Source organism: Typopeltis vanoorti, chromosome 5 (genome assembly GCF_054136105.1).
Source record: "Typopeltis vanoorti isolate ZY-2024b chromosome 5, IOZ_Tvanoo_1.0, whole genome shotgun sequence".
NCBI classification, from domain to species: domain Eukaryota; kingdom Metazoa; phylum Arthropoda; class Arachnida; order Uropygi; family Thelyphonidae; genus Typopeltis; species Typopeltis vanoorti.
In genome coordinates, this window is record NC_143553.1 from 154,373,965 (window position 1) to 154,518,143 (window position 144,179).

The 144,179-nt window shown below is 35.7% G+C and overlaps 1 protein-coding gene across 1 annotated transcript; it reads right to left on the minus strand.

The window, feature by feature from the left end:
• Positions 1-32,562: 32,562 nt before the first annotated feature.
• On the minus strand, positions 32,563-118,183 carry LOC150106957 (uncharacterized). The gene is made up of 5 exons (XM_090392845.1): positions 117,931-118,183; positions 103,982-104,195; positions 92,212-92,403; positions 50,797-51,035; positions 32,563-33,236 (listed from the first exon to the last, which is right to left on the minus strand). The coding sequence occupies exons 1-5, from the start codon at positions 117,988-117,990 to the stop codon at positions 32,655-32,657; spliced, it is 1,287 nt and encodes a 428-aa protein (XP_090248971.1). The 5' UTR covers positions 117,991-118,183; the 3' UTR covers positions 32,563-32,654.
• Positions 118,184-144,179: the final 25,996 nt, after the last annotated feature.

The window sequence follows — 144,179 nt, forward strand, 5'->3', positions numbered from 1 at the left end:
GTGGAATCGGAATACCTTGCTAGTAGTGGATGGCGAATGGCAAATGTACGGGAATGTCTCACTTTACACGGTTTCGAATAACACGCTCTTCGAATTAACATGGTTATTATTATTGATACTGTAATTTATTTAAAAGACTTTACTGTCACGGATTAAAAATTAATTAAACATTTCCGTTCACGCTGGTCTGAATAAAACTTCTTGGAATGTCCTTGACCTTGAGACGAGGCGTAGCTTAGCTTTATCGTATTACTAAATAACAGCACAGCGACAGTTGCAGCTTATGTATTATAATTAACGACAATTGATGTAATTACACCATTGTAGCTAAACACCAATTGTCGCTGAATTGTCTGTGATTAGCGACAACTGGAATGAAAACGACCTTGCCTAAAGAAAAACCTTCCCTTCTACAGACACGTACCAGAAAGCTAAACAAAGCTTTATTGTTTCCCTAAACACAGTACTAACTAAATACATTTGTCCTAACATCCTTTTTTTTTTTTAATTTTAGTTGCAGAAAATAAGTGGTAAAAAAAAAAAAAAAAAAAAAAAAAAAAAAAAAAAAAAAAAATCAGCTAACGCCTTTTTATTCCCGTATACGGGAGTAGGTGAGGCCATTTAGCCCTATCTAACTTTTTGGAGACTGAGTGGGCAGTTCAATCTCCACTGGTACCCAATCAGAGACAGATGGCCCAAGGCTATCACTAATTAAGCGGTACGCAGTGAAGAGAGACGGCTCAAATGTGCCGCCATCTCGTGGTCCCTAACCCTAACACAATATATATATATATATTTTAATGTCTGAAATAATGTGGGTTCTACGGTCGATTTTCTTGAGTTTACAGGACGAAAAACCCGAGTTTCCGGGAGGAAAAACCTGCTTGCCCGTGCCAGAGATCGACTAACTCGGGAACCGGTCGAAAAAAGGCTTAGAAAAATTTCCTCTAGTCGCCGACTAGACTCGGAACCAAGCCTTCCTTCGTGCGGCTAAGCGCGGTGGTGTGCAAACGCCATATCCACTGAGCTACACAGGCTCCTAAACGGGTACTACCACAAATAAGTGGTAGTACCCGTTTATAATGAAGTCACTGGGTGCATAGTTCAAACGATCATGTAACGCAAACATGATCCACACAAATGAAGATTTATAATAACTTGAAATCGGAATCACATTTGAAATTTGCTACAAAATTCACACAGTTCAGAAATAAAATTTAACTGAAAACATTCAAACTAGCATGTCGTATACTGTATATTGAAAAACGTAAAAATATGGCCGCCCTCTATGGAAGAGATGTAATATACCGTCACGTGAATTCCCAGTGTAAGCAAAACACGGGGAGGCCACGTTTCATCATTATTTTTTTCAAGGTGCTTTTTTCCTGAGTTGCTTTATAATTACAAATGACTCATGCAAGTTCATAAGAGCGTGAATGTTCGTACTGTACATAAGGACTGTGAGCGTTGTAAGCATTGCGGTTAACGCACCATGAAATAAACTTGTGTTGACTAAATGTCGTATATGTAAACATATTAGCACGATTTTTCACAGGATGTATTAACCGCTTAAAGCGAGTGATTCCTGAACATCGGTTTAAGGAGGTATGACAAGCCAACGTGCACCTCCTATGATGAGTGAAATGACTTCGACCGAAGTCTTTATTTTGTTTGGCTTGTCTTTCTGTCAGACTTCCTTCTGCATGTACGTATTGAAGGTATACACATTTTTTTTTTTTTTGAATTCATCAGAAGATTTAATTCAATGGAATGTTCACAGTTATTTCTAATATTGTTATGTAATCATTTAATGTGTTACATCTGTTCGTATCTGACGTCCTACAGACGTCATATATATCGCGCATATATATAGTATATAAGAGAAAGTCATACTTTTCTAAATTTTCGTGCATGAAAAGAATAGATCCTTTAAATACGGCTTCCGATAAGCTGGGGATATAACTACATCAGTGGCGCACCCAGAGGGGGGAGGGGAAAGGCCCTGGCATCCCCAAAGAAAAAGGAAAAATCCAAAAATCTTTTTCTAATTAAAATTCTTTTTTTTTTTTAATTTATGTTGTGTCGTGTTTTCTATTTCTATACTACTTATGAATTAGCGATCATCAGCGTGTATCTCAAATCGTCGACCCAACTCGGCCCCTCCCAAGATTAAATCTTGAGTGCGCTACTGAACTACATCTTATATGAAGCCACACTTAAATTGTGTTAGACCACCTGTCTGAAGTAGTTTCCATGTTTGGTATCAAGAACAAGGTCTGCGGACAACGTAAATAAATAAATCCATACAAAATACGAATATAAACTACAAAAATATTTGAAAAATCTTTCTTTTATAGTACAGTATTTTAAATGGAGTAAATACAAGTAAAATAAACAAATATATCACTGTAAGGTTTGTAAAATTTCATAATAACGTAAATAATACATGAAATGTCGACGTTTATAAATAATGTATGGATATGTGTTTGTATGTACAAGCCTTTGCGAGCTTTCTGTTTATGATGTAAATTTATGAATTAAGTTGATTGAAAGGGGGAGGGGGAATATTAATTGCCAACACGGTTATGCTAAAGCAATACTTCACTTCCATCTATACCATAACAAAGAATAGCATATCCGGGTAACAATCAATAAACCACATATAACAAACAACAGCAGCGAATATGCTACCGAAGCTTTTGTATATCCGCCACGATCAACCATTATCAGTCCATAAGCGAAATTATAGGACCCATAATAAATAATAATAATAATAATAATAAACATACTGTTCAATGCTACAGTAATCAACGCATTCATGTGTACATGTACTTGAAAGGACTTGTTTGTACGTCATGCATAGAAATATATATGCAGTTAAATCGATGCCTTTACGTGTTGGGACAAATTCTAATGTGCTACTACGAATCAAACCTACTAAAACGTAACAATTATTCTTTAAGTAAGCTCGCATACTTAAAGAATAATAATAATAATAAAAAAATCACTCACATTACCTGAAAAAAAAAAAAAAAAAAAAAAAAAAACTTATGCTGGAATATTTTCGGCAGTATAATTACTATTTAATCATTGCAGAAATCGAATGAATACGGATCATTTAAATATTTCTCCAAAAAAAAAAAAAAAAAGTTAGAACTCACTGAGAGATGGATATTGTGTATCCGTAAATAATTAGTGCTGTTAAAAATATATTGAATGAAAGAAATAAGACCGTTCATTTTTTCCTCCGAATTTCGCATCCTTGGAAAGAACGAAGTGCAAACCAAACACTGTTATTTCATTCTACCTTATACTTAACCGAAGTCCTTCGAAATACTATCCTTTATCTGTCGTAAACGTTAATGTCTTATTTCGACATAAATATGAGAAAACTTTTCCCATTTCGTAACCTTGGAGTAATTTTATTTTAAGGTGTAGCGTGTACTGATTTGCAAAGATAAGAGAAATTATTAGAAGCAAACTTGTCAGGTAGACATCGAAGAACTACAATATACAAGATGATTATAATTAAAGTTCACATTTCGAAAGGCTTTAACTGGGTAACTACTCAGGGGAACGATTTAATATTTAATATGATGATGTGTGCGCAATGGAATTTATTTTGTGAAAAAATCGCGTTATTTTGGCGTTAGTTCAACAAGTTGCCACTAGGTTGATATCTGGCGCTGTAATTGTGAGTAATTCACTATTGAAGCTCCAGGTATCGCCAGATATCATAAAGAGAAGTAAGGGTATACACGGCGTTTTCTGTGGTTACACATGTTCGGTATGCTGTCCACCGTTGTCGGAAACGTGCTGAATTCGCAAAATCGCATGCTCAACCACAGAGCGTAGAGTTTCACTCGAAATATTGTGGATATTGCATGTCATGCTGGTCTTCAGGTCCACTAGTTTGGCTATGTGTTTACAATGGGCAACGTCATTGAGATGTCCCCACAGCCAAAAGTCGCATGGGTTCAGATCTGGTGAGCGCGCTGGCCACGTTGTACGAAAATGGCGGCCGATGATTCTGTCGTCGGTAAAATGTGTCTGAAGCAACCGCTTGACAGGGGTGGTGATGTGAGGAGGGGCACCATCCTGCATAGAAACTGTTGAATTCAGGCAATGACGCTGTAGAATTTTGGGAATCACCTGATTGGCTAAGCAAGATGAATATCCCTGGCCATTAATAGTGCAGGTAATGAGACCAGCAGGACCGAGCACTTCGAAAAAGAAAAGTCCGATGTGAATTATGCTGTTAAACCACACAAACGGTGACCTTTCGGGAATGAAGCGGAATCTGTTCTGTGGGTTTGCGGTTTGACCAAATTCTGCAGTTGTGCGTATTCACAGCACCATCCAGATGGAAGTGAGCTTGGTCAGTCAAGAAAATATTCCATTGGTGAAATTGTGCTTTAACAAGTCGTCTGCTCATAGGCAATGAACTGACACATTCCTCAGCTACCTGCTTTTATAGAAGCATCTTTCGAAGCATACGTCATTGGGGACATTTGCATAAATGGTACGGTCACAACATTTCACTGCATACCAAAAGTATCATAATTTATATGGATTGTAGCGCCATGTACCGCCCTAGTGGCACCTTTTAGCACTAATCTAGGTTTTTGCGCAGAATAAAATTCCATTGTCGCAGACATCATGGTAAATATTAAATCGTTCGGTTGAGTAGTTACCCAGTTACAGCCTTTCGCAATGTGAACTTTAATCGTAATCACTCTGTAGAACTGTTGGTTTACCTTCAGCCGTCCAATTCAAGGAAGCTTGCGTTCACTTGAACTGGATAAAATAAAGACAAATCCTCGAACGCCTTTTATTTCCAACATAAACATGTAGAACTCTTTTAGAGCTGACATTCGGAAACTGATTGGAAGCCAGCGTCTACCTTTAGTTATTACTGGCATCTGATTTCAAGGCTATCAAAGATCTCAAAGATCTCACAGACGTAAGTAGAGAGAGAGAGAGAGAGAGAGAGAACTGCTGCAATCTAGTGATCCTGAATCCTAAGTTATATATCCTTAACTGAAATAGTGAATGTGCATAGGAGCAGAACCTATAAGTGTATTTCAGAAAAATTTCGACTTAACTTTAGAAACTTCTTTTTGACAAAAAGGGTACAGGAAATGTTTGCGTTCCATCTCATATACTTCTTTTCAACTGCTACTCAATGTTTATGCTTTCCAATTTGAGAGATCATCAATTGCTCGATCTAGAGGAAGATTCCAAGGGATGTTTTACTGAAGAATGGGGAAAAGGAAGTGACAGTGATAGAAAGACTGGCAAGTACTGTATAAGGAGCGGTCAGTCGGTATTGGAATGTCATACAGTGCTGTGTGGCTACTTTTCTTGTGAGTTATGTGTGAAATGAGAGAACGTGGGAAATATGTTTGCTTTGGGAGACGGTGCAGAGTATAGCCAAACATAGAGAGAATGAATAAGTACAATAAAGAAAAAATGATTCCTGGTATAAATGTTGCAACACAAGCCATTGATGATGAGGTCTACAACCAGGAGAGCCACTTTTGGTATAAATGGTTTATTTATTTATTTATTCGTATGGGAGCCCCCCGTTCCTCCACTGTGCCTTAGAACTGGTTAATTAAGTATGCAATTATGACTGTAGATCTGTGTAGGTGTTCATGGGGCTGGCTAACTCACCTTTAGTCGAAATAGACCAGATAAAGATTCCTTACGTCATGGACGGGAATCGAATCCAGGTCTTTCCGACCAAAAGGCTTCGTCTATTCGTCTTTCGTCAAAGAGCTACGGAGGCTCTTATAAATGCTTTATTTATATAAATGATGTACTGCAAGATTTACAAATGTTTTATAGGGAGTTGTAAGAGAACGGTTTGAAAGGCAGAATGATACGACGTTAGGGTTTGTGGATAACTAAGAACGATTTAGGAAGAGAAAGAAACTAAGAAGAGGACGAGCAAGAGGTAACTGCATGTCAGCGACAACGCGATGAGTAGGCAGGATAGATTGCTAGTCGCATAGGGAGAGAAAATGCATTGAGGAAATGGAAGTGTATCAGGGTATGTGATAAAAATCATGGAGGTTAGCTTGAGAGAGAGACTATGGTGGGATATGGCTTCAAACACCTAAACTTCGGGTGAGTGAATGACCACAGAATGTGCATGACAATAAAAAAAAGATAGATATCGCTGAAATATAAAGCTAATGTTTTGAATATAAATTAAAGTAAGTGTAAAGTTTATTTTTGAATGCAGAAGTATTAGAAATAATTTTAAAAAAATTTGGCATTGACAGAGTAGGTTGGATCGAACCCAAGATTGTATTCATAAGTAAGGTGTGGCAAGGAGAGAAGGACGAGTAGGTGAAATAGAAAAACAGAATAAGATTTTTTTTTTTAATTTCAGGTGGGAAAAACAACAGACAAACAGGAAATGAAGCGTACAAGGATAACGGATGAATTTTATCCACTCAGAGTCACGAACCAAAAGGACAACGGGTAGTTTTGGGTCTATAGTTTTATGTGAATCCAGCCTTGTAAATGAAAAAAAATAAAGTGCTTTTGCAGAAGACAACATTCACTTGCTAAAGGAAAGAATGGTGACTCTTGATTCTAATGACAAGCTTGGAATTTAAGCAGTATATTAATGTGCCCATCAGAGCAGAAAGAGAAGGCTGTGGTTGCTCTGATCATTTGTTTATTTAATACAAGGACAAATATGAAGTTGACAGACTACTTTCCTATTAGTAGAAAATCAACCTCGTTACGAAAATCACGTGTTGATAAGTGGATAAGTGGATGCTACTGCCAATGCAATAAAGTGCTAAATATAAAGGGAAATAGATTAAAAAATGAAGGTAATAAAAAACAGGAGAAATATTAAAGCCAACATGAATTACAAAGAAATTAATTTTTAATGAATTTCTCAATCCATTATAGTTTATAAATTAAAAAGAAAACTAATCAGAAAGCTCAGTCCTGGTAGTATACAATTTGAACCACAATGCAAAATGAAATAGAAATCAAGAACAATCAGTAAAACAAGTCAAAGACAAGTTTTGTGCATATAAATCAGAGGCGGTGGGAGTTTATCAACAATTTTTTGGAAGAAAAGGAAGAGCAATGTTCATTTTGATGAAATCAGCTGGTAACATGAATTCAGCTTTCATCAATACCATAAGATATCGAGGGGGGGAAAAAACCATAAGTAAATGAATTAAGCCATACTGCAGCACTTTTAAGATAATTACTTCAGAATCCATTTTATCAAATATATGTCAACAAAATAAATGTAAAATATAATACAACGTATTTAGACAATAGTACAACGTTACAGAATAGCAACACGTCAGTAATTGATGGTTTCCCAGTAAAAATACTAAATATTCTTAGTAAATACCATTTTGGGCTTCTGACAAAATTAACGAAAAAATTTAATCAATATGTCTCTAGAAAATGGAATATTTTTGAAATGAGCTGTTTTATATCAGTTAAAGCTAGTGACAAAAAATTCGTTAGTAATGCGAATAGTTCACGAAAATATCAATTTACAAATCTGTTTATGTTTAATAAACATTCCTAGGATCATGTATCGAAAGTGATGGATACTCGGATTCAGAACTCAATAGGGTGGATCAGGAAAAGGGTTTCTAGCAAGTGAAGAGGAAAGATCTAAATGGTAGTAAGACCTGCACCGATGTATAGCAGTGAGATCTGGAATATGACCAAGAGATGGGAGAAGAGAATGAACGTAGCCGAACTGAGAATGTCGAGACTTGAGACTTGCAAGTGGCATAACAAGATTGGATAAGATCAACACTCATTGATCAGGGGAACAATAAAAGTAACCCAAATATATCTGGAATGAGATTAGGGAATTACGGCTGAGGTGGTTTGGTCATGTTATGCGATGAGATAAAAGCTATTTGGGAAGGAGAGTGCTTGAGATGAAGCCATCAGTCCAAAGAAGCAACGGGAGATCTAAACAACAATAGCTGGACAGCTTGAGAGGGGGACATCGGACTAGAGAAGAAAACAGCCTTGAACAGAACTGAAGAGAAGGTCGATCCACTACAGCAACCTTACATGAGTGGAAATGAAGCTGAAGAAGAAGAAGATCAATTTATAAATTTAGTCAGTTTTTAGAAAAGTGACTAAAAATATAATGAAAAACGGGAAGATAAACTCATATTTTTTTTTTAATAACTGGAAGTTTTGAGGTTTAGAGAAAATAAGGGCAAAATTCTCATTCCACCAAATACCACCAATTAAAATATATTGTGAAACCGCAGTGCAGCTTTCATCTCCAAAGAAAACATCGATAGCCATTGCGCAATTCGAACCTGCAACCTGTTGGAAAATTTACACTCTCTTCCCAACCATTAGTCACTTGAAATGTATTATATTATATTATATTATATTATATTATTTATGTTATATTATTTCAAACAAACTGTATCAAAAAAACTGATGCAATTTTATATTGCTCTTGAATCTATCTAATACGGAGTATGGAATATGCGATTAGGGATACGATTACAAAATAAATTTTATACGATCTAATCGTTGTCCACAAATAGTGTACAAATTCTAATTGCCAACCATAAATAAATCGTACAGACTAACATTCAGTGTTGCAAGTCTGTCAACCACACAAATAATTCAATCTGACCAATAATGATAACAATAGAAATACTTTTCTCTCATACATGAACCACTAGATATTAAATCGAACATTAACCTAAGAAACGAGAAGAGGAAACGCATCCCTTGGCTTACCACTACCTTATAAAAATAATGATTTCAAGAGATATCCTTCATAATTATCTACAAAAAGCAGCTTGTTTTACAAATAATATGATCGAAAGAAAAGTTTATTATTATTATGATACCTCCATGGAACAATACACCGCTCTCTACTATGCAGTAATTCTGGCATGTGTTCTGTGCCCAGTTTGACTCTCAGTGATTAGTGATTTTAGATTTTTAAAAAAAAATAATAATAATAAATAACTGATAAATAACCACAAGATTCTGTTTGGAGGAAAAAAAACCTTTAACATTTTTGATTTCCAACAGGAGGAGGCGAAATTCCTGTAGCGATAACGTTTTTGAAGGTAGCTGGGTAGCCGGTTTTCGCTCTTCAGCTGATCACTGATTGTGAGCTTGAATCTATCAATGAATTTCCAGTCTTTCATGAAGAAAGATTGCGAAATACAAGTGCAGGCATCTCATTGCAAAAAAAATTTCAAATATATTATGTCTAAATTAGTGTGAATTCTATTGTAGATTACTCTTCCTTGGAATTAAAATCCTGAATTTTTTTTTAAGTTCTTGCTTCTGTAAACATCGACTGACTTGGAAATAGGCTAAAGAAAGGCCAATAAAAAAATTCTTCTAGTTAGCGATTATAATCGAACCCACAACGGGTTTTCTTCAGCGGTCTAGCGCTATGGAAAAAACGCATTTCGACAAACAGAGGATGAAATCTTGCTACATAGGCATTTTTTGGAAGGTGGGGAAGGGACTGTAGTTTAATTTATATGTTAATCATACAATCTACATTTTGATACAAAATCAGGAAGAGTGATATTTTAAGTGAATTTCGTCTATGAAATGTTTACAACTTTTTATGGACGTTCCAGAGCAGTTTCTGCTCCAGTTGTAAACGCTGCAACTCTGCTCCAGAGACCAAACATGAATTTTTTTTACGCCACTTTAAGTTTCCATTAAGAAAAGTCGTAGTCTCACACGAATGATGATATTCATTTCCCACAAAAGATCGATAACCATGGCCGAATTGCAGAATTTACCTGCTCTCCAACCAACAGGTTGCAGGTTCGAATACTCATCAGGAATAGGAAATTCTCCAGAAATGTTGTGAAATTGTGGACAAATGCATACTGATATCAATCCAATGCTGTCAAGTGCAAAGTTTCACACTTTCGCCAAAGCAAATGGAATGCAGTATACTATGAAGGGGGGGGGAGGGATTACTGTTTACCTCAATTTCTCTTCTTCTTATCTCCTAACGGAGGAGAGAAACCTTGGGATAACCACAGTGAAAGAACAAAGTTTAATAGATGCAATGCATCGCTTGTGATTTATTTTCAGAGAGAGAGAGAGAGAGAGAGAGAGACTGGTCTTGCTTTCACTCGACTTTATCGTTTTCTCCAAAGGGCTGCAGATGATTAAGATTGAGATGCAGCCATTGCACTCCAATCACTCCTATTTTCCACAAAAACGTTTTTTGAAAATCTTATCACATGTCCATCTAATCTGAAGAATGCGAACTATGGTTCGTTACTCCGTATCATCGCTATCCAACAGTCTACTGAGTTGATGCGGACACAACGCTACTATGAACAGTACAGCTATGGAGTTCAGTAACAATGTTCTGGCTTAATTTACTACAGCTGTGGGGTCAACCTTAGAAATAGATCAAGACTGAGCGAATTTACTATGGAGGAACGCACTGCTCTTTTCAGCATTCTCTTATCCCTTTTCGTCAGTTTATGTGTTCTGCCTGATTGTTTCGTGAGTCTTTTTCGTTCTATCTTTCAATAACATAAGCCACTGTTCAGTTCAAATGCTGAGTTCAATTCGCTATTAAAATTACTATTAAAATACCTCATTCTCGGCGAACTATAAATGCCACTAGTGATTGTATTTGTGTTGTACACAAATACAATCACTTATTATGTATCCCTTGCCTTAAAATTTATCATGATATTACGAGTAGTAATATCATGATGTGAGGGGAACAGTGAAAGTTACGAACTTAGGAGCGAAGATACAGGAGACAAGTTTGAGATGGTTTGATGGATGCAAGGGAGGAGGAAGCGTGGGCGGCCAAAGAAGAGATGGAGGGAGCTGGTGGAAGAGGACTTGAGGATGAAGAACTTGGATGTGGTTACAGCCCAAGACAGGAGGTTGTGGAGGAGACTCACCACAAACAGCGACCCTACTTAAGTGGGAAAAGCTGCAGAAGAAGAAGAAGATATTACGAGTAGTTTATCAAAGGTACAACACGGTATTCAAGTCAAATAGGATTGTTCGCGAATTTTTTCATTTTAATATAGTTCGAGTACATTTGTCATCAAAATGACAAATGTACTCGGAACGATTTAAGATTAACACAGTAAATGCTTAACTTAAGACTGCGGCCAATATTGCAAAAAATACGAGTATATCCATGATTTTTTTATTAACCTTAAAAAAGTTCAAGGTTTGAAAAGTTCAAGTTCAAATATAAATTGAGTGGACATGCCATTTTTTTTTTTAATTTATTACTGTCATTGAATACGTTTGTACTTGTTTTTAATAAGAGTTTCGTAACACGTTTACAGCTGTGGTTTCATTTTGAAAGTCCGACCGTCTGCAATTTCCGTAAGCTAAGTGCGGACTTTCATTTTGAAAGTCCGTAAGTAATTTCATAAACTTCGGAATCTTTATTCAATTTTGTTATTCTAAATATTGATTTAACACTACCATATTTAGTATATTGAAGCAAAACTATATTTATAAAATTTAGGCATAATTACATTAAAATTATTTAAATTATCATTTAAATGACTTAAATTATTAAAAAGACAGTAAATAAACCTTCAGCAGTGCGCATAAATCAACTCAAATCTCATGGCTGCAATTAACGCATTAAGTAGAGCAGAACGAGTTTTGAACATGCTTGTTGCAAGTAAATTAACAGCGAAACAATTTATGAAAAACAAGTTGATTTTTTAAATGTTTTTTCTTTTTTCGTTGTTGTTACTGTTAATGTATTGTTTTTTGAATTCAGAAGTCACACAATTTACAGACAAAAAATAAAAATACTGTTGTTGGTGGAGATGGGCGGTAGATGCGTTGATGGTAGATGTGCCTAGCGGACTGGTATAGGGTGCGCTCCATATAATAATAAAGTGGGCTGATAACTGGAATTTCGAGTTGTCGCGTACCAAAATTAACATTCTCTCCCCAACCATTAAGCTGAAATATGTATACTTTACTCAGTTAAGCAAACACATACACCACACGTTATCTATGGATTAAATTTCAGTATAATTTATTAAAACAAAGAAGGTTATGAAGCATCATATACTATTAGAATCATCATCACCTATTAGAATATGTATTCTATTATTATGTGACTAAAGATTTCTAACCTTCATTGATCTATCGCGTTTATTATTATTATTATTATTATTATTATTATTATTATTATTTGACACCTCCAGGGAGTCCAAAGACTCATCGAGGGAGGGCACCTGCTCTACAAACTCTATCTCAAACACTCAACCCACCAACTGACCGCAACTACACCAACGCTATCTACCGCCAACCACCACCACCACTAGTATTTTCACAGACAAGCACAAACATCCATGCCCACTGCGGGATTCGCACCAGCAGCCTTTTGGCTGGAGCGCGGATACGCTAACCACTCGGCCAACCAGGCTGGGAGGATGTTTATTAGTTACAGATATTCTAATAGTCATGTAACAAATACTTCTGACCTTCGATGTTGTATACAGTCCTATTATACGTTTCTCGTGTTGATTTGAGGATTTTCACGAGAACATAAATATTCATTACAAGTTTTATTCACTCCCTGTCGAGTAAACATCCCTTTGAATAAAGTGTACTTGCACAAGTCAGGATTTGCGAGCAAGTAATGACAAAAATTTCAATCGTTGCTCATAATTTTCTTTTTTTTTTTCAGTGAGCTGTATTTCTTGCAGCGTGGTTGTAGACTGCTTTTCCAGCGCCATCTAAAGTCATTATTCTTGAAACTCCAAGGTACATACTCTGACCGCTTTTTTTTTTTTTTTATATTAAGTACTGTATTATCCTGCTCGTAGCAGGTTCTTTTGAACTTCGTGACTAACATCACGTCGAAATTACAACACTAAATGATCTAGTTTCCCTTGGACGCGGGCATGAACACCAATAGAAGCGAGTCGATTATGCACAATGCGATAAGCATATCGCTACCGGTATTTCTCAATAGCCCCTCTAGCGTTGTGGTCAAAAAAAAAAAAAAAAAAAGAAAGAAGGTAACAAGCAAGTTTACAAGCATCGAGAATTCGCAGAGAAGTTCTGTACAGCCAAGCAAAAACTGTAGTGTTACTAGAGGCCGAATTGCGAAAGCACTGAATCTTTCCATTCATCTCGAATCGAACCCATGTTGACATAAACTGACTTGATTGAGAGAGAGAGAGAGAGAGGTTGTAATATAAATTAACCAACGAAATTAAAAAATGAAACATTAGCGTATTTTTTAAACTACATTCATTATAATAGAGACTTTGCCTGAAAATAAAGAATTTAAAATACCTATATGAACAATTTTCTATGTGCATCCTCTGTCCAAAGAGAAACCGAACTTTTCGAAAATAGAAGAAACTAGTGGCGCCATCTGTAGTATCTTTTTTTTGTTGTCTAAAGCGGCAACCTTCATTAGTGTTGTGTCAGCTGTTTATGACATTTGTTTTATTAGAAGCCGAGTTATAGTGCCAAGAGTGACAGTGTGTAACGGTCGGAAAATGAGTTTCAAACGGACAGCAGAGATTGACTTTTGTGTTAAACTTGGTAAACGTTTTACCAAGTTTAACATCAAATGCTTCAAAAAGCATGCGGTGATGAATGCTTATCCCGTACTCAAGTTTACGAGTGGTTTAAGTGATCGTGAGACGCTTGAGGACAACGAAAAGCGGGCGACCAAAAACTGGACTGAACGAAGTTAACATCCAAGTTAACATAAAAAAGTGCGTAATTTCATCAAAGAAAACCCGAAATCGTCTTTGACTAACAATGAATTGGGGATTCCAAAATCAACTTGCACAACATTTTAACCGAGAGTTTGGGCCTTCGTAAACTGAATTCGCGATTTGTTCCCCACAAGTTGACCGACGACCAAAAAATGTATCGAATTGAACAGTGCAAGGATCTCATTAAAACCGCTCGTGAGGACTCAGACTTCCTTGAAACGATCTTTTCTGTGACGAAACGTGGTGTTTTGAGTATGAGCCCGAAACAAAGCGCCAGAGTGCTGAGTGGGGACCACCAGAAGAGGGACATCCGAAAAAAAGTCGCTTGGAGAAGTCAAAAGTAAAGAAAATGCCGATTTGTTTCTACGATTCCAAGGGCATTATCCACAAAAAATTCGTTCCGCCTGGCCACACGGTCAATGGTGAGTTTTATCTCGAAGTTTTGAAGCGATTGATAGCGAGAATTTTCGTGGCGTATGGCATGAATATCGTGATGACCGACCATTCGTCAAATTATAGTGCCGAGAGTGACAGTGTGTTTTGACGAACGGTTCTAATGAAACAAATGTCATAAATAGTTGACACAACACTAATGAAGGTTGCCGCTTTCGACAACAAAAAGATACAACAGGTGGCGCCACTAGTTTCTTCCATTTTCGAAAAATTCGGTTTCTTTTTGGACAGAGGGTGTAGCAGCAGAGATATAAATTCGGACTTTTCTCACGAACAAATGCATTTATTGTGAATATAACACCAGAAATTGCAAATTCCGAATTTGGAAGCAGATAACCAACAACAATCAGTGGTTGAATGCTCGTTAGATCGTAATAAGACTACCTCTGCTTCTCTTTGGACCTCATCCTGTTCTCTCACCATATTTTTAATTAGAGCCAATGGGTTGTCATATAAATTGAAAATAAATGAATTATGATAAATACTTTATTCAATTTTTGCTCCAATTTTAAATTTTGATATTTCCCAATAAGTCAGTAGGAGTTCATGAAGCGATTAGTAGTGCTATAACGTTGTTTGGAGAAAATTTCCATTTTGTGAGAACCATCCCAAAGAAAAGTCAAGAAATAATAAGCATAGAACAAAACTGTTTTTTTTTTTTGAATTATAATTTTTGAAATTAAATTTTGTCACCAGAATGTCGCTTTATATTGCGCATATTCTTCTGTGTTTTTTATACGGTTTAAAAAGATTTTGATTAGAAAGTGATTTATGAAATAAAAATAAATAAATAAATAAATAATAATAATAATAAAACTATTGCTCGCATGGACGAGTGGGCTGCGAATTTATCGAGGTTTGTTTATTACTGAAAAAATAAGCTAGCACCTTATAAAGAAAATAAAATACTGCTTAAGGGTGTTTAGTACAGTCACAATAATTGTTAAAGGAAGCTAATTTGTAAAATGATCTGAATGCCATTCCGAAAAAAGAAAAAAAATTGCATACGCTGTCCATTAGGATATACGCACACAATGTAATTCCATTTACAAGAAAAGCAATTAAAAGTATTTCTGCTAAGAATTACAGACTGTAAAAAATATATCTCCTTGCGTAGGCTTCTGTGGGGATAAAACATTAATAAAAATGTCTATTTCAACTTCTAAAACACTCAGAAGAACAAAACCCAAGGAACAGTGATTCTTCCATGCATATAATCAATCACAGATAAAACAGCAAGATTACTTCGCCAATAAAACTTAAAACTTGCCTTCGACCCAATCAACAAAATCTCTAAACACCTGAAACATTTCAAACCACCACATTCGCAATTTAAAAAAACCAGATGTGTACAAGATTAGTTGCAATTCTGATCTACACTACATAGGACAGACTACCACATCTGGTGAGATACACTGGTAGGAACACTTCAAGGACGTTGCAAATGAATGAAAGCACAAATCAGGACTGGCAGCACATATAACAGAAACAAAACATCTAGTAGAATGGCAACAAACTGAAATGCTCAACATTGATTACCATTTTTATGCCAGAGCGTTCAAAGAATCAGCTGAAATGATGAAACATCCTGCACAGTGCAAGTAGGAAAAAAAAAAAAACCTGATGATTTTACATCAAGTATAGTCTTTCTTAATCCATCACGACACACTTGTATTTACCTTTAAACGTGTTCAAATATTTTTCACTACAGATGTTAACTGTTATTGCTTTCTTTCCAGTTTTTTAGTTTATTTCTTGAAGTGGAGAAAAAGTATTTCAAGAAACTAGTAGAAATAAAACATAGTTTCTATTTGATATCTTTGTTTGTGAATTTTATTATACCTTGAAAAAAAAAAGTTCTAAAAATAGTTAATTTTTAGAACATTATGTATAATTATTCATACATAATGTTCGTTGTTTATTTTGTGCATGTGTGTGTACGTATTTACAGAGAAATATACAAAAATAATTCAGCTAACACTTTTTATTCCCTTATAGAGAGCATTTGAGGCCTTTATACCCTATCTAGCGTTTGGAGACTAAGTGGGCAGTTCAATCTCCACTGGTAGCCAATCAGAGATAGCTGGCCAATGCTATCACTAAACATAGGCAGCTACCGATGAAGAGGCTGGCAAACTAGTGCTACCATCTATTGGTACCTAAACCTAACAGGATACGTTACTGTCAGAAATAATATTGGTACTACGGTCGATTTTCTTGAGTTTACGGGAAGAAAAACCCAAGTTTCCAGGAGAAAAAACCCGCTTGCCCGTGCCAGAGATAGGCTAACTCGGGAATCTGTCGAAAATAGGCTTTGGAAAAGTTCCTCCAGTTGACTAGTCGACGACTAGACTTGAACTTGTCTAATTTCGAGCGACCAAGCGCAGAGGATGCAAGCGGCAGATCCACTGAGTTACGCAGAGAAAAGTATGCTGTTGTTGGTGGTGTTGGGTAGATGGCGTTGATGAAGAGTGTGTATAGTTGGAGAGTTGTTTAGTAGTGGAGAAGATGAAGAGATTGTGTGTACTGGAGTGCAGTGCTCTTCTGTGATGAGTTCTTGAACTCCTTGGTGGTGTCACGTAATGATAAATAAATAAATAAATAAATAAAAATAATAAATCACATCTCAGTGGGAAAAAATAGTCAATAATGACCATTTTTCAAGAAGCGCGTTTGAAGAAAATGAAATCTGCTTGCATTCAAATTACAAAATGCAGTCATGTTAAAAATATATAATTTGTAGTACTGTACAATTCTCCTAGAGTCAAACTCATCAAGGGAGAAGATTCTATGTTAAATATCATAATGTATAATATGTAATGCTTTACAAGTTGAATGCATTGTTTGGAGGAGGAACCAATGATACTGGCTCGCTCCAAGTACATCACAATTCTCATAGTTATACATTTTCTGATCGCTATTTAGACTGACACTTTTCATGCAATGTCACGAAATGCACCTTGAGTTGTGTACTGTTGTCTTACTTAAAGTAGTCGAAGCGTACAAAATAATTATAATAAAAAAGTGAAACATTAAAGTATTATGCTCATATTTACTTATATATATAATTAAATCATATATATCTAATTATATATTCATTTTTTAAATTAACTGACTTAAACCCGAGAATTATAACACAATGACATTTATTTGAAAAAAACGCAACATGTTTCGTCAAAAAATTTTTGACGAAACATGTTGCGTTTTTTTCAAATAAATGTCATTGTGTTATAATTCTCGGGTTTAAGTCAGTTAATTTAAAAAATGAACATATCCCAACCCCGAGTTAATAGTACGTTTCATCTAATTATATATATATATATATATATATAATTAATTATATATAATTAAGAGCAACTAGTTTTTTAAAAAAACACCGCACCTAGTATTTTAAAATACGTTTTGTTTTCACTAGGCCAAGAAGATGGAGATTATATATTTACCAAACATTCATTGTATTCACCCACCTCCTCCCATTTTCAGTACCTTAATTATTCAATACGCACTACCCTTTCATTCTGGCAGTGGTCCAAAATCAGGAATTTGTGGAAGATCGTCTTAATTGTAAATGCAATTTTCGTGTGATGTGTACCTGTTTGACCATAGCAATTATCTGATTAAAATATTTCTACGTCATTATTCAGCAAATTTTCACTTTCCTCAAGACACTTAACTAAAAACACGTGCCAGTTTCCTTGTACTTCATACCACAAAACACACATTCTCTTCTTTGTGGCTTTAAATCGATAATCGCATAATTATACCCTTCCGAGTATACAGTTTAGAGCAATAATAAACCTCGCACTGGCAAAGCCAACAAGCAAGACAGCCTGACGAATCTACAAAAGCATAAAATAATATCCTTATCAAGTTTTAGTTCCTAGTTCTCTACTACCTGGGTCCAGTCATAGTGCTCGAAGTATAATACAGGGTGGCCCATAAGTCACAAAGGGGTTTAAATATTTAATAACTTATTATTATTTTTTTGTTATAATGAAATACAGAACCTGGAGATTTTTTTTTATTAGTTTTGAAACACATCACGCAAATCCCTTCCATTTTCGGCTTCACAAAGTCGGGCCGTTTCTACTGTATGTTCCTTGACAGCGGTGAATGTTTCTGGCTGCAGGGACCTAATTTCTGCTCGAATGTTCTCTTTCAGCTGTTGGTTGTGTGGGACTTGTTCGTATATCTTTTCCTTCAGGCAACCCCATAGGAAAAGTGCAGGAATCGTCAGATCTGGAGAACGTTGAATTCAAATGCTGATTTTCAAGATAAAATTGCACGATTTTGGTTCGTTGTTGGATTGTGAACTTTTTTTCATGATTAATTTCCCTAATGTACCTTAGAATATCTGAGAAAAAAATAAAATGAAAAATTTAATAATCAAATAAGTTACTCACATTTTAAACTCCTTCCTGGGCTCCCATATACAAGACAATCCTGGTCTCCCAGTCTTATTTGATAAGGGGGACAGCTTCGACAGAAGGCTGTGCCAAGAACTAGGCCTCTATACAATTGGAAATTGGGAGTCTAAGGAGTGAATTAATGTGGGTACACAATGAAATACAACAATTAGGAGAGAGAGAGATTGACTGTTGAAAGAGAAAAGGTGCCAATAAGTTAGAAGTAGAAGGTGAATTATGGTAGCTGCATTTTGGAATGTAAAAATAATAGGGAAGGGGAGAGAATAGCATTGTTAAGTGTAAAATCAGAACAGGTGTATCTATTCTCAAACACAGCATGTACAATTAGTGGAATGCTGAGGATGAGGAGGAATTACTGATGATTTGACTGTAAGTTGGAACGAATGTTTTGCGAGGTAGTGTAAATGACGCAGCACAGAATGTGAATGTTATTAGAAGCTGTGAAGTGTATGGGGGACTTCAAAGATTAGAAAGAGGAAAGATCACACGGACGAAAAGAGATGGAATTTACAGTTATTAAGGAACAATTATTAAAAACAATATATGATGGAAGGTACTGCTAGGGTATTTGAGAGTGCTGGACCTTGTGATTGCATCAGAGGATTTGTCTATAGCAAAGGATATTTTAGCCACCTTCCAGATCAAAACTACATGATCACTCTCATCAACTGGTGGCAAATGCATAATTTCTCGCTAAAGTAGGGTTATGGAATTACAGAGCTGGTAATTATTATTATTACGGACAACTCCAGGGAGTCCTTAGACTCATCGAGGGAGGCCCCAAGTCATGTTCATCACAACTATTTGACATTCACACAGTATCTATCATACCTTGCCTTAAACTCATTCACTGTCACAGTACCCAGAGTCTGTAGTGGGTGCTGTCACAGCACCCACTACAGACTCTGGCAGCTTATTACTCATTCCGCACTCTAAAACTAAAGAACCCAGCTCTAACACCCTTACTAACCACACTCTTGAGGAGAGTGTGGTTAGTAAGGGTAACGAGGAGAGAATTCTTGGAGAAGTGCTATGGAATAATAGATGCAGTGAAGGATGTAAGTAGTGCAAGTGAATAATCCATGAGTGTTTGAAGGAAGGGACAGCAGAATGTATATGTAGTGTAAAGAGAATAAATAATGTAGGAATTAAGTGGATGAGTAACATCATTAAGAATGAATTACTAAAAAATAATAATTAAAAAAAAAACGGCTTATGGAGGATATTTAAAGAAAAAGGCAAGCAGCAGTCTCATGAGAAGTATAAAGCACAGACCAAAGGGACTGATATGGAAAAGAAGGCAAAAAAAAAAGAAGAAAAAAAAAAGAAAAAAAAAAGAAAAAAAAAAAAAGAAAAGTACAAGATGAAATTAGCTGAGTGAGAGATAATTCGAAGTTCTTTCAGCATGTGGCAAGTAAAACGAAAAAAACCATGGTAGAATAATTTTTATGAATGGTAGGGAGGTGACTGAAAAGGATGAAATAGTTGAATTACTGAGTGACCACTTTGCAAAGGTGTATTATCCAGGTGGAGATATTGCAGTAACACATGACAAGGACTGATATTGAGGTGCATAAACCTTAATATGAATGCAGCTATGGTATAAAATAAGATATTATTAGCTAGCGTATTACGTGAATGTGCTGGGGTACTGGCAGTGTCTTTGATCAGACTGAGTTTCAGCTCTGGGAGAGTCCTAAGGGAATGGAAATAATTGTTTTGCATAAAGGAGGCTCCAAGACAGAAGTCACAAATCAATATATTGGAGCAGTTGATTAAAAGCAAAAATTCAGAAAATTCTTCACAAAACATGGTTTTGTGAAGGTTACTTCACGTCTCAGTAATTTACTCACTTTTTATAATAACGTAATATTTGAGTTGGATAAGGGGAACTGATTACTTCTGGATTTTGCAAAAGCATTTGACAGGGTACCGAATGGAACTTTGTTATATAAACTGGAGCAAATGGGCTTGAATATGAAGCTGGTGAGGTGGATTAAAGGATGGCTAATGGATAGATTGGAGAGTAATAATGGAGATGAGTCCACAAGATGTGCCACAGGGCTCTGTCTATGGGCCAATACTATTTTAACTTGTACATTAATATAGGAAATGTTCAGTTAATTGTGATGTAAAACTGGGTAGAGCAATAGTTGATAAGGGTTATGTGAAGACCGTGCTGAATGACTTGTATAGACTAACAGTATGGGCAAAGAATGGCTATCAGTTTAATATGGCAAAGTGTAATGTTATGCATTTTGGGATGAAAAAATTATTAGCTGTGTACTGCATTTATGAAACTGGACTGAAAAGACCAGGGATTCTGAACTTAACCTAGAGTCCACTAGGTTAAGTTCAGAGGCTATAATGCAAAAATCGGTAAAATAATTCATGAAATCATTCGTGATTCTTCAGGTAAGGGAGGAAATCATGCATTTTGACGTGTCTGAATCTTGCAACCACACCTGTGAGGATTTTTCTAATTGTTAAAATACAAAACAAAAAAAATAATAATAAATAAAACTCTGCCTTAGGTGCATTGTGAGATATCATTTATTGGGGAAGGAGCTTGAAAAGTTTCGATGTTTGGCCCATAGAATGGCGTTTACTGATTATTTAAAAAATAAATTAACATTTTCGTTTTAGTCGAACATTTGAAGTGTCGCTATTATATACATCGCAATAATTCTTCCTTGGAGGAGGAAAAATAGCCCTTCAAAAAATAAATGCTTTTTTTTTCCCTTTTGCTACCTGCTGCCCTTGGCTTACAGAATAGTGAACGATAAATTAAAAAAAAATCAGCTAACGCCTTTTATTCCCGTATAGGGAATATGCGAGGCCATTTTAGCCCTAACTTTTGGAGACTGAGTGGGCAGTTCAATCTCTACTGGCACCCGTTCAGAGATAACTGGCCCAAGGCTAGCACTAATTAAGCGGCACGCAGTGGAGACGGCTCAACAAGTGCCGCCATCTCGTGGTCCCTAACTCTAACACAATATGCTTAATGACTGAAAATAGTGTGGGTTCTACGGTCAATTATCTTGAGTTCATGAGAGAAAAAAAAACCCGTTTGCCCGTGCCAGAGATCGATTAACTCGGGAAAAGGCCGAAAAAGGCTTAGAAAAATTTCCTCTAGTTGCTGACTAGATTCGAAACCAAGTCTCTCTTCATGCAGTCAAGCGCTCTGGTGTGCAAACGGCACTTCGAATAGCAAACTTTTTTTAAAATTTACATGCTCAAGGGATTCAAACTACACTAGTGGCCAAGATTGTGGAAACCTTTTGGAAAGTGTATTTTCGAGGTTTGATGGCTCATAACGTAACGTCTGCGCGGTTAGCCCAGTGGCTTTGCGCTTCGCAACCATATGCCTGGGGAAGGAGTGTCCTAGGTTCGATTCCCGTTCGGAGCTGAAGGATCTTCCTCAGCCATAGCCAAGTTAGCCGGTCTTGGGCACAGGCAGTAGGGTTTTTTCCGCCAGTTCATCTGGTGTTTTTCATCCGCAAGCAGGCAAACCGGCCCCGTGAACACACAGGGATACAGCCAAGAATACCTTGAGGCATAGGAGTGACCATTCTATCCTCGTATTTCGGTTACGAAATCCAAGCATGTTTAGAAGGTTGTGGGCCTTAAAGGCCTGTTAAAACCATTGGGATAGATAGATGGCTCATAACCTTTTTTGTATAATACCATAAAATTATATATCAATGGAAAGATAATTTAATCAAGAATGTAATGCAACAAAGTTTGTTCAATTATCTGTATTCTATGAAAAGTTATAGCCAAATAACCAGAAAAAAGCATAACTTGCTTAGGTTGATATGAAGTAGCTTTCCTTCATTTGAATGTAGCCAATGAGCATGAGTGTGTAGAGAGCCAATCAGATGTCATCTTGTTTTGGCAATGAGCCAATAGCTTCACAGTAGAATTCAGCTATTGATGTCATGTATTGGCTGAGAGGACATTTGTCAGTGTTATGTGATTGCTATCAAGTTGGTGTTTTTTTTGTTCTTTCATTTAGTGAGCTTGTAAAACGTAATAAAATTAAAGAAATGGTGCAGAGTTGACTGATCAACCAGAAAGCGATGTAAAATGGTACTATTAAGTGCACAAGGCTACAGGTATGAAGAAAAATAGGTGGAAACTTAACCAAAGGTGGCATTTCTAAATTTTTGAAGAGGTATAAGGAGACAAGTCACAAAACCAGACTGGTAAAGGCAGGAAACGGTGCACAACAGCAAGTGATGATAGAAGAATTTAGACTGTGCCTACGTGACAGAAGAAAATCATCTGGGTGTATAGAAGATGAAATGGCACAATACAATATGAAGTTGAGTGCAAGGACTGTTCGGCACAAACTGCAGGAATTTGGTCTAAATGCTAGAATTCCATGAAAAAAGCCATTTTTATCTCTCAAACAAAGGTTGAAAAGATTAAACTGGGATAAAACCCATGTTATAACTGGACAGCAGAACAATGGGACAGTGTTAGTGTTACTTGGAGTGATGAGACCAAAATCTTCGTTTGGTAGTGATAGCATAAAATACGTAAGAAGAATCAGAGATTTGCATCCTGATTGCATTACATCTACCGTGAAACACCCTTAGTGTTATGATCTGGGGTTGTATGATATCAAAAGGTGAGGGCAGAATTTGCATGAGTAATAGGAATATAAATGCCCAAAAATATATAAATGAAATACTTGAGCCCAAATTGAAGCCTTCTGCACGTGATCTTTTCCAAGATACGAAGCATTTATATTTCAACAGGATTCAGCTCCATGTCATGTTGCTGCTGTGTGCAAAAAGTGGTTTCAAGATAATCATATTCCACTGCTGGAATGGCCCAGACCTTAACCCGATCGAAAATCCATGGAGCCGACTAAAGAAACTTGTTGTCAGAAGCAACCCACCAATGAAACCCAATTAATAGAAGCAACAATTCAATCTTGGTTTCACATTATAACAGCTGCAGAACTAAAAAAACTTGGTTCACTCCATGCGAAGGCGTTGCAAGGCCGTAATTAAGGTTATCCAACTAAGTATTAATTAACTCACATCGTGAGAATTTTTGTATCTCATTTTTTCTGTTTCACTTTTCTTCTTTATAACTGCTGTTCTAATAAAAAATCCTTCATAAGTTATTGCATTATATTCTTGATTAAATTATCTTTCCATTGATATATAATTTTATGGTATTACACCATTGAGCCATCAAACCTCAAGAATACACTTTTTCGAAAAGGTTTCTACAATTTTGGCTACTAATGCAATCGCCTATTCGTTGGAGGGAGGGTATCCTATCCACTCAGCCAACTACGTCGACATTTTGACTGCATTTTATTTGTGCTGTGAATTAGCACTAAATAACTGAAATATTCAATAAATTTCATTGCTCAGTAAAACGTATGCATGTAAAAATAACAGCATTTGGAAGTAGGAATCCAGCAGTAACGGTTCCTCTCCCTAGGAAACAAAATTAGTCCGTTGACGTTAAGCATCTATTAGATACTTTTATCGTGCTCGTCATCCACAAGTTATTCTAAGACTGACATTATGAAACCTGTTGCACCACCTCAAATTTCGTTTTAATCGAACATTTGACGTATCGCTATATATATATATATCTATATCGCAGTAACTCCTTGGCTGAATGAAACTTGATAAAATTTGGGATTTAGTATATGATTACGAAAATATGCATCTAGTTCAATTTTATTATCAAAATGTCAGCAGTAGTAGTGATACTAGTTGGGTGGAATTTAATAAAACTTGATGTTCAGGATTCTATTAAAATTATAATTTCAGTCAGACCAAATGCAGTGACAAATCTTGTACAACATAAGTTATCCTCTATAAAGGATGAAAAGGCTGTCTATTCTCCTCTAGATGCAGTTTCTGATAGCTCCACCATTAATACTTAAACTACTTCAGAGATACAGATTGGTCTAACTGGCTGAATCAGTTTTAGCCCCATCCTTGAATATAATTAATTTATCCTTCTTCCTCTCATCAGAAAAAGAGCATGTGTTGAAACGTTAAATGGATTTCATGCATTGCTAATTCTTTTGCATGTCCTTTTAGCTTCATGCAGATATGCGTCTCACAATATTTTTAATACGTATACCTCCACTTCCGTCTTTAATTATATAATATTTATGATCTTTAACCAAGTTTTAGAAAACTAATTGATCTGTTAGAAATGTGTACTTTACGTAAGTGATTACTAACTCTTAAATATTAAAAATTCAACTCTCAACAATTACAAACTATTGTGTTAGCAAAACAAAATTTGAGAATAATGTGTATTTGATCATTTTTCAACCTTTTTCCCCCCCCCTCTTTAATCAATGACAGAATTCTATTTTCAGTGGCATAGTAATTTAAAATACTTTCCGATTATTGAATGACTATATATTTATTCATTCATTCAAACCATCTTATTTAAAAATTAACAAATTTAAAATAATTTCTCCTTGGAATAATTACTATCAAGTCCTAAATACCAAATTTAAAAATTTAGTAGCTATCCATGATTATTATTATTATACAGGCACCACCATTTAGTATGAAGACCCATCAAGGGAGACCAAACTATCCACATGCAATCTATCATATCTCTGCATGAACCCATTCCATTCATTCACTTTCCAAGCAAAAAATCTAGTCCTCACATCCCTACGGACACCTTTTACTCAACTTCCAGAGATGACTTCTTGTATCCCCTCTAGCCAAGTTCTGAAACATTTCTCGTGAATCCTATAAAATCCTTTAAGTATCTTAAATGTTATATTATATCCCCTCTTTTTCGCCTATCACCATCTTCATCACTTGCTTCCAAATCCTCTCTACTGCATCTTCATTCCCAAGAAACCAGACTTGAGCACAGTAATCCAAATGTATCAAGGCCATATAAAGAGGAATAACAATTTCCTCATATCTGTTAGTGTTCCTCAATAGCCAAGTAATCTTATGAGCTACCTTAGTAACATGCCCTCTAAACTTCAATTCTGTCTACCACCACCTCTAAATTCCTAGCTTCATCTATTTCCTGGAGTACAGTTCTATTAATGTGGTACACAATTCATTTCAAAATGCATAACTTCACATTTCACCACATTACACTGTTACCCATTATCTTTTGCCCATAGTGGGCAGAAGATAAATCTGCCTATTTAAATTGCAATACAAGCTCTCCACATCGCCTTGACTAATACTTTACCAAATTTTATATCATCGAACTGAATTTCCCTTCAAGATTAGTGTAAAAATTTGCTGTGAATAATTAGACCAATTTAATGTAAAATTAAGCAAAGTAAAACTATATACATACACAAGCACAACACAGGTTCAGCTATAATAATAAGTGGTCCCTGCACATACTGTATTATTATTATTATTATGAAAAAACTATTTTTTTGCTAAGTTTTCATTTAAATGACCATAGCACATAGCTCTGTTATGTATTTTTGAGTAAGAAAAAAAAAAATGTAAAGAACCTTCGTAATACTCATTTTTAATGCAGTGCTACCATTATTGAGACAATTCTGTTTTCAAAAAGTAGAAAACTAGGCTTATTTTCATAAATACAGATTTGTAAAAATATGGCATTTTAATAAGCTTTATTCTTTATTATAGTTTTTCTTTTTCTTCTTATCAAGGACAAGGCATTTGCATTTTCTGGCTTTTTTTTTTTTTTTTTTTTTTCAGGTTTGCAACTGGTTTCTCTCCCTCCTTTGATATGTATTGACCCATTTCTTTTTATCATTATCTTTCTGCTCTGTATAAAAATACTTTTTATTTCACTATATTTATTGAACTTTCCATTTAACTCATATCTACTCTCAGATGCCAAAGTATTTCTGTGGAAATGGAGTTTGCTTCCATAACACTAGACTTTCCAGACATTTCTTTGGCCAGTTCTTGAGTTAGTCTATTCTTGGTAAAGGCAGTTCTGGTTTTTAACTGCATAGCTCAATAAAATCAACCATAGAACCACAAGTCTTCAAAAAGTTCTAAAGGAACTCTGCCTTCTCCCTTTGGAAACAAACAGCATTAATAAATTTTTTCTCTGTCCTTTTCTGGTATCATTTTAAATTATCTAATACTATTTAACATGTAATATCTAATGCTAATCAGCAGAATGTGAACAGACTCCTCCTCCTTCCTTCTATTCCTGTAGCCTACACACAGCAATGGTGTACTATAGGTCTTGTGGCCTTTCGTGTGTAGATCAGATATAAAAAAACAAAATCTTTAATAGTTCATAATCTTTTTTATTTTGATCGTTCTTTTTCGTCGTCATCATCTGAGAAATTCAGGTATGGGCTTTTTATGCCCTGTTCCTGCTTTGCAGATGACTTTGATTCTTTCCACCTTAATCTTGGACATCTGCAGTCTCTTCTTCCTGTGGGTTTATATTTATATGCTAATTTGGGAATCCACTTGTTATTCATCCTTTCTATGTGGTGTAGCCAATTTTGCTGATATTCTTCTATTTCTTGTATGATGTTACAGTATTTCAACTTATATAACTATTTTTGATGTAACTGTTCTTTGTACTTTAAAAGGCACAATATTTTCAGATATATTTATCAAATTATTAAGCTAACAATACAATCTAATCTGATTTCTGAAGGTTATCTTCATTGTCCTGTAATCTAATCACCTGAATATTGCATTATATTAATAGTTCTAGTTAACCAGAAAAGTTGGTTTTGTGTACCATATTTTTATAATTTAATCATTACATAACCCCCTCCCCCAGTGATCTTGAGATCATGTTCTTGTCTCACCCCTTCATTAATTTTCATTCCTGTTAATGTATTATCAATTTACTACTTTTGTATCTATATATAAATTATGCATATCTAATAAATGTATTGAATATTCTTCTTTTTACATCATATTCCTAAATTTTATCAAAATGCTTTCTTATAATCTGTGAAGATTAATGCACATCCAAATTAAATTCTTTTTTCCCATAATTGTTTTAAGATACACATACCAGCTACTGAATTAAAAACTTTACAGAAATCAGTGGTTTCCACATAGGCAGGTGACTGCTAACACTGATCCTCTTCAATTCCCTGTGAATACTTTAGTGAGATATGGGACAGAAACAGCCGTCATTAAATGCTTCAGTCAATTGCTGCACATGGGAAGTTCTGTTTGTCCATACAAGTCTTCTCAGACAACGGCAATCTTATTCCTGAGAGACTGTTTTAGGGCCAGTTACGCCTCTTAGATTAATCAGTGGAAAAATAATTCACTTTGTTTAACACCCAGGATATCTCACCTTTTAAGAAACCAGACAGCTCTGCTGTTTTCAAAATTGTAGCTGTAGCCAGATGGGTATCCCACAATAAATCCTTTATTGAACTCAGAAAGACCCTTTGTGATCAACACTTAATGATTACTGACCAGCAGCATTCTTAAATAGTTGTCTAGTTCATGTTGTGATACATGTGACAAAGAATTTTGCAAATACAATGCTTAAGTGATGTTTATGGACATCTGCACAAAAGTTTCCAATTCAGCAGCTGGTATGTGTATGATATACAAAGCAACTGAAAGAGGGACATAAAAGATGATATGTCAAATCAAGTATACTGACCAGCACCATGGTGATGCATGACAAAGAATTTTGCACATACACCGCATAGATGTTTCTAATTCAATGGCCAGCATGTGTATTATATATTCTTTCATGTTTTGTTCTGAAAATAAACTGTTTTACAGAATTATTTATTCAGAATTTTGCTATGCCCTTTGTAACCTATATTTAACAAACTTATTCCTCAATAATAATAGCCTTCATAGCTTAGTCAGCATTGAAGATGTCTCCAGATAGGAAAGACTTGGTTCAAATCCCTTCTAGAATGTGAAAAAACATTATAAACATAATTTTCAACTGAAGATGAGTTAGCTGGTTTCACATGGAGGTATCAGGATTTTTCCTCGAAGAAACTCAGGTTTTTCATCTTTTAGTGCAGAAAATAAGCACACATCACCATTTTCTAATCCTAAACCTAATACTACTGTATGAAATAGTGCAAGTTTAATGCACAATTTTTCCAAGTTAGAAGGGTTAAAAACTGAATTTCCAGAAGAGCAATAACCCACTCATTTGAGCCAAAGACCAACTTGGGAACATGCTGAACAAGGGCTAATTCCTTCAGCTAAAGATTATATTTTTCAAAAAGTGTCAACTCTTTAAATTATAATTCTATGAGAAACAAAATCCAAGGCTTATGGATTTACAGCAGAGAACAAATTTATCGGAACACAGTCAGTTTGTGAAGTTTTTGTTTCAGATAACAATAATTTTGATTTTAATTCACTATTTTGGTTTAGTGCTGCATGTTTTAACTGTCTCTACAGTGTTTATTAATAGTGTAAACAAGCTGACATTCTTAGTGTTTTATTCATTTTGTGTAACTATAAAATGGTCACATCTCCAAGAAAGTGTTGAGAAATATGTACTCTTTCTCAGCATACATCCGTAACTCAAAGACAAATTACCAATGAATGTAGTGCTGGTTGGGTACTGTTAAGTGTAATTATAAAGAGTTTTTTGGGAGAAAGGTACCTTTCCTCTTGACAGAAAAGGAAAATATGGGCACAAAAGGAAAACTACATTTACTCAAGATAGTTTATTGTAGACTTAGACTTGAGTAAGTGTAGTTTTGTAGTCTCATTGGACAAAAGAAATTGCTCTCAGATGAGAGCAATTTCTTTGTCCAATGAGAGAGAGAGAGAGAGAAAGAGAGAGGAAGTACCCTATGTTTGCAAATCTGTGGCTGAGAAAACTTCTCATGCCCACCTTCAACAAGATTGTAAAACACCCACTAAAGAGATGTTCTGGGATTGTTTTACACATGGCAGTTCAGGATTACTTATGCCTGTTAAATGGTATGACCAATACATAAAAAAAGAAAAGTGGTCTCACAGATCCAGAAAGATAAAGAACTCATCTTCCAATAGGATCCTGCTTCATGTAAAAAATAAATAAATAAATAAATAAAAGTGAAAGAGTTCCTCAAAAATCACAACATCCAATTGTTTCAGTGTCTAGGTAACTCTTCTGACATTAACCCAACAGAAAATTTGTGGGCCATAATGAAAAAAAGAGACTTGGAAAATTAAACTATGATACAAAGGATAACTTAATACAATCCATTATAAAAGCACGGTTTTGAGATGCAAAAACAAGAAAAATGTGTTCTACACATTAGTAGAGTCCATGCCTAAACAAATTAATGAACTTATTAGGAATAGAGGAGCATATATAAATATGCTCCTTTATTGGTTTAATTTTTGTACTTATTTTCTTGCAAAATTAAAATTTTTCTTTAAAATGTAAGTGTTCAAATTTTTTCACTACTGTACTATTGAATACACAGACTGGCTCTTTATTCAAAAGAATATCAATCGACTATCAAATTCCATTCATTTGCTCATAGTGTGGCATATTTTCACAAAGAGGACTGGCATTTTTTTTAATGTAATTTTTTCTTTTTTCTACATAATCTGAAACCAGCTCTACAGGCAAAACATGTAATTTTTTTCCCCGAGTCATTACAGGCCTCTATTGAGCAGTGTAGTGTTCTCACACTTATGAAGTTCCATCTCCATGTAGAGACATTCACAAACATCAACACTCGCAATGGGAGTCAAATCTGCTACATGTTTGTTGAAGAGTGAACGTACTGTCTGCTGAGTCAACCATGCAGATGAAGGAAAGTTTGCTATAGCAAACTATTCTTCTGATTACTGTGAATTTGATGTAGTAAGAATTAATTCACTCAACTCCATTCATATTTCTTTTTTCACTAATTCACTTTACTAGCTGAATGGATGGTGTCTCTGTCCCTGTATTTTTGTAAAATTCTTATAGAGTGATAGACTACTTTCATTATCTGGCAAAATACAACTCTGCATACCAGTGGCTTGAAGCAGCTCATACTAGAACCATGTTTACTGTCTAGAGTAGGAAAAAATTTGCTCATCCAATTCCCTGTCCAGTAAAGAGACATAAGTTTCATAACCTCTCGTAGACAGAATTAAGATTTATTATCAACAGTGATAATGCTGAATTCGATGCTTGTTTTGAGAAGAGAATCTTTATGTAGGCTTTTTCAACTGAAGGTGAGTTAGCTGATCTCATACAGAGGTAGCAGATCCCCCCCCCACACACACACCTGGAAATGTTTTTCATCCCATGTACTGGAAACCTGCCAGGAGTACATGCAATTTACAGACCAAAAAACACTATTTTTGGTAGTGGTAGTCTCATTATGTGTACTTGGAGGATCAAGAAGTGGAGATGATGAGTTGTGTGCTCTTCCATGATGAGTCCCTTGGAGGTATCACATAATAATAACAATATTATTATGAAACTAAGTGCAAAACCTTCTCTCAATCTTAAAGTTATGGAGTGTCATAGCAGTATGGAATAACATCTTGAATAAAAAAATAAACAATATTAAGGACTAATTATTCTTGAAAGAAAGAAAATATTTTAGTATCACTTTCATCTTAGGCACTATAAATTTTTAATATAGACAACTATAATTGATCTATTTTTCAGAATGTTACCAACTATTAAATTCCTTTTAAAATAAAAATTAAACACAAAACAAAATAATATATCAACTTCAGCTATTATAAGTACTTGCTGGATTTCTGTTCAGGACATGGACAGTCATTACTAATACTACTGGCCCAACACAGTATAAATTTAACATGCAAGAGATGTTTTCTGCATACAGAAGTCTTACTATATTAATAATGATATCCTCACAACAGTTTTAAGATATCAGGGTATGCAGCAAGAGATTTGAAATGAGAATGAATCTACCTATTTTAAACAAAATGGTGAATGATTATCATATGGATAAAGAAAGTATGTAAAAAAAAAAAATTTTTTTTTTAAAGCTTTCAGAGGTGCATTGCAAAATCAAATATTAGACATGAAGAAAAGAAACAAAAGAGTGAAAACAAGAACTAAGCCTTGGAGACCTAACAACAGAAAACCTCGATTCAGCCAAGGAAGTGTGGTGGGTTATCTGCAAGGATAAAAAAAATTAGAAGTTTTACTAGCTTCATATCAACAGGTTTTTAAACTGTTGATATGAAGACAGTACCCACAGATTTCATTATGCAGTACTGTCACAATATCCTATATACTTCATGTGGATGCGTACCAGGAATTGATGGCACACATACCTTTTTTTCAATCCTCAGGGGAAGCTAGTGGCACTTTTTCCCCCTTACTTCCTAGAATCAGTGTAAACCATCTCTACCTCTCATTAGTTTAAAGATTAACAGTATCCAAGTTTTTTTTTTTTTTTTTTATGTTATTCTGTGAGGAAAAACTTATTCTGTTAACAAAGATTGACCAACTCTAGAAGTGGCTGAAAACAGGCCTAGAAAAAGTTCCTCTAGTTAGAAATCAAACCTATAATCTTCCTCTACAAGTTACTCTTAGGCTATGCAATATACAGGAGATACACAAAGCAACATCAATACCAACTGAAGGTGACAATTCTGTATATTCCAATGGATCAAAATTTATGTTCAATGATTTACATAGTTATTCACAGAGAGATGATAAACAGTGTCTAGTGAAGAAAGTTGAATATTCAGAATTAGGCTAAATTTTTAAACAGTTTTCTAGGTGTTAATATTTTCCAATTACTTTAGTAGATCACGAATTAATGCAAACACTATCATTTTAAATTAAGACTTTTTTTTTTTTTTATTCCTTTGAAAACATCCCCCCCACTTATAATATTTAAAATTATGACTATTTCAAAGTCAGTTCCACCAACATAATTGGTATATTATTGGTTTCCAACCATTTATGGGGGAACCAATATTTAAAAAAAATAAATGAAATCATATGGAATATTCATATCAGAGAAATTTTCAAAATCAGATGAGCTTTATACACATTTCAATGATATGGAAGAGAATTCTATTTACAAAGTTTAAGACAAAACTTGGAAACAATTTTAAGTAATCCTAATGCAAGCAGATTTTATATCAAACAGTTCCAATTTCAAAAATTTGGCAATCCGTAATGGCAATGATAAATCTTCTATAATAATTCTTGCTTTACTTCCAAATAGTTTCCAGAAATTAGTCCTGCATAACTGGGTTAATGTTGGAACCTCTTTTGATTTTGCTACCAGCCAGTCTTTTAATTCTTCATCTTTAATTCTCAAAAGGTATCTTTTGTTTTTCATCCATAGTTGTTTTTGAAAGTTTACGCCAACAGATATCATCAACTGCACAAGATATCTGTTCCCAGCTTTTGCTACGTGATAAAGTGGTGTAAATCCATAACTATCGCAGATATTCAGTTCGCAACCACAATAAATATACTGTTCAACTAAAGTGGACAGATTTAATTCAGCTGCAAGTTGTAGAGAGCACTGGTCTTTCATACAATTGGAGTTTAAATCGCAGTTATGTTGTAATAAGCTATTGATCACTTCATCTTCATTTCTAGAACTTGTATATGCTTTCCTATACTTGACTGCCTGTAAAGCAGCTAAGAAGGGTGTACAACCATGAATGTTGGAGATATTTACCTGCAAATAAAGTAACAAATTCTTTAACCTAATAGTAAATATAATACACAACCATAGTTGATGTAAAATTCTTTTTTACACAATTTTACTTTATATAATTATGTATATTTTTATAGAAAGACATTTGCAACACTAACTACCAATCTGTCAAACTCCCCTTGGCCTTTCACCATACGTAGCTAGAAGCAAATAAGGTTGAACACCAGGGATTTAAATTAACCATAAATTAACCTCAGTTAATTAGTAGATGAATTACTTAAGGACATATGCAGTGCTAAAATCCTTAACCAAGCAATGATTTTCTGTTTGTAAGAAAATAATTTCCTTCTCTTTATTACATAAAGAAAAAAATTCATTCTCTCTCTCTCGGTTCACATGTAATAACAACATTAAACAGAAAAGGTTTGAAGAAATTATCAGCACAATAATGTTCTTGCATCGACAATTATTCAGTGAGGGTGATGTTTTCTTTATTTAATTATATTCCACGCATTTAAAACATTATTAAAGCACAAATACTGCTTTGTAATTGAATAACTATTCTATGTCTGATGGCACATCTGATAAATTGGTGTATATATATATGCAGGGCTTTTTTTTTCAGCTGGAACGTTCCGGTAAACTTTCAGGACTTTAATGGTCCCTAAACACATATTTTATAAGTATTTCAAAACTAGGACTTCCTCATTTTAAATTCTCAATTATGGTCGTTGACGATGTAAATCAAGGGTCATCTTTGGTTCATCCAATCTAGTGCTGCCATTTTGTTTTGTTGACACTGAATCTCGAAGATAGAAGTTTTCGATCTTCGAGGTTCAGTTAGAATCAATAGTCAGCCGGAAATTATGGTAGTTACCGGAAGTGGAACTTCTATATGAACAAGCATATAAGCAGACTTCTCTATGCAAGTAGAGTCACTTTTACAACGCGGGTGAGTGAGGTTAACGTGTTTCGTGGAAGTTGTACTGCGATGAATAGTAAAATAACACAATTTTCCTCTTCCGCTCCCGCAACTAAAAAGTTAAAGCTAGAGAATAGTAAGTTTAGTGATAATGATGGGGCAAAAACAGACCCGATGGACAGCGATACAAAACTGGAGGGGTAAAACATGTGGCTGCTACAGTTGCTACAACGACGAGTAAAGGCGCACAAGAAGATCTGACCAACTGTTGGACTATAGACCACAAAGCTGATTTTTGCAATAAAAATGAATAGCTGTTGGTGAAGATTAAAAACATTGGCTGTAAAAATGTAAGGAAGCCGCAAGTTTGGGAGTAGAAAGGTATGAATATTTCAAACCCATGGGCAAATATTCAAATTTCTCATTATGGTATGAATAAAAAAGAGCAAATGACTTTACTACATAAAAAAAATTCACGATCATAAGAACAGTTCAGCTCACATCACATTACGCTAAAATTATAGAATCTGCTAAAGAACAAAGACTGGAGGTAGCTTATTCAAAGGCATTTGAACATGAGAAAGAAGTCACTTGTAATCTTCAGAACAGCATATCAAGTTGCAAAGAAAACCCAGGCTTTCAATGAACTTTGAATCAGAAATTGACCTCCAAGAATTGAATGGCAGTGACATGGGTCAAATTCTACTTCTACAAATGCTTGTATGAATATAACAAATCATATTGGAACTGAAATGAAAAAAATCCTTTTTAAAAAAATAATAGAGTCAAACTGTAGGATTTCCCTTTTGATTGACGAAAGCACACAATTAGCCAGTTGTCATCATTAATAATATATGTGAACACAATGCTACCTGATATGGAGCAACACACAAATATTTTTATTGACATTGTAGAGTTAGAAAATATATCTGCACAAGATATTTTCCATAGCTTGATGAATACCCTTAATGAATTGGGATTTCATGATGATTATTTGAAGAAAAATCTTATTGCCATTACCTGTGATGTTGGATATGAAAAAAAAAAAAGTAGTGGCTTTGATTAAGGAATGTTATCCTCACATTTTGGTTTGGCATTGTGCCAACCATAGACTTGAGCTCTCTGTTGGTGATGTTGTAAAAAAAAGACTTCCCAAAACAAATCAAACACTTCAAGTCATTTGTTGACAAACTTTACTGTCTCTATCACCAGTCACCCAAAAATGTCAGAGAACTAGCAAAGTAGCTGAAGTTCTTGACAAATAAATCTTCAAAATTGGAAGAATTTTAAGTACACGTTGGATGGCTTCTAGTTTTAGAAGTATTTCTGCAGTGTGGAAAGATTATGAAGCACTTGTGGCTCATTTTACAACAGCAAAACAAGATGAAAACAGAGACAAGTCTGAAAGAGTAATGTATGAAGGAATTTTGAGGAAATAACAAGTGTTGAATTTGTTTTGGATCTTGGATTGATGGGTGATGCTCTCCAAGAATTGCCAGAGCTTAGTATTGAACTGTAAGCAAGGGATATTAAACTCTACAAAGCTCATAGCAGTATATCAAGGCAGATTCGGCTATCTGAAGACAGGAAAGTCAATGCAGACCTTTTTATCGTGAAGCTGTACAAGCAGTTGAAAATCTGAATGATAAATGCACGTAAACACAAGAAAGATATTTAATTAACCAGATATTTCGGTCTGGAAATAGCAGACCATCCTCAGTGGTATTACAAGAACAGTTATAAAAAATACAAGCTCAATATTTTAAACAATAGATCGTTTAAAATAGAACAAGCCACATGATGTTATATCACTAAGTATGAAACGGAATATTTTGAAGTAGAGACATGATTTAAAAAAAAAAAAATTAATGAGTAATCTTACAACTGTTCTTGTAATACCACTGAGGATGGTCTGCTATTTCCAGACTGAAATATCTGGTTAATTAAATATCTTTGTGTTTACATGCATTTATCATTCAGTCTTATGTCACAAGTATCCTTAAAACAGCAGTTGAAAATCTGAAATTTAAAGGAGTGACTTTGGAGAAGAGGGTAACCAGTCGATCAATAAATGTGAATCGTTCTCTTGATCCTACAAAATTTTATGACTACTTGAAATAATGAATGGAAAATCGCTTTCTATCTGCAGAAGAGATGCAAATTCCAGAATGTTGGCCAGATGGTGCTGAAAAGAATATTACTTTTGGTGAGACTGAAGTGGAGAGTTTGTGTAAGAGGCTAAGAATTCCTGCTGCACTATTGCAGTTAATAAACAACATCAACAGCATCCCAATTTGTACTGCTGAATGTGAGTGTGGCTTTTCCCAGATGAACCTGATTATCACACTGAAAAGAGCTTCTCTATAAATGTGAGCAATGATGCTTATCAAGCTGGTTGGGCTTTCTCTGCCTGTTTTTCAATTCTTACCATATGTCAGTTCCTGGTTCCTGAAAGGCAGACATCTAGCAACAGACATGAAGAGTAAGGAACGAACTCATGAAGATGGCAACATCAGCATGGAAGCTATTTTTAAACTTTATTTTCACCTTTGCTTTAATGTCTAATGTTTTATTTCCATTTGATATATATAATATCCATTTGTCAAAAGTAAAAGAACGGGAGCTTCAAAGGCCTGGTATGTTTCGATTTTGTTGTGTTATGAAATGAGATGGTCGAGTTCCTGTAAACTTATATTTAGAAAAAAAGCCCCATATATATGATTTTAGGAAAGCACCACAAACTTGTTTAGCAAGGTGACTCAGATTTGACAAAAAGTATTTTTATTAAAAATAAAATTTTTATTTTTAATATAATAATTTCCACACTGTTTTGTGGAAATTGTTATATATATGTGCATGCAAAATCTACAGTCCTGTATAATTAACTGGGAGTAATAAGTAAGTGGTGAGGAAGCAGAGGACTGAAGAACAAGCTTTTTTTACTATCCAATGATAATTTGATGCAAGTGTGTGTGTGTGTGTGTGTATTTTATTCCTTTATGTACTGTACTTTCTGATTTTTTTTTTTTTGGAAAGCAATAACCAAATAGTAGGCAATATTCAATTTCTGAATGTTTTATCTTCTTGATGTTGACAATACAATCATAATGAATTTAAAAAAAGGAATGCAGGAACAAGGTGAAACGTTAAGCTGGCATCAAAAATAATGAAGAGAAAGTTTATGATTTCTGGAAATTCACAGCAAAACTTTAACAAAAGAACAGTATGCATCTAAAACAATATTCTACAGCAGGGGTTCTCAACCTATGGTACGCGTACCACAGTGGTACACGAGCCATTGCCAGGTGGTACGAAAACGGAGTATAAATAAAAGTGTAAATTAACATTTTTTTTGCTCGCAACATGAGTTGAGAATTAAAAATCTATGCACAAATATTTAACAGTTTTAATTAAAATATTTCATGCAACTAAATGAAAACAATTAGGTTTTACATTATCATTAAAAACTTTTGTATAATAATATACAAAAATAATACGGAAGTTCAATTTGAATTTAATAAGTATTAATCAAATGACAATGACAGAAAGTAACACGAATATATTTGATCAGGAAACAGTTTGTCCATTGTCGTTTGTTTAGCCGCGAGCCGCAGTTACAGTTAAGAAAGTAGTGTGTTAGATTATTGTCTTTGAATGTGAGATTTTATTTGTGAAATTGTCATATTTATATGTAGTTTGTGCCAGAGGATACAAACCGGAACATGAATAAGTGGTTAACGAGTGGGTCCTCAAAAACATCGAAGGGAGAAATGTGTGAAAGCAGGGGAAATAATTCTTCTCTGCCAGGAGCCACTACTTCGAATCCTAACCAACCAACGGAGGACATCATTGTACAAGAATGCAACAAAAAGTCGCATACAGCAGAACATAAATATAATCTTAGTTATTTATCATATGGTTTCACATATATTGGAGAAGAAACCGCACCTGTTCCGCAGTGCGAGATTTTTTATGAAACACTATCAAAACATTCGATGAAGCCTTACCTTCTTAAATGTCATTTTGAAACCAAGCATCGCGATTTATAACACAAACCTTTGGAATATTTCCAGAGGAAACTGTCCGATTTGTCAGCAAGGAAAAAACAAATATCCTCATTTTCAGGATTTAACACGAAGGCTCTGGAGGCATCTTATGAAGTCTTTAAGAATAGCTAAGGCAGGAAAAAGCTCACACGACCGGAGAGTCATTAATATTACCAGCAGCCACAGATATGGTTAGAATAATTTTGGGCAAAAAGGCAGCAAAACAACTTGAAATGATTCCATTATCCAATGACACCGTATCACAAAGAATTTCAGATTTGTCTTCAAATGTTAAGGAGCAGTTAATAGAAAAAGTTCAGGCTAGTACATATTTTTCCATAAAATTGGATGAAACTACTGACATTACCAGCATGGCCCATCTTCTTATGTATACAAGATTTATAGATGGGAAAACAGTGAAGGAAGAGTTCTTGTTTTCTGAACCACTGCCTGCTCGAACAACCTCAAATGAAATATTTTCAAAATTAGATCAATTTATGAAAATGAATGATATAGAATGGAATAAATGTGTTGGCATTTGTTCTGATGAAGCATGTGCAACGATTGGGAAACACAGTGGCGTTGTTACAAAAATTAAAGTAGCTCCACAAGCAAAATTTATACATTGTAGCATTCATTGTGAGGCTTTAGCCGCAAGAAATATGCCTGTTGCTCTGAAGACAGTTTTGAATGAAAGTGTGAGAATTGTTAACTTCATTAAGTCCAAAGCTATGAATTCACAACTATTTTCCATTTTGTGCAATGAAATGGGTGCTGAACATGATTCTCTTTTACTTCACACCGAAGTTAGGTGGCTGTCAAGGGGAAATGTATTGAGCCGCCTGTTTGAACTTCATTCAGAAGTGCAGATGTTTCTTTCTGAAAACCTCAGACTTGAATTATTTCACTGATGAACTGTGGCTTACCTGGCAGATTTATTTTGCATCCTCAACCAGCTGAACATGAGCTTGCAGGGTGCAGGTACTTCCTTATTCTTGGTACAGGATAAAACTGCGGCTCTTAGGAAAAAACTTTGCTTCATCATTAAAGAAATTGATAGTGAAAACACATGTTCCTTTCCATTGTTGGATGCTTTCTTAACTGAGAATAAAATTCTTCTTCATAGTGAACTGGCAGTGAATATAAAGAAGCATCTTGGGAGTCTAATCACAGATTTCAAGGAATACTTCCCTGAAAACCTGGCTTCAGAATTTTGGATCAGAGAGCCGTTTTCCATTGATGATACCTTACCAGAAACGTTAACTCCTTCTGAGAAAGATGAACTGATTGAGCTCTCCTGCGACGGAAGTCTCAGGCAAAACAATCAAGAGGATGGATTTAACAGACTTCTGGTTGGTAAGAAGAAATGAATATTCAATGATCTCAGAAAAAAGCTGTAAAATTTCTGTTGGTGTTTGCAACTACTTACCTTTGTGAATGTGGGTTTTCAACTCTCATTTACATCAAAAACAAGTACATGAATAAGTTGAATGTTGAACCTGATTTAAGACTCATATTAAGTGAATTGAAACCAGACATTAAGAAGCTGTGTTTAGCTAAACAAGCACAACCTTCCCACTGAAACAAGAATGTTAGTTCTGTAATTTTAAATATGTTATATTTATAGCTTGTACTGATTGTAAGTTTATTTGAGAACTGGAGTACCATTATCACGAATATGTTTGTCAAAATTTGTTTTATATATTCACTCATTATTATTTTAATTTCTAAAAATTGCACATTTTACAGAACAATCCATTGAATAGATTTGAAGAGTATCTGTATTTTATCCAATAAATATCTGAATAAAAAACTAAATAACTAAAATCGCTAGTTTTTACAGAAATGGTTATTTTGCCCCTGGGACCAACAAATCATGCTTTTCCAGAATAAATTGATTACTAGTACATCTAATATCCTGAATTAAATATAGTGGTACGCCACTGGAAAAGGTTGAGAACTCCTGTTCGACTGCTTCATTTCTCAAATTGCGGTACATGCACCACTAATGGTACATTACGCTATTTTTGATGGTACAATTTTTACACAAAATATATAAATAAATGTTCAGAAAAATGTATTTTAAGATTGTAACGAGTAGACTGTTCCAAGAATTTAGCTTGGCAAATCGAATAAAACGAAACAAATAAATTTTATTGCAGTTTTACGTGAATTTTCGGATGAAGTCTCATTCGCGTGTCATAAGGGTTTTCATATTTAATATTTATTTTGAAACAGTATTTTATAGTGGTACATATATTTTTTGATTCTTATTTAAGTGGTACAAAATTTTAAAAAGTTTGAGAATCCCTGTTCTACAGCATAGCAAGTAATGTATGTGTATAACAGTAGGAATTTATTTTTTTTTTAAGAGTTGTTCTTGTGAAGGAAAAAAAAAAAAACTAAAGGAGAATGATCGCTCCAAGGAACAGAGGAGAAAAAGAATGACGGCTTGAATTGATGGGCCTTGTTAGGAGCCTATAGAAAACTTTTGTTTTACATGAATCATCATCATCAAATTCCTGCCAAGTACCCTCAAGGGACATACAGGATATGATAGTACTACATGAAAAAATTACATCATTACTAACTTCCTATCTAAAATTTTCTTCCAAATCAGTCTGTTACTTGTCAAGACTACACCATTATCAGATCTTATATTTCTATCGTCTAAGGCACTTCGTACCGTACCAATCCACCTATATCTCGGTCCTCCTCTGGGTCGTTTTCCTGCCAACCTGGCAGGGAACACTTGTTTTGCTAATCTTTTTTCGCCCATTCTATTTAAGTGACCATACCACCTGAGATTAGCTCTGCTAACGCATTCCTGGATGCTGACAATGCCAAGTTCTTTCCTAATATCCTCGTTTTTAATATGATATTTCCATTGATGCCATCTGTTCACGCCTCTAATCTTTCTGAGGACTCTCATTTCTGCAGTCTCTAGTCTTTGGTCAAGTGTTTTACTTCTGACCCAGCTCTCAGATCCATAAGTTGAAACTGGTTTGAACACTGTCTTGTATACAGCTAATTTAGTGTTCCGACTAATTTCTCTCTTATTCCATATGAATTTATTCAATTGACTACCTACCATACCATGATTCTGTTGTCTATTTCTATATTGAATTTACCATCTTCACTAAAAATCGTGCGTAAGTAGCTGAAATGTTTTACTTGTTCCACATTCACAACACAGTTGACATTTTCAATGATTCTGCCTATTTTCATTGTCTTTGTCTTTTTATTGCTGACCTTCATACCATATCTATTACAACAGTTATTCTATTTAGTCAGAGAATCTTGCAGACTTGAAGCGGATTTATTCAGAAGTATAACATCATCTGCAGAAAGCAAAGAGCTGACATTAACACCTCCAATTTTGATATCATGTTTAATACCACTTTCCTTCATAATGTGATCCATATAGATAATGAATAACAGAGGGGATAATGTACATCCTTGTCTCACACCAGATTTAACATTAAACCATCTTCCTGTACTTCCTTCAATTCTAACTGCTCACTTACAACTCAAATAAAGACTAAGTATTGCTTGATATAATGCCCCATTGACACCATATAACTGTAGCATATTGAATAGCTTCTCTCTTGGCACCTTGTCATATGCCTTTTCCAAATCGACAAAACTTAAATACAGATCTTTGTTATATTCCCATGTTTTCTCGACTATTTGTCGTAAAGTGAAGATCTGATCCTGACAGCCTCTATTTGGCCTGAATCCAGCTTGTTCTTCACACAGCTTTTCTTCCACAATTCTTCTCAATCGTTTCTCACGTATACTTGCATAGATCTTGCCAGGAACACTTAGTAGGGAAATACCTCTGTGATTCTCACATTCAGTTTTATTTCACTTTTTATATATGGGTACTATGAGAGCTCTACTCCAATCATCGGGAATTCGTCACCCTCTGTCCAGGCTTTCTGCACTATGCAGTGCAGCCACTGTAAGACTTTTATACCACCATACTTCAGCATTTCTTGCCGAATATCATCTACTCCTGCTGCCTTTCCACATTTTAAGCCTTTGATGGCTTTTTCTACCTCAAATATGGATATGTATTCCTGACTGCATGCCTGGTCAGTGTTTTTTTTTACCACTGTGCTGTCATCACTGCTTGTTACATTTAGCAGTTTTTCAAAGTAATTACTCTATACTTCAAGGATATCTTTTTCTTCCATTTTCATGTCACCTTTATCATCTCCAACTTCTTTTACAGCACTCTTTCCTCCATTCCTAAGCTTCTTCAACAACCTCCAGAATATCTTACCACCTTCTTGATATTTATTTTCTATGTTCTTGCCAAAGTCCTCCCATGACTTTTTTTTAGCTAGTTTTACACAGTGTTTAGCATTCTTGCATTTGTCTCTGTATTCTCAAAGAGCACAAGCTGACTTATTTGGCAGGAACTTTTGCTATGCTTTCTTTTTTTCCTTCACTGCCTCTTTAACTTCCTGTGTCCACCATGGAGTTCTAATTTTTCTATCCCTGCAGACAACTTCACCACATGCCTCTCTAGCTGAATCAATCAGGGCTTTCCTCAAGGGTTGCCATTTAGTCTCCAAGGTTTGATTCCTGTTCTCAAACACTTTCATTTTTTCTTCAATAAACTTTGTGTATTTTAGTCTACAGTTCACATCTGAGAGCTGCTCAACTTTTATTCGCTTTAAAACTTTCTTACATGTTATTCTTTTCAATATGAAATTCAATTTTATCCTGCTCAAGACTAAATAGTGATCACTTCCAATTTCAAATCCTCTGTACACTCTGGTGTCCTGCACCAGGGAGAAAACATCACTATCAACAATAACATAGTCAATGAGACTTCTTATTCCTTGCCTCTTCTCTCCATGTGAATCTGTGCACATTTTTATGTTGGAACATGGTGTTAGTAATAACCAGTCCATGTCCTGAGCAGAAATCCAACAAATATTTGCCATTATTATTAGCTTTGCTCTTTTCTCGAAATTTTCCCAAAATATTTTTGTATGTCTCACAATCATTTCCTACTCTGCTATTTAGATCCCCAACAAGGACCAACTTTTCCTTTTTCATTGTGTCAGTTGCTTTTTCTAAAGCATCGAAAAATTCCTCCACTTCTACCTTAGTAGAACCTTCTGTGGGACCATAGGCGCAAATAAGTCTCATTGTCCAGTTCCCCATTCTCATATTTATCCACATTACTGTACTTGAGACTGCCTGCCATTCAAGAAGATTAGCCTCGTATTTTGTGTGGAATACTATGGCTACTCCTTCTTCTTTTCCTTGATTGTCATTGCCTGAATATAACATTTTGTATTTATTGCTCAGAAAGATCTCACCAGTTTTTGTCTTTTTGTTTCAGTCACCCCTATTATGTCTATCTGGTACTTATCTAATTCCTCAGCTAGCTCCATTTCTTTGCCATTCAGGCTTCTTATGTTGATAGTACCGATCTTTAACTCTGGTGATGTTGAGTTGGGGTGTGTTTTCAGATTTGTTCCAGTAGCTGACTTTTCGCTGTTCACCCTGGTTCCCTGGTGAAAACAGCGGGGGCTTTGTTTAACCGGGCGACGCCCCAGCCGGCATGAAATTTGTCATGTTGTACCATCATTTTTTTATTTTGGTTTAACCAATAAGAATACAATTTGGTCAGCTAAATCCCAAATTGTCAGCCCATCCTCGTTCGTTCAGTATCCAAGTAGATACCCAACAGGGTGCACCAAGAGAAAGTGGGGATTGGACATTAGGTCAGAAGCCCTGGTCGGTTCTCCGCATTCCTTTAAAGGCTATGTGGAGGTCTCCTCTCAGTTATACAGCTTTGACCCAAATCCTGTTCATTAAAAGTTGTATGCCTACCATGCATTAATACTGTCAATATGATACAGGTTAATGTAATTCAGGAACCATACTCTGGAAACCAAATACTCAACTTAAAGCAAACTGCCTCAAAAAAAGCAAGATATTAGGCCTTTCACTAAGCAATAGACTTCGTATAACACCTAAAGGTATTCAAAATCATTTGAAATTCAAATCCATGGCCTATTGGAGAGTAAGCACTAACTACTCAGGCAATAGGGCCAGCAAGAAACTGACTGGCAGTACAACAAAGTTTGAAGAGGAATGATGTTAATAGTTGCATCTGAAAATGTGACAGTATTATAAGGGGAGAGCAGATTTGGGATTTCTATAATGAGAGCAGTTGCTCAGAGAAGAGGCAGTACTGAGAGCTGGTTTTTTTTTTTTTTTTTTTTTTTTTTTTTAGATGACAGTACTGAGCTCAGGTACACCAGCATTAATTGAGAAATTTGATGAAAAAAAAAATCCACCATAACCCACAGTGAATGGCAAGAAAGGAAGCTGGGAATTCATCTGCAAAATCAAGGAAGAATATCATATGATGGTAGCTTGGTAAGAAGGCTATGATGCCAGACTATCAAATGCACTGGAATCATCAAGAGCAACCACTTGAGTTTCTCTGAACTTTTCCATGGCTTCCAACCAAAGGTGTGTGCAAGTCTCCAAATAGTGGAGTACTACTTGGAGACTTACCTACTGATGACCTTTTCCACTATTTTTGAGAGTAGCAAGTTCAGAGAAATAGTTTGATTAGCTGACTTTCATCCCCTTTTTTGGCTGCGTATGGTATAAGAGTCTTACAGTGGCTGCACTGCATAGTTCAGAAAGCCTGGACAGAGGGACGAATTCCTGATGATTGGAATAGAGCTCTCATAGTACTCATATATAAAAAGGGAAATAAAACTGAATGTGAGAATTAGAGGTATTTCCCTACTGAGTGCTCCTGGCAAGATCTATGCAAGTATACTTGAGAAACGGTTGAGAAGAATTGTGGAAGAAAAGCTTGGTGAAGAACAAGCTGATTCAGGCCAAATAGAGGCTATCAGGATCAGATGTTCACTTTATGACAAATAGTCGAGAAAGCATGGGAATATAACAAAGATCTGTATTTAAGTTTTGTCGATTTGGAAAAGGCATATGACAAGGCGCCAAGAGAGAAGCTATTCAATACACTACAGTTATATGGTGTCAATGGGACATTATATCAAGCAATACTTAGTCATTATTTGAGTTGTAAGTCGGCACTTAGAATTGAAGGAAGTACAGGAAGATGGTTTAATGTTAAAACTGGTGTGAGACAAGGATGTACATTATCCCCTCTGTTATTCATTATCTATATGGATCACATTATGAAGGAAAGTGGTATTAAACATGATATCAAAATTGGAGATGTTAATGTCAGCTCTTTGCTTTCTGCAGATGATGTTATACTTCTGAATAAATCTGCTACAAGTCTGCAAGATTCTTTGACTAAATTGAATAGCTGTTGTAATAGATATGGTATGAAGGTCAGCAATAAAAAGACAAAGACAATGAAAATAGGCAGAATCATTGAAAATGTCAACTGTGTTGTGAATGGAGAAACTGTGGAACAAGTAAAACATTTCAACTACTTAGGCATGACTTTTAGTGAAGTTGGCAAATTAAATATAGAAATAGACAACAGAATCAGCAAAGCTGGTATGGTGGGAAGTCAACTGAATAACATATGGAATAAGAGAGAAATTAGTCGGAACACTAAATTAGCTGTATACAAGACAGTGTTCAAACCAGTTTCAACTTATGGATTTGAGAGCTGGGTCAGAAGTAAAACACTTGACCAAAGACTAGAGACAGCAGATATGAGAGTCCTGAGAAAGATTATAGACGTGAACAGATGGCATCAATGGCAATATCATATTAAAAATGAGGATATTAGGAAAGAACTTGACATTGTCAGCATCCAGGAATTCATTAGCAGAGCTAATCTCAGGTAGTACGGTGACTTAAACAGAATGGGTGAAGAAAGATTAGCAAAACAAGCATTCTCTGCCAGGCTGGCAGGAAAACGACCCAGAGGAAGGCGAAGATATAAGTGGATTGATACGGTACAAAGTGCCTTAGGCGACAGAAATATAAGATCTGATAATATTGGAGTCTTGACAAGTAACAGACTGATTTGGAAGAAAATTGTAGATAGGAAGTTAGTAATGATGTAATTTTTTTCATGTAGTACTATCATATCCTGTACACCCCTTGAGGGTACATGGCAGGAATTTGATGATGATGACAAAACAATCTAGAAAAGGTGTGTTCTGCAGCACAACCTTTTAAGTACAACTGGAGGAATACCAGGGCCATGAGACTTATCAAGGCTGCTGCTGAGGACTTTTCTGTCTTTCTGATGAAATTTCAGAGGACGCATATGTAGTACTTTGAGTAATGGTAGGAGGAGTTCTGCCGTGGTTGTCTATGCAAAAGTTGGAGGGAAAAAATTGATGCCAAGAGATCTACCTTTTCTTTGGGAGATATTGCCATTGTACTATCAGGATGTGAGAGAGGCAAAAAAAATGGAAGGTCAAAAGTTGCATCCTACAGCCTTGGCAAGTGACCAGAAGACAAGTGCTATTAGGACATGGCATAAGCTTGGGGCATTCGTCCCTTACAAAGTTTTCCTTGAAAACTGACTTTTTTTCTTTTCTTCTTTTTGCAGTTGCTACAAGCTATAGTGTAGGCTGAATGAGAGGCTGGAGTTTTGACTGAAGTCATATACTGGAGTATATGTTGCATTTTTAGTGTGGTGCTTTGGCACAGTTATTGGAGAACCAGGGTTTGGATAAAGGTTGAGGATTTTGAGTGGAGTGGGTAATATAAGAAGTCATCACAGTGAGAATAATTTGAGGAGCAGGTGCTAGGATATAATCCACGCATGGAAATGATCCATAAAAGTCCCACAGGAAATGAGAATGTTAATGATTGGGAGGAGATTGATCTGTAACAAAGGAGACATGGACAAAGTTATGGCCAGACTTGTTAAGAGAAGATTTAACATCAATGGTGCATTTAGAGAGAGAGAAGGGGGAGGAGGACTAGTTAAGAAAAAAGCCCAAAGTGTTGAGAAAATGAAAATAATTATCTGGAACTCTGGTGGGTTCATGGACAATGCATTAAGTCACTGATGACAGCAAAGAGTTCGGCTTCTTTATCAGCCTTTTTACTTACTACCCTCTTCCTTCATTCCTATGCCTTTGCTCTTTGGAATAGTCTTTCCCAATGGCAATAACCCTCCTCTCCTGAAGAAACAAATTCCTTTCTTCTGTCTAACTTCTGTTTGTCCACTTGCCCATAAACAACACTGCCATTTCATAGGTATTGGGGCTTATGCATAGGGGAGATTTATCTCTGTGTGTGTGTGTGTGTGTGTGTGTGTGTGTGTGTGTGTGTGTGTGTAAAATCAGCCAGAGAACTCATTGCATGTTGATTGTAATTAGTGCTTGTTGAACTCTCAATGGTCTTGTGACTTCGTTTCAGTAGATCATTCAGATTTCAACAAGTACAACTTAGAATATTGAATTGTTCATAGTAGAAAATACTTGCATTTGATAAAATTCAGATAATATTGTGTTTAAAGTGTGAAATATAAAGATAATAAACTAGCTTATAAAATTAAAGATGCATAACAGATTTGAAATTATATTATATTATTTATAATTTTTTTATGCCAGGATTTAGTATTGTACAGTGTAACTAAAATTAACTTAAATATTCTACTGAGCTAAATGTAAGAGTGGGTCCAAAGGTTTGGTACGTGTTAGTGTAAGCGCTTGAGGCTGTGTGCTACTAGGAGCAGGTGTGCATAACAATAGTCACGTGATTTCCTGCTGCAGAAAAAGTGCTGACTTCATTCAGAGTTTGAGACTAAGATAGCACTGCACAAGGTGTTTCAGGAGAGGATAGGGGGCGCTATGTGATGCGTAATATAAGGGATTGCAGGAGGAGGAACAAGGCTTTTTTTCCTGAGATCTCGTGGTCATAAGGAGAGGGTTGAAGTAGCTGGTTCCAGACTGAACGGCGGGCGAGGATGCGTCGCAGCGGGAAGTTTGAATCGAGCAGTCCCTGAAATTACGGACGGAGTTCCAACACGACGCAACTAACTTTCATTACGAGCGGGTGCTGAGTCTTCAATGTTCCCGTGTAGTCCTCAGATATTGAAGGTAACCATAGTCCATGTCGAGGATAGCCACTTAGCAGATATATAACGCCGCACGTTGTCCAAACAAAGAATCGAGTCTCAGGTGCTTCCACGACAGCATCAGCCAGCAGACCCATTAAGAAATCATGTGAAGGTAATGTAGACGTTTTATTATTTGTGTTTTGGAAGCCTGTGAGTTAGTGAAGAAATTTAGATGCAAGAGACTTGATAAAGCAGAACAATATCAACTGGTGACTTAAGTAAAATGATGGTAAAAATGAAAAAAAAAAAAAAAAATGATGGTACAACATGACAAAATTTCATGCTGGCTGGGGCGTCACCCGGTTAAACAAGACCCCCGTTGTTTTCGCCAGGGAACCAGGGCGAACAGCGAAAAGTCAGCTACTGGAACAAATCTGAAAACAAACCCCAACTCAACATCACCAGAGTTAAAGATTGGTACTATCAACATAAGAAGCCTGAATGGCAAAAAAATGGAGCTAGCTGAGGAATTAGATAAGTACCAGATCGACATAATAGGTGTGACTGAAACAAAAAAGACCAAAACTGGCGAGATCTTTCTGAGTAATAAATACAAAATGTTATATTCAGGCAATGACAATCAAGGAAAAGAAGAAGGAGTAGCCATAGTATTCAACACAAAATATGAGGCTAATCTTCTTGAATGGCAGTCAGTCTCAAGTAGAGTAATGTGGGCAAATATGAGAATGGGGAACTGGACAATGAGACTTATTTGTGCCTATGGTCCCACAGAAGGTTCTACTAAGGTAGAAGTAGAGGAATTTTTTAAGGCTTTAGAAAAAGCAACTGACACAATGCAAAAGGAAAAGTTGATCCTTGTTGGGGATCTAAATAGATCTAAATAGATCTAAATAATAATGGCAAATATTTGTTGGATTTCTGCTCAGGACATGGATTGGTTATTACTAACACAATGTTTCAACATAAAAACATGCACAAATTCACATGGAGAGAAGAGGCAAGGAATAAGAAGTCTCATTGACTATGTTATTGTTGATAGTGATGTTTTCTCCCTGGTGCAGGACACCAGAGTGTACAGAGGATTTGAAATTGGAAGTGATCACTATTTAGTCTTGAGCAGGATAAAATTGAATTTCATATTGAAAAGAATAACATATAAGAAAGTTTTAAAGCGAATAAGTTGAGCAGCTCTCAGATGTGAACTGTAGACTGAAATACACAAAGTTTATTGAAGAAAAAATGAAAGAGTTTGAGAACAGTAACCAAACCTTAGAGATTCAGTGGCAAGCCTTGAAGAAAACCCTGATTGATTCAGCCAGAGAGACATGTAGTGAGACTGTCTGCAAGGATAGAAAAATTAGAACTCCATGGTGGACACAGGAAGTTAAAGAGGCAGTGAAGGAAAAGAAGAAAGCATATCAAAAGTTCCTGTCAAATAAGTCAGCTTGTGCTCTTAGAGAATATAGAGACAAATGCAAGAATGCTAAACACTGTGTAAAACTAGCTAAACCAAAGTCATGGGAAGACTTTGGCAAGAATCTAGAAAATAAATATCAAGGTGGCGGCAAAATATTCTGGAGGTTGTTGAAGCTTAGGAATGGAAGAAAGAGTGCTGTAAAATGAGTTAGAGATGATAAAGGTGACATGAAAACAGGAGAAAAAGATATCCTTGAAGTATAGAGTAATTACTTTGAAAAACTGTTAAATGAAACAAGCAGTGATGACAGCACAGTGGTAAAAAACACTGACCAGGCATGCAGTCAGGAATACATATCCATACTTGAAGTAGAAAAAGCCATCAAAGGCTTGAAATGGGGAAAGGCAGCAGGAGTAGATGATATTCAACCAGAAATGCTGAAGTATGGTGGTATAAGAGTCTTACAGTGGCTGCACTGCATAGTGCAGAAAGCCTGGACAGAGGGACAAATTCCCGATGATTGGAGTAGAGCTCTCAGTACCCATATATAAAAAGTGAAATAAAACTGAATGTGAGAATTACAGAGGTATTTCCCTACTGAGTATTCCTGGCAAGATCTATGCAAGTATACTTGAGAAACGGTTGAGAATTGTGGGAGAAAAGCTTGGTGAAGAACAAGCTGGATTCAGGCTAAATAGAGGCTGTCAGGATCATATCTTCACGTTACGACAAATAGTCGAGAAAGCATAGGAATATAACAAAGATCTGTATTTAAGTTTTGTCGATTTGGAAAAGGCATATGACAAGGTGCCAAGAGAAGCTATTCAATACGCTGCAGTTATATGGTGTCAATGGGGCATTATATCAAGCAATACTTAGTCTTTATTTTGACTGCTATGGAAATGATGATCTAGCTTTCTCTCACCTCCAAGCCACTTCAAAGTCCCCCCAAAAAAGCAGGATAGTGCTTTCAACAAGAGGCAATGAAATCATCTGACATGAGAATAGAGAACCTATGCATAAATGCTCTTTGAGATATAAAAAAAGTAGTGAGTAGTAGCTGAAAAAATAACAGACCTGTAGAAATTTGTAAATTTAAAAATAAAGTAATTATAATTTGATGTGGTAATGTAGTCAAATTATGTTAGGATAATTTTGCCACTTACTTGAGCTCCATGCATCACCAAAAGTTCTACCATTTGTTTTGGAATGCATAGGGAACTACAGGCATAGAAGAGAGCATTATTGCCACATGAATCCACAGTCGTGACATCTGCTCCATTTTGAAGAAGATACTGGATGACTGGTGTATTATGCCAGATGCATGCAGAAATAAGAGGTGTATGACCTTCATTATCTTGATGATTGATGTCACTACCAGCTTTTAACAACATATGCACAATATCTATGAAAAAAACATTTAGAAAGATCCAAATCAATGGTCCTTTTAAAGAAATCAAAATGGTTTGATAGCACTACACTGCCAAAAACACAAAAGATTTTACATGAAAAAACTTGTCATAGTTAAAGACATTTACATCTACTTTGTAATTTAATCTTATCCAGACTGAATAAACTGCTAACTTGTGGTTTATAAGGTATTAGATAATTTTAACTTTGATAACACATGACATGCAGGAGTGAACTGTCCCATGCTGTAATTGCTTGTAGGGCAGGTCATAAGAAATTTTGGGTTTGTGTATCAGACAGACATGTCCGAAATCATGGAAAATATACTCTTCAACAAAAGAGCTATATACCGGACAAAATTAAAGAACCAATAATCAATAGAATTTCTATATATGGTGGTACAAAAGGGTAGATATGGATTACACAAGAACATATAACCTAGAGATATGAATCACATGCAAGTGTGTGTGCTGCAATTAAGGCAGAAAAGAAAGGCTATAAATAGAAATATTCTACAAAATAAATACCCAATAGTTGAGAGTATTTTTGTGGGGAGGTACAATAAATTACTATGAGATTATGTAACCCACAGCTATGCATCCCACATTTATGTAGGAAAATAAAAAAAAATGGAATGTGCTGTTATTATATAGCTAGTTAAAGTAAATAACTTATTTTTAAATATGAAACATACAAGATCACAAAACAACCTTTAACACCAGAGTGTTGTGTATGGGCAAGCAGCCATAGTCCTTGTGAAAAACAATATAGAAAAGTCTGCTCTTTGGAACAACCTGTGGAGGAACGTTGAGGGTCAGTTTACTAGAGCAGAACACACAAAAAATACCTATAAAAAGGCATAATGTAGAAACAAATACTGACTGCTATTAGACATTGCAAGCATCCTTAAGAGAAGTTTCTTGAACACATCCCTAACTGTGAGAAGAGCATTTTGATGTTAGATAGGCTCGAAATTGTTGAAGTATTAGAAGCTGTACAGGTGAGAAGTAGTCTGAACAGAAGAGTCCTCCCAATCACCCAACCCTATGCACCTTATGGACAAGAGGTATATGTTAGTCCTAGAAAAGAAATCTTATCCTGACTGAGATCTGAATACCATAAAAAAAGTGTGTGTGTGGGGGGGATTCTCTCCTATGAGAAACAGAACCATGCCCTGATAGTTAAAGTCACAGCCAAATTAATTTCAATCCACTGATAAACAGCAAGGAGATCACTGCATAAAACATTGGATTTGAGATCCTCCACAGCCTGAACCATTTGAGTACTGCATGATTGCTGAATGACAAAGACTGGAGTAAACTATCTTCAGCAAAACCACGAGCAGGACCAGAAAGCCATCAGTATAAAGGGGGTTAGGTGTTGGCTAAGTCCAGTCCAAAGAGAGGGAACAATCCACCTATGACATACACTGAACTAACGGGAGAGGGGGGAAAGCCTCTATGCCAGATATCAATGTCTTGGTAAATGTCAGGAGTGACCATATGCTTTACTCCAAATCTCCATTGCTCATGTTCAAAGGTGGTTAAAGTGAGAAAACTGGCTAAGAGAGCCGTAGCCGAATGAAAAATGGTCAAATATACAGTATAATACACTGCTAATCACTAATTAATTGGTGGCCTCCCAAGTAGGAAAGAAATTAGCTGATGATGACAACCTTTTTTGAGAGGACTGAAGTGAGGTCAGTGGGACAACAGTTTCTTGACAGACTTCTTTAAAAGTATGGGCAAGATTTAAGTATTCTATTAGATAGACTCATATCTATTAGATATGCGTGTAAACAACTTGAATAGATGATAATAAGAGATGTTAATTTTGCGATGCAAATCTTTGGAAGAACAGGTGTGTGTGTGTGTTGGGGGGTTAACCATTTGGACCAGGAACTTATTGGTATTCAGATTAATGAGATTTTTCTTATGTCTTTCTGGTGAAAGATTAAATGGCATATAGGCTGTTCATGGTCTAGTGGGAAGTGATTTTCCTTACATGAGCTTCTTCACATGAACTATTGAGTGCAGCTTCTGAAGCTGCACTCAATAGCTCACATGTGAGGAAGAAGGAGTTCTGAATCCCACATAAGCAGGAGGCAAGTCCTATGCACCTACACTTTAAGTCTGATTTAGATTCACTGATGGTTTTTCCATAAATGCTGGTTACTACAATGTATATAGAGCATGAAGCTGAAGGTTCCAATGAGTCCATCTGAGACATGGAAAAATTCCTGTTATGGATTGCCTATGACATACACTGAACTAACGGGAGAGGGGGGGAAGCCTCTATGCCAGATATCAATGTCTTGGTAAATGTCAGGAGTGACCATATGATTTACTCCAAATCTCCATCACATCTAACAGAAAACCACAAACTGGATAGCAGTTTCAGAAATGAAATGTCTCTACTTGAATAGTACTTTATTCTCATGTCCATTTATTTATTTCTTCAGCTATATTCCTTCTGTAGTATTCTAAAAAAAAATATGTGAAGTCCTAAAGAATGAAATCTACTTCCATTAATTTTGACAGTATTTCCAAGAAAACCCTTTAAACCTGCTTTGAAGACTGCTTGAAGTAAAATAGTTAAAAAATAATAATCATGAAACTGAAAATTTGTCATTCTGAAAACATTTCATCATATAGTCTGTTACTGATGTAACAGACTATATGATGAAAATATATCATGAAATGCCTTCATTCTTTGAATTATCTTCAGTAAGAAAACTAGAGAAAAATCAGATTTCAAAAACATAATAAAGCTATATATAAAAACCACACACACAATCTGTTAATGATTGAATATTAATGGCTGTAATTATTTCAGGCTACCTCCACACCCATACTCTGCTATCAGACTGGAAACGGTTGAACCTTGATTCATCACTCCAGAGTACTGTTTTTCACTGGTTAATTGTCCAGTTCACATGCCTTTGCACCAAGCCAGACTAGCTGCCCTGTTCGTTGTTGTTAAGTTTGGCTTGTGTGCAGCTGCTCTTCCATCGAAACCTAGTAAATGAAGTTCTTTTCGTACAATATTAGTGGTGAGCACTAATACTGTACGAATTACTGGTGCTCTGGAACTCATCATGGATGATCTGTGCCAATTGTAATTGGCTTTTGTGTGCCACCTGGTTTAACATTCTCCTGTCCCTTCAGTCATTTTTGGCAGCCACCCTAAGTGTTTTCCTGCACTAGTGATGCCAGAATGTCCCCGTTTGTTGATCACATCAACCACTGATTTTGGATGCTACAGTTGAGCAGCAATGCCGCTTAGGAAGTAGTTGAAATAGTAGGAAGCAGTTTAAATACTGCTTCCTATTATCTGTACACTGGTTTGTATGTTATTAACAAACCTGGAATATTCCATAACTTCAAATAAAAGGGGTGTCCAGACAATTATTGGTAGATAGTGCATATCATCATCAATTTTCTGATATATACTCCAAAGGGTGTTAGGTTACTACGAGAGCACTACATAATTAAGTTCACATTATCATTAATCTCCTATCCATAATTTTCCTCCATAGTCTATTACTTTTAAGCGCTCCTATACTGTCATATCTAACATTTCATTCATCTAAGGCAGTTCTAACTGAATCAATCCACCTAGACCTTGGTCTTCCTCTGGGTCTCTTTCCTGCCATTTTGACAATAAACACCTGTTTTGCTCAATCCTTCCTCACCTATTTAAGTAACCATACCACCTTAGATTAGCTCTGCTGACACATTCTTGAACGCTAATATCAAGTTGCTTTCTAATATCTTCATTTTTAATATCATTCTGCCATTGATTCGCTCTCCTAATTTTTCTCAGAAATCTCATATCTATGGCTCTAGTATTTGATCAAATGATTTATTTCTATCCCAACTCTTAGATCCAAAACTTAAAACTGATTTTAGTCTTGTACACTGCCAGTTTGGTGTTTCAGCTAATTTCTCTCTTATTCCATATAAATTTATTCAGCTGGTTACTCACAGTACCACCTTTGCTCATTCTGTTGTCTATTTCCAGATTTAACCTGCCATCTTCAATAAAAACTGTGCTTAATAGCTCAAATATTTCACTTGTTTTATAGGATCACATTCTCAATGAATGTATCTGAAGTTTTCTATGTTCCTGCCTATTTTCATAGTTTTGGTCTTTTTATTGCAGATTTTCATACCAAATTTGTTACGGCTGTTATTCAATTTAGTTAAAGAATTCTGGAGACTTGCACTGGATGTGTTAGGAGTACATCATCATCTGCATAAAGGAAAGAGCTAACGTTGACATCTCTTCTAATTCCAATACCAGGTCTAATGCCAATTTCTTTTATAATGTGATCCATATAGATCATGAATAAGAGTTGAGAGAATGTGCATCCTTGTCTTACCCCTAATTTTACAACAAACCATCTTCCTGTATTTCCTTCAATTCCAACTGCTGACTGACAATTTAAATATAGCCTATGGATTGCTATGTATAATGTTCCATTGACCCAATATAACTGAAGTGTTTTTAAATGCTTTTCTCTGGGCATCCAGCCATATGCCTTTTTCAGATCTACAAAACTGAAGTACAGATCCTTGTGATATTCCCATGATTTCTCAACTGTCTCAAAGTGAAAATCTGATCTTGATAACCTCTAGTCGGCCTGAACCCTGCTTGTTCTTCTCCAAGCATCTCTTCCATAATCTTTTTCAAACTCTTTTCAAGTATGCTTGCAAAAATCTCACCTGGAACACTCAGCAGAGAAATTCCTCTGTAATTCTCACATTCAGCTTTATTACAACATTTTCTTTTCTTTTTTTAGATGGGCATTTTGAGAGGTCTACTCCAATCATTGGGAATTCAACCTTCTGTTCAGGCCCTCTAAATTATGCAGTGTAGTCACCGCAGAACTTTTATACCTCCATACATAAGCATTTCTGGTTGAATAGCATCTACTTCAGCCCTTTCCACATTTCAAGTTTTTGACAGCTTTTTCTGCTTCAAGTACTTTGGATTCTCTTGAAAATTTTCTAGTATGGTTCTGTCATTGCTTGGTTTATTTAACTGTCTTTCAAAGTAATTACTCCAGACATCTAGGATATCTTTATCCTCAGTTTTCACCTTTGTGTTACCTTTATCATCTCTGATTCCTTTTACAGTACTCTCTCTCTCCCATTTCTAAGTTTCTTTAATAGCCTCCAGAACATTTTGCTACATTCCTGATATTTATTTTCTATACTCTTGCCAGAGGAACAGCATATAAAGAAATATAATTAGAAAATATTAAATGAAAGAAATTTTCAAATAGTAGTAATCACTGAAAAAAGAAATTAAAAGGAACCATGAGAACTGAAAATTTTAATGTAATAAATAGGGGAGTTGACAGAGACCAAAAAGTACAAGCAGGTGTTATGATTTGGATTCATAATTCCCTTTTAAAACAGTTAAAATATTATAAATTATATGGAACGAACGAATAATAGAAGATAGAATAAAAATAGATAGAGGTTCTTTTTGTTCTTCAACCTTTAGGTTCTGTCCACTGCTGGACGAAGGTCTCCCCCCATGATTTTCCAGACAACTCTGTTTTCTGCCCCTCCCATCCATCTCACTCCTGCACAATTTGTTCCAGTTCATCCCTTTGCCTTCTTCTTATAATCAGTTACAAATATATATATATATATATATATATATATAGGGTGTCCCAAAATTCACACAAGATTTAAATTTAGGCGCCATTTGTGTGGTAAAGTGTTGCCAATGAGAAAAAAAAAGACAGCGTGACAGCTGACACTTCAGGGTTATTAAAAATGACCACACACAGCGAAGAGAGTTCATTGAATGGATTATGGAACAACAACAACAAGTGGATGCTTATTTTTTGAACAAAATCATCTTCAGCGATGAGGCTCATTTTCATCTTGATGGCTTCGTTAATCAACAAAATTGTCGCATTTGGGGTTCAGAAAATCCACGAGTGATTGTTGAGAAACAAATGCATCCACAACATGTCACTGTTTGGTGCGGATTTTGGGCTGGAGGCATCATCGGTCCATTCTTCTTCGAAAATGCGGCTGGTAAGGCAATAACAGTTAATGGTGCTTGCTATCACGACATGATAATCCAGTTTTTTGTACCTAAATTGCAAGATATGGATGTGGACGACGTGGTTTCAACAAGACTGTGCTACATGCCATACAGCCCGAGAAACAATTCAATTACTGCATGAGTCATTTCCTAGCGTGTAATTTCCCGTTTTAGTGATCAGAATTGGCCGCCCAGATCATGTGACTTAATGCCGTTGGACTTTTTTCTTTGGGGTTTTTTGAAGTCTAAGGTTTATGCCAACAAGCCCACGACCACCCACGCCTTTAAGGAGGAAATTGAGCGCTGTATCAACGAAATTCAGCCACATTTATGCAAAACGGTCATGGAAAATTTCGACAAAAGAGTGTGTATGTGCCAGCAAAGCCGTGGAGGCGATTTACCCGATATGCTATTCCATGCATAACCCTATACTGTATACTTTATGAATCAATAAGAAATTACAATTTTTAATTAAAAACCTGTGTTTTCTAAATTACTTCTTGAGTGAATTTTGGGACACCCTGTATATATTAAAATAAATAAAAATGATTATGTAATATTAGCAGAAGACTTACATGCTAGAAATGGAAACACAAAAATTAATAATATAGGAAAATATGGAGAACACACTCTAAACAGGAATGCTAAAAATTGATTGACTTTATAGTTTACAATAACCTTAAAACAATGAATTCTTTCTATAAACATTCTTCTTCTCTTCCGTCTAAGATGGGTTGAGTCTTCTCTTGAGCAGAATCTTTCAGTCTTCTCTATTCCTTGCTGTTCGAAAAAGTTTCTTATATGTTCTGCATATCGAGATGTTCTTTACTGATTTCAGCCAGGCAATTCTTGGTCCTCCAGGTCTTCTTTTTTCAGTTGTAAAAGTACTGATTAGGACGTTAGGAAGTCTGTCTGCATCCATGAGTACAGTGTGGCCAAACCATCTCAGTTGTTTTCTAATTTTTTCTATTATTGTCTTTTATACAATATTAATTCTTAATCTGACTGTGCTGTTTGTTTTCCTTTCTATCCAACTTGTTCTATTTATTTTTCATAAGCATTTCATTTCAGATGCCAGCAGTTTATTTCCTCTCTTTTCTTAACTGTCCACGCTTCTGCTCCATAGATGACTGCTGGTATAATTACTGATTCATATAATTTGATTTTGACTTGCTTAGATATCTTGTTTGTTTTCCAGATTTTCTGTAATTTTCCCACGGTGGTCCATCCTATTGCTATTCTGTGTTTGATTGTTTCGAGTTCATCTATTGTTTCTGTTAGTTTTGATCCAAGATATATGAAGTTGTCTACTTGTTCTCCATTTAGGGTGGCTGAGATGGTAGTTCTATTCCTCCCTATTTTCATCCCTTTTGTCTATTTATTGTCATGTCATATGTTTTACAGGTTTCATTTAGCTTGTTTATCAACCTTTGTAGTTCATTTGGGGTTCTTGCCATAAGGACGAGGTGTCATCCGCATATTTGATATTATTTGTTTAAACCATTGACATTGATTCCAGGCTCATTGTCTATTGCCTTCTTCACAACTTCGTCTAGATATATGTTGAATAGGCATGGGGATAATGGGCATCCTTGCATTACTCCTATTTGGATCCCTATGGGTTCTGTTGTGAGTGTGTCCTTTTTAATTATTGCATTTGTCTTAGAGTAATATTTTATCAGGAACTGTATTATATATTTGTCTATTGCTTTTTCTAGTAGAACTTTAAGAAGGGTTTCTCTGTTGATGCTATCGAAAGCTTGTTTAAAGTCCACAAAACAACAATATAGTTCTTTATGGTCTTCCCAGCTGAGCTCTGCTAGTTGGTGCAATGTGAAAATCTGGTCTATTGTTAAATAGTTTCCTCGGAAATCAGTTTGTTCTATGCCTATCAGTTCTTCATAGGTGTTTTTTAATCTATTTTGTATAATTCTTACGAATATTTTATAGGTGTGGGAGAGTAAATTGACTGGTCTGCAATTTCTGCAGTCTCTTATCGCCTTTATTGTTAATTTGGATTATCTTTCCAGTTCTCCAGTCATCTGGGATCTCTCCTGTTTGTAGTATTGTATTGAATAGGGTTGTTAGATATTCTATTGATGTGCTGCCTCCATATGACCACAGTTCAGTATGGGTAGTATCAATGCCTGGTGCTTTATTGTTTTTCATCTGTTTTATTGCATATCTAACTTTTAAAATTTTTGGGTGGTTGTTATTTTCTTCTATTGTTGGCATTGTAGTTTTGTTTCCTTGGTGAAAGATAGTCTTAAAATAACTTGACCAGATTTTTCTTATATCTTCAATATTCCCAGTTTCAGTCATCTTGTTGTTTATCATTGTTACTACTTTTGCTGAGAATTCCTTTGTAATTTCTCTTATAGTGTCATGGAAGGTTGTTTTGTTAGTATGCTTCTTGGCATTTCTTAGCTTTTTCTTCTAACCATTTTTCTTTGGCTTTTTTGCATAGGTTATCAACTTTATTTTTTAGTGCTCTGTATTTTTCTCTATTCTCTTCATTGTTTTGTTGGTTTACAAAAATTCATGAATCCTCTCTTTTCTCTTCTATTGTAGCTATGATTTCTTGGGTTATCCACTGTTTATTTTGGTTTTTGTAAACCAACAAATTTGGGAAGAGTGTCTTTTGCAATTGATAACACTGTTTCTTTTCCTTCTTCCCAATATTTTCCACTGTTCTGGAAGATGGAGGGTTTTAATTTCAAGCACATCTGTTCTAAAAATCGACTTCTGCTTGAATTATCTTTTAGTTTTGATAGGTTGATGTTTTCTTCTTTTCTGATACTGTTTTTCCTGTTGAATTTTATTTTCACTTTGGCAGTTAATATTTCACGGTCAGTGTTGAAATCAAAGCTTCTTAATGTTGATACATTATTTACTGACATTTTGCATTGTTTGTTTATGATGATATAGCCTATGCAGTTCTTTATATTACCATCTGGGGATGTCCATATATATTTATTATTAGGGCATTAATAGCACGTGTTTGCAATCATTAGATCATTTGCTTTACAGAAGTGGAGTAATTGTTCTCCTCTGTCCTTAAGCTCTCCGTATCCAAATTTCCACATCACATCTTTTTTGTCTGCTGTGAGCTGTCCTATTTTAGCATTCTCCCATCACTATCATGAGTTCTCTATTTTTGGAATTACCTATTTCCTGTTTAATTCTTCATAAAAATTTTCTATTTCTTACTCTGAATGGTTACTGTCTGGTGCATATATTTGGATTACTTTAATTGTTTGACCTTTTTCTTTTGCTTGTAGTTTGGCTGTGATTATTCTAAGAGACACTGGTTTTATTTCAATTACTGAGTGTGTAAGTTTCTTCTCAATTAATAATGCAACTCCTTCTCTGTGTATGTTATCTTTTCTTCCCGAGAAGTATAGTCATCCTTCTGGTAAATTCATGAATCCATCTCCGCACCAATGTGTCTCTGATAAACTTAAAATACTCCATTTCAATCTTTTAAAATTTTCCTGGACTAATTGCAATTTTCCAAGTCAGTGTAGTGATCTTATGTTGAGGGTGGCTACGGGTTTCACGTCCTTGGCTGACCACATTGCTGATTTCTCACCTACTCTATGTGGTCTTCAAGTAAGCGCACCGGCTGTCCCGTATGAAGTAGCACTATCTTGGTTTGTAGACTTTCTCCAGCTCATGGAAGTTACTGGCCAGCTCATGGAAGTTACTGGCATAATAATGCAGTCAGCTTACCATGCTTGTGCTACATTCTATGGCCCACAGCTCTTTATTCAGAGTAACCCATTTGGGTTTCCCCATCTGCCATTTGGGGGACGTGCCTGGTAGGAGTGTGGTCTCCCCCAAGTCTATAAACATAAAGACACATAAATATACTTGGACAGCAAGAGGTTGAAAATGAATATTAGATTATTTTATCTTAAATGAAAAGACAAAATTCTCTTTAGATGTCAGAATTCACAGAGGATATGAAATAAGTAGTGATCACCTTCCTCGTTAAAATAAAATTACCACCTAAATAGCTACAAATAACAAGAACAGAAATAAAATTTAAAACATTTGTTTATAAAACTAGATTATTAAATGACACAAATATACAATGGCTATATGACCAAAGAATTAACCAATATTTAGATAAAATAAAAAAATGAAGAAATAGAATGGCTTAATATAAAAACAATACTAAATACATCAGCAAATGAAAGCGTAGGAAAGACCAAAAAAATTCAATAAAAATAAAAAACTGAAGATATAGGATGATACAATCAAAATGAAAAAAAAAAAAAGAAGCATATCAATAAATGGTTAAGCAGCAAAAGACTAGAAGATAATATAGAATATAAAAGAATAAGAGCCATCACTAATAGAGAAGTCAGAAAAAGACAGAATCATGGAACAAATTTGTTTCTGATTTAGAACATGATTTATATAAAATAAGATCTGATGTATATAAGATTTTGAAACATTTAAGTACAGATACTAAAGAAAACAAAATTAAACACTGAATTAAAAAATTAGAAGAATTTCTAAATTTCTATACAAAATTGCGGGCAGATAAATATCTTAAAAAAGATAACTGGCAAACATTTCATGAAAATGAAATAACTAAAGAAGAATAAGAAATCAGCCTGAGAGAAAAAAGAAATGGAAAATCACCTGGAGAAGATAAGTTAGGTTCAGAATTATATAAATATGCAGGAATAAGGTTCAAAGAAAGACTACTATTATTTTAAATTAAAATCTATTCAACAGGTAATCTACCAAACAATGGAATGGAAAAAAGAAATTGTGATCCCTGTCTTTAAAAAAAAGGTAGTAGAGATGACTAAAAATTATAGGGGTATCATCATCATACGTATCAAGGATTTAGGCCTAGTATGGCCTGTTCCGGCCTTAGAAGTCATCGTTGAATCGTTTAAGAGGACGTCCTGGTTTTCTTTTTCCTAATGGCTTGTTTTGGTAATCTTTCTGTTTTCATTCTTTGAACATGTTCCATCCATCTATGTTTATATTTTTTAATTTTTTCAATTACTGGTTCTTGGTTTAATTCTTTCATAATATCTTCGTTTCTTTTGTGATCAAATAGGGTATACTTTGCAGTTTTTCTCATAAACTTCATTTCTGCTGTTGTTAATCTTTGTTTGTCTTTTTGTTTTATTGTCCAGATTTCGCTTCCATACATTAAGACCGGTAGGGCTAATGTATTGTATACTTTTAGCCTGGTTTGTTTTTGAACTAGGTTTGGTTTAAATATAGAGTTAATTACTCCTGTTATTTTTAAATATTTTGCAATTTTCATGTTTATATCTTTTTCATTTTCATAAGTAATCATACATCCTAGGTAGATAAATGAATTCACCTGTTCTAAGATCTTGTTATCTAATACTATTTTAGTTCTTGCTGGATCTTGTCCTTTAAAGGCCATAGTTTTTGATTTTTTCGTTGATATTATCATACCATAATCTCTGGATATCTCATTTAGATTTAAAATAGCTTTCTGTAAGTTATCTTCAGAATTTGTAATTATTATTTGGTCGTCTGCAAAGAGGAGAGTGTTTAAGTTAACTGTAGGTGAAAGTTTAATTCCTTGATGTAAATTTTTACTCCATTTTATTATTATTTCATTTAAGTAGATATTAAAAAGAGTTGCTGAGAGGGGACATCCCTGTCGAACCCCTTGGTTTATCTCTCTTGTATATGATAGCTCATGATTTAATCTTATTTGTATTTGATTATTTTTATATACTTGTGACAGCTTTTAGGATATTATTTGGTATTTGTCTTTCTTTTAATATGTTAAATAATGTTTCTTTTAACTTTGTCAAATGCTTTTTCAAAGTCAATAAATGCAATATGTGTTTCTAAATTATATTCTCTTCTTTTCTCTATTATTAATTTTAGGCAGAAGGCTGGGTCTATACATGATCGTCCTTTTCTAAATCCATTTTGTACCTCTAGAATAAAGTTTTCGGAATATTTCATTAGTTTGTTATTTAAGATTCTGCTGTATATTTTGTAACATGAATTTAGTATACTGATACCTCTATAGTTTTTAGGGTCACCTCTATTACCTTTCTTAAAGATAGGAATCACAATTACTTTTTTCCATTCTATTGGGGGGATACCAGTTGAGTAAATTTTATTTAAAAATAATAAGAGTCTTCCTTTGAATCTTGTTCCTGCATATTTATATAGTTCTGAACCTAGCTTATCTTCTCCAGGTGATTTTCCGTTTCTTGTTTCTTTCAGGCTGATTTCTAATTCTTCTTCAGTTATTTCCTTTTCATTTTCGTTAATTGTTTACCAGTTGTCTTTTTTAAAATATTTGTCTGTCCACAGTTCTGTGTAGTAATTTAGAAATTCTTCTAATTTCAATTCAGTGTTTAATTTTATGTTTTCTTTGGTATCTGCATTTAGGTGTTTCAAAATCTTATATACATTGGGTCTTATTTTATATAAATCATGTTCTAAATTAGAAACAAATTTATTCCATGATTCTCTATGTCTTTTTCTGACTTCTCTTTTAGCTAAGGCTCTTATTCTTTTATATTCTATTTCATCTTCTAATCTTTTACTGCTTAACCATTTGTGATACGCTTCTTTTTTCTTTTTGATTATTTCTTTGATTGTATCATCCCAGAACTAACCATGTCATCGAGTGGGACAAAAGCTGTTCCCCTTACTTAGAGGAAGATTACCATTCAAGAATGTTCAAAGAAGCTGCCACAGTCGCCTGTTCTACTGTGAACCTTAACAGAAATCAAGGCCTAATACTGCCAGAGATATGGAAAACCCTAATCAGAGCCTTAAAAACGGAAGAAATGAACTTTAATACAAACTACAGAAGGTTCCTCAGCAACAGCTAGCTGATCTTGTACACGCGATACGTGTTTCACTCACGTTCGATACTATTTTATTTGTAATTATTCTAGTCAGTTTTGCAGTTACGCATAATTGTGAGAGTGTTTAAACCTATATGTAAGTGCCCTGAAGAAGTCAACAGATAAGTGTGGCGAAACTAGTTGGTTCAGTTAATTAATAAAATTGATCAACACTTGATCGGTTAACCAAATATTATTATTTACTAATTTATGATCAAGAAAACAACCTTCATGATTATTATTAATTTTCGTGTTTCCAATTCTTGCATTTAAGTCTCCTGCTAAAATTATGTAATCATTATTATTTATTTTATTATATATGTTTTGTAGCTGATTATAAAAATCAATATTATCCTGTTCTCTTCCTTCTTCTGGGGCATATAAACCAATTATTGTTAAATAGCCTCTATCTATTTTTATTCTAGCTTCTATTATTCTTTCATTCCATAATTTATAATGTTTTTACTGTTTTGAAAGGGAGTTATGAATCCAAATCATGACTCCTGCTTGTGCTCTTTGGTCTCTGTCGACTCCACTGTATATCACATTAAAATTTTCAGTTCTCATAGTTCCTTTTAATTTCTTTTTTGTTTCAGTGATTACTGCTATTTTAAAATTTCTTTCATTTAATAACTGGTCTAATTCTATTTCTTTATATGCTATTCCTCTTACATTCCAGTTTGCTATGTGTATTATATTTTGTCGTTTCCATTTTCGTTGTCCCTTTTCCATTCCAGGGTCGTTTCCCATAGATTCAATCCGATTATCTTTTTCTGTCAGCTTACAAGTATTGTTATGTTCTCCATGTCAGGGGACTAGCCTGACGATGGAATAATTCAGTGGTAGGGCTGCTACCTTAAGGCTTCTGAACTCGCCTTTTTCCGAATTTAAACCCATAGGAGGAATAGGGTATATTGAAGGGGAAAGGGTAGATTATAGAAGAAATATAGTAAGGTTTATAGAGAGGACATAGTTGTAAGTCCAGAAATGAAAAGACCCCATGGCCCTCGAGTACTCGCACAAGGGTCATAAAGTAAGAAGAGTTGGCTGATAAGGCCTTATAGGAAAGATTAAAGTAAGTGGGTCTTCCTCAAAGTAGAAGAAGGAGAGGATAGATCCAGCTAGGGTCCATGGGAGTGCCGCTTCCCTTACAATCAAGATGATTGCCCCTTATGGCCCTGTTGGTCCACGAGTCCTTATTCAGTATATTCGGACCACCCCACCATATATATATACACACACACATGGTGGGCTCCTCTATCCGCCACCCAGGGGACGCGCTCTCTAGGGGTTACAGGGTCCCGAGATATTATACCCCTATTATAGGGGTATAAGTATTCTAAATCCCTGTTACAAAATATATAGCAGAATTTTAAATAACAAACTAAAAATATTCTGAAAACCTTATTTATAAAAAAATATTATTTTAGAAGTACAGAATAGATTTAGAAAGGGGCCATCATGTATAGACCCAGCCTTTTGCCTAAAATTAATAACAGAGAAGAGAAGAGAATACAATTTAGAAGCACATATAACATTTATTGACTTTGAAAAAGCAAGTGACAAAGTTAAAAGAAGCATTTTATTTAACATATTAAAAGAAAGACAAATACCAAATAATATTCTAAAAGCTATCATAAGTATATATGAAAATAATCAAATACAAATAAGATTAAAATCATGAGCTATCATATATGAGAGATAAACCAACGAGTCTGACAGGGATGTTCCCTTTCAGCAATTTTTTAATATTTATATAAATTAAATAATAATAAAATGGAATCAAAATTTCCATCAAGAACTTTCTCTTACTGTGAACTTAAACACTCCTTTTTGCAAATGACCAAATAATAATTATAAATTTTGAAGATAAATTAAAAATATCTTTTTGCAAGTTAAACGAGATAGCCAAAGATTATGGAATGATAATATCAACAGAAAAATCAAAAACGATGGCTTTAAAGGACAATATCCAGTAAGAACTAAAATAGTATTAGGTAAGATTTTTAGAACATGTGAATTCATTTAACTACCTAGGATGTATGACTACATATGAAAATGAATAATGAAACCTAAAAATTGCAAAATATTTAAAAATAACAGGTGTAATTAATTCGATATTTAGACCTAACCTAGTACAGAAATAAGCCAGACTAAAAGTATACAATACATTAGCACTACAAGTCCTATTGTATGGAAGTGAAATCTGGACAATAAAACAAAAAGACAAACAGCTGAAATGAGGTTTGAGAAAAACTGCAAATTATACTGTATTCGATCACAAAAGAAATGAAGAAATTATGAAAGAATTAAACCTGGAATCAGTAATAGAAAAAAATTAAAATATATAAACGTAAATGGATGGAACACATTACAAGAATGAAAAAAGGAAGATTACCAAAACAAGCCACTCTAGGCCTAAATCCTTGACAAGCATGATGATGATGACTCTTGCCAGTCTTCCCATGACTTTTGTATAGCTACTTTTACATAGCTTAGCTTGCTTACATTTTTCTCTGTATTCTTTTAGGGCATCTGCTGACTTATTTGCTAGAAACTTTAGGTATGATTTCTTGTTTTCTTGGACTACTTCTTTAACTTCTTGTGTCTCCACCATGGTGTTCTTATTTTTCTATCCTTGATTACAACTTCACCACATACTTCCCTAGCTGAATCAATGTCTTCTTCATAGTTTGCCACTAAGAGTACAAGGTTTGGTTTTTGCTTTCAAACTACTGCAAATTTTCTTCAATAATGTTTGCATAGTTGAATCTACAATTTACCCATGAAAGCTGCTCAACTTTAATTCTTTTTAAGCATTTCTTATATACTGTTTACTGTTCTTTTCAATGCGATATATCTTTATCCTGCTTAGTACTAAGTAATGGTCACTTCCAATTTCAAATCATCTGTACATTTTTGTATTCTTAACCAGTTTTTATGATATCACTATCAACAATGAGGCTTTTTTTATTTCTTGTGCCTTCTCTCCATGTGAACATCTTTATGTTGAAACATGGTGTTAAGTAATGACTTGTCCATGTCCTGAGCAGAAGTCCAGCAAATACCTACCATTATTATGCCTGGTAAGATTCATATACTACTCCGCTGTTCAGGTCTCCAACAAGGATCACTTTTTCCATTTTCTTTATGTTAGCTGCCTGTTCTAATGACTCAAAAAAACTCCTCCGCTTCTTTATTAGAAGAACCTTCTGTGCGACCATAGGCACAAATAAGTTTCATTGTCCATTTCCCCATTAAGTTTGCCCACATAACTCTACTTGAAACTGCTTTCCAATCAAGGAGTTCATCTTCATGTTCAGTGTTAAATGCTATTGCTACTCACTTTCCTTGATCATTGTTGCCTGATGCCTTTCCATTAATACTCCTTATACTAGTGGTTCCTATCTTCAGTTCTTTTGATATTAGGTTTATTCTTTTCATAGATGTGGAGTCGGAGCTTGTTATAGAAGTTGCCTTTTCACTGTTTGCTCTAGTTCCCTGACAAAAACAGCAGAGGCATTGTTTAACGACACCCCAGCCAGCATGAAATTTCATCATGTTGTACCATCATATGCATTTGTCGTTTAAGCCAACAAAAAGTACAATTTGGTTGGATAAGTCCCAAAGTGTATATAAATATTTGCAAACAGATACATATCACAATTTTGATCGAGTCATTTCCATTGGTCTGTTCGATACGCAGATAATGAATAAAATACTGAAATAAATGTTTTTAATTTTTTAACGTAATGAATTGTAATGGCTTGAATGTTACTATCATTACGTTAAAATAGTCTTTAAAAAAACAGCAGGGCTTATGGATTATATAAACTGTAAAATTCGATGCAGGGTAAATTTTTATATTTTTTATTGCATCGACTTTTACAGAGGTAACATTCAGAAAAACTTGTAAAAATAACTTTTGGTTGTTATTGTAAATAGAATACTAAAAGCCTATGTATAAAGCCCAAAGGGAATTAGTTTGCTCCTCACATAAAAAAGAATGTTAAAATAGTAAAGCCAAGGGCAATGCCTTGCCATCGGAAGGTTATTTTGATGTCAGTGCTCTGATTAAAGCGTAAGAGAGCCCTTTTGTTTACAAGTTCAGTCTTAGGTGACCTTCGAGGTCAGTGGAGAAAGGGGTGGAAAGAATCGAACATAAATTCCACAGTCCGGTAAAACGGATTAAAAACATACGAAAGGGGAGAAAAGAAAAGTCAGCGGAAATTTTAGATCAAGAAAGTCATGAGGAAATATCTGGGGTTCCAAAAACTAAATATCCAGAGTTTGCGCGGGAAGGTACGGGGATTTCAATCCTTAACCAAAGGTTCCAGAAAAGACCGAATATAAGGAAAGGATCATCAACTAAAGGGGGTCGACAGTTTTGGCTAGAACAGAGAGAAGTCGAAAGGAGGTAACGAGGTGGAGGTCGATCCACGGCAAATCGTCCAGATTAAAAATGCCGGTTACCAGAAGCGATTAACTACGGAGAAAGCAGCCGAGCCAGACCCGATGCGTTGCCAATCAGACAAATCTGCATGTGCTCTGTATGAATCTGCATGAACCTTCTTTGCCCGAAGCTCCAAGACGCAAGGAAATCACGTTCAAGACCTGCCAATTGTTCCAAATGAAATGCCAGTGCTCTGTAAACCTCTAAGGAAAGAACTCAAAACCCAAGATGGAAAAGGAAACTAAGGACTCCGAGCCCATAGTGAAGAAGTGCACTAAAGGCAAAAAGAATTCACGTGAGTCAATTGTTTATATTATTTTTGTATGTGAGGTAAGAGACCTTAATGGACTGCTAAGTTTAATGTGATAAGATAGTCATAGCCTGAAAATAATTAATGCAATTTTATGGTTGGAATTATTAAGTGTATGGATCAGAGCATAGCAAATTCCTAAGAAGTGATTGGTCAAAATGTTTAATTGTTAATTGCAAGGAATTCTAAGGCTTTATGCTGCATAATTACAGGAAATTACCATAGTGATTCTGTTCTAATTTAGTTTGCTTAAAATAGGAGTCATAAATTATATTGCAGTAATTTTGTAAGATATGTTACATAATTGTGGAAGTATGCTGTAGAAGTATGTCATATAGAGTGTAGCTTAAGTTAAAGATATAAGAAGCAACTTCCCTATTGCATGTATTGTATATTCAGTCTAAGTATTTAATAAACATGCTTGTTATTTATATTCAATGAGTACTGCCTGATCTTTAATATGCAATGCACTGTTTCGAAATAAACTCGATCCTGTGAGTGGGGAACTAAATGATCGTTAAGATAAGGAACGCATAGAAAGCCACGACTGTAATTTGATTGAGAGGATTTGTGTTTAGATTAGGCCCTACTGGAAGTACTGTTTGTTCTTATACCACAAGGAGGCCTGGTGGCACACCTTAACAAATAAATTTCTAGTGCTCTCAGGATAAGAATATAGAGGCATGGAAGGTAGAGTAAGAGATAGAACCAAGAATAGGAATCAAATAATACAGCATAAATAGACAGCCATAGCAATAGCAACCTGTTTACAAAACCACCCAGTTTCCGTGGGTATGACAAGTTACAACTTTTTATGAGCAAGATCACATTAAAAAAAAAAAAAACTGATCATCTGATATATTTAAAAGTAGTATCTAAAATAGTACTTAGCAAGATAATTATCATTACTCATACATTTACCATAGTGCCCCCATTATCTGGTGGTTCACTATCTGCAGTCAACCGCAGTCTGAAAATATTAAATGGAAAATTCCAGAAATAAATAATTTATAATTACATAGATAAAGCGGATATTAGATCCAACATTATTTCAAAGCCGAATGTCTGTGGAAATATGAAAGTTTCATAAGTTGACTTTACAAGAATACAATCCTCGGCATCCCTGAGTTGCCTAAGCTTGCACTACTTGACTTAAATAGCTAAGGCAACTCAAGGATTGTATTCTCGTAAGCTCTCAGGTCAACTTGCGAAACTTTCATAGTTTCTGCAAACGTTCAGCTTTGATATAATGTTGGATCTAATATCCACTTTGCCTACGTAATTTTACATAGCTGAAATGAAGCCATATGGCTCTTTCTTTTAGTAATAGACAATTTATAAGTTTTAAATTGTGCGCTGTTCCGAGTAGTTCTCAGCTCAATTGTTATGGTATCACAGTGCTTGTGTTCAAGTAATCCTTATTTTACCTTTATAAAGTCACGAAGTGCAAGAATGGTGATGCTGACAATTTGGATATGTAAAAGAGAAGCTGTAAAGTGCTTTCTTTTAAGTGAAAATGTGAAAATTCGACTTCAGAAAATAATAAAGAATTAAAAACATATGCAGAGGTTACTAAGATTCCATTCACATTCACTCTTGCTACAGTATACTGTTATAATTGTTCTATTTTATTATGTTATTGTTGTTAATTTTTTACTGTGCCTAATTTATAAATTAAACTTTCTTCTTCTTCATGTAGCTTCCTCAGTGAGAGGGTGCAGCACTATGTCCTTCCAGTTCTCCCTGTTGGTGGCTTTCCTTTTTATTTCTGCATAGCCATGTGATCCTGTCCATGATCTAATATCTTCAAGCCATGTTTCTTCGTTTTTTGCCTACTGATCCTTTTCCCATAATTTTTCCTTCTAAAACTGTTAGTATCCTCTGTCCTGCTGAATCTCTTAGTACATGTCCTGCCAATCACATCTTTCTCTGGATCATTGCCTGAAATAAATATCTCTGTGTTCTCATTCTCTGTAGGACACCTGTATTTGTCACATGTTCTGTCCATGCGATTTTCAGAGCTCTCCTATAACGCCACATTTCAAAGGCCATTATCTGTTGCCTTACTCTCTTCTTGAATATCAAGGTCTCACTTCCATATGTGAAAATTGGCCACACTAATGTTCTTATCATTCTTTTCTTTGTCTCGATACTCACAGAACTTCTGAGCAGATCTTCATTTTTTTTCCAGAATGCATCTTTAGCTATGGCTGTTCTTATTTTTATTTCTTTATCTTGCTTTCCATCTGCATTTTTCCATCTGCAATTTTCATATTGTTTATGTATATTTCTGGCTCAATCTGCTTTCTTTTGAGATTTTCATAAATTTGGTCTTTTTTGCATTAATATCTAATCCAGATTCTTTATCTTCTTCAATTAGTAGCTGCAGTAATTTGATTAATTTGTTTCTGTTATTAGAATGGCACCATCAGCATATCTAAGATTGTTGTTTTTTATACTATTGATACTAATTCCTATTTTTTTGTTTTTCAATCTTTTTCATCACTGTCTCACTATAGATATTACATAGATTTAGTGAAAGGATACAACCTTGTCTAACTCCTCTTTTTATTTTCACTACAGAAGTCTCATCGTTAAACAGCTGCATTTTCTGTTTGGTGTAAATAATTTTTATAATCTTAAGCACATGATCCTCTATGTCTAATTTATCTAATATACTGAACATTTTAGTATGTTTTAACTGGTCAAAAGCCTTTCTGAAAGTCTATGAAGCATGTGTAAATGTTCCAATTTCTTTCAAGTGATCTTTCTATTAGTATTTTTAGTTCCAGGATAGCATTAATGGTTCCCATTCCTCTTCTGAAGCCTTTCTGTTGTTCACTCAATTCACAGCTTAAGGCTCTTTCAATTTATTATTTTAACCATTGTTAACAAACTTTAGATGCATGGGATATTTAGGCTCACAGTAGTGTAATCCTCGCAATTTTGTGCATTATGTTTCTTTGGAATTAATATGCATATAGATGTTGTAAAAACTTCAGGTAATTGTATTGTTTTACAGATGTCCTGAATGGATTCCACTATCATCATCAAATTCCTGCCATGTACCCTCAACGGGTGTACAGGATATGATAGTACTACATGAAAAATTTACGTCATTACTAACTTCCTATCCACGATTTTCCTCCAAATCAGTCTGTTACTTGTCAAGACTCCATTATCAGATCTTATATTTCTATCATCTAAGGCACTTTGTATCGTATTAATGCACCTATATCTTGGTCTCCCTCGGTCGTTTTCCAGCCAACCTGGCAGAGAACACTTGTTTTGCTAATCTTTCCTCCCTCATTCTGTTAGTGACCATACCACATGATCCTCTATGTCTAATTTATTTAATATATTGAACATTTTAGTATGTTTTAACTGGTCAAAAGCCTTCTGAAAGTCAATGAAGCATGTGTAAATGTTCCAATTTCTTTCAAGTGATTAGCTCTGCTAACGCATTCCTGTATGCTGACAATGTCAAGTTCTTTCCTAATATCCTCGTTTTTAATATGACATTGGCATTGATGCCATCTGTTAACGCCTCTAATCTTTCTCAGGACTCTCATATCTGCGGTCTCTAGTAGTCTTTGGTCAAGTGTTTTACTTCTGACCCAGCTCTCAGATCCATAAGATGAAACTGATTTGAACACTCTCTTGTATACAGCTAATTTAGTGTTCCAACTAATTTCTCTCTTATTCCATATGAATTTATTCAATTGACTACCTACCATACAATACCATGATTCTGTTGTCTATTTCTATATTGAATTTACCATCTTCACTAAAAATCATGCCTAAGTAGCTGAAATGTTTTACTTGTTCCACAGTTTCTCCATTCACAACACAGTTGACATTTTCAATGATTCTGCCTATTTTCATTGTCTTTTTATTGGTGACCTTCATACCATATCTATTACAATAGTTATTCAATTTAGTCAGAGAATCTTGCAGACTTGTAGCAGATTTATTTAGAAGTATAACATCATCCGCATAAAGCAAAGAGCTGACATTAACATCTCCAATTTTGATATCATGTTTAATACCACTTTCCTTCATAATGTGATCCATATAGATAATAAATAACAGAGGGGATAATGTACATCCTTGTCTCACACCAGATTTAACATTAAACCATCTTCCTGTACTTCCTTCAATTCTAACTGCTGACTTACAACTCAATTACAACCCCATTGACACCATTTAACTGTAGCGTATTGAATAGCTTCTCTCTTGGCACCTTGTCATATGCCTTTTCCAGATCAACAAAACTTAAATACAGATCTTTGTTATATTCCTATGCTTTCTCAACTATTTGTCGTAAAGTGAAGATCTGATCCTGACACACTCTATTCCTGAATTCAGCTTGTTCTTCACCATTCTTTTCTTCCACAATTCTTTCCAACCGTTTCTCAAGTATACTTGCATAGATCTTGCCAGGAACACTCAGTAGGGAAATACCTCTGTAATTCTCACATTCAGTTTTATTTACCTTTTTTATATATGGGTAGGTATTAGAGCTCTACTCCAATCATCAGGAATTCATCCCTCTGTCCAGGCTTTCTGAACTATGCAGTGCAGCCACTGTAAGATTTTTATACCACCATATTTCAGCATTTCTGGTCGAATATCATCTACTCCTGCTGCCTTTCCACATTTCAAGCCTTTGATGGTTTTTTCTACTTCAAGTATGCATATATGTATTCCTGACTGTATGCCTGTTGAGTGTTTTTTTTTTACCACTGTGCTATCACTGCTTGTTTCATTTAGCAATTTTTGAAAGTAATTACTCCATACTTCAAGGATATCTTTTTCTCACGTTTTCATATCACCTTTATCATTTCTAACTCCTTTTACAGCACTCTTTCCTCCATTCCTAAGCTTCTTCAACAACCTCCAGAATATCTTACCACCTTCTTGATATTTATTTTCTATGTTCTTGCCAAAGTCCTCCCATGACTTTTGTTTAGCTAGTTTTACACAGTGTTTCGCTTTCTTACATTTGTCTCTGTATTCTCTAAAAGCAAAAGCTGACTTATTTGCAGGAACTTTTGATATGCTTTCTTCTTTACCTTCACTGCCTCTTTAACTTCCTGTGTCCACCATGTAGTTCTGATTTTTCTATCCTTGCAGACAGTCTCACTACATGCCTCTCTGGCTGAATCAATCAGGGTTTTCTTCAAGGCTTGCCACTGAATCTCTAAGGTTTGGTTACTGTTCTCAAACTCTTTCATTTTTTCTTCAATAATCTTTGTGTATTTTAGTCTACAGTTCACATCTGAGAGCTGCTCAACTTTTATTCACTTTAAAACTTTCTTATATGTTATTCTTTTCAATATGAAATTCAATTTTATTCTACTCAAGACTAAAAAGTGATCACTTCCAATTTCAAATCCTCTGTATATTCTGGTATCCTGCACCAGGGAGAAAACATCACTATTAACAATAACATAGTCAATGAGACTTTTCTTATTCCTTAACTCTTCTCTCCATGTGAATTTGTGCATATTTTTATGTTGGAACATGGTGTTAGTAATAACCAGTCCATGTCCTGACCAGAAATCCAACAGGTATTTGCCATTATTATTAGCTTTGCTCTTTTCTCCAAATTTTCCCAAAATATTTGTCTGAAATGTTTGTCTGACAATCATTTCCTACTCTGCTATTTAGATCCCCAACAAGGATCAACTTTTCCTTTTTCATTGTATCAGTTGCTTTTTCTAAACCATCAAAAAATTCCTCCACTTTTACCTTAGTAGAACCTTCTGTGGGACCATAGACACAAATAAGTCTCATTGTCCAATTCCCCATTCTGATATTTGCCCACATCACTCTACTTGAGACTGCCTGCCATTCAAGAAGATTAGCCTCGTATTTTGTGTTGAATACTATAGCCACTCCTTCTTTTCCTTGATTGTCATTGCCTGAGTATAACATTTTGTATTTATTGTTCAGAAAGATCTCACCAGTTCTGGTCTTTTTTGTTTCAGTCACACCTATTATGTTGATCTGGTACTTATCTAATTCTTCAGCTAGCTCCATTCTTTGCCATTCAGGCTTCTTATGTTGATAGTACCAATCTTTAACTCTGGGGATGTTGAGTTGGGGTGCGTTTTAGGATTTGTTCCAGTAGCTGACTTTACACTGTTTGCCCTAGTTCCCTGACAAAAACAACGTGAGTCTTGTTTACCTGGGCGACGCCCCCAGCCGGCATGGTATTCTGTCATGCTGTACCATCATTTTATATTATGGATTATGCAAATAAGAATACAATTTGGTCGGCTAAATCCCAAATTGCCAGCCTATCCTCGTTCGTTCAGTATCTAGGTAGATACCCAACAGGGTGCACCACGAGAAGGTGAGGATTGGACATTAGGTCAGAAGCCCTGGTCAGTTCTCCGCATTCCTTTAAAAGCTATGTGGAGGTCTTCTCTCAGTTATACAGCTTTGACCCTTAAGCACCCCATTAAATAGTTGTTATTATTGCCAGTCAAAGCTTTCAGCAGCTCAGCCGGAATATTATCACACCCAGGGGATTTATTATTAGGAAGATTCTTAATTACGTGTTCTACCTCCTTTCTTGTGGGAGGAGTGGTATCTGTTATGTTTAACTTAAGGTGTCATGAATCATCAAGCATGTTACAATTATCATCATAGAGATCTGTTAAGTACTCCAGTCATCTTCCATTTATCTTTTCCTTATCAATGAGTATGTTTCCATCTTTGTCCTTGATGTTATTAGACTGTGTATGTTTTGTTTTTCCATTAAGTTCTTTCACTTTCAGGAATGCTTCCCTGGTTCTGTTCTTATTTTGTAATTCTTCTATCTCAGTGTACTATTTATCCAGTTTTCTTTCAATCTTTTATATAACTGTTGGATTCTTCTATGCAAAGTTTTATATCTTAACCTTTCTTCTTCATTTGCTCCCCTTTTCCATGTTCTTCTTTCATCAATAAGGTTGATTACCTCTCGAGTTATCCATACTTTTTTTCTTTCTTTCTTCTTGTTTATTGATGTGGTTTTTAGCAGATGTTATGTTAGCTGCTTGTAGTCAATTCTACTGAGAGGGTTCATTTTCGTTTTGCAGCCATGCAGACAGCAGTTCTGAAATATTTTCATTAAATTTTGATTTTATTATCGGATTATGCATCATTTGCAGATCCATTTTAGGGGTTGACTTCTTTTAAATTGTATTGTTTTCAGGTGAATATTCATCTTCATTAAGACCAGTCTATGATCAGATTGACAGTCAGCACTTGGCATCACCTTTGAGTTCCATATTCCATTGAAGTAACATTTACTAATTACAATAGTCTAATTGATTTTTGTATCTTCATTCCAAACTTTCCCATGTGTATTGTGTGGTTGGTTTTTGCTCAAAATAAGTGTTTGCTATGATGAGCAATGATAAATTAAACTTTATCATAGGTATTTAGGTATAGGAAAAACATAGTATATATGGGATTCAGTACTATCTGCAGGGTGTCTTGGAATGTATCCCCTGTGGATAAAGGGAAGGGGCTACTGTATATCTTCTATATCTTATATATATCTTAGTGGCAAGATTCACAGACAGCACAGATATGGCTTGTCAGGACTCTTACAAGGCATAGTTACATTCTTCTTAATATGGCAGTAGTCCTCCAGGCGACTTTAAAATCTCTCAAGTTCAATTCTTTAACCATCACCATCCTTGCCTAGCTACCTAACAGAATTACATGAATTTAATGGATATTCAATGACTATATTGCTTTATCCTTCGTAACCAACTTTTACCATGCCTGTCTGCAATGCCTGCCTATTGAAATGGTTCTGAAATGATATCAAATAAGATTCTCTACTTACACTGCATAATATTGCATTCATTTATTTCTTAAAGGCAATTTTTACACTTTAGATAATAATCAAATACCAATATAAAGTTTGCCTGATATTGTCAATACAAATTAACAGTGGCCAAGAAAGGTCCTAGGATACTTGTTAACACTCCAATTTTGAGGCAATCTCCCTCATAAGTCCTTGATATCATGGGCCAATAATGTAATGCTGCTAAGTTCCCATTACTACTATTCATTCGCCTAATTTTAATACTAACTTGCCATGCAATATATATCTGATGCCTATGCAAAATCCATGAAACTTGCATTTATTTTTTTTCTCTGTTTAGTTAGTTTTTACTATGATAAAATGTTGACCAGTCTGCTGTTTAATAAACTTGTCAACGGCACTCTCTTAGTTCCTCTATATATTTCTTAATATACACAAGGGGATGTTCATTTAGTCCTTCAGTCTTATTCTTCTTTATGTGAGTCCTGCCTGCAAAAGACTATTAGCCTTAAGAGCATAGTGGCAGATAGTCCAGAAATCCCTATTCTAGAGGCATTGCTGAAGTACTGTGCTTTTCAAGCCACCTTCAGGTCTCTGATTAGCATATTAGCATCAAAGTTATATATTTTGCTGATAATAGTCGCTACACATTTCCATTAGATTCTCTCGTCTCTGCTATTGGTGTCCTAGCACTAACAAAAGCAACTAGGTTTATTCTTTCATACTCATCCTTTTTTATTTTTAATACTAGCTGAATAACTAAAAAAAAAAAGTTACTAGGATTGTAGGTGACTTGTTCAGCTAGCTTCCTTTCATTTTACATTTTCTATTTCCTTACCATGTTTATATAAAAGGAATTACAGCAGTACTACCATTTTCTGGTGCACATCCTCAAGGAATATACAAGATATCTAGCACAATATTTAGTTAGTTTTTGATCAATAACTTTCTTTCAAATTATATTATTCATGAGGTGAAATTTAAGTTTCTTGGCAAAAACTCAAATCCCCCCCCCCCCCAATACTATTCATGTTAACTTTCCAAACTACACACTAACTCCTTTTGACAGAAGGATGGAATCTACACGTCTGCTCTGACATACCTTGCCAGAGAGCACTGAACTAGAATTGCCCAACTTGGACCTTCTTTGGTTGAAGATCTCCCTTCCACAGTCAGTCACATTCATTAGCTGTCTCTACTGCTCTCCTAATGATACCAACCACTCGGACTCTTTAATTTCTTCTTCATAAACACTGATTTTCTCCAGTCACACTTCCTTAACAGAAAAATCATCCTCCTATGAGCTTTTAATGTCCACAACCTCAACTGGCTTCCTCCTCCAGTTGTACAGATCTAGCAGGCAGAGATGCTGAAACATATGCCATCAGTAACAACTTTACACAAATTGTTTACATGCCAACCAGAATACCAGATAACCCTAACCACTCCACAAACACCGTGCATCCCTTCAAATACAGTGAATGCAGTGGGCCTTAGGTAACTCCAAGCACAATCTAGTGCTCATTTCTTCCCCTATACAAGAATACTTACAAAACCACTCCCATACAAGAGTAGTTTGGTATTATAATAATGCCAAGTGGGACAGCCTCTGTGACTTCTATTCCTCATTCCCATGGTTGGACTATTGTTTCTAGCTTTCCAACCTAAACATATGCACTGAATGTATCACCAAAATAATCCTTACTAGCATGGAAACATACATTCCACACAGTGTTCTGAACTGCTGCCCCCTAAGTCCTGGTTCTCCAAAAGATATGCCAACTGTACAAATAAAAAATCAAGCATATGACAACTGGCTTACATTAAGAACTCCATCCTCCTTTAGTGTTTATACTCAAGCCTGAAATAGATGCAAGAAAACTATTACAGTGGTATCTCGCTAATCCGAAACCTCCAGTAATCCGAACTGTGGTTTGAAAGAAAAAAAAAAGTTTTATTTATTACGTATTGTTATTTTGTGTAATATTATTTTTATTTAATAATTATTATTTTAACTATTATTATTATTATTATCACAATACAGTATAACTACGGTGATACACAAAAAGAGGAAAATCAAAATGTGCATAATTTGGTTAAAAATATAAATCCACATGTCGAAATTTCACAAACAGATGTTACGGAATGGATTACAGGTAGAACTGAAAGTGAATTCGAAATCAAATGAGATGCTGAAATTATAAATATGATGCTAGAGAATGAATTAGAAGATGATGATGACGATAAAGAACTTGAAGAAAAAAAATAAAACATGAAGAGGCAATTGACAGTTTTAATATGTGTACAGAATGGGCTAAGCAGAATGATACGCCATTCCACAAAATTTTATTGCTAATGCAGCTCCGAGAAATAGCATTGATTTGCTGAAAAAAATTTAGTTTTTTTCAGCAAAAGAAAATAACTGACTTTTTTTACAAAGAAATAAAAAAAACTTTTTTTTGTGTTATGTACAAGAAAGTGATATTTTTTTTTTACAGAAATTAAGTTATGTACTGAACTATGCAATTTTATTAAACCAGAATCCTCAACAATACAGGTACATTGACAAACTAAATTTATTACTAAAATAAACTTATGTACTGTATTATTTTTTAAGTTTTACATTAAAGTACAGTAGTTTTTTTTTTTTTCTATCAGTTGCTTCATTTATTTACAGAATTAAATTGATGTACCATTAGAATCTGATTATTTTTGTCTTGAACACTAGTTATTGTTGTCTCTTGGGGAATCCGAACGAGCACGGTTTTTATTAATTCGGATTAGAGAGATACCACTGTAATTCTTCCAAAACCATTTTTAAAAGAGCAAAAAACAGGAAACATGCAGCCTCCAAACAGCAGCTGAGCCTTTTAGTCTTTTGTCAAAGCAATTGATTGTAGCTTTTGCCCAACACTATTCCCATCACCCAGATGGCTTTATTGCATCATAACCCACAGAAAAAGCCAATTTTCTGGCTTCACACTTTGCCTCCAATGCATGCATAACTGACCATAATAAATGTCTCCCAAACATTCCAGATGCCTAGTATGCAATGCCATATCCTTTTGCCAGAAAGAGATCAGAAAATATTGTCCAAATTAGACACAAAAAAGTCTCCTGGCCTTGATGGTTTGTGCACCAGAACTGACTCCTATCCTATGTTGTTTGTATATACTCCCTTACTTACTCCAAAGAGGGAGTGACAAATCACTGCCATCAAATTACCACAAATCTCACTCACCTGAGTTCTGTCTAAAATAATGGAGAGAACCATCAATTCCCAACTTCTACACTCCTCGAAGGCACCCAGCTAATAAATGACCACCAATATGGATTCTGTCACTGCCAATCGACAGGAGATCTGCTCACATATACCATTTCTCTGAACAAATGCCATGGAGAAGTCTGGTGGATCTCAAGTGGTTGCAATCTCCAAAGCTTTTGACTTGGTCTGGCACAGAAACTTGCTAAACAAATTCCCATCATTTGGTCTGTCCCAGGACTTCTGCAGTTGAATTGCCAGCTTTCTGTCTATATGCATGCTATGTGTGATGGTGAATGGTTTTTATCCTCTCTATTTAACTAATGCCAGGGCACCATACTGTTCTGTTCTCTCATCAACCCTCTTCCTTCTATATATCAATGGCCTATTTCAGTTGACCTCCAACCCAACCCATGGTTCTACAGATGACAGCATATTGCACTACTCCTCCCTTTCTTTTGATAAACTCGACTCTACAGATAACCTCATGAATTTCAATGCTAGAAATTCATGAGGTTCTGCCTCATTTCTCACAAAAAAGAACCATTTTCTTCCAGTATTACCTTTGATAACACTCATATTTCCAGACAATATGAGATTTCTCTTCTTGGAATCACTCTGATTTCAAGCTCTCCTGGCATAAACATATCACAACCACTGCCTCCTCAGCTTCTAAAAAACTAGGATCATTCATTCAAGATGTTACCTCTGAACAGCTGTTATACAAATCACAAATCTGACCAGCTTGGATACTGCTCTCACATTTGGAGTGTGTGTGGGGGGGGGGGGGATCCTAAGAGCTCCCTCAAAATACTTAACTCAATATGGAGGAGGGCAATTAGAGTGATTAACAACCCATCTCTTGCCAACTCACTCCTCCCACTCTGGCACGGGCATTTAATTTCTGTAATATGTGTATTCTATAAATATTTCCATGGCAAATGTGCACATGAAATAGCATCCATAATTCCTCCACTCAGAACTAAGTCCATTGGAATATGTGCAATTGTATCCCCAACATCCCTTTACAATACAGATTTCTTTTTCTCCTTCTCCATCTCTGCTACTGCTGTATTGTGGAACATTCTTTCCCTTTATGCATTTCCCAAGGAATACAATATCATCATTATCAGTGGCTTTAACAGGCACTTAAGCACCCACAGCCTTCTAGTATCCTTGGACTTCCAACTTCCCAATCGTAATACAAGGATACCCCTATGCCTCTAAGTATTCTTGTCTGTAAATTGCATGTGTTATACTGGGCGGTTTGTCTGTTTAGAGGGACAAAAAAACCTGAGTTTCCAGGTGAAAAAAATCCTCTACCTCCATATGAGACTGACTAACTTACCTTTGGTTGAAAGACCAGATAAAGGTTCCTCATGTCATGGACAAGAATCGAACTCGGGTCTTTTCAACCAAAGGGCTTTGTCTACACCGACTGAACTACAAGAGGCTCTAAGGAATACAATATACAAGCTTTTAAATCAAATGTAAACAAGTTTCTCCTTTTCCCAACCAATAACTCATACATGGTACTAACTAACATACTATAGGATGATAAACCAATCTCGCATGGGCTCAACATAAAAAAAAAAAAAAAAGCCAGCTGTAGAGTCCTAATTTTTTTATGAGAAATCTATGGTCCCCAGTGTTTCATGAAATATTTTATTATTATTATTAAGGGAGACCTCCAGGAAGTCTCAGACTCATCAAGGGAGGCCACATACTACACAAATCAGCTATCATACTTATTCTTGAATTCATTCACACTGCTTGCACTCACAACATCCAATGGCAATCCATTCCAATCACGCACCACCCTCTCTGAGAGAAAAATCAGATTCCAAGGATACCTACCCTCTTGTCTTTTCCCCACCCTCCATAAATTGAAAAATTTATAGAGGGTGGGGTTTTCAACTGATCCCATCAGGTGAAATCCTGTATGACCCTTTCAGCAGTTTGTAAGTCTCAATCATATCACCCCTCTTTCTCCTGTTTGCTAGTGTCTGCAGTCTACAAATTCTCAATCTGTCTTCATAATCCGTATTCCACAATCCTGATATCATTTTTAACACTCTCCTTTGTACTCTCTCCAATATATCAGAATCACAACGGAAACCAGACCTACGCACAATAGTCCAAGTGAGGTCTTATCAACGCCTTGTAAAGAGGCAAAATAACATCCTTATCTTTACATGCGAATGTTCGCTTCAGCATTGCAATTATCTTTTGAGTTGTATTTGCAATCTTTGCCACATGGCCCTTAAACTTCAACTTCCTATCTATTAACACTCCAAGATCCCTAGTCTAATCCCACCAATATAATGCGACACTGGATATGTAATCATGCCAAAGTGAATGACTTTACATTTATTTACTGACATTGAACTGACACCCATTTTCCCATGCCCACAACTCCAGCCTATTCAAATCACTCTGCAAAGACTGCATATCAGCAGCATTCCTGATTACCCTACCTATCTTTGTATCATCAGCAAATAACTGTATGTCGCTTGTCAAATCCTTCCCAATATCATTAATATACAGATCGAATAACAGTGGACCAATCACTGATCCTTGTAGTACACCACTTGTTATTTATTTTTTATTTTTATTAATCTTTGTACTGGTTATGGGCAGTACTACCTTTACATCACGTCCAGACTTGATATAGGCCTAAGCCTTTACAAGTGTTTTACCCTATGCCTGTTCGAGTTATCATTGTAGTCATTCTCTGGTGGTAACGCCATGCCACCAGTGTGCCCTGTAGGGCCCTCAAGGAAAGAACTTTTATATTCCTTTACGTAAGCCCAAGCTGTTTTAAGTCCTTACAACTATCTGCACTCCATACACCATGTAAAGAGATAGTGGCGCTGGTAAACCTCGGAGTTGCCCCATGCTCCTCCTGTATCTTACTAACTAGATCTTGGTTATTTTTATAATAATTTACTTTATTATTATGGCAATGGGGCACCCTGTTCCCACCACCTGGGCATCAACTACCCAAACGTCACCATCTCTTTTAATCACTAAGTCTGGCTTATGCAAACCCACGGAGGTCCTATAATGTGGTTCCACCACAGTCTCCCAACCTTTGTTCTTAAAGCGGTTGTTCAGAATGGAGACCACGGCATCATGCCTCCTCACGCGAACCCCATGGGTGCGGAAGCAACACTGTACTATATGAGACAATGTCTCACTGTAGTGGCAGCCAGCCCTACAGTTGGAGTCGTCACTAACCCATCGAGCTGTGTGGGCTCAAGTAGGCAGGACATTGATCCTCATCCTGATAAGGTCAATATACTCGAACCCAGGGAGGAGTATGGTACCATCCCTTACCCAATCATGCTGGGAAGGCACCAGATATGACTCTTTTAAAGGAGCACCATCTATAGAACAGTGCAACAGAGATGCCCATCTCTTGTGTTCTGCAGGTGCTGACTCGATTAAAGTACCTTGATAGTGGGACCAGCCTTTGGCCCGTTTAAAGTCTTCTTGTATGGGCTATAGAAAGCCTCTCTGCAGATGAGGGAAGAAGATAGTTCTAATTGCGTGATTCTTGACAGCTGCAGGCATGGGATCAGCCATCTAAGTGATGGAACCCCCAAGCCCACCATCCTTCACCCTCTCATGGAAATATGCAGTAGGAGTGTCAGGCGGCAGTCGGAGCTATCATCTCATGGCTGAACAGATAGCCCTGTCCATTCGGGACAGTACCGAAATATATGTCCTACCGAGCACCAAATTGTGGTAAAAGTGAGGTAGGAGATAGTAGAAAAGGAGAAACAGTCTTTGCTGGGGTTTGAGAGGAGCTTTCCTCAAAGAAGCGATCTCAGCTTTTAAGATAGAAGGGACAGAAGACCTTCCCTTTGGGGTGAACATGATACCAAGGTATCTCCACTCTTCCAGGATGGTCAAAGCATGCAATGGCCTCCCGTGCATGGAAAACTCTATAGTCTCGACCTTAAGCTTCTTGTCACGACCAGAGGGAACAAGAGCTAAAGAGCAGGACTTCTCTACATTAATAGAAAGGCCTCGAATAGAGAAGAAGTCAACTGCCCAGTCAGGGAGTTCCTGCAGGCCTATCTTAGTAGAGGCTACGAGAATAAGAATCGTCTGCAAAGGCCATAGCATTAAAGGAAGAAGTGCCTAGAGAGTGCCTATATGGCTAGGAAGAGAATGAAAAAACTCATCTATGACGCAGTTAAAGAAAAGGGGAGATAGAGGATTACCCTGGCAAACATCCCACACTATGGGAATAGAAGTTGCACAGGACCCTATAGTGATAGTGATGGAGCTACCCAAGTATAGCTCCATAACATAGGAAAGAAAAGGTTCTTTCTTAAACCTTGAAGATGCAGATCCCCCATATACCACTTTTTGATATCTGTCAGTCGGCCATCCTCTTATCCATGCTAATATTGTATAACCCAAACCCGTTTTCTCCAATTTATGCAGTAGTCTGTCATGTTGTATTCTGTCAAAAGCCTTAGCAAAATCCAAAAGTATCATAGTGTATCCATTCCCCTTGTCTAGCTCAATGGTATCATTGTTATAGAATGTGAGCAAGTTGCTAAAACATGACCTTCCCTTAGTAAACCCATTTGTTCATTGAAAAGTAGAGATTCACTGTCAACCCATTTCTGAATGCAGGCCCTAACTAATTTTTCCAAAATTAGTTTTAGTTCTAACCAAACTCTCAGACCCACATGTTAAAATGAATTTGAATCTGTTTTGTATACTGTCAGCCCTGATTTGAATTACAAAGTAAGCATGGCTAAGAGAACAGTATACAGGCTGTTAATTATGTGTATATTCTTCTGGAAAGCTTGGCTGTTTTGCATGAAGATAAACTGAAACTGCCATATGAGATTGGCTAACTTAATTTCATTTGAAAATTCCTTAACAGAGGAGACAGTTTATCAGAAATGGGCAAATGTCGATAGTTATCAGTAGCATGTTAGAGAGTGAAGAAAATGTAAAAGAGGTGCTGATGTGTTTGACATTAGACGGTGTAGAAGAGATGTTCTGATAGATGGCAGTAATTGTGCTGAATGTTCAGTAAAAGTAGGGCGTGTGGAGAAAGACATAGATCTACCAAGAAAAAAAATGGAAGGCATGAAGGCTTAGTTGAGGAGGGACAAATGAATAGACTAAGAGGCTACAGAGTCTAGCTACTGAAAAAGGAGAACATTAGTAGGCATGAGAGAACAAGAAAAGGAGGTGACAAGAAAAGTGCAATAAAGATGAGAGGAAGGGGGGAAAGTGGAGGAGGAGAAGAGAGAGAGAGATAGTGGAAGCAGAAAAGATCAGGGATGCCAGTGAGACTGAATGGAGCCATGAGACTATGATGAATGGAAATTCAGTGAGTTGGGGTGTGCAGAGTCGAGTGTTAGAGTGCTTGTCTGAAAGAAAAACAGAGTGTGGCAATGAAGCAAGGTGAAAATGTGCGAGATAATAGTAATGGTTGGTATGAATAACTTGAGAGGAACTGTGTGTGCACACACACACAAATACAACAGAGAGAGAGTGATCTGAGAATGATGTTAATGATTATGCTGCAGACAAATGTGAGAAGGAAGACTTAGTGCGTTGCCTTGGTATGATAATTTAAAGAGGAAGAGAAGAGTAGTGACACTGAATGAAATGATACCAAAAATACACAAAGGAAGGTTTGGAATACGTGGATGCTTCAAGGACATTTGAGGATAGAAGGGTAGAGATTGCATTTGGTACATAATGATGACCATTTTGATTCAGGCATTTTGAGAGAGAGACTGTTGTTTTCTGGGAATGTATGTGTGTGTTAGGATAGGGAAACTAGAGTTGCAAGGTGAAAGGTAATAGGGATGACCACATATGGGATAGCAACTTAAAATGAGAATGTATACTATATCACACAGTTCAGTGAAGTTTGTGGAGGGTAAAAATAGTATGTGAATACTGATAATGTACTGGTTTATATTTATAAATATGCCAGAAGCATTAGGTATAAAGGGAACAAGTTTGTGGCAATTGATTGACTCAGTCTCCTTCAAAACTGGTAGTACCTGCAAAACTTAGTTGATAGAGGGAGATGTGATGACATAGATCGAAATTGAAGGGTATAGCATATTTTGAAGGACAAAGAAGATAAATTGGATGGGGGAGTGTTACTTTAGCTAGGGGTGCTTAAGGGTCAAAGCTGTATAACTGAGAGGAGACCTCCACATAGCCTTTAAAGGAATGCGGAGAACCGACCAGGGCTTCTGACCTAATGTCCAATCCTCACCTTCTCGTGGTGCACCCTGTTGGGTATCTACTTTGATACTGAACGAACGAGGATGGGCTGGAAATTTGGGATTTAGCTGACCAAATTGTATTCTTATTGGTTAAACCAAAATAAAAAATGATGGTACAACATGACAAAATTTCATGCCGGCTGGGGCGTCGCCCGGTTAAACAAGGCCCCCGTTGTTTTTGCCAGGGAACCAGGGCGAACAGCGAAAAGTCAGCTACTGGAACAAATCTGAAAACAAACCCCAACTCAACATCACCAGAGTTAAAGATCGGTACTATCAACGTAAGAAGCCTGAATGGCAAAGAAATGGAGCTAGCTGAGGAATTAGATAAGTACCAGATCGACATAATAGGGGTGACTGAAACAAAAAAGACAAAAACTGGTAGATCTTTCTGAGCAATAAATACAAAATGTTATATTCAGGCAATGACAATCAAGGAAAAGAAGGAGTAGCCATAGTATTCCACACAAAATACGAGGCTAATCTTCTTGAATGGCAGTCAGTCTCAAGTAGAGTAATGTGGGCAAATATGAGAATGGGGAACTGGACAATGAGACTTATTTGTGCCTATGGTCCCACAGAAGGTTCTACTAAGGTAGAAGTGGAGGAATTTTTTGAGGCTTTAGAAAAAGCAACTGACACAATGAAAAAGGAAAAGTTGGTCCTTGTTGGGGATCTAAATAGTAGAGTAGGAAATGATTGTGAGACATACAAAAATATTTTGGGAAAATTTGGAGAAAAGAGCAAAACTAATAATAATGGCAAATATCTGTTGGATTTCTGCTCAGGACATGGACTGGTTATTACTAACACCATGTTCAAACATAAAAATGTGCACAAATTCACATGGAGAGAAGAGGCTAGGAATAAGAAAAGTCTCATTGACTATGTTATTGTTGATAGCGATGTTTTCTCCCTGGTGCAGGACACCAGAGTGTACAGAGGATTTGAAATTGGAAGTGATCACTATTTAGTCTTGAGCAGGATAAAATTGAATTTCATATTGAAAAGAATAACATGTAAGAAAGTTTTAAAGCGAATAAAAGTTGAGCAGCTCTCAGATGTAAACTGTAGACTAAAATACAGAAATATTATTGAAAAGAAAATGAAAGAGTTTGAGAACAGGAATCAAACCTTGGAGATTCAGTGGCAAACTCTGAAGGAAACATTGATTGATTCTGCCAGAGAGGCATGTGGTGAGGTTGTGTGCAAAGATAAAAAAAATCAGAACTCCCTGGTGGACACAGGAAGTTAAAGAGGCAGTGAAGGAAAAGAAGAAAGCATATCAAAAGTTCCTGGCAAATAAGTCAGCTTTTACTCTTACAGAATACAGAGACAAATGTAAGAAAGCTAAACAGTGTGTAAACTAGCTAAACAAAAGTCATGGGAGGACTTTGGCAAGAATATAGAAAATAAATATCAAGAAGGTGGCAAAATATTCTGGAGGTTGTTGAAGAAGCTTAGGAATGGAGGAAAGAGTGCTGTAAAAGGAATTAGAGATGATAAAGGTGAAATGAAAAAAGGAGAAAAAGATATCCTTGAAGTATGGAGTAATTACTTTGAAAAACTGCTAAATGAAACAAGCAGTGATGACAGCACAGTGATAAAAAACACTGACCAGGCATGCAGTCAGGAATACATATCCATACTTGAAGTAGAAAAAGCCATCAAAGGCTTGAAATGTGGAAAGGCAGCAGGAGTAGATGATATTCGACCAGAAATGCTGAAGTATGGTGGTATAAGAGTCTTACAGTGGCTGCACTGCATAGTTCAGAAAGCCTGGACAGAGGGACGAATTCCCGATGATTGGAGTAGAGCTCTCATAGTACCCATATATAAAAAGGGAAATAAAACTGAATGTGAGAATTACAGAGGTATTTCCCTACTGAGTGTTCCTGGCAAGATCTATGCAAGTATACTTGAGAAACGTTTGAGAAGAATTGTGGAAGAAAAGCTTGGTGAAGAACAAGCTGGATTCAGGCCAAATAGAGGCTGTCAGGATCAGATCATCACTTTACGACAAATAGTCGAGAAAGCATGGGAATATAACAAAGATCTGTATTTAAGTTTTGTCGATTTGGAAAAGGCATATGACAAGGTGCCAAGAGAGAAGCTATTCAATACGCTGCTGTTATATGGTGTCAATGGGGCATTATATCAAGCAATACTTAGTCTTTATTTGAGTTGTGAGTCAGCAGTTAGAATTGAAGGAAGTACAGGAAGATGGTTTAATGTTAAATCTGGTGTGAGACAAGGATGTACATTATCCCCTCTGTTATTCATTATCTATATGGATCACATTATGAAGGAATGTGGTATTAAACCTGATATCAAAATTGGAGATGTTAATGTCAGCTCTTTGCTTTATGCGGATGATGTTATACTTCTAAATAAATCCGCTACAAGTCTGCAGGATTCTCTGACTAAATTGAATAGCTGTTGTAATAGATATGGCATGAGAGTCAGCAATAAAAAGACAAAGACAATGAAAATAGGCAGAATCATTGAAAATGTCAACTGTGTTGTGAATGGAGAACCTGTGGAACAAGTAAAACATTTCAGCTACTTAGGCACAATTTTTACTGAAGATGGTAAACTAAATATAGAAATAGACAACAGAATCAGCAAAGCTGGTATCGTGGGAAGTCAATTGAATAAATTCATATGGAATAAGAAAGAAATTAGTCGGAACACTAAATTAGCTGTATACAAGACTGTGTTCAAACCAATTTTAACTTATGGATCTGAGAGCTGGGTCAGAAGTAAAACACTTGACCAAAGACTAGAGACCGCAGATATGAGTCCTGAGAAAGATTAGAGGCGTGAACAGATGGCATCAATGGCAATATCATATTAAAAATGAGGATATTAGGAAAGAACTTGACATTGTCAGCATCCAGGAATGCGTTAGCAGAGCTAATCTCAGATGGTATGGTCACTTAAATAGAATGGGAGAGTTAAGATCAGCAAAACAAGTGTTCTCTGCCAGGTTGGCAGGAAAACGACCCAGAGGAAGACCAAGATATAGGTGGATTGATATGGTACAAAGTGCCTTAGACGATAGAAATATAAGATCTGATAATGTTGGAGTCTTGACAAGTAACAGACTGATTTGGAGGAAAATTGTAGATAGGAAGTTAGTAATGATGTAATTTTTTCATGTAGTACTGTCATATCCTGTACACCCCTTGAGGGTACATGGCAGGAATTTGATGATGATGATGATAGAGTGTTACTTACGGTAAGAGATGAGCTGTGCCTTCTCAGGTAGAGAATCAGCTGGTAAATCAGACTTTATTCCCAGAGGGATATGGAAGGATGAATGATTAAAAGTGAATGAAGATGAATTCTGAATACTCTAAATGTTAGCACATTGCCCTAAAATGATACTTTAAATTTAAAATGATACTAAAATGAGAACCCCACGATAATGAAAAATGAAGTGATATCAGCAATGGAACAGCTGCCAAAAAGAGCTGATTTTTGAGATGAAGTGGTGAATACAGGAAAACCTCACTTAATGCAATTAATCAATCAATTAATGCGAGTTAAGTGAAATCACGTTAAGCGAATGCAACAGACAATAGGAATAATTATAATTCATCCATGAGTTAGCGTAAATTTGGAAAAAAAATTACAGTATAAGCTATATTATAGGATAAAATCATCAAAGTTAATGAAAATCAATTGCTTAAATTTTTATTTAATGTCTAAACATTTGATTGAGCTACTTTTTTTTACAAAAAAAATTAAGGAAAGATGTTTGAATTGTGTTCGACTTTTTCATCTTGTCATGAAATAGCTCATGATCACTTAGCATACTCAATGTGATTGAAAACTAGCTCAAGTTCTTTTTTGTTATTGTCTTTATTTAGTCTTCTTTGCTGCTTCTATGACTGTACATTTTGTTTCTTCCCATAGTTCTAATTCTCTTCCTGTCTTCTTCAAGTTAACTTCTTAGTCCTAACATTCTCGTATTATATTGGTGGTATTCAGCTAGAAGAAACTTCATAAGTTTCTTATGAAGTTTCTATGAAGAGGCTAGGGATCTTGGAGTGTTAATAGAGAAGTTGAAGTTCAGGGGCCATGTGGCAAAGATTGCAAATACAACTCAAAAGACTAATTGCAGTGCTGAAATAAACGTTCACATGCAAAGATAAGGATGTTATTTTGCTTCTTTACAAAGGCCTTGATAAGACCTCACTTGGACTATTGTATGCAGGTCTGGTCTCCTGGTTTCCATTGTGATTCTGATACAGTGGAGAGAGAGAGAGAGTGAAAAGAAGATGTCAAAAATGATATCAGGATTGTGGAATACTGATTATGAAGATAGATTGAGAATTTGTAGACTGCAAACAGGAGGAAGAGGGGAGCGAGAGGTTTGTAAGTCTCAAACCTTTCAGAGGTTTGAGACTTACAAAAACCTCTGAAAGGGTCATATAGAATTTCAATTGATGGAATTTTTCAATTTATGGAGAGTAGGGAAAGGACAAGAGGGTATCCTTGGAAGCTGAGAATGAAGGCTGCTAGGGGATGAGGGCTAGATCTGCCCCCCCCCTCCCAAAAAAAAAACAGATTGTGAGAATTATAGAACCTTTACTTTAATTTCACAAGTAAGTAAAATTATGCTGAAAGTGATGCAACAAAGGTTGGGGCTATATGTGAATAGTGAAATGCCACAAGAATAGGCAGGCTTAGGAACTAGAGACCAAATAGCAAACATGAGATGGATTATGGAAAGAACAAGGGAATTTCAGAAGGAAGTATTTATCTGTTTTATTTACAAGAAAGCTTTTGAATTTGTGGATCACAACAGACTGTGGATTGTAGTGAGATGAATGGGAATACTGAACATCTAATTCTCTTAATAAGAGAGCTGGATGACAATCAAGAAGCTTTAGTAAAATCAGTCTTTGGAGAAACAGACGATGTTTGAGTGGGAAAAGGGGTGCAGCAGGGTTGTATACTATCACCTTACCTTTTTTTTTAATATTTATAATGAATATATGAAAATGACTGTTTTAGACAAAAATCAAGCTGGAATTAAGATTGGTAGCAGAAAAATAAATAATCTACGATACGCAGATAATACAGCTCTCATAGCAGAAACCAAGGAAGACCTGGAGTGGTTGATTCTATTGGTTAAGATAGAAAGTAACAAAGCTGGACTTCATTAAAATTCAGCAAAACAAAACTGATGGATTCAGGCAATATAAATGAATTTATAATAGAGGAAAATAAAATAGAAACTGCTTAAAGTTATTTACTGGGGTCCAGAATCAAAAATGATGGAAAATGTGAAGATTAAATTAAAAGGATAGTCATGGGAAATAAAAAGTGATGTTAAACCAGACAAAAATTATGAAAGATAGAGGTGTGAGTAAGGCAACGAAAGTTAGAATTCAAAGCAATGGTATTTCCAGTAGTGATGTATGGATGCAAAAGCTGGATTATTAAGAAGAATGATAGAAAACGAAATGATTCATTTGAATTATGGGTGTGGAGGAGGCTATGAAGAATCCCATGGACTGCAAGAATGGCCAATAAGAAAATTTTAGAGAATATAAAGACAGAATGCTTCTTGAACATGATGATCACTAAACAGAAGTTGATGTACTTGAGATATTATGCGAGCTGAAGATCATTGGAAAAGGGCTGTTTTTGTTGGGGAAGATTGAGGGAGATGAGAAGACTGCAAAAAAGAGTTTGACTGACAATATAAAAGAACTTACCAACTTGAACTTACAGTTGTTGAAAGAAAGGACAAGAAGCTGAGTGGGTGGAGAGCCTTTGTTCACAGGATCATCAAGAGTCGAAAACAAATAGATGGCACATAACAATAACAAAGCTGGAAATTTGTACTGGCTTAGATTTTGCAGGAAGAAACTGCAATCTCTTAGCAGTCTTCCAATTTATTTATTATTATTTTTTTTTTAATACATGTCACAGAAGGTGATGCATTTTTAACATCCAGTCCAAAGGATTAAGAAAACTTGGGACAATAATAATATAAATACTTCTTGAGTGACAAACTAGTTTGCATGATTTAATTAATGATGGCAGTGATTACCTGATCAAGAAACTCACCTACAGATGCATGTTTTGCAGCAATATGCAAGGCTGTTTCTCCTAAGCAAGTAACTGCTTTAACATCTGCACATGACTGTAGTAAAAATTCAACACTTTCAACAGAAAGTCTAAATGCAGCAGCATGCAAAGCCGTGAGACCTGATGACTTGACAAGAAGCTCAGAATTTTCAGTGTCATGAAAACTGAAAACTAAAAGTATACAATTAATGATGACTTAGTAATATCTTTTAAAAAAAAAGTGCACTGGCTACTGAGTAAAACAAACTTTCTAAATGTCTTCTGAAAAATCATACATGAATAACTACAGTAGCGAATAAATTAATTCGAACAAGCTGACTTTTCGTCAAGTTTCTGGTTTGGATTTTGTTTCAATTTACAATAATTTTGGTTTCGGTTTACTATTTTAAGTTTTGGTTTTAGTTAACTATTTTGATTAAGTGCTGTATATTTCAACTGTCTTTACAATGTTTATAATAGTGTTGTGCATTTTTTGTAGCGTTTTATTCATTTTGTGTAGATAAAAAAAAATGGATATATCTCCAAGAAAGTATTCAAAAATATGTACTTTTTTTCTGCACAGAACCATGATTCAAAGACAAACTGCAATTGAGTGTGATATTAGTTTGAGTGCTGTTAATGCGATTTTAAAGTGGTTTAGTGAGACAGGTACCTTTTCTCGCAACAGAAAAGGAAAATGTGGACAAGAAAGAAAAACTACACTTACTCAAGACTGTTTCCTAGTTAGGAAAAGCAAAATGAATACAAGATTGTCTGCTATAGACATAAACAGAAGCTTGGCAGCTAGTGGAATTAATGTTTCTGACATGACAGTCCATTGAAGACTGTTGGAAGCAGGAAGGACAGACCCCAAAAGAACAACTGTTGAAGGCTGTGCAGAAAAAGATGCTCCAGTGGGCAAAAGTGTGTAAAGATGGACTGCTGAGAAGGGAAAGAAAGGATGAGACCATTTCTTTGTCCAAGAAGAGCGAGTATTCTATGTTTGCAAATCAGCAGCTGAGAACACTTCTCCTGCCCGTCTTCAACAAGCTCCTGGATGTTCTGGAATTGTTTTACATTATGGTCCAGGATCTCTTGTGCCTGTTCATGGTATAATGAAAGTGACCAATACATAAAACACTGGAGAAAAGAGTGGTCCCACAGATCCTGCTGGATTGTGGAACCACTCCAAAAGGATCTTGCTCCATGCCAAACTTAAAAGAAGTGAGTTCCTCAAAAATCACAACATTCAGTTGCTTCAGTGGCCAGATAACTCTCCTGCATTAACCCAAAAAGAAAATGTATTCATTTTCTTTTGGGTTAATGTCAGGACCATAGCGAAGAAGAGACTTAGAAAATTAAATTGTAATACAAAGGATAACTTAATACAGTCCATTATAAAAGCATGGCTTCAAGATGCAGAAATAAGAAAAATGTGTTCTATGTTGGTAGACTATGCCTAAGTGAATTAATGAACTTATTAGGAACATAGCAGCACATAAATTATTAGGTAAAGTTAGAGTTTAATTTTTCTACTTATTTTCTTGAAAAATTAAATTTTTTCTTCAAAATGTGAATGTTTGGATTAATTTGTTCACTACTGTAACAATGAAATAGCAGAGTGCATTTTCTATAACAGCAACACATTTTGGCTCTGTATATAAAATTATTATATGTCATATAACTTATGCTATAGGTTATATCAGATTAGTATTCCAATGAACAAATCTCAACCATATCTATTCATAATATCATAGTGTTTTACTTGACCTTCATATGTGTCAAATTTTGTGAGCCATTCTTAAAGCAGAACAATATAGTTAGCACACCTCATAGCTAATGCTGCACAGATTACCAGTATAACTAAGAAAATCAACATAAAAAATCAACTTAATAAACTGAAACTATTAACTGTACAACTGACACCCTACAACTTTTGTTCATATCTGTCAGTAGTTAATCTTATGATTCTTCACTGCAAAATTACCAACGTTCATTTCAAAATTTTGATGAAACTTGTTTCAATGTACCGGTTTACCAAAACAGAAATTGATGATCATAATGCAGGGAAACTAAAACCAAACCAATTCTAAACTTTTTTTTTTTTTTTTTTTTGAAGTACACAGAACTATTCTGATAAACAGAATATTTTCCAGAATATAAACAGAATGATTTTCTATAAAAGAATGAGAAACTTGAACTAAAGTTCAAGTTTCTCATTTATAATTACTTGCATAATTTATATAATTATTTATAATTATTAGGAGTATCCTGTTGAGTATTTCATATATTTATAGTATAACATAATATATACTCATTTTGTGTGTGTGTGTGTGTGTGTGTGTGTGTGTGTGTGTGTGTGTGTGTGACAATATGGCAGGATCTTAAGGATCTGCTTGGGTGCTAACTATAAGACCTATATACTAAAAACAGATACCAGGGATGCACAACATGTGGCCCAGAGCAAAATTGAATAAACAGAAGAAAAATAAATGATTTAAAATAAAAAAAAAAGAAATCAGTAGATTCATGTAGTGTTATTGTTGATGTAAATAAATACTTTTATTCAGAAGAATTTGTTTACATTCCCTGCACCTTTACAGAAATCAACTAGTGTGCGTGTGTGCATGCACTAAACAGATCTTAAAATTTGATTGGCCAGTTTCTCAAACTTTCCCACCAGTGATGCTCACATGAAAAAGTATTTTATCATTAGTATGCAGGTAGCTTTGTCGCCATTGCCACATTTTATGTTCAAGTCATAGTGAATATTACATGCATTTTTCTGTGGGTTATTCCATGCCTATGTAAATCTCTGGTAATTTTAATTTTTTCCCCTTTGTAAAGTAGTTACTAAAGCAATTTACAAGTAATTATTTTAAATATTATAGATTTTTGTAATATTACCTGTGAATATTAATTGTAAATCTTACAGATAACTGATCCCTAATCATAGATAAAAAGAAAAGAAAAGAAAGAATTTTGATGCAATTTCATCATAGACAGTTTAAGGCAGAATGGATGCAAGCAGAAATATGTTAGCTATGCTATGCTATGAAAATAGTTTGCAATGCTTTATTATTATTTATTTTTATTATTTTGTGACACCTCCATGGAGTCCAAAGACTCATCGAGGGAAGGCACCTACTTTAAAATTCTCCATGTCCACGTAATCCATCAACTACACTGAACTGCCATCACCATCGTCTGCACCAAACACCACCACTGGTATTTTCTGTGTGTAAATCATGTGTTCCCAAGGGCAATTTGTTTGTATATATGGGATGAAAAACCCTGCTACCTCCGTATGAGATACGCTAACTCACCTTCAATTGAAAAAAACCATATCAAGATTCTCCCAATCACGATGAGAATTGAACTTAGGCCTTTTCCAATCGAAGGATGCAATGCACCATCAGTCTTCCAATTGTGATATGGAGGCACTCAAAAATTAATGCCAGCAGCACCCAAGGTTCCCAGGTGGTCACCATACCAAGTACTAACTAGGCTCAGGTTTGCTTAACTTCGGTGATCAGATATATTATTATTTTTTATATATCTGGTGCAGACACAAAAGGCAACAACACCTATAGCACTAGTGCTATGTGTGGGCAAGAGGAATAAGAAGAAAGGAAGAGTCTGTTCACATTTTGCATGAACAGCTGAGGGTTGTAATCTTTGGGAAAGGCTGTTCCAAAGGACAGAAGTAGATGGAATAAAAGAGGAGGCAGTGAAGTTGGTTTGGTGAGTTTTAAGATGGACTGTCAAAGGGTGTTGGTTAGCAGTGGCTCTTATTTTAATGATTTTGGAGGAGAGTAGAGGAATAATAGCAGCCAATTCAGCATAGCACTGTCCATAAAAGTATCTGTAGAAGAGGCAAAAGGCAGAAACTGAATGTCTATGAGAGGGAGATTGAAGCGAGTCTGTGGGAGGGATCATTAATTAGCCAGATTGCCCTCTTCTGGATAGAATCGAGCATTTAGAGAGGATTTATTGCACCACCTAATATATGGGAGCAATATTCTACAGTTGGGCAGATTTGGGCTTTATATAGAATTAGTAGCTGTGATGTTGTAAAGTATCTTGTGCGAAAAAGTAAGCCAAGTTTAATGCAGCTGCAGAAGCTATAGTTGAAATATGGTTGTGCTAGGAAAGATCAGAGGTGCATGTGAGTCCAAGAAGAGAAATCTGATTGTGTCTGGATATCTCAGTATTATTGCAGGTAAGGGGAAGGGATGTGATCTCTTTCTTGTGACAGATCAGACAGAACTGAGTTTTGTTGGCACTGAAGTTTACAAGGTTGTCCTTTTCCCACTGGGATATAGCTAGAAGATCTGAGTTTGGGTCCCTGGTCGTGGTAATCTTGAGGATTCTAATATTTGAGCACTAACAGGTTTCTCAAATGAAAAGGAGGAATGGAATGTACTATCATCAGCAAAGCTTGGATAAGATTGGAAGTCAGACATATATAAGAGGAAGAGAGTGGGTGAAGAACAGAACACCTGAATTGGTGGGGAAATCTGAGGAGAGTAAGCCATCCACCATGACACAGTGAGTGACCAGTGAGAAAGTTGGTGATCCAGTTGCAGAGTGAGGAAGGCAAACTATAGGATGGCAGTTTGGTGAGTAGGCTCCTGTGGCAAACCAGATCAAATGCCTTTGAAATGCAACCACATGACTTTCTCCAAATTTCACCATGGCTTGAGTTCATATTTAGGTGGTGAAAGCAAGATTAGCTGTAGATCGAATATGGCAGAATCCATACTGCTGGATTAGTTGGTATGTCTCTAAATGGTTCAAGAGTTGGTTTGTTGATGATCTTCTCCATAATTTTTGAGAGAACACAAGTGAGAGAAATTGGATGATAGTTTGTTGATTGACTTTTATCACCTTTCTTTAGGATGTACCGGAGATGTGGACCTGCTTCCATTGAATAGATGCCAGTTGAATAAGATAGACTGAAGAAGCGATACAGGATAGGCATTAGTTCTGGGTGCATAAATTTTAACAATAGATGCAGATGCCTTGTTTGTGTTCAGGTTGTAAACGATTATTTTCATTTCTTTTTGTCAAAAGACCATGGTAGACATGAAGGGAGCTATTCTTTGTTGAGTGGAGGAACTTTGCCAAGGTCATCAATGCAGGAATTGGAAGAGAAGAGCGATGCAAAAAAGTTGGCCTTGTATTTTGGTGAGGTGACTAAAGTACGATCTGGATGTGACAGTGGTGGAAACCTGGGTGGACAAAAGTTTCACCCAATGGCCTTGGCAAGGGATCAGAAAGAGTGACTGCCATTTGGACAGGAGGAGAGTTTGCAACATTTGGCCCTTTCAAAGTTCCGAATTAATGATGTTTCTTTTACAACTGTTGCAGGCTGCAGTATAGGTAGAGAGGGCACCTGGAGTTTTGGTCTTCAGCCAATTGTGGTAAGCAGTGGTTTTTTGTTTTACAGCATTGGCACACTTTTTTGAGAACCATGGCTTGGATGGCGGCTGAGAGTTTGGATGAAAGCGTTCATTCCTGTGAGGATGAGTTCTGTTATTCAGCGTAAGTAGGTGTCTGGACTATGGGAAGGAGGATTAGAAGTTACAGAGGTCCTCCCGGTTCACACCCTTGTTGTGCCAAAGGACATGTGACTGAACTGGTGTGTGTATAGGTTGTTCTATAGCAACAAAGACTTGTATGAGGTTGTGGTCTGAGTTTCCAAGAGGAAAACCAACAATCACAGTATACCTGGGAAGAGAACTAGTTGGTAAGAGGTGAAGCGTGTTGGCAGACTGGAGGGAGTTGTCTCTTATTCCAGGGGGAAGATTGATGATCCAAGATAAGTATTGCTGATAGCAAACACCTCAGCATCCCTATATGCTAGATTGGTGAAATTGGAGAAGGGGAGAAAATATCAGCTGTGGGCAACGAATACCTCAAGAAGGATGATGTCAGTATCGGGATACTTAAGACTGCAGAAAGTCAAGCTTTAGAGAGAGAGAAAGTTGAATAGGTCAGAGTGGTTGATGGAGTTTGGAGAGTGATAGAGGGAAGATATGAAAAAGGCAAGTTGATATGGTAGAGAAATTTTGAGCCAAGCAGATCAAATAGCGGGGATTGCAGTCTCTGGCATGGTATGTCAGTTCTCATGAATGTACGTGTCTCCCCTGTGGCGGAAAGAGCTGTGTAATGTGTAGTTTGAGCAGTTGAGATGTACATTGGTTTTGTGGTTGCCAGTTGGGGTTCTCAAAGGAATAATAGTTCTGGTTTAGAGATGACTGCAGGTGGTAGTACACATTGTTTACATTGCTATTTAGCCCAGGAATGTTAGTGAAGTGGATGCAGAAACTTTTTTTTTTATAGGTATTATTTTTGGGAAAATTCGCATGTTACTCCTCTAAAAATAAACTATTATTTTAATGGCTAATATAGCCTACTTTCGTTTAGGAGTGCCCCTTTTTTTACTATGTCATTGGCTCTTTACCCAAAATTCTTCAGCATTACAGAGTTAAAGATCGGTACTATCAACATAAGAAGCCTGAATGGCAAAGAAATGGAGCTAGCTGAGGAATTAGATAAGTACCAGATCAGCATAATACGGATGACTGAAACAAAAAATACAAAAACTGGCGAAATCTTTCTGAGTAATAAATACAAAATGTTATATTCAGGCAATGACAATCAAGGAAAAGGAGTAGCCATAGTATTATTATTCATTATGTTGGCACACTCTCCCTTGATGAGTCTTTGGACTCCCTGGAGGTGTTACATAATTAATAATAATAATATGGCTACTCCTTTTCCTTGAATACTATGGCTCCCAAAAAAGTCAACACTAAATACGAGGCTAATCTTCTTGAATGGCAGGCAGTCTCAAGTAGAGTGATGTGGGCAAATACGAGAATGGGGAACTGGACAATGAGGCATTTGTGCCTAGGGTCCCACAGAAGGTTCTACTAAGGTAGGAGTGGAGGAATTTTTTGAGGCTTTAGAGAAAACATTGACACAATGAAAAAGAAAAAGTTGGTCCTTGTTGAGGATCTAAATAGCAGAGTAGGAAATGATTGTCAGACATACTTTTGGGAAAATTTGGAGAAAAGAACAAAGCTAATAATAATAGCAAATACCTGTTGGATTTCTGCTGATGGATTGCTTATTACTAACACCATGTTCTAACATAAAAATTTGCACAAATTCACATAGAGAGAAGAGGAAAGGAATAAGAAAAGTCTGATTGACTATGCTATTGTTGATAGTGATGTTTTCTCCCTGGTGCAGGACACCAGAGTGTACAGAGGATTTGAAATTGGAAGTGATCACTATTTAGTCTTGAGCAGGATAAAATTTGAATTTCATATTGAAAAGAATAAGATGTAAGAAAGTTTTAAAGTGAAGAAAAGCTGAATAACTCTCAGATGTGAACTGTAGACTAAAATACACAAAGATTATTGAAGAAAAAATGAAAGAGTTTGAGAACAGAAACCAAACTTTGGAGATTCAGTTGCAAGCCTTGAGAGCTGGGTCAGAAGTAACGCACTCAATCAAAGACTAGAGACTGCAGATATGAGTCCTGAGAAAGATTAAAGGAGCGAACAGATGGCATCAATGGCAATATCATATTAAAAATAAAGATATTAGAAAAGAACTTGACATTGTCAGCATCCTGGAATGCATTAGCAGAGCTAATCTCAGGTGGTATGGTCACTTAAACAGAATGGGCAAGGAAAGATTAGCAAAACAAGTGTTCTCTGCCATGTTGGCAGGAAAACGACCCACAGGAAAACCAAGATATAGGTGGATTGATACTGTACAAAGTGCCTTAGACAATAGAAATATAAGATCTGATAATGTTGGCGTCTTGACAAGTAACAGACTGATTTGGAGGAAAATTGTAGATAGGAAGTTAGTAATGATGTAAATTTTTCATGTAGTACTATCATATCCTGTACACCCTTTGAGGGTACATGGCAGGAATTTGATGATGACCTTTTTTTGGATGTTGTTTTCTGTCTCCTCATTCTGGCAATGTGCCTTCATGTGGGAGTCTCCCACCCCTGACTTTTTCCCATAAATACACCCCTCAAAAAAAAAAAAAAAAAAAAATTCTCTATCTTCAAATCCTTTTCTCATCACCTCCCCTTAATAATAATAGTATTATACATATATCAAAAACCCAGGTTTTTTCAAATAATTTCCCCACATTGCTTTACCCCCACTTCCCACAACCCCCCTTCCTTTAACAGCATATGAAGGCACATCGCCGTAATAAGGAGACAGAAAACAACATCCAAAAAGGTATGTCCAAAATTTCTCCTATATTTTTTATTCTTCATATATTAGTTTTGTGACACTTCACAGTAATGCCCTAAATTTTTGGGTAAAGAGCTCATGACATAGTAAAAAAAAGGGGACCCTCCTAAATGAATGTAGGCTATATTAGCCATTAAAATGATACTTTTTTTTTCCAGTAAGAATTAGTGTTGGTGAGTTGTTTGGTTAGATTTCTGCTGCCTTTTATGATTTTTCTTCGTTGAATTTTTGATGTTTTTTGTGGGTTTTTTAAACTATTTTGTGTGGGAGAATTTTTGAGATTTGCAGTAAAAACATATTTCTTTTGGTTGTGGTTCATTGTGTTTGGTGAGGAAGAGATAAAAAAAGAAGCGGAGCATGCGGTGAGAGGTGACAGACTCACAAACATACCACCCCCACATAGGAGAGCCTGTCTCCTGTCCATAAGCGGCATCCAGGGCCATCGTTGGATTAGCTCGCGCTCTGAGGCAAACAATTAAATATTGCTCCTGATGGATTATAAGACCAAAATATAAGAAAATCTCCAACTGCTATCCAATTGCTGTTTAGTTTTTATCACAAGAGAAATATTAATGCAAAACAATTATATAATAATATTAATTAAATATTTGCCCTATATGGATATCGCACAATAAAACTGTTTTTAAGCTCTTCTAAATTTAAATTATAAGCTATGTCTGCCTCCATCGATATAGTTGCTAGGCCAACCAATCTTTCTTGGGTCACTGTGAACAAACTAGAGCAAGAATAATAAGCAAGGTGGTGGTATTTTACCAGGTGATGAAAACATGGACCATTTAGAACTGCCTTATTCGCAAATAATTTTTAATCAGTTTAACTTGGAGAAATTTCTTTCTGCACTTGCTAACAGGAATTGTTAACAATATCCTTAGGATGGTGGTTACGTTGGGATAAATTTCTACAAGATTTTGGTTTTATATATAAAACCAAGAAATTTTATACTTGGTTTTAATCCTTTTTCCAAGTAAGCAGTAAGCAAAGCAAAATTTGGCATGTGAAATATATTCATGTCTGAGCTACTTTTATATAGAAACTAATGACTTCATATCACTTGCCTTAGTATGTATCCCGTAATGCAAAGCACACCCCTTTTCAGGCATGTATAATGCAATGCATAATGGGAAGGGTCACCCCAGACCGGTTTTGACCTTTATTGAAGTCTCTTCAGTGGAAGCCAGACCAAGGAGAAATACCAAGGTTGAAGTAATGCAGAAGTTATATATATGACTTCTGCATTACTTCAGCTACTTCATTATATATATCATAAAATTTGGTGGGGACCACTTTTCTCTTGTATTATTTTTGAGAGAATTTTTTAATTCTTAAAATAAATCTATTGCATCTACATCAGATGTAAAATATCTTGTTGCTGTAGGAGAACCCTTATTAAGCAGCGCTGTGAGGCAGGCTGCTTCTATGCTACACCCTGTCGATGGTACTGGTGGCATCAACAGTTCTCCCTGCAGCCACAGTATTTGGTCTACCTCCAGTCATAAACTAATAAAATACGTGGTTACAGGATTTTTTGCTAGATGATCAGGAAGCCTCCAGGTTCATTAATACCTGGTTCGGTCGTCCCATGTACTAACCAGTGGCCAGCTTGCAGAACTGTTTTACTGCTGAATCCTTGAATGGGGGAGGGTTTGGGCCACCCTACACTTAGATTGGTATGTCCTTGAGGGTATCACTCTCGTTGCATGTATGAAGAGTCAGGGGGACAGAAACCGGAACTCTTGCTCTAGTGAACAAACTAGAGCAAGAATAATAAGCAAGGTGGTGGTATTTTACCAGGTGATGAAAACATGGACCATTTAGAACTGCCTTATTCCAACTTTCTGGGATTTTTCCTTGCTGCTAGATATTGTTAAATAATTTTAAAATCATGTGATGAGTAGGATGCCTGCATATTTGACAAGTTCTATATTTTTTCCAACTCCAGAGAATTTCGCTGATTTATTATTATTATTATTAGACACCTCCAGGGAGTCCAAAGACTCATTGAGGGAGAGTGTGCCAACAGCATCGAACGATTGGTCCCCTTTCAATTACTAACTGCGCTTGAACTTACTTAACTGAGCCATTAGTAGCAGAGGCTCTACCAATCGACCAACCTTTGCCAGCAAAGGTGATTTGCTTTGCTGTATTGCTTGCTGGATTTCTTGTAATGTTATTTCTTCCACTGTATAGTTTACAGTAAGCATTATGTCAGTTTTAGATTCATTACTATCTTGCAATAAGTTTTGGAAGAAGTTCAGCCAGGTTTTCTCTTTGAATATTTCAAGTTTCATTTTCTTTTACCTCCTAATTCATATTGCTTAGAATTCTGTATGTGTTTGGTTTCTTCACTGTAAGTTCTCTTTCCAATTTTACTGTAAAGTTATCCCATGTTTCTCTATTCTTTTTTTTTTTTTTTTGCTATTGCTCTTTTGTATTTATAATTAATTTTTGCTTCTAGTGATTGTGTTTATCCATTGTTTATATGCTTCTTTCTTATCTTTGATTATCGCTTCAATGTTTTCATCCCAGTTTCTTATTCCCTTTCTCCTCTTCAATTTACTTTTTGTTCTGAGGCATTCTGTTGCTGTATTTATTAATATATTTTTTAAATTATTCCAGTCCACGTGGTTAACCTAGTGGCTATGCACTTTGCAACCATATGCCTGGGAAAGGAGTGTCATGGGTTTGATTCCCGTTGCTAACGTGAGGAGCTTAAGGGTCTTTCTCAGACATAGCCAAGTTAGCAGGTCTTGGGTGTGGACTGCAGGGTTTTTCCTTCCACAAGCAGGCAAACTGACCCATGAACACACGCATCTACAGACGTAGGACACAATGGGAGGTATAGACTAGCCACCTTATCCTCGGGACAGGTATGGCTTAGAAGGGCTAAGGATAGCCCATAACAGGCCACTAGGCCTAATACATGAAGGGAAGAAGAAATTATTCCATTGTATCTCTATATCATCATTTTCTTTTATTTGCTCCAATTTTCCATTTATTCTATGCAAATAAAGGTAGTCAATACTTTGATCATCCACGAATTGAACTCTAAAATATTCCTGGAGATTTCTCTTAGCACTGATTTGATAATTTTAAACCATCTTGGGGTATTGTTAACTTTTCTTATAAGAGATAATGATCAGATTCTATTTCTGCACTTCTAAAATATCTGGCTATCTAGTATCACATTAGCTGCTATATAGTCTATTATTTTTTAGGATTCTTGTTTACCAAGTGAATTTATGGCAATCTTATGCTTGAAAAAAGTGTTAGTAATTTTTAACAATAATTTTTTTTTTTTTTTGGTGTCTATTGCAAAATGTTATATAAAGGTGATTATAATACATTTGTTCCCTCACCCAACATTTGTGACTGGCTGTAAATTAATATTAGATTACACAACTTAACTGTACTTCAATATTAAATGTAGTTATGAATTTTATGAAACCACATTTACCTGTATTTATGTGCCTTCTCAAAACACATGTACAAAGTGCAGGCCTCACTGGAGGAAATGACTGATTAATGATAGCAACATGCCCTTGGATATGAAAGAAATGCTCTGCTAAGATGAAATCCTGTGTAGGAAGTGGCAGCAAATCTCCTGATTGAATATCAAATGTATATCCTTTTGTAGTTACCAATTTTTTATAATAACTGGTTTCAACAGGCTGAAAAAAAAATTAATATTGCATTTAGAAAAAGTAAGGATTCTGATAAGCTGTCTATGAGAGAAGAATATATTTATGACTAAACAATTAAACATACTACCTTAGGAGAGCAATTCAGAATAAATATTAAAAGTGAGAATTTTTCATAATGTACAAACTGTAAGAAGGAAAGATGATGAAAGATAACTTGAAATAATGATTATCTGATAGATTACAACAGGTTAGATTATCTGATAGATTAGATAAAGAAGAGAGAAATAAAAATTGTAGTCAAATTATCCAATTAATTCAAACAGCTGGAGGTGAGCTGGCACTGAGGTATGATCATGAACGAATCAGTGTACAGTGTAGAGTTTGCGAATGTGTAGAGTGAGTTTGATGGAAGGATTTATAAGGTGGATGGCTTGCATTTGAATGAATATGGGGTCAGGAATCTTGTGAAAATGTGATTCAGAGAATATTTATATCATTGTAGATCATAGTCAGGGAAACTGGAATGTTTGGGAGGGAGAGGGATGCAAGTGAGCAAATGTCGAGGCAACCTAAAGGTTAATAAGTGGGGAGAATGATCACATGATGCTGAATGAAGCTCCCCAGTTTCATAACTTTAGGGTTAAGCAACATAAGATGTAAGAGTAGCTGTGAGATAAAAAGCATATTACAGTTTATATATACTAATGCTAGAAGTTTCTGGAATAAGGGCAAGGAGTTTTTGGCATTAGTGAGACTTGATTGACTCAGGATGATATAGTCAGAGGAATAGAATGCAAGGAATATAGTTTCTTTAAAGAGGACACAACAAATAGGAGGGCAAGAGGGGTTTGCTAATAATAACAGAAAAATTGAAGCCAAAAAGAGTAAAAGTAAATCAAAATGAAATATATAATTGGTTGCCTGTTATAATCTAGGGGATATAAGGAAGAACGTAGTAAAATGCAGTGGCAAATTAGCATGAGTGCAGGATGAATAATTATTATAGGAGATTTCAACTATAGAGTCAGACTGGGGGAAGGAATGGTCACAGGGAGGGAGAGAAATGAAATTTATACAGTAGCTGATTGATAATTACCTGAGACAGCAAATAATAGAGAGGGCATCAGGTTTGAGAATGCTGGATCTGAGAAAGAGAATTAAAGAACATAACAGTAATCAATCAAACTATACAGCCTCTGCTTGGGGAAAGTGATCATATAGTCTTGACATGGAAAACTGCCAGATATGAAGAATTTTCTGTTAAGAAGTGAGTTATATGTGGAATTACAAAGCAGGTGATTATGACAAGCTGAGAAGTCAGCTTTTGGCAGTACCATGGCATAAGAATTTGTAGGGGAGAGATGTTCGTAGTGCATGGGAGGTGATCAAGGAGTGTTCGAAGAAAGCAATACCAGACTGTATATCCAAAGTTAGAAGGATAAATCAGGCAGGAATTAGGTGAATGAATACCATCATTAAGCAGGGGTTGAAGAAAATGTTGTGAAAGGAATATAAAGGAACAGGTGATCAGCATGCCCACAAGCATTACAAGGTATAGACACGATGGGTGATCTACATGGTAAGGAAAGCCAAAGCTAAGAATAAGAGAAAGCTAGTTGATGAGGCTGAAAGAAGTCCTAAAGAGTGACAAGTGAAAGGAGGAATGATGACTTTAAAAAATACTGATGGTGGAGTAGATAACAGAAGCAAACTAAACAGCTGAACTCCTGGATGATCATTCTGCAAAGTGTAGCATCTAGGTGATATTGCAATACTAGATGTGACATTGACAGATGGTAGGAAAGACTGAAGAAATGAGGGCACAAAGAATATTGCAAAAACTGAACATGGCCATGTGTTAAGATGGCAATCAGCCCAAGCATTATGAGGATGAGCTAGGACCTCTGTACAGGGAAGGTACCAATGGAGTGGAAAGAGGGGAAAACAGTCATTCTGCATAAAGGTGGTTCCAAGAGAAGAAGAAGAAAAAAAAAAAAAAAAAAGAAGCAAATTAAAGGCAATCAGCATCTCAGGAGTGGTGGTTAAGGTAATGGAGAAATTAATGAAAGATAGGGTGAATAGAAATATGATACTTTTATACAGAGCAACATGGTTTTGCCTTAGTAATTTGCTTACTTTTATAATAAAATGACAATGGAATTGGATAAGGAAAATGTTACTCGGTAATACTGCAAGACTTTGTCAAATGCTTTTGCATTTGACAAGATTCCACATAGAACTATTTTGCATAAATTTGGAGCAAATGGGGATGGATATGAATCTGGTGATTTGGATTAGATGGTGACTATCAGAGTGGTTGATGGAAGAGTTGAGTCTAGGAGAAGGTAGGGTACCAGTGGTGTACCGAAGGCTCAGTACTCGGTCCTCTATAGTTCAGTTTGAAAATTATTTGATGGAAGATATTCAGTTGTTTGCTGATGTTGCAAAACTGGGAAGAACAATAGTCAATTGGTAGAACATGACCAGTGTTACACATATTTTACAACTAAGTCTTTTATTTTAGCGAATATTAGTTATTTTTGGTTATATCCTAGCTATTTTAGATATCTTATTTTCAAGATCACTTAAAAAAGCATTTTTATACATGGGACTGATGCGTACAAGGAAATTGGCAGCCGAGGCTTCCTTATTAGCCAAATTTAGCATGAACAAGTTCAACATTTTGTACACTGCAGTAGTCACTGTCAACAGTTAATGGGTTGTGGTACAAAAGTGAAAATGGAGAGTTTATTGTAAATGTTTCATGTGTCAGTGCAAGAAATGTGAGTCATGTGGAAAGTGGAAAAATGAAGTGACAAATATTAACAATGTAAGGAAAGATAGAAAGTGTTCAGGTGAATGTGAAAGTGGTGAGTGAATGAGAGGACGAAAGAAGTGGTTGAAAGTAATGTGGGAAATGAAGTGCCAGTAAGGAGTGAAAAGCGTGCTTACGTTGCATCTTCATATGACAAAACTGTAGCTAGAGTGACTGAGAAATGATTGTCATGTGGTATAAAAAGAGTTCAGGGGGGGTTTGAGTGCTAGATCTGGTAATAGCATCAGAAGATATAACCAAGGAAGACACTGCTTCCAATTGGGGATAGTAACCGTGCAGTCTTATTCTGGGCAGTTTCCAAACATGTGGAATTCTCTGTCAAGAAATGATTTACATTGAACTATAAAGCTGACAATTATGACTGATTTATGTGTCATCTTGGAGCAGTGCCATAGCTTGAGAAGCTACAAGAAAAGAATGTCAGTAGTGTATGGGAGGTGGTGAGAGATTGTTAAAGCAAAAGCTGCACAAAAAAAAAAACTATACAGAGAATTACAAGAAAAAGATTATTACCATACTCATGAGCAGTATAATGTGCACACAAGAAGGGTGCTAGTATAGTATGAAAGGCCACAGATTATGAAAGAAAATTAGCTAAGCAGGCCAAAGAAAACCCCAAAGAGTTTTTTTGTTATGTAGTAAATAAGAAGAAAAGTGACTTACTGAGTGATAATTTTGCAAAAGTGTATCATCCAGGTGGAGATTTTACAGTTACCGATGAGACAGATGTATATCAAAACCGAGGTAGATGAACAGGCAGTGTTCAGCATATTGAAAAATATCAATGTGAATACAGCAGCAGGACTGGATGGCATGTTAACCTGTGTACTACATGAATATGCAAGAGATTTGGCACTGCCTTTGATGAGGTTATTCAATCTTAGTCTCAGCTCTGGCAGAGTTCCAGGGGAGTCGAAAGACTGTAAGATAGTTCAATTGCATGAGGGTGGCTCCAAGACAGAGGTAGCAAACTAGAGACCAATTAATATTTCATGAGTGGTTGTTAAAGTAGTGGAAAATTCAGTTAAAGGTAAAATTGAACAGTGGGTGGATAGGAACACGATATAGTGAGCAGCACGGCTTTATAAAGGCTACTTCCTGTCTTAGTCATTTATTTATTTTATATTCAAGTGACTGCAGAATTGGATAAAGAAAATGGCTACATCATGATACTGCTAGACTTTGCAAAGGTATTTGACAGAATACCAAATGAGAACTATTAAAAGTTGGAGCAAATGGGAATGGATATGAAGCTAGTAACATGGATAAGGGGTTGGCTGACAGACACCCAGAGAATAGTATATGGTGGATCACAGCCTAAGAGAATGAAGGTGATTGGTGCAGTGCCTTAGGGGTACTGCACTAGTCACCTTCTGTACAAGGGCTACTACTCAATGGTATAGGGAAAAATTGAAGGGGAGAGGAGAGATATTCAGTTCTTTGCTGATTATGCAAAAATCTTACAGGCTAATTTAAATAAATTGGCATTGTGGGCAAAGGAAAATGATTGTCAATTTAATGTAGCAAAGATGTTATGCTCTTCGGATTGAAAAGGCTGTATACAGTGTATCATATTGATGGTACTGGACTGCAGGAAATTGATGAGGCTAAGGACTTGGGATAATGGTGGAAAGAGAGTTGAAGTTCAGAGGGCATATTGCAAAAGTTGATAAAATAGCTCAAGGATTACTTCGATGTTGAAAACACACTAATAAGTACATTAAGGCTATGATTCAGCTATTCTGACTACTGGGCACAAATTTTGGTCACCTGGGTTTCTGGGGATCAGGAATTTTTAGAGAAGATTCAGAGACGAGTGAATAAGTTGGTGACAGGACTGTAGAATGCTCCCTATGAGGTCAGACTGAAAGTATGTGAGTTACGAAGTTCAGTTGATAGGCAGAAAAAAGGGGACATGATAGAAGTTTTAAGATATTAAAGGAATTTTATAAAATTGATGCAAAGGAAATTTTTGAAAATATGACAAATAGTCAAAACTAGGGTCATTCATGGAAGTTGTGTAGGAGGGTGGTAAGTAAGGATGTGCAGATTAGGTTTTTTTGCATGGAGTATGGGGTATGAGTGGAATGGATAGCCAGAATTAGTTGAGTTCCCTAATAGCAAATGAGTTTAAGGAGAGGCATGATATGTTTTGTGTACATGATAGTTTAGTTCTCCCACAATACAAGTCTTTGGACTCCATGGGGATATTGTATAATAATAATAATAAATGAAGGTGATGTAGAGATCCTGCACAATGACTTAGACTAGCAGTATGGGCAAAAGTAAATGGCTGCCAGTTTAATGTGGCCAATTACAAGGTGATGCATTTAGGAAGAAGAGATCACAAGTTGTATACTATATTATTACATAGGCATCCCATTGGAGTCTGAAGACTCACTGCATGCAGTCCATTATAACAAAACATTAATTAGCATCATCGTTATCAATACAACAGCTGCCATATTTTGCCTTGACTAACAAAACATACACAATCGACTTTGGCAATCTATTCCACTCACTCAGTACTCTCCAAGCAAAAATTTGTCCTCATTAGTCACTCCATTACTAATTACACTCTTACTCAATTTCCATGGATGACCTCTAGTTTTTCTCACATTATTCACGTACTGAAATATTTTGTCTACATTCATTCCTATAAACTCCCTTTCTAAGAAATTTATGTCTATCATACCATCCCTCCCATCTGTTGATCAACCAGCTTCTGTAGCCCACAAATCTTCAATCTCTCCTAATATATGGATACTATTCAGTTACTCTCCTATGAATCTACTCTGCCTCATCCACATCTCCAAGAAATCCAGACAATTAGAGCTATGCACAATACTCCAAATGAGGCCTTAAGTGGAATAATAACTTTCTTATCTCTGCATGTCAGGGTGTTCTTCAATAACCAGATAATCCTATGAGCTCTTTTAGCCACTTATGTAATATACCCTCTGAATGTCAACTTCCTATCCAACAATACTCTGAAATCCTTGGCTTTGTCAAGTTTATGGACTATATAGATGGTAATCTTTTCACTCCCAAATGCATAAACTTATGCTTTTTTTCTGCCACATTAAATTGACATCCATTCTTCTTTGCACGTACTGCCAGTCCATTTAAATTATCCTGTAAGGTATCAATCATCTTTATTGACTATTGCTCTACCTAATTTTGCATCTGCAAACAACTGAATATTTACCTTCAGATAATTTCCTATATCATTAGTAAACAAATTAAATAGTATTGGCTCAGATATGGGGCTTGTGGCATGCCACTAATCACAGGCTTTCTACAGGACTGTACTCTTGTATAGACTATCTGGTATATCTCCATCAACCAATTCCTTATTTACAGCACCAGCTTCATGTCAATACCCATTTGATGTAATTTATAAATCAGGATTCTATGCAGTATCCTATCAGCCTACAAAATCCAACAGTATGATTGTGTAGCCATTACCTTTATCCAACTCAACTGTCACTCTATTATAGAAAATAAGTTACTGAAGTATGACCTACCCTTCACAAAGCCATGATGCCCCACCCCTATACAATATCCCATTTCTTATTCACCCATTTCTGAATATTGTCAAATTCTCTAATACTCTGACCACTACTCCTGAAATGCTAACTGGTTTATACTTAGCTACACCAGTCTTGGAACCACCTTTACACAATGGAACTATTTTTATCCTCTACCATTCCCTTGAGACTCAGATTAAACAATCTAGTCAGAGGGCCTTCCAATTCCATAGCACATTCTCATAATACACAACCTGATTACCATCCAAACTCACAGCTGTATTGACATCCAGATTCTGTAATATCCTATGCACTTTTCTCTAGAGACCAAACTTTAAACTTTTAAAAACCACTTCAGGTGTCCAGTAAACAGTGCTTTTTTTTGGAATGTATGTAATTGAACAGTAGCGTTTTGTCGTGTAACATTTTTTATTTTATTTTTTTAACACATTTAATCTAGTATATCAAATAAAGAACATCGGCACCTCTTATTTTACAAAATGAGCAATGTCAATAAGTAAGATAATATTATCACATTGATTAAATGTATCTAAATTTCTGATAGAGACAGACAGAGAGAGAGAGAGAGGAGTTCATTCAGTATGGCCAATCATTCATAAAATACACTGTAGTACAGTGGAGTGCCCTCCTGCCATGAATCCTTGAACTCCTTGGAGGTGTCCTTAATAATAATAATAATAATATTTTACCAAGCACGAGAGTGAGGTGCTATAAATTATGCACCCTCTCATAAGTGTGGTTATTGATATGTTATTCAAATCTATTACTAACAAGCAGCTGTAGATATAGTGGGTATCAAAATGTTGCCAGTGGACACAGTGGAAAAAAAGGCAGTCAGGTCCAATGAATCTGGGTTCCAGTGACAGCAAGGAGATGGCACAATAACAGTAGTATGAATTAAAACCCATTATGCCAAACAGTAACACTGTTAACTGAACAGTGATGGCAAAGGTAGTGCAAGAATGAAGGGAATGTTTATTGGCATATGTTAGATCCTAATATCCATGGAATAACCTCAGGCCATTCCCTACTCGAATTTTGTCAGCAACCAAGCTTTTGGCTTCACGCTAACATTATCCACCCGATAAGTTACATCTGTCAGGATAACGCACACAACAAAGCAGATAATTCAGTATAACACAGATAGTTAATCCAAGTGAGTATGCATGGTTTTATCAGTTTGTAAGTGGAATTAGCTGCAGTGCAGTTTTTCAAGGCAACCATCAAATATAACTGACAGTAGTAACTAACACATCTTTGTGCTACTTACTTGATCATGGAGTCCACAACCTACAATTTCCACTTGCCATAAAATATAATAAGTTTAGTTTAATCCTTTATCCAAGTGTGAGCAAACAAAGTTTGCGCCTGAAAGTATCTTCAGGACTGGGGTAAGGTAGTGCAACACTAGGCAACTTGTTGCAAAGGTGGAGAAAGCTCTCATCACTCCTATCTCAGTATCTCTCATAATGCAAAGCACATCTCCTTGCAGATATGTGTAATGCATTAAGGCAAGGGCCACTACCCATACCGGTTTCGACCTTTATTCCACCAGTTTCGACCTCAATAAAGGTCGAAACCGGTATGGGTAGTGGCCCTTGCCTTAATGCATAGCATTACACATATCTGCAAGGAGATGTGCTTTGCATTATGGGAGATACTGAGATAGGAGTGATGAGAGCTTTCTCCACCTTTGCAACGAGTTGCCTGGTGTTGCACTACCTTGCCCCAGTCCTGAAGATACTTTCAGGTGCAAACTTTGTTTGCTCACACTTGGATAAAGGATTAAACTAAACTTATTATAGTCTAACCAAGTGAAAAATAAACTCCCTGCCATAAAATAAATATATTTATTTATTTTAGGGTAAGTGGAAATTCCCATCATCTAGAATGGTAATGCCAAACAATCTTTCCATTTTCCTCTATGTAATTCTCAACCTGATAGATTTTTTTTAGACAAATTCCACCTTTCACTTCCATATGTGATGACTGGAAGCATACAATTGTCAAATAATTTTTTTTAAGGTAGATTGGGATATTACATTTGAGTGTGTCATAACGCTTTCCAAAGGCTATCCAACCAAGCTGAATTCTATGTATAATTTATTCTTCACAGCACCTCCCTCTACCATGACAATATCAATTTCCTGTTATCCCACTTGTACTGGCTGTTTGCTGATGTATGTATTATACATTATTTTTTATTTTTTTGTCATATTTTAGAGCAGAGGAAATGTCCATCCCCCTTAAAATGTGATTTTCAGTTAAATAATAAAGAAATCCACGCATATATTTTGAATTATAATATAAAGTTCAATATAAATAATAGCATGTAAAACAAAAATATGAAAATGGCAGCAGGTGATATTCAATTATATTATTATTATACAAACTGGGCAGAGCTGTCAGTTCAGTGTTGCTGAGTGAGTGTAGGATTTTGTGATTTGGTAAGAAACGATGGGATGCCAAGTATACCTGAAATTCAGGGGCCACATTGCACAAGTTGTGAAGACATCACATTGAATAATGTGATGTTGTAAAATCTCGCGAGAAATAATTTTTTTTAGAGAATTTTCGCTAGAGATTTTCCAATTTTTTTGTCTGAATTTATAAGAAGAAAATATGCTTAGTAAGATGTGCTAATATGAAAGAATAAATTACTGTTAGAATGCACCTGCACTTTAGACTTGTTTGTAAAAGCTTAATAGGAGTTAAGCCGAATACCACCAAAATCGTGAGGTCTGGTGGCCAGCGATGATGTCAGTTCTTTCATTGCTTCTGGCTAATCCTGGAATACTCTGAATTTAGACCAAAGGACTGAGAATAGAATAAAAGGCAATGCAGCACGTGGTTCTAGGCTTTTTGGTCCTTGGTCTCTTTCTTGGCTCTTCACCTACTGTTCTATGTGGTTCCTTCCCTGAATCCAGGAGGATCGTTCTTCCCGCCGCCCGATGTTTCTCCACTGCCAGCTCGCTCTAGGCTCCTGATAGCTATGGCAGAACCCCAGCACATCCGACGAAGGAAAGCTCTTGAGGATCAACTGGACAAAAGACTTTCCAGTTGCAACGTGTATTATTACAGAATGTAAGTCAGACTTTCCTCTCGAGATTGTTAGCAAGCCATTATTTTGTTGTAGTATGATAAATGAATGCAAATCGAAATTGTAAAGGATTGAGAGAGGTTACTTATTAACTGGCGGTTAGATTGAATTTAAATAAGGGAAGAACATGTATTGTTAAGTATGTCAAATTCGTGACAGTGTCTGAATTAGTATCATTTAAGTTTTGAATGTGTTGGAAGAAAGTTAATGTAATCCTCCTTGGAATATTTATGCATGCTTGTAAGCTAAGTTGTGTCATAGAAGACACTTTTATATCAAGGCAAAAATAGTTTTTTCTGATAGTGAAAGCACTAAGTTCTGTTGCTCAGATAGCAAGTAATTTTGTGTGTGTGCTTTTGATTAAGTTAATGTTTAATTAACTTTTATTATACCTGCTCTGTATCATACCTTTTAGATTGATAATAAACATGTTTTTGTTTTGTAATTACTTGGTTCTCATTCCTTAGTCAATGCACTATCCTGAAAATATTAACGAGCCTGTGGGAATAAAATAAAGTAATGAGCCACGACTTGCATGTAAAGATTGTAATTTATTTTTATCTTCTTGCCCTGACTTTCAAACATAAAAAGGTCAATTAAGTGGTGCAGTCATTAAGATCAAAATTTCTTAATTGACATTGTGCGATTGCTCAGGGACCGTTACATTAGATAGACTTACAACACGGGGTGTAACTAACCGCAGATAAGAGGGGGGGGGAATAAGTTTAAGTAAGAACATAGATAAACAGAAAAATAAAAAGTAAAGAAAGGAAATATTTTAAAACGTCACACAGATTTGGTCGCCGGGTTTTCATGGTGATATGTTGGAAAGGGTACAGAGAAGATGCACATATGTAGTCAGTGGTCTTTGGAATGTGGAGTATGAGGACAGATTGAGGGAATGCAAGTTGCAGAGTCTCGTGAATAGGAGGAAGAGGTGGGATATGATTGAGACATAAACTGGTCAGGGGTTGTTATCAGGTAGACATGGAAGAGATTTTTCATAAAATTGGAGAGGGAAGTAGAACAAGAGGCCATTACTGGAAACTGTATAAGGAAGGGGTGAGCAAAGGAGTGAGAAGTAGGTTCTTTGCATGGAGAGTGGAATGCATTGCCTGAGTGTGTTGTGGATGTGGGCACATTGAATCAGTTTAAGAAGCAGTTGGATGAGCATTGTATGCAATAGCGAGTACCTCCCACGATGAGTCTCTGACTCCATGGAGGTCGGGTGTTGATAATAATAATAAACACCGCCTGGAGTCAAGATTCATTGAGGGAAGCTATAGTAAGATGCATTCTAACAGAGATAATGTTTATCACGTTTGTGCACTCACCATCACATCTAGCAATAAATTCCACTCACCAACCACTCTCCATGCAAAAAAAGTCATGCCGCACTACACCGTCATACAACTTCCAAAAATGACCTCTTGTTTTTATCCCTTCCCCTCCTTCAATCCTTTGAAAAATATCCTCGGTATCTATTTATATTGCCCCTCTTCTGCCTATTGACTAGCATCTATAATCTACATTCTCTCAACCTGTCTTCATAGTCAGTATTCCACAATCCCAAAATTGCTTTTGTTATTCACCTATGAACATTTTTCATCGCTTGCTTCTCACATGAGTGACCAAATCGATGCGCAGTAGCCCAGATATGGTCTAATTAAGGCCTTGTACAGCAGAATGACCACCTCCTTATCTCCCTTTGTCTGTGTTCTTAGTATAATGCATTCCTTTGTGCTGTTTTTATTATTTTTGCAATATGTCTCTTGAATTTCAATTCTTTATCCACCAATAATCCAAGATAACACACTTCCTCCACCTCCTGTATAATACGTCTCCAATATGATATGCAGCTTTACTTTTTTGAGATCCATAATGCAAAACCTTACATTTACTAGTATACTAGTATTTCCACTTGTCTGCCCACACAGCTACTTTATTCATATTGCTCTGAAGCACCAGTACATCTACTTCATTCCTAATAACTTTTCCTAGCTTAGCATCATCTGAAAACAGCTGAATTTCAGCTTGCAGACCACTCGCAATATCATTAACAAGCAAAATGAATAGCAGTGGCCCTAGAACAGAAAAGAACAACCCTGTTGGACTCCAATGATAACTCTCCTCCCAAAAGACATGGCACTTATATATATATATATATATATATATATATATATATATATATATATATATATACACACACACACACACACACATATACATACACACACACACACAACCATTTGATATCAATTAGAAAGCCAGTTTACTATCTAATCAACCAACTGATTTTCCAATCCAATTTTCCTAAACTTATATAGTTTATTATGTGGTAGTGTGTCAAATGCCTTTGTAAAATCCAGAAGTATCACTATATATGAATCATGCCTATCCAGAACAGCAGTCACCTTATTACAGAATGTAAGCAAATTTGTAAAACTAGACCTTCCTTTAACAAACCAATGCTGACCCCCCCCCACGCAAAATTTTTTTCCTGTCCACCAAATCTTGTATTCTATTCGTAAGCAATCTTTACAAGATCTTAAACAACCTCTCCAGAAATGCAAACTGGTCTGTAATTTGAAACATCCATTTTGCTTCCACCTTTATTGCAATGGAACAATTTTGCCCTCTTTCCACTCATTAAAGATTGTTGAGAATACTAGATTCTCATTAAATAATCAAATTAATGAGAGTGTCAGTTCCCTAGCGCATTCTTTCATAACACGTGTGAAATTTCATCTAGTCCAATAGCCTTGTTCACAACAATATGACTTAAGCAATCATAAACTTCTACCTCATTGACCTTCAAGGAACTAGGTTGAAGCATTGATTCCTCAACTTCCTGTTTTCTTAGAATAGTATCATTACCATCAGTTATGAAAAACCTTAGCAAAATGATCACTGAACAATTCCACAATAACTTCTTCCATGGTCACTTTTACGCCATCTCTATCTAACAGAGTTATCTTCCCATGATCATTCTTTCTTTTGCTAGCTGCATAACAGAAAATTTATCCGGGATTTTTCTTAGCCTGTTTCACTAGTCTCCTCTCATACTCTAATTTTGCCTTTCTCATTATACTTATCGCTCTTTTTCCCTGCACTTTATATATTTGATGCAACTGTTCACATCTTCAAAGTTTATATTTTCTCCATAATCTTCTCTTCTTCTGCAATTCCTACTTAATTTCCCTATTCATCCATTTAACAGTTTGATTTAGGTACACAGTCTGTTATTGCCTTCACGAAATACTTCTTAACTGTGACCTATGCCATAGTAATTTCTTTTCCTTCAAGTTCTTTTCTGAGTTTTTCATAATCTCCTGCCACTGTGTGTATACATACACACTAAAAGGTAAGAAATTGCATGATATGCTAATTTTGAAATTTTAAGTTCATTTAAGTCCTTTCAAGCTTTGCCTCTCTCTCTTTCTCTCTCTCTCTCTATATATATATATATTGATTGTCTGTCACTTGATACATGATAACCAAGAAACTCACATGATAACTCTTGCTGATGCTAATTACACACTAGCAAAAGCTAAACTAATTCCTCTGAAATCAGTGATACAACATCAAATTCCTGAAATCAATGCTGACAGAAAGACTTCCACTATGATAGCAAGACTACGAACAGGACATTATAGAGGAATGAAGATCAATACAGATGATACGAGAACATAAAAACTGCAACAACTGACCCAATACCGAACTGTCACCCACTCACATCTTTACCTTTCCAGCAATTACAGCAGCCTTTTAAGAAATAGATCCTAATCCTGAAAAACAGCTCTATACAAACAAAATCATCCACATAGCCAAAGCAGTTCAAGAGGCACATGGAAACATCTAAGATTATTCAAAGGACAAGACATTAACATATAACAGATTTACTCGGCTGAGACATATTTAAAAAAAAAAAAAAAGATTCAGTTAAATAACAAAGAAATCTACCCATATATTTTGAATTATACTACAAAGTTCGTGATGTTGGAGTTTCGAGATTTATATATATATATATATATATAAAACAAGCAATGTTTCATAAGTGACACAATGAGGAAGGAAACCACGAGAATATTGTAGTTTCGTAGCAGCAAACGTGCGATTTACTTAAACATTTAAGTTATATATATAAGTGGGCGATAAAAACTAAATTTGTTTCGATACACGTTTGTGCAGACATACAGAACCTATTACTCTGATGTTTAAAAAAAAAAAAAAAAAAATTGAATGTACAGTTATACACTTTAGTTACTTACATACCGCGGTTAAGTCCGCTATATAACTGGAAGGTGTGGGGAGCTTTGAGTGAGGCCAAGACATCGCGAATACCGTCACCCTACACTGCAATGAAATAAACCTCGTACAACGTCGCCATAACGCCAAATTAACATTTGTTCATAGTATCCCTCTCATTTTCTTTACTAACAGTGCTATTTTTTATTCCACTTTATGTATTTTAAATTTTATGAATGGTATATAAAAAAGCGCTAGTCGCGTTCCTCCCATTTTTTAACCAAATTATTTATTAACGTAATGATTTATGTTTCCTTGAAACAATGCCTTCTTATAATAAATATATCTGTGCGTTTCATATGTTTCATATTATGCTTCTTTCAGCCCAAATATCGCCTTAAAACAGGTCTCTATTTCTTAATATCACCTTTCTGTAAATAATAATAATAATAATAATAATAATAATAATAATTATTATTATTATTATTATTATTATTATTATTATTAACATTATTAATTAATTAAGTTACATAGGGCTAAATGGCCTCGCTTATTCCCTATAAGGGATTGAAAAGACGTTAGCTGATTATTTATTATTTATTTATTATTGTTATTATTATATAAACACCTCCTGGAGTCAAAACTCATCAAGGGAGGCAATAGTAAGATGCATTCTAAGAGATAATGTTCATTATACCTCGCCTTAAACTGGCTCTATATTTACGCCCTAACACCTCACTCACCAACCAGTCCGTATGCAAAAAAAAATTCATGCACCACACTATTATACAACTATCAAGAATAACATCTGGTCTCTCTTCCCTTCCCTCATTCACTCTTTGAAAATATATTGGGTATCTATTTGATAAGCATCACTTACGGTTGATATCTCTTAATCATATTGTCCCTCTTTCGACGAAAGGGTCCAGACAGGTTTCGACCTTTATTGGGGTCTCATCGGTGGGAGCCAGACCTGGAGGTGAGATACCAAGGTTGAAGTAATGCAGAAGTCATATTTTCCTATGCGAGTTGCCAAACGTTGTCACACCTTATTATTAAAATACTTTAGATTAGAGATAGATATACTGGAGTCTGCAATTGACATTCTCTCATCCTGTCTTCATAGTATTCACAATCCCGATATTGCTTTTGTTATTCGCCTCTGAACATTTTTCCAGAGCATGCTTCTCACCTAGGAACGCATGGGACCAAATCGATACCCAGTGATCCAGATGTGGTCTAATCAAAGCCTTGTATCCTTATCTCTATTTTGTCAGTGTAACTGGCACATACTTGTGCTGTTTTATCATTTTGCAATATGTCCTTTGAGCTTTAATTCTTCATCTACCAATATCCCTAGATATATTGCTTCCTCCAACTCCTGCAATATAATGTCTCCAATATGATACACAGCTTTACTTGGTTATATTATAAATTAAATATACCAAGAAATTATCCTGAAGTATCTTTCAGGAGGGCAACTCGTGGAAAAGGTGATATGAGTTCATATCACTTGCCTTAGTATCCCATAATGCAAAGCACATCTCCTTGTAAACATGTATAATGCTATGCTTTATGGAACGGGTCACTGCCCAGACAGGTTTCGACCTTTATTTGGGTCTCATCGGTGGGAGCCAGACCTGGAGGTGAGATACCAAGGGTGAAGTAATGCATAAGTTATATTTTCCTATGCGAGTTGCCAAACGTTGTCACACCTTATTATTAAAATACTCTAGATTAGAGATAGATAATTGGTGAAAGATTTTCACTTGGTTATATTATAAATTATAGATACGAAGAAATTATATACTTGGTTTATTCCATTGTCCAAATTATACAGGACTCTATTATATGTGACAGACTTTGCAGGGCAGGCCATTCGCAATTTGGCTGATTGCCAATTTTCCATTTATGAAGTAGATTTTTAAATCTTCCATGGCCCATCCTAATCCTGTGTAAGGAGGCTCAGAACAAGAATCATCAATACGTGATCAGTTGGTAATGTTCGCATTGTTCTTACGATTTCTCCATTCAGTCTCAGGAGTAAAGTTGTGGATTTTCAATTTCTGTCCCTCACACCAGAAGGGAGCACTTGATGTGAGTGTTCTTGGCGGATTGTTCAGTATATTCGAGATCTGTTGTAGAGGATCAGATTTGAGTTTTTTTATATTTTTTTTTTCAAAGTTGCATTTGCTCTTCTAAGATCTGGTGGATTGACGTTTGCTAAGAGAGAAAGCCAGTGGTAGAAGAGTTGATTTCAGGATACTCTGAGATAATATGCAGGGTTTAATTTTCATATATATTAACTTGGCATGAGTACTTCTACTCCAGACTGGAGCACAGTACTCTACTGTTGAGAGGACCAAAGCCAAGGCAGATGTCCAAAATGTGAGGCTCTGCATCCACAGGCAGTTCCAGTCAGTTTAGAGATAATATTGTTTCCTGCTTCAATCTTGTTTCTCAGTTGCTGAATATGCTTTTTGTAGGTGAGAATTCTTTCTATGTGACTTCTAGATATTTCGTGTAATTTTTATGGTTTAGGGCTTTATTACAGAAATTAAGATTTATTCTGCCGTTTGCTTCAGATTTGAGCAAGTAGAATGTAGGTAACAGTTTTTGCTGGATTAGGTCTCAGATACCAGTAGTTGAAATACTTTTCCCATTGTATTAGATCATTGTCAAAGGATTTCTCCACTTTGCCAAAGGTAGGCTTATGACTAACGATAGGTAGATCAACTGCATACATAATCTTGTAGGAGTCTATGGAAGGTGAGTCAGATACATAAACATTGAAGAGAGCTGAAAACAAAATCAATCCTTTGGGAAGTGGGCAATTTTAAAGGAATCTTGTCCTGCTTTCTCTTGCAACAAATTACATATGGAATTCACGGTTGGAAAGCATTAAGTATAGAAGATTAGTTATTTTTCTGCATTGCATGCTCTCATTATAGTTCTTTCTCTTGCTAGCAGCAAGAAAGAACAAACCAAAAAAAAAAAAAATCCTGGGTATTTTCTTAGCCTGTTTCACTAGTCTTCTCTCATAATCTAATTTCGCCTTTCTTGTTATACTTGCCACTCTTCTTGCTTACACTTTATAGATTTTATTTAACTGTTCACATCGTTCAAGTTTATATTTTCTTCATAATCTTCTGCTATGCCTCTTTAATTGCACTATTCATCCAATTGATTAACCCTATTTTGTTAACACTTTTTGATTTAGGGAGACAGTCTATTAATGCCTTCATCAAATACTTCTAAACTATGACCGACACCACATTAATTTCTTTTCGTTCAGGTTCTTTTTCCAATAGAACTCCTATAACCTGTTTTCTGAGTTTTCCATAATCTCCTGCACTATAGTTCCATGTGTATCATTTTATCTGGATTAGCCAGATAAAATGATCGATATATCAACATTGCCACCAACTGGTGGGAATGTTGATATGTTGTTAACAATTACATTACCGAAGCTATTACAAAATCTGATATTTTTTGATCTAGAATTCCATCTATCACCAACTGAATGAGATAGTAATTCCTTTATAACTCAAGAAATTCTCTTTCCTTTCAACCATAAGCTATTTCTTCTTTCCAATTTATATTGCGAAAATTGAAATCTTCCATTATTCTAATGTTTTTTTTAACTAGCTAAACTAATTTGCCAGTACATTTCTTACTCATATCGTTCATTATTCACAGGTCTGTATCAACCCCAACTAAATATACCTCTCTAGTAACACTTGTTTCACACCAGCCACTTTCAAAATCACTCTCACTGTCATACCTTACTTCCACAGATTTACATGGATACAACTCATTTACTCATCAGTAGTACAACAATTTCTTTTTTTAATTTCTGTCTTCTTAAAAAAAAAATAAATACTATACACATTAACTTCAATTCCAGTCAAGATATCATTTCCATAATATCCATTATCTTCCTAAAAACTTACGAACATTGGAATCAAAAATGCAGACTTAACAGATCATCAATTTTACAATATGATGATACTATCAGGAAGGAAATAGGTCTTCATCAGCTGAATGCCCACATAAACAATGAATCTCTATATTTCGGTCCTTTACCTCCGAATACATCAATAATACTAAACCTTACAAACTCTGTACAAAAAAAAAAAAGAATCAAAAGAAATGCTCAAAGAAAAAGGCCTAAATACTCTCAACCTTCTTTCATCCTCCACCAGGTTATTTGTTATACCGATGGATCGTCAGACACCAATATGATTATTGGAGGTGCTGCAGTTCTCCTTCTACTCCTGACAGGTGAAAAACATTCAATAAAAGTTGGATTTGTGAGAACTGCTTCCAATTTTACCAGCAAACTTTATGCAACAAATAAAACACTCGAAGCCTACTTAAAATTATCATCATCTCAACCATCAGAGGGAATTATAATTTAAGAATTACAGTGGCTCAAGATCAATCAAATCAAAAATAACAATTCCAAGCTCACACAAAACATCCATCAACTCTTAAATCAACTAAAGTGTTTAGGAAAAGTTGCATTTTACTATGGATTCCTGCTCACGTAGGCATTAATTACGATGAATCATCTGATAAATTAGCAAAAGACGCCAAAAGCCAAAGAAGTCGACCAAGAAACTCACATGATAACTCTTACTGATGCTAACGCACTAGCAAAAGTTAGACTAATTCCACTAAAATCAGTGATACAACATCAAATTCCTGAAATGAATGCTAACAGAAAGACCTTCACCACGATAGCAAGACTACGAACAGTAGTTCGTAGTCTTGCTAAATTTTCAAAATACTTTGAAAATCAATACAGATGATACGAGAACATTGGGAACTGCAACAACTGCCCTAATAGTGAACTGACACCCAGTCACATTTTTACTTGTCCAGCAATTGCAGCCTTGCAAGCAATAGACCCTAATCCTGAACAACAGCACTACACAAACAAAATCACTGATATAGCCTAGGCAATTCAAGGAGCACGTGGAAACATCTTAGACTCATTAAAGGACAAGACAGCAACAACAACATATTTCCAGCCAACCACATTTTCGATATACCTATTATCTGAGCCTAGACTGTAATAACAAATGATATAAACTCTTCTGACTTATTTCTTATATTTCTCGCATTACTGTATAAATAGAGGAGGGTATTTTTTTAGCTTTCCTCTTGATTTTCCATGTTTTCTGCCTCTTTGTCAATATTTCTACCAGCCAGCCTCATTCCCTTCAATCCTAATAACTCCCTTTTTCCTGATATAATACCCACACCTTTTCATTAAACATCAACTTCTGAAAACGTTTATTTCCAAATTTATTTAAATACAGACCATCGTCAGCATATAATTCCTTTCTCCTATCAAACTTATCCCATACATCCACATACTAAAACCCTATCTTCCTACACATTCTAGGTACCCTTTCATTCATCATAAATACCCATTTCAATTCTTCACTATCACATCTTGAAGATTTTGAAAAAATTGGTTAGGTCTCGCCTGTAGAAATGGATAGATAGTGAATCTCTACTTTACAATGAGCAACATGCCTTTACTATGAGGTTGATTTTATAATGTTATCATTGAACTAGACAAGGGGAATGGATATCATGATACTTTTTTCAAAAAAGGTCGAAACCGGTCTGGGTAGTGACTCCATTCCCATAATGCATAGCATCATACATGTCCGCAAGGAGATGTGGTTTTCATTATGGAGAATACCAAGGAAAGTGATCAGAACTTACTCCACCTTTGCCACGAGTTGTCCTTGTCCTAAAAGGTTGCTTGCGCTTGGATCCGCCGAAACTTTTATAGTTTATATATTCGCCACAAAAGTTTTGTAGTTTCTATATATTCAGCTAAATAATGTTGAAATCAATATCCACTTAATTTGTATAATGATACTTTCGATTTTGGTAAGGCTTTTGACAGAATATAGCATGGAAGACTGTTGCATAACTTGGTGAATATGGGTTTAGATTATAAAAGATTAGCGAAGATAAGATAATGGCTGACTGAGAGATAACCAAAATTGGCATGGTGGTTGTGAGGCTGTATAATGTAAGGCAAATCAGTGTATACAATGTGTATCAGTCATTGGTTCACTGTTATTCAATCTGTATAATAATGATATTGGAAAGGATTTGGCATACGATATACAGCTATTTGCTGATGATCCAAAGATAGGTAGGATACAGGAATCAGACTGATATGCAGTACTCGCAGAATGATTTCAAGTGGCTGGAATTGTGGGCTTGGGAAAATGGGTGTCAGTTCAATGTCATTAAATGTAAAGTCATGCAGTTTGGGGTTATTAGATATCCAATGTCGTATTATAATGTTGGGATTATGCTGGAAGAATCTGACCAGTCTAGGGATCTTGGAGAGTTAGTAGATAGGAAGTTGAAGTTCAGGGGTCATATAGTAAAGATTGCAAATGCAACTCGGAAACTCGGAAGAAAATAGGAATCCTTTAATGAACTTTGTGTAAAGATAAAGATGTCGTTTTGTCTCTTTGCAAATCCTTGATTAGACCCTACTTTGACTATTTTCTGCAGCTGTGGTCTCCTGGTTTTCGTTCTGATTCTGATACAGTGAAGATAATGCAAAGGAAAATGTTAAAAGCGGTATAGGATTGTGGAATACTGATTATGAAGAAATCGAGAAAATACTGATTGAGAAATTGTAGACTTCAGACACTAGCAGGCAAAAGAAAGAGGGGTGATGTGATTGAGACTTACAAACTTCTGAAAGGATCATACAAGATTTCAGTTGATGGAATTTTTAATTTTATGAAGGGTGGGGGAAAGACACGTAACTTTGACTTCTGCAGCTTTCTGCAGCTGTGGTCTCCTGGTTTTCGTTCTGATTCTGATACAGTGAAGATAATGCAAAGGAAAGTGTTAAAAGCGGTATAGGATTGTGGAATACTGATTATGAAGAAATCGAGAAAATACTGATTGAGAAATTGTAGACTTCAGACACTAGCAGGCAAAAGAAAGAGGGGTGATGTGATTGAGACTTACAAACTTCTGAAAGGATCATACAGGATTTCAGTTGATGGAATTTTTAATTTTATGGAGGGTGGGGGAAAGACACGTAAGCATCCGTGGAAGTTGAGAATGAATGCTCTCATGGAAGGGGATTAGCGCTAGAATTTTCTGTCATAGAATGGTGCGTGATTGGAATGGATTGCCTTTGGATGTTGTGTGCAAGCAGTGTGAATCAATTCAAGAAAAATTATAATAGCTGGTGAGTTTAGTATGTGGTCTCCCTTGATGAGTCACTGACTCCATCGAGGTCTCTCGTAATAATAATAATAATAATAATAATAATAATAATAATAGTATCCATGTTGAAATATTTCAGTTAAAATAGGAACAAAAGCTAATATGGAAACAATGCCTTTGACCACATTGTTGTGATTTGCATCCGCTCTGAGTTGATACCAAGAATGAATACAAGGGAAATTGAGATTTTGGAGTGTTAGTGGATAGGAAATTGATGTTTAAACTGCATATTGAAAAGTGGCTAAAACACCTCATTGGATTATTTGTCTACTGAAGAACATCCTGAAAAGTAGAGATAAGTAGTTTATTAAACCTCTTTATAGGGCGTTGATTGAGACCCTATCTTGACTACTGTATTACACAAATCTGGTCATCTGGATTATATCGGGATGAGGAGAAGGTGGAGAGAATCCAGAGGCGAGTGACCAAGGGCAGCAAACACAACATCAATAATAATAATTATTATGATCATCATTATGATCGGTTAAGGTATTGTGACTTGGAAGTTAGTTGTAGTGATTGGTTAATGAGGATTATTTGATTAAGCTATGCTCATCCCACCTACACCCACTGTCTTCATAAAAGCTAGGATTAGCTTTTATGAAGAGAGTGCGATTAGCATACACTATTTATGTTTGATATTTCTTATGGATGGAAAGTGGGCGTTGGATGCCAATGATTTGTAAAGTGAAAATAGGTGTGAGTGCTATATTAATTGTGTTGGTATAGCTTGCACAGTTTGTATTTTAATGTTCTGTAATTGTCTATGTGTTTTAAATTTTGTGGTAGGGTATTGAGCAGCATGGGTATGAGATATGATCTCACTGCAGAACCGTGTGAGTTGTTGAATTATCTAAGGGTGTAAAGAATAAATAAAATTTTTTTTTTCCTTTTTAAAAAATAATTACACATAGGGAAGGAAAAGCGGCAATTACGGACGTCATCCCGCCTGGTATCTGTATAGTACTAATGTGTTATTATTGTATTAATGAACTAATGTTTTAATATACCTGTATGGTACTAATGTATTATCATTGTATTAATGTACTAATGTATTATTGTACCTATATAGTACTAATGTAGTATTATTTGATGAATTTCATGACATAATAATAATAAGAACAATAATAATTTTTAAACACTTTATTATGTCTTTCATACATATAATAATTACATTATAAAATTATAGAAATTACAAAAATTACATACATATAATAATAAAAATAATGGTATTTTTTAAATCAATGATTTTTTATTATTAAAATTATTTTTATTAATATTTAATTAATAATTTATATTTAATATTAATAATTTTTATTAATATTAAAAATATACTTTTTCTTTTGTACAATGTATATGATTAATAGTAATAAGTTACTGTAGATGGTAATTATTTATAGTTGCAGTTGAATAAGATTGCATTATATAATATATATCTATATCTATATATATATACTGTATATATATATATATTAGGATAGGGTTACCAAGTTATTTTATAAACTTGGTTATTTAACTTCTAATCCCAAGTATGCAAACAATTAAGTTTGCGCCTGAAACATAGTTCAAGTCTAAAGATGGTACAACACCAGGGCAACTCATTGAAATTCATCTTTAGACTTGAACTATGTTTCAGGCGCAAACTTAATTGTTTGCATACTTGGGATTAGGAGTTAAATAACCAAGCTTATAAAATAACTTGGTAACCCTAATATACAGTATCCCCAAGTTAAAAAATTAATTATATATATATATATACACTTTTGACTAAGCTTATTTGAGGATAACGCTGCTTAGACATCTTTTATTAATTTGATTGCTGTGTTGGAAATAGGCTGATGTTTGAGAGGTCAAATGAATAATCTGAAAGGTCAGATCAAAGTGAAATTGCTGATATATTCAGGTGTTATTGTATCTGTTTTGAAGATTCACGTTCATTTTTATTGTGGTCTTCTTTTTGAACTAATTAGGAGACTTTTTTTCGCTGCGGGAGCCTTTCTATGTCTTCTGAGCTTTTAATTTGTAACGACTTTGAATTTTGTAACTTCCTCAAGACTATCTTGTCATCTCTGATCCAAAAAAATTGGTAATTTTTTTTCTGTTTTTGCTTTCTTAATTGGTACAACAGATTCTAGTTGAAGAGTGTTAAATATTCTGATATGAAGATTGGTATATTGTCTTGCAATGCGTTCAAGTCCTTGGCAACTCTTTTTTTTCTGTCTGCAGGTTTTTATGAGATTGTCTCTTGTGGACTTGCTTGTAAGACGAATTATGATCGGTGCTGGTCATGGCAAGCCTCGTGTTTCGCTCTTCCTGGGAAGCTGATTTACGGTCTGAATATCATTGTGCTGTAGAGCAGTGTTTCTCAAAGTGTGGTAGGCGTACCCCAGAGGGTACGCGATCTTCAGGGGGTTAGTGGAAATTTTCGCCTTTACATTATTAACACATGGAATCATTATATTTCTCAACAAATAGTGCAATTAGAGACAGCTGGGATAAATACAGCACTAACTAATGAATCACATCTCTCCTCCAACAGAAACTGCTGTATAGACTCAAGCAGAACCATATGTTGCCAGTGCAGCATATGGTTTTACTTGACACCACCCCATCGTGAACGTGTTAAAACTAAGAAATATATAGTGAATGTGTTTCAGTTAGTATGGAATTATGGAATCACGTGAACCAAAGACTAATTTGTCTTTGGTTTGCGTGATCTTTTGTTAATACCATACCAATCATATGCACCTCTTCATAGATGCTCTAGGTATCTCAAGTCTTGTAAATTACTGGTAATTTTTGCTTAAATTAATGGCAAAAAAGATGAAGCTATTTGGGTAGATGACTTTGACGATGCACACAAGGAAGCTGTTCGCAATGCCAAAAGTAGCGATAGCGAGTAGGAGCTTCTTAGTAAGTCACACTTTACATTTTTTCTGGAAACACTTTAGTTTCTGAAAATCCCTGCATATATCTCACACAACGATTTTTTAGCTTTAAATTTGGGAAAAAAGTGCGAGTTATATTCGAGTAAATACTTTAATTTTTTTAGCTTTCAAATTCTTAAGCATGGATCACTGGTTAAAGTTTGGATTTATAAAACACAAAACAGAGCAATATCGCAAATACAAGTAGCTACAAGTAACAAGAAAACATTGCTTGACATATTGCATCTGGATCAAAAGAAATTGATATGGGTATGTCATCTGACATCTAGAGAACCAAATACGAAGAAGATGACAAATCTTCTTAAGTATGATACGAATTACTTGAAATGTGGATTTTCATGGATGGGAAATGAAGAGGAACCTATTCCACATTTTGTTCTATTAAAAATAAATCTTTTTTTTTTTTGTTTACATGAACATATAAATTCAAATAAAATAGACATTTACAATGAAATATACATTATTTATTTATTATTTGATAAGGGGTACTTGGTAATAATAAAAATTTAAGAAGAGGTACGCGGATATCTGATGTTTGAGAAACACTGCTGTAGAGGAATGTCGAGTGCATGGCCTAATTTTAAAACTACGTCTCTGAGGTTTTCTGTAGGCGCCGTTTCAGGAAGACCGTTTATATCAAGCAGTTCTTTATATTGTTGCCGATTTAAACGTTCGTATTGTAGTTTTAGGGAATTAAGTTCTGGACGGAGTCGGATGTCTCCTTCATCAAATTGAGTTGCCTGTCAGGGCTGACTAATGCTGATTTTAATGTCTTTGAAAGACTTCACTTCTTCACTGCTAAATTATTATGTTTTACCAAATCTTCATATTCGCTAGATTTTTTTGTTATTTGTTCGTTCTGTTTATCAAAGAGTTCTTGCACAAGATTTACTAAGCTGGCTTTTATAGTCTCTAGACGGTTTTCTATTAGTATATTTAAGGAGTTCAAATTATAGGACTCACCTGTATTATTTTCTTTTCAGTTCGTCATCTGATTTTGCCTCTGGTGTAATAGGCTGTGCCGCAGGTGGCTGCGTTTCTTTGATCTTCCTGCAGAGTAGGCACTTCCATTCCTCGTATGTTGCGTTGGATTTACGTGGCCAGGTTGTTTCTGAAAGAGCGGCACGTGTAAAGTGTAGATTCCTATGGCATTTCTTACAGGTTATATGACTTCCATTGGACAATAAATCCTTCAGGCATTTGTGCACTTCATGACTCACCTTTCTACCCTTGAGCAACGGTTGTGTGCTTGTAAAGATTGCGACGTCCTTTGTTCTTCACTCGTTGTTGACCTCGGTCCTCTCTGTTCACTTTTCAGCACTTCAAAATTTGGTTTGTTCGTAGCCTATTTCAGTGAATTTTATATCAATGTCTTCAAGTAGAGTAACTTGGGCACACTTTCGAATTAAAAACACGAGTCAGAACCACTTTAAAACAATAATAATAAGGAGACATAAGGCCAGTCATAGAACCATTATTTACGATACAAACAAGTGGCTACTGCCTTTAATTGTTTTCGCTGCTGCAGTATAGGTACTTCCATTCATGGCGTTTTACATTCAACTTTAAGTTGTCTGGTATATTCTGCAAAGCCAATAACAGAATAAGACCGATAATAGACAGTGCATACATGCCATATAATCTACTTCTTTAGAAAGTCCGAGTGCTAGATTTTCCTAGCTGTCTTCAGTGATGCTTGTAGATGGACACATTGGAAGCTTTCCTTGCTTCTGTGTCACTGTTTGACCATTGCTCACTTCAGACTTTGAATACTTGTACTTTACTGACTACTTGGCAGATACTGACGACTTTTAAATTAATTTCTTTGTCTCGATGAGTGAAGTACACTTTGTGAAGAAGAAGAACAATGGAAAAAAAAAATAAACATTGTAAGAAGTGGGAGTAATCGTAAATTCTTAAGTGATACCTAGTCCTTTGCATTCTTTCTAATAATAATAATAATAATAATAATATATATATATATATATATTACATGCATATACATACAATTTAATTATATATACAATTTATGTAATACATATAATACACGTTTGCGCAGTTAGCTTAGTGGCTGTTCACTTCGCAACCATATGCCTGGGAAGGAGTGTCCTAGGTTCGATTCTCATCAATAATGGGAGGGGCTGAAGGATCTTCCTCAGCCATAACCAAGTTAGCCGGTCTTTGGTGTGGACAGCAGGGTTTTTTCCACCAGTTTATCTGGGGTTTTTCATCCCGCAAGCAGGCAAACCGACCCCGTGAACACACACGGATTACAGTCGAGAATACCGCCCTTACGGGATGTGGAGAGGAGTAGCGAGCCGGCTGCATTAATATATGCCAGTAAACCCCTCATTAGGAGGGACTCAACTCGTCCATGGACGGACGAGAAAATGGATGGATGAATGGATATAATACACATATTTATATAATACATACAATTTAATATAATTACATACAATTTCAGAGATAATACTACAATTTTTCACATGTGGTTCAGTTTGGATTCCAATTTATTTCATACTTTGTATAGTGCACAAGTCATATAGTACAACAATTTGTATGTTATTATTAGTAATAACGATTTTTATAATAGTTTATAATCAGTTATAATTCAATTACACAGGATAGATTACACGATTATCTATCTATCAATATAATTTTTTTTTCTGTACAGAATGTTAGGAAAATATCTTATTTAAATGGCATAGGTAATGATATTAACAATGTGTTTTAGATCTTTTTTCACATACATATTTACAATGATTCATTTAAATTTACAATGATTCACTTTTTATTAAATCGATTATAATATTTACTTATTTCTTTGGGTGACATTTCTGATTTCTTCCTCGAAGCTTTGCAGAGCTTATCTGAGGAAGATAATAGATGGCGGTGGTTTTGTTTCTATACCCGTCGCAACCCAGGTGTTGATTTTACTGTTTGTAGGTAGGTGTTTAGAAGACTACTACTGCTTGTTGGATTTGGGTATGGTATGTTTGCGTCCTTGTAATGGCGTTTTTTGAGAGGTGTTTGTTATGCTTTTTGTGAGTGTTGTGTGTGTGTGACTGAGAGAATGAAAGAGAGGAATTTCTCTACCCTTCATTCTTGCTATAATATTTATATAACGCATATTTCAAGCTCCTTTTAGGTCCCTAGGTTTCTGTCGTCGAACGGCAGTTTGTTCATCATGTCAGGTATGTAGAAGTTTCGGGTGGCTTTGCGGTGGTTATTGATTATTGTACTTATATGTTATGTAGTTTGTTGACTGTGGCCTTGTTATCTGGTATGTTGTTCTCATTACTCTGTAGGCTGGACTGAAGTAGTGTTTTAACATGAATGTGTAGTGTCATAAGTGTTTCACTCTAAATATTTTGTGTTCTGTTCATGCTGCCAGCATAAGTGTGGGTTGTTCCCAGAATTTCAGTTTTACCATTTTATCTTGCAACCATTGTAACCTGATAAGTCTGTTGTCTACGCAGAATGCGTATGATGTGATTGCATATCTTAAAATGTTTTCACGTAATGCTTGATAGATTAGTATTTTTATGTGTCAGGGCAATATCTTTCAATCGATATAGTTTTTCTTGCTATTATCCTGAGTTTGTTGTGTAGGTAGTTTATATGGCTATTCCAACTTTGATCATCATCGAAGTGAAGTCCGAGATAGCGTGGTGTTGTTTTTACCTGCGTGATGGTTGTGATTTTAGGATCGGCACTTTGTATATAGGAGGATGGATGTCGCATAGTGAGATATTTAGTTTCTATGGGTAGGGTTTGGAGGTTTTTGAATATCATTAGCTTTGTTTTTCCAGGTTTCATATATATGCCATTTTTGGTTAGCCAGTTAGTGATTTGATTGATGTCGTGTTGCATATTTGTGTAAACGATATTTGCGTTGTTGTGAATGGATACTATAGCAGTGTCGTCTGCATACTGGAAGATTTTACTTTTTAAGGGAAGATGGCTTATGTCATGTGTGTATATGTTAAATAAAATTGGAGACAGGACAGCTCCTTGGGGTACTCTACAGGAAGCACATCATATGTACAGGATCAGCATACAGCAAAGAGGCACTGGACGCTGATCCTATACGTGTGATATGCTTCCTGTTTTTCATGTATGCTTTAAACCACTGGAGTGGGCAACCTCTATTCCGATATGTGTCAGTTTCGTTAACAAGGTTTTGTGTGTTATTTTGTCAAATGCTTTTGTTAGGTCATTGAAAACAATTAATGCTATTCTGTTTTTATCCAATACAGCGTTTATTAGGCCTATGAAATCTTCTAGGAGTATTGATGGTCCTTTATTTTTTTTGAAAACCATATTGTGTTGGAAGTATGATTTGAAAATTTTCAACATATGTGGAGAGTTTGCAATGCACTTTGCACTCCATGATTTCGTTGATTACAGACAATGTAGCGATGGGTCTGTAATTACTTATAATGTTTCTTTTTTCCATGTTTTTGTATGGATGTGATTACTGCAGTCTTTAGTTTTCCAGGTATGTGTCCCTGTTTTGAAGATTTTATTTAATAGTTTTAGTATAACTGGACATAGGTTGGTTGAGTGTTTCTTGATGTCTTTTGGACTGATTCCGCTTATTCCTGGTCCTTTATTGGGTAATTTGTTGAATTTCAAGTGATAGTTCTTCTTTTGTTACTGTTGGGAATCACATCGACCGGTTGCTTGTGGACCTAGTGGAGAATTTTCATTTGTGTGAGGAAAGGTTGTTTCTTGTAGTGTTTGGACAGAGTTCACAAAGTGCTGATTAAAGTTGTTTGCCAACTGTTTGAGGGATTTGGGGTCGCAGGCAAAGCTGTGTTTTATTGTTTCTGAGGCAGTGGTTCTGTGTGTATTGTCCAGCATTTCATTAATCAGGTTTCCTTTATGTCGTTCTGAGCTGTTATTAATTTATTTCTGTACTAGTTTCTTTTTGCCGTTCTAATCTGTAAGAGATTCCGTTTTCTTTTGTATATTCAGCTTGTAAAACGATATTGTTTGGCGACTTCTTAAGTTGTTTCCATAGGGCATCTTTTCTTTGTATGTCTGTTAATATGTTGTCTGCTATCCATGGATTTTGTTTCGTTTGGGAGCGTATTTTTATTTTTGTTAATGCTTTGTTATATATTTTATTAAATGCAAGTTTAACATTATTATATACATCATCAGCAGGGTCTAAAGATGCTATCTGCATCCAGTCCGTTTTTCTGATTTCGTCGTTTACTATTGTTTCGTTTAGGATGCCATTATACTGCTTTGTAGTGTCAGTGAGTTTTACGGGTTCTGGTTTAGTGTGTAACTGTAATGCTGTGAAATAATGGTCTGCCAGTTTGCACGTTATGAAGGCTGCTGTGTGGCTGTTTGGAGGGGCCCCTATTTCCGAAAATCTCTTCTCGTGTATACGACTGGGGTTATGTTATATGCTGACAAGAGGTCTAGGTATTCTTCTGTGTTGTTATTTATGTTCCTAAGGTTTATGTTCATCTCACCTATTATTATCAAGTATTCTGAGGCGCTTTCTTCCTTGGTTGAAAGCCATCTGTTTAATTCATCTAGAAATTTTGTACTGCTTAAGTTGGGTGGTCTGTATATTATGTTTAATATCATGGAGTTTTCTTGTTAGATGTTTTTAATTTCGATGCATATGTTTTCTGCAAAATCTAATTTATTGTTTATTTCTGTTACTTCTAGTTTATGTTTAATAAATATTAGTATACCACTGCCTCGTTTAGTAATAATATTTGGTAATTGGCATTTGGTAATAATAATAATAATAATAATAATAATAATAATAATAATAATAATAATAATAATAATAATAAAGCTCTCCGGATGGTAGTTACCAAATAAAAATCTTGAATGAAAAATTCTATTTCTGAAACTATACGGAGGACATAAAAATCAGCTAACACGTTTTCTTTCTCAAAAGGGAGTAAACAAGGTTATCTAGCAAAATCCGCTAACGTGTTTTATTTCCATAATTAGAGTAGACAAGGTTAGCTATCCCTAACCTTTGAAGACTAATGGCAGCAAAACTCCACCGATAACCAATCAATTATTTTAATAGACATCCGGGAAAGAGAGTATAGCCGGCAAATGCCACCATCTTATGTTCCTAATCTGATTACTATTGTCTGAAAAGGAGTGAGTTTTTTTGAGGAGCAAGATTAAAAACAAGGGTTTCCAGGAGGGAAACCCTATTGGCCGTTGTTAAAGATCAACTAACATGGGAACAGCTCGAAGAAAGACATAGAGAAAGTTCCTCTACTCAACGAGCAGAATCGAACTTAAAAGATCGCTCTTGTATCTCTCTTATAGATATTAATGTAAAAGGTCAAAAATTGGTAAATTCTAGGTTTTACTCGTAAATTCTAGTATTTATCACAGTGAGTTAGTAAAAGTCCAAAAAAATGCTTTTAAATGCTTCCATTTCGGGCTTTTACCAAACCATTTCGTTAAATGCTAGCATTTACCAACACCAATTGGTAAAAGGCCGAAATAAGCGATGAGTCTATCTGAACCTGTAGTCTGCAGGTCCCATCATGCTCGTGACTTTTAGCTGTTCGTGTAGCTAACCGCTCAGTCGAGTGCGAATGTAGACGGGTGACAGCGGCTACGATCTGGAATAAGTTCGTTTTTGCGCAAATATATTATAAGTTTTTATTTTTTTTTATTTTTATTTCCTTCATAAACAATGAGTGATATTGTACAGAAAAAGTTTTACGATCTTTTGAGGGAATCATTGAATAATAAGAAGGATAACAACTTTTATTTAAGAAGCGAGATACAATTCTCTGTTGAATAAAATGAAAGAAGATTAAAGTGTTAAAGTAAATCAAACAGTTCACTATAGGCGGTTGAAACTCTATATGATATTCTCAACATAGGAGCGAAGAGAAACTTATAGTGCTACTATCTGCAGAAAAAAAGAAATCCTGTACTATATTACTTTTGACGAATTGTTGGACGTGATACATGAAGCTCACATTGCTATTGGCCATGGTAGAAGAACCCGCATGATCAAGGAACTGAATCGTAAGTACAAAAATGTGACCGTAGAGTCGATCGTTACATATTTGAGACTATGTGAACCATGCAAGAAAAAAAAAAAAAAACACTAAAAAAAAGGAATTGTAGTTAAACCTATTTTACACAATGAAATGAATTCTCGATGTTAAGTCGACCCGATCAATATGCAATTCAATCCAGATCGTGATATGAAATTTATTTTAGTATATCAAGATCATCTTACAAAATTCGTCCTTCTCCGATCCCTACATAGTAAAAGAGCTGATGAAGTTGCATATTATTTTCTGTACATTATTATTATTATTATTATTCGTGACACCTGCAAGGAGTCCGAAGACTCATTGCGGGAGGACACCCATTGTAGAACTCTCCGTCTCCACCGAACCTCTACTACCAATCATCTACATCAGCGCCATCTACTGCCCACCACCACAGCTATTATTTTTTGTCTGTAATTTGCGTGTCTTCTGAAGGGCCGATTTGTCTGCATGCGGGATGAAAAATCCGAGTTTCCAGATTAAAAAACCCTGCTACCTTCCGTATGAGATCGGCTAACTCACCTTCGATTGAAAAAGTCAATATAAAGATTCCTGCCTTTTCCAATTGAAACGCGTAACGTACCGTCGTTCTTCCAATTGTCTACGGAGGCGTTTTGTTATATATTTACGACTTTTGGAACACCAAACATTCTTCACTCTGACAACGGGAGAGAATTTTGCAACCAAATCATAAAGAGTTTATGTAAAATATGGAATGATATAAAAATAGTCCACCGTAAACCGAGACACAGTGAATCGCAACGTTCAGTCGAGCGAGCGAACCAAGATATTGAGAACAAGTTGGCAACATGGATGGAAACAAACAACACAGCAAAATGGTCGGAAGGATTACGATTTGTACAAGCAATGAAAAACAGAGCATCTCATGAGGGGATCAAATGTTTACCTTAAGAAGCTGGTTTTTTTTTTTCATGTTTGGGAATTTCAAGCTCTGTTGTTCCACGGAATTTAACTAGCAACATAACCACTGAGGAGGACTTAGAAAAAGTTATAAATATTAATAACGAACGTACGATTGATATAGAAGATGACGAAGAAAGTGACTACGAACCAACTCTTAATTTGGAATTGCAAGGTAATGATAATACAAATGAAACAGAAACCTACGTAACGATGGAAGTGGAGACCGAAGTTAAAAATGAAAAAATAGACCCAGGAGCATTCTCTAAAACCCCTAACATGACATCTGCGACTATCAGCAGAGCTCAAGAAGTGAAATGTTTCGAGTAGCTGCCAGAGAAGGACTTAAGAAGCAGGCAAAGAAAATGAAAGCAACTTCCTCTAAAAAGTTCCAAAAACCTACTCTCGGACAAAATGTTAGAATAAAAATAACAGATATTGATAGAGCGAAGATGGATCCAAAATCAATGATAGCCATTATCACAGACATTAAATTCGAAGAATTTTATGAACTTGGTACTAAGTTGGATAAACTAAAAGCGTTGTTCACAAGAAACCAATTTACCTTCGGCAAAAAAAAAAAATGTTTTAAGCATCGAAGTCGGAAAGGAAGAATTGAGTGCACGTGAAGTGGTAAAAAAGCTTTCTTTAGTTGGTGAACAAGGATTTAAAGATCTAACTGTTCAAAGAAGTGTTTGTGCAAATCAGCCAATTTACTTTGTATTTCCAAATGTCACAACAGTCAACCTTGCTGTAACAAATAAATTTAATTATGATTTGATAATGTTGAAGGAAATTTTGATTAATAAGTTACTTTTATTTCATGAAAAGTTTCTTATAATACATTAATTAAATGTAGTAAAATCATAAAGCAGTTATGTTCAATGCTATTCCGGACATAAATGACTTAAAATATTTTAAAACTTACATGTTTAAAGTATAATTAAAAATTCCCCCCCCCCACACACACACACACGCTCACTTAAAGAGTTCGGTTCACTTAAAAAGTTCACTTCGGCTTGCTAAAAGCCCGAAATGGAAGCGTTTACAAACATTTTTTGGACTTTTACGACCTCACTGTGGAAAATGCTAGGCTTTACCAATTTTTGGGCTTTTACAGTAACGTAGACATAAATCCAAAATTTTATTTCTCATCATCAGAAGGTGGCTTTATTTGTGGCTTCAAAGTTTCTTATTTTTACTGATTTTAGTATAGGTTGAAGTTACGTTTTCCTATCGAGTGGTTGCTTTATAGAAGGAAAGATCTGCTATTCATTTGCCAATGTTTAATTCGTGTTCCGTTACAAAGAATGTTTAGAAGCTCCTCACATCCTAAAGGAGATTAAATGTTAGGTCTTTCCGACCCCATAACAAATGATGTGTTAACGTAGCAAATGCTTATGAGACACTGTATTTAATTGCAAAAAATAAAGAAAAAATATTAAAAAAAATCCAGTGACGCCTTTTATTTCACAAAGGGAGTTGGCGAGGACGTTTAGCTGTAACGAAATTTTGGAAACCAGAAGAGAGCCAATTTCCACACTTAGCTAATCATGGGTAGCTTTTCTCAAGATTATCAATGATTTAAAACAGCATACAGGGAAAAGAGTATGGTAGACAAACCAATCTTAAATTCTCTTTTTAATTTTTGTTTATTAAACTCTGTTATTTTAATTATGTTAAATCCAGGTAGACACGGAAGGATCGCTTTGTCTGATTCCTTTCTTTATAGGAATTTGAGTCTATCAAAGTCTTCTCAAAGTCAGTGAAACACTTTGGTTTGTTATATTCTCTCATCAGCTGATTTTTGTTTTATTTATTTCACAACAGATATAGCAACAGTGCATGACTTATCCTAAAAAATCTACGTAGTAGAGATCAATGACTTTCGAAATGGTACTGTGATAGGATGCCACCTTTGCAACAATTAAGTTCGCGAAATTTCTTCCGTGCTGCAGCTGCTCCGATCAACTTAAGTTATGTTATGAAGTGGAAACATCTATGAGCAGTAAGAGCACAATCGCGACCTGGTAGGTCACATAAAATCAGTGAGCGGGACCACCAAGTGCTGAAGTGCATCATCCGAAAAAATTGCCTGCCCTCAGTTGAAATACTCTCTACCGATTTTGGAAATGCTCTAGAAACGACGCCAGTACCTTACCTGTTCACTAGCTGAAGAACGGTACAGAAGAATTAGTACGAGCAACGCGAAGCATTGGTGGAGCGGTGGAAAGCTCAACGCTATTGGATTCCGGATAAGTGGAAACCTCTGGAGTGATGAATTACATTTCATCATTTGGCAATCCGACGGACGAGTGGATTTGGCGGATGCCAGAAGAACGCTACCTGTCCGTTTGGGCTGGGTCCACCAGTTCCAGTGACGAATAAAGTTCACTTATTTGTAGCGTACATTACTTTTGTATTATTATAAATTTTAACTTTTTTTTTCTGTAATTAATATACTGGCATAAACTAATAATGAAATAAACTTAGGAACACTTTATTTTGACGGGCTTTGCACAGATAAATTTGTTTAGAGGTAATGAATATAAAAAAAATGATCTAATATGTCATTCGTATGCGACTTAACCTGGAGTACACGGGTTGAGTGGAGGAGGGAAGTGAACGGATATCAGACATCGGTAGATTAAACAAAGTGACCCTCCATTGTCTTGTGTGCCTTCGCAAATTACAATACTGCTTCCTTGTATCACTATTTATTGGTTATTGATAATTATCAGCCTTTCGAAATATTATTATTTCTAATATGTGTTGCGTAAGTATCTGGTGAGAAGAAAACTATTCCTTGACTAAAAAAAATTGGGAAATGCAGTTCTAGACAATTCTGTGATTCCAAATTTTTAGTAACGGTTCAGTAAAAATTGTTTTCTGTATCAGAACAACAGTGTCCCAGTCCGCAAAGAGAAGTGTGTGCAGGAATGGTTTGATGAGATTGATGTTGAAAAATTCGGATGGATGTTTTTCATCAAACAGTGCAGCTCTGATTCTAATTCTTCTTTGATAATTTTTGTGCTTTCAGTTATTTCTTTAGATCTTCATTTCAGCAATTCATCATAAATTCTAGTTCATTTTCAACTTTGAGATTACAGAATCCCTTAAATTGTTATTTATTTCAGTATTGTTTATATTTTCTATCTTTAATTATTATTATTATTATTATTATTCTGCTATTGAACCAAGAACACATCGAAGGAGACACTATACTCCATACAAACTACAGTCTGTTTTCACTACTCTCAATCAGCAGCCACATACACAGTTATATCATCCATTCATCCTATGCTAGTTACAGCATTAATAATACTCTATTGATTACATTGGCTGATTTGCTTGCATAGGAGATGTATACCTTAGTTTTCAGGAGAAAAGAAACCTCCGCTACACTCGTATGAGATCGGCTTACTTATCTTCCAACAAGAACACACACACACACATACACACACAGAGGACAGTCGCTCAAGCTCGGACGCGCCTGAAACTGCTTCTTCTTTTACCTTGATTTTGTACGGTAAACAGAAAAACTGGATGTATCTAGTATCGATTGATTGCTCGTACAGTGCTCTATTTAACAGTGAGTAATTTACTCTATTGTTTCATAGCTATAAGCGCGTATGACTAAAATTTTATTCCATCTTTTTGAATTGAATACTGCTGTGGTCAGACTCTCTATTGTTGAGCTATCTCAAACCGGCCATAATAGGATTAGCTGCTACAGCAAGGGCTAACACCCTCCCCGCTCCTAACTGCTGCCACTTGGAAGTACAAAGGACACAAGAAACAACTCTCTGAAGCTTAATTCAATGGAAGCGTCGCTTCTAGGAACAAGCAGAAAACTGTAAGTGCACATTCTTAAACTTTGTTTCTTAGAAAGCGTAGCAGTTCAATAAGAAAGCAATAACTCACACAACTTTAAGTAATATTAAGATGGCGGCACGGGACGAATTAGAGTTCGGAAAAGCCCTAGATCTGCTGCGTAACGTTGCCAAAGTAAGTGGCAATCTCAGAAATGAATTTAAAAAGGACATATTAGCAGCAGTAAGCGAACTAACAAAGCTATTTAATAAAATGAAAAATGCAACTAAAGTATCGATAGAACAACAGCTACAACAAACAACCAGGGACAGCCTACTCAGCTATACTCGCAAGTAGTTAAAAATAACGCTAAAAACAAAGACGGATCCGAAAACAATCCTTGCTATAAATTAATAGTCAAACCGTTAGCTCAACTAAACAGGGAAGAACTAAAAATCTTATAAAAGAAAAAATAGACCCAAGAAAAATAAAAATCGGAATCACAAAAATGAAAAGTATTAATAACGGAGGAGTGTTAATTGAATCAAAAGAAAACACCGATATAGACTTGCTACATAACGAAATATCTAAGGAATGCAAAGACACATTAGTAGCAAATCCCAGTAAGAAACATCTTCCAAGGCTGATAATATATGATAGTGAAATAGATACTAACAACGCAATAGACTCAATCTGCATGCAGAACGAAGAACTCTTCATCGGCGACTCAAAGATGACACAGAAATTTATCATGACAAACAAAAAAACGAACAAAAGAAACTTAATTATAGAAGTCGATCCAACTTATGAGAACCAAACTACTGAAAACCGGTGTCAAAATCCTATGGAGAATTTGCCATTGCGCAGACTACGTAAGCGTTCTGAGAAAAAAGTGACCTTCAATAGCACCAAGTCTAAAGTGCTCCACATCGCACGAAAAAAAATCAAAACAACCTGTAACAGTCTTCCTAAACTGTTACACTTCCCCACTTAATCCTTGCCAAGTTGGCAAGGATTAAGTGGGGATTAGGCGAACGAGCGCTGAAAACGATATATACCGTGCTATATTACCACTGATATCCTACACAGCACCTGCCTGGAAACATACACTAAAATCAAAGATAAAACGACAAAAACTAAACAGAGTTCAACGCCTTATAACCATACGCATAATCAAAGGATACAGGAAAATATCTTTCGAGCCAGCTTGCGTTATTGCAGCTCTAACACCGATCTGCCTGAAAATACAAGAAATATCTGTCATATATGACGTCACTTCCGGAAGATATATCGAAAGTTACAAAATCGATCCAAATTGCTACGAACGTCCTCTTCACTATAGTAAGTTGCCTCACCCAGCAAAGAAAACAAATATTAAAGAGAAGGAAAGCTCTGAAAGTGACGAATTCCAAATATACACTGACGGAGGCAAAACCGAAAGGAACGTCGGTTGTTCGTTCACTGCATAAAACAGACAGTCCATTATACAAGAACACTGTTCTAGACTGCATCCTCGCTGTTCCAACAACCAAGCAGAACAACTTGCCATAGTTCAGTCACTCACATATCTCCAGGAATTAGAACTCAACACCTCTCAGCAAAAGACAGCAACAATCTACAGCGATAGTAGAAACATTATAGACGGCATAAAAAACCAGAACAACCATATTGCATTGATAGAAGAGACAAGAAATCTGGTTCGAAATCCCATGGGAAATCAATTTCTGCTGGATGAAACCGCATACTGGAATAGCAGGAAACGAGAGAGCGGATCAGTTGGCTAAAGAAGCAATTAGAAACGAACGGTTAGAAACAAGTTACCAGAAATTCTCGAAACCTGCAATAAAAACACTTGCAGAAGAGAAAAGCCTAGACATGTGGGAAGAAGAATGGAAAACATCAAAAAAACGGATCATCAACAAAAGAATTCTTTCCTAGCATAAGAAGCAGACTCCGGCTGAAAAAACATGCCATTTCTTCAGGTTTAACAACACTTCTAACGAGACATGGAAAACTAAGACACAACTTACACAGATTCCATATAATCACCATCATGTATTAGTTCACACCTTCAACAGACTGTTGACCACATACTTTACGACTGTCAGCTATTGGACTCCATCCGGATGCCCCTAATGCAACACGTCATCACTTCCGGAGACAAGTGGCCAGTGTCAAGACAAAGACTTATCGAAAAATATTACATAGAATGAATTAAATTTACTAATAAAATCAACTTCCAGTACTTGTGATCAAACATAAATAATGTTATTATGTGAATTATACTGTATTGTGTTAATATATGTATATATAAAAATCATATGGAAATTGATACAAAAATATAAATAGAAATGTTAATCAGTACTTGTAAGCTACATGTAATATAAGCATTGTAATGCAATGGAGCATGTAGGAATAAATTATCTCTTGGTAGGGTTACTATTGGGAGGAAAACGCGCGCGCGCGCGCGCGCACACACACACGTACAAAAATTTCACAATAGCACCAAGTCTAAAGTGCTCCATATCTCACTAAAAAAATCAAAACAACCTGTAATAGTCTTCCTAAATAGAGAAGTTCTCAAGGTAGCCAGTGAGCTGAAAATGCCTAGGAGTAACAATAGACGAAAAATTCACCTTCAATAAGCACATCTCGTATATTGCCGAAAAAAGCTTACAAATAGTGAGCCTTCTAGCTAAGTCGGCAAAGATTAAGTGGGAATTAGGTCAACGAGCGCTGAAAACGATATATACCGGTGCTATACTACCACTGATATCTTATGCTGCACCTGCCTGGAAACATACACTAAAATCAAAGATAAACCGACAAAAACTAAACAGAGTTCAACGCCTTATAGCCATACGCATAATCAAAGGATACAGGGCAATATCTTTCGAGGCAGCTTGTGCTATTGCATGCTCTAACACCAATCTGCCTGAAGATACAACAGTTATCTCTTATATATGAAGTCACTTCCGGAAGATATATCGAAAGTTACAAAATCGATCCAAATTGCTACGAACGTCCGCTTCACTACAGTAAGTGGTGAAAAACTAATATTAAGGAGAAGGAAAGCTCTGAAAGTGACGAATTCTAAATATACACTGATGGAAGCAAAACCGAAAGGAACGTCGGCTGTTCGTTCACTGCATACAACAGACAGTCCATAATACAAGAACACTGTTCTAGACTGCATCCTCTCTGTTCCAACAACCAAGCAGAACAACTTGCCATAGTTCAGTCACTCACATATCTCCAGGAATTAGAACTCAACACCTCTCAGCAAAAGACAGCAACAATCTACAGCGATAGTAGAAGCACTATAGACGGCATAAAATACCAGAACAACCATATTACATTGATAGAAGAGACAAGAAATCTGGTTCGAAATCCCACTCTAGAGGGATGGGAAATCAATTTCTGCTGGGTGAAAGCACATACTGGAATAGCAGGAAACGAGAGAGCGGATCAGTTGGTTAAAGAAGCAGCTAGAAACAAGTTATCAGAAATTCGAAACCCGGAATAAAAACACTTGCAGAAGAGAAAAGCCTAGACATGTGGGAAGAAGAATGGAAAACATCAAAACACGGATCAAAAACAAAAGAATTCTTTCCTAGCATCAGAAACAGACTCTGGCTGAAAAGACACGCCATTTCTTCAGGTTTAACCACGCTACTAATGGGACACGGAAAACTAAGACACTACCTACACAGATTCCATATCCTGGAATCACCATCGTGCATTTGCAGTCCACACCTTCAACAGACTGTTGACCACATACTTTACGACTGTCAGCTATTGGACTCCATCCGGATGCCCCTAATGCAACACGTCATCACTTCCGGAGACAAGTGGCCAGTGTCAACACAGAGACTTATCGAAAAGTATTACATAGAATGAATTAAATTTACTAATAAAATCAACTTCCAGTCCTTGTGATCTAACATAAATACTGTTATTATGTGAATTATACTATATAGTGTTTATAAAAATCTAAATGTAAATATGAAAATTGATACAAAAATATAAATAGAAATGTTCACCAGTACTTTAAGCTATGTAATATAAGCACTGTATGCAATGGAGCATGTAGGAATAAATTACCTCCTGGTAGGGTTACAATTGGTAGGAAAACGCAACACACACACACACACACACACACACACACACACACACACACACACACACACACACACACACACACACACACACACACACACAAACAATTTTTATAATTTAA

What these genes read in the sequence shown, in the direction of transcription:
- LOC150106957 (XM_090392845.1), bottom strand. Translation starts at nt 117,990, where the DNA reads ATGTCTTGGCCTCACTCAAAGCTCCCCACACCTTCCAGTTATATAGCG. An exon ending in GAGAAGGCACATAAATACAG is followed by an intron (nt 92,404 to 103,981) that starts GTAAATGTGGTT and finishes GTATACTTTTAG; the next exon opens with TTTTCAGTTTTCATGACACT. An exon ending in TGGTGATGCATGGAGCTCAA is followed by an intron (nt 33,237 to 50,796) that starts GTAAGTGGCAAA and finishes CTTTATTTGCAG; the next exon opens with GTAAATATCTCCAACATTCA.